Source organism: Thunnus thynnus, chromosome 7 (assembly GCF_963924715.1).
Source record: "Thunnus thynnus chromosome 7, fThuThy2.1, whole genome shotgun sequence".
Classification (NCBI taxonomy): Eukaryota; Metazoa; Chordata; class Actinopteri; order Scombriformes; family Scombridae; genus Thunnus; species Thunnus thynnus.
In genome coordinates, this window is record NC_089523.1 from 27,063,240 (window position 1) to 27,191,725 (window position 128,486).

Below are 128,486 nucleotides of genomic sequence, written 5' to 3' on the forward strand. Positions count from 1 at the left end.
CAAGGTTAATTGCCATTTGCTAATTTATAGTAATGAACTTCATAACTTTACAACATCAGCGGCTTTGTTCATCATCAGTATTATTGTTATTATTATTATTATTGATGATGATTATGATGATGATAATAATAATAGTATTGTTATTAGTTGTACTATTATTGTTATTATTATTATTAGTAGTAGTAGTAGTAGTAGTTGTAGTAGTAGTAATAGGCCTATAATTAGTATTTGTTGATGTTGTTCATAGTGCTAACACGATCAAATACAAAAATCTACAATAACAAAAATTAGTTGATTGTATTCCATTTGTAAAATCACGTCAGTGATTGAGTGCAAATGAAAAAACGAAGAAAAAAAAATTCATATAGGTTACTATCCTAATGAGGGCGAGATTTGAAACTGTCTGGGTGATAATACTGGAGAGAGGTTGTGTAGTTTATTTAATTTGTATGTATTCAAGTTGTATTGATTTTAGCACTGATTGGAAATGAATCTTAGGCTACACATTTGAACAACTAGCATTATGTAAAAACTAAAAATATGTTCTGTTCATCTGTCCTCAGATGCATCTGATACAGGTGGCTACTTTATTTGAATTTCTCTCTGTGTTTCTCAAACACATGTGTATTTGCTCACTGAGGTCACTTTGCGTCTTTGTTTTGTTTTACACATCTCAAACACAGATTTCATTTTCTTAGCAGTCCTCAACACTATCTGTATCTGTTTTTTCTACTCCCCTACGAACTGTTCTTACTGAGAAATGCAAATAAAACAGTATAAACAAATGCTATATGGGAGAATATGACACATGCAGAAACCTACCGTCATCAATCTCAAGGGATCTTTAGGAGAGTCCTTCTCACTTTCAAATTTGATTGACTGCTGTGGCAGAAGTTCACAGCACAATATGTACTTCTTTATAAGATCCAGCAGGTGGAGCCATGGATAGCCTAGTCTTATGAGTTATAATATTCACATTTTGCTTGAATATAAAATCATGTTTCGGGAAGTATATTTTGTGCCTTAGAAAATAAACTGTATGGTACTATTTTGAATATTTTCATGTGTAGCTGTAAATAATGAGTGTCTTGATATAAAATTATACAGTAGTTTTATAGAAACTCTATAGATTAAAGACCTATTACAAGTACTTGTGTGCATGTTTGTTTCTTAAGAAAAGTAACAAGCATGTGTTGTGGTGGTTCTGTTAAAATGTCTAAGTTAGAGTTTGGCACTGCAGCATATCATGAGATGTAAAGGGCTTCACATGACAAATAAATGCTATAGATTACATACTGGTAGTAGATAGTGATTAATGGATTGTCTCAGTGATGTTAACTGTAAAACCTTAGTATCAAATTCTTGAGACATTGTAATAATCAGGAGCTAGAGCCATAGAAATTAACTAGAAAGTGTGATCAGACTTTCACCATTTACCATATAATCTCATACATGAAATACATTACATTGTCTTGTAAGAAAGATAGACAGAGTACTTTATTAATCACAAAGGGAAATTGCAATGCTACAGCATACAAATGACAAAAAACACACAACAAATGATGCAGGTAAGAAACAAAATACAATTAAAGAAAAATCTAAATAAGCAAAAAATATGAAATTATAAATAGAATAAAATAAAAGCTGTGATTTGATCTTAGAAGTAAGACTCTAATATGTGCTGAATATACTGTACACTACAATGATAGTGCCTAGTCATATACTGTACATTAGCAGAGCAAGTCAATGGTTAATGCAGTATATGCAGTACAGTGCATATATTAAACTCGTATGACCTATACATATTTATACATACATAGGCTACAGGAACAGATGTGTGTGGTCATTTAGAATAGGCTATAGACCTACTTATAATGTTTGTCATGGATTTATGACAGGACTCTGAGTGGAATTTGAGAATATTAATTCAACAATGCAAAGTTGAAGGCATTTTTTAAATGTGTATATATATATATATATATATATATATATATATATATATATATATATATATATATATATATATTTATCTCTTATTGGTACACATTTACGTATAACAAAGGTGGTTTCTGTCGTGTCGTTTCACCACATACAGAAAAATTTCAAGTCTTGGACGAACCGATCATAGACACGTCAACCTTAAGGTCCGCCTTAAAGTAATGAAAATATAGACAGATGAAGTTTATGTTAACTGTACCGGATATTAAAGACGTCAGTGATACTGTTTACACTGTTAAACTTGCCTGACAACATCATAAATGTTTAACTTATCTATCTATAAATTTGGGATTCGTCATGATTTGCTGTAATACGCATGCGCAGAGAGCCTTTAAGCGATGGCTAAATTCCTGCCTTTTATGCAAGGAGCAGGGTTGGATGGAAAGTTATCTCGATAAAATTGGCAATTAGGCTAACGTTATCGATACTTAGCAGCGTCACTGTCGCTCACCAGTCACTTCGACCTATTTGAGATCTAGTAATTGCGAACGGTTGCCGTTCGTATTACGAGAAAAGCACATCTTCATCTTGCTAACTATTAGCTAGGTAGCATTAGGAAGCTAGCGTTAGCATGTCACATTTTGCCTTGTCTTGTGTTCATCAAGGTAGCTAGCAGCAAGTCATCATTCTCAGGTGGTGCAGAAAGTAGCTGGTCATCGGAGCTTCGCTGACGTTATCGCTAAACATTTCGGGAAGAGCTGCAGAGGAATCATCACTGTGCATCGGCGTGTCAGCCAACACTGCTGCTGCTGCTGCCGACTGACTGAGTGAGTAACATTAGCTGGTCATAACTCACTGGTGTTGCTGACATTTTTAGGTGTATTAATTTACGCTGCTAACCTTGTGTTTTAATAAGGGAACTCAAAATAAATTCTAATAAGATGGTCGTTTGTTAACTCGCTGCTACAATGTTATGCTACAGTTAGATAACGAAATGCTAACATTATGACATAACGCCAAGCACACACACCTGTAGCTAGAGTAAACAATTGTCTTGGCTGTAAGGTAGCAAACTAAAACTAGCTAGTTACTCAGCTATGGCAAATGATTTAGGGACATTACCCCTGAACATTGCATATTAATTCACAATGAATATTGTGACACGTTAAATGTAACTGATTTCATGTCTGTAGTTGATAAGACCTGATTACAATAAGGTAAGGAATGAAGAAATAGGATTTCCAGTTAGCTAAGTGGGCAACGTTAAGGTTAAGTCAGATAAATGCACTGAATGGATAGCCAGCTGTTACACCGTGTAGGGCAGGCTGGCACAGGAAAAACATTTCTCCAGGTGTCATAGCGAAACTGCCACGTTAAAGTGTTGGAGCTTATGCTAAGTTAAATCCAGGATATTTATCATTAGAAACCAAACATTTAAAAACGTTATACATTTGAAGGCTTCATCCCTATCATGGTTTTGTCTATGCCTGTGTCTAATACTTAACAATTAGGAATAAATTACAGTAATGTAGTCTGATAGAATAGACTCTTTTTCTGTCCAACGGTGGTGTTTTCCATATTGCACCAAAACTGTAACTGAAAAACAGCTGCTGTGTCCTTAACTACTGCTCTCACAGCTACAGTCAAATGTGATGTACAATAAGGGCAACAACAGATGTTACCACAATTTCGGTATAGAGGTTATGTTTCTCATGTTTCAACAGAAAATAGGCTGTACTCAGGTTTTAGTGTAATGTAACCAAAACAGGTGTTTAAGCCCAGACTTGTTTTTTTCAGAGTCAGCTCCAGTTCTTCAGAAATATTTAATAAGATGAATATTTATCAGCAACTTCTTTTTTGCTACATCCTATAGGGAAAAGTACCACTACAGATAACTCCAAGTACTCAATAGCTGTAATATTATAATCTCAAAGTCACTCTAATGAAATGATGCCGTATTTGGATATGAATAACGACCACTCAAATCTCCATTTCCTGTGTGAGAACATACACTGCCACTTGGGGCTTCATCAAGTGTGTGAAAATGTGGGGAGATGGGTGGTCAGGTGTGTTCTTGGCAAGTAATTGTAAATTGATATTGTGTAATGTTGTAAGAGTAAAATGCCAAGTGCTCGCAGGCCTAGTGACCACAGAAGGAGCCTGCCATCAAGTAACACGAGTAGCAGTAGGCTAATCTAATGTGGGTCCTCCAATGTAGCAATAATTCCCGCAAATCCAGTTCATTGACCATCACACTGTAAACTGACTTTGTTGTTTAAGCTTAAGGAGGGGAGGGGCTAGAGCAAACAGATAAGCCAGATCACTGTGAGGTTTAGGGGCGCATGCGCTAGATTGTAATTAGGTTCAAGGACACATGTTACATTTCTCTCATGGTTTTCTGTTGTTTTGTTGCAGAATTTGTGTTAGTTGTGTAACCTCTGTAGTCACAAGTGGTCAGTCTTGCTCAGCGTGGCCCCGTTGACCTTTTTTGTCTTATTTTATAGCAGTGTTTTGAAAGGAACTGTATCTTCCCTGGATACACTCCTTTACTTTACATGAGCTTGTGTATAATCTCTCTTGGTTGATGTACGTTTATTGATTGCTTGAACTTATAAACCCCTTCATGGTTAACTTTCGGATATCAGTGTGTGTTTTTTCTGTGAAGAACACATTGGAAAGTACTTGCTTGAGTCTGTTCTTCAGAGTAGTAGTTATGTGGCAGGCTCTGTTTCAGCTGAAGGGGTTAACATTTTCTCTTACACAGCAATTCATGTTTTCTTTCTTCTCAATAGAAGGTGTACTTTGTGTATTAAGACGTCCAGAGTATCGGGGCAGATCTGTTCATACTTTATGTATTGGTTTTGACTACAATAAAGCCGAACAAATGCAGATCCTTTTCTGTATTCTTCTATACTGTGTCCACCTCTGCCTGTCAGTGTTGCAAAGCTGCTCTCGGACAGGCTCTCCAGTGTCAGCATTTTGCTGCATGTGAAAACTAGAGTATTGAAAAATTGTTTTGTCACACTGGTATGGGTGTCTAACACCCTGATTGGGGAAAATACAACAGATCTGCTAAATTCGAAGCTTTCTTATTAGCGAAAAGAGCAGTGTACAAAACATTCAGGTACAAACTTCCCATTTTCAGCCAGCACTTACCGTCACTTTTGCAGGTTAAAATTACGAACGTCTGCAGTCAGCAGGTCATATTAGAACGAAATAACGATAATCATTCCGTGAGTAACTTGATGACGGGCCAAAATTAAACTTGGCTGTTGTCGTGTTTGTGTGCTCTGGAGGTGTTGTCTGTACTCGGCCAAAGATCATTTGTCAGTGAAAAGACTCTATAACACCACCGCGAGCAGACTGAGTGTTGCTGCACTTCCAACAAAGTGATACGTCCTCTCTAGTAAAATTATCTACCCGATCATGTCACATCAATTCCAGGAATCATATTCCTCCCAGTTAAACTTTGATTCATATCATATACATAATTTGAGCTTATCGACTTAATAGTTTTAAACCTCCAGTATTTGGATCACGTTGCTCATGAAAACCAAACTAAATTTAGTATGCTACTCTTGTTATATAGCCTTTTTGAATCCTTGTTTTTGGAGTCATGCCTAGAGTAACCTGCATCACAGAAAATCCACATGCTGTCCCTAAATATAGTCTGCTACTTTTATATTGAAATGTGGAATTTTGAATGCATGACTGGCAACGGAAAAAAAAAAAAAAAAATCGACGTGTTTGGAAATTAATTAGTAAAACGCATCATATTTGGAAATGTATAATGATCACTCAAATCTTTATTTCCTGTGTGAGAACACACCCAGACACTTGGGGCTTCCAGTGCATGAAAAGGCGTGGAGGTGTGTGGTCAGGTGCAAATTTTTAAAGTAGAGAAGTGCCTGTGTGATGTGAGCTCATGACCCGGCAGTGGAAAACAATCATTGTGTTTGGAAATGAAATATGATGTACGTCAAATTCCAATTATTTGCATTTAGCTTTTCACTTGTGTCCTTACTGGAAACAGTTGTTCATTTAGACAAATACAGACCATGATGTCATCATAAAATAGAAAAAAAATACATTGATGAATAACAGATGGTCCTTTTATAATGGTTGTAACCTCCTTTTGAAGTCAGTATTTTAAATGATGCTTGTCTTATTGTTTTTGATATACACAAATAAATGCTTGTAACATCTGATATAAATTATAGAGATATTGTTTTGGAATCAATTCATAATGATCAATACAAATATCCACATCCATCCCTTCATCTAGCCATCCTTTGACCTGTCCCGTGTACATATTCATAACTCGCTGAGTTCTTATAGCCAGAAACAATGAGAATTCCCAGATTTTTATTTTGCTGTGATACAAGATAATGAGAAGAATAAAATCATTTTGAAATACTGTCATTTGGTTACAGTTGAACAGCCTGACACAGTTTACAGCAGTCGCAGCTTAACTGACATCGTTACATCCACTTTTTGTCGGATCTGTGTCCGACCAAATATTGACAGACATCTTTTTACCTACTCCACAAATTCAATTATTAAAGCATTATCTGTACTGTACATACTCTGTCGTTACAGCTGTTTTGTGATTGTTGATTTGTTAATTTGTAGACTTTTTAGTTTTTCTCTGTTCAGCTTGTGGCTAATCAAGCCAGCCACTTTACTAGCTATCTTGAGTCAATGCTTTGCTAATGCAAATTCAAAGTAACTGTTAACTGGCTCGCTGTTAAGTATTTTATCCTTTTTGTGTATGTTTACTAAAGTAATTATAGTGCTGTTCTTCCTGTGAGGTGATCTGTTACAGATGATGTTTCTTACTGGCATTAACAATGTAATTAATTTGACAGCTAGCATATAGGGTAACTTTTGTGAATGCAATGTCCATACTGTACCTTTTTTTTAATTTTTTACAATAACTTTAGTCCAGCTCAAAGGCAACCTGCTGTCTTCAGCCTGTATTGGAAGTGTGTTCAGCTCACTGCAGAAGGCATAAACAGCCATTCAGTTTTTTTTTTTTGTCTAGTTCATATTGAAAGCAGTCACATCCCGGCATTTTACAAATACAGCGTTAGGTGATAATACGCTTATAATGAACACTAGAGCGGAAAGAGAAAACCGGATGCTTTCTGGGTAAATGTAGTTCTTAGCACATGTCTAATGAAAGGCTGGAAGACTAAAGACAATGAGCCCACAGACCTTTTGTGGTATACTTTTGCATTGATTACTGTGTTTGTTGCAGGAGTACCTCTTCAGTGGTGTGAATGAGGGAGACATGGCAGACCACACCCCACCTCTGGAGTCCGGCCAGCTTCTCAGCCCTGAACTCCCAATCCTGGCCTCGCCGCCACCCCCAGCCATGGTCAACGGGGAGGGCCCCCAGCAGGTACCGCTCACATCCCTCTGCCCTCCTGGCTCTCTGCTATTAGTCACATTCGCTGCATCGAGTCTGTTGTGTCAGAATTCTCCTTCAGCAACGTGCCTTGTAATTACAGTTGCGGGGAGTTGTTAGAAACGGTGCCTCTGGCTTATTTCGTCTGTTTTTAGCTGTGACTGCTCAGTCGTTGAACTATTGACTGTTAGACTGTAGCTAAATTTGCAATGTAAAAAAAACAAAGGCGTAATACCACATGTTGTCTGTTTGTCTGCAATTTTGCTGAAATATCAGGTTTTCTTCTGGCCTGAGAAAAGTCAGGAATATCTGTTCATTATATGCACAACAGTAGACTGTACTGCAGAGCCTGGGATATCGGCGCCTTAAAATTGTACATTCAGGGACGTAACGAGTGAAAATGAGACATTTTTAGCGGGCACATTTCTAGCACTTACTGAAGAAGTAATAACTAAAGGCAATGACATAGTGTACGGTTTGACCAGCATAGCAGGGAAACATTAATGTGCTATTAGACCTGATAAGTAGTCAAGAACAGCTCGAGCCAGGATTGATTTTACCAATCATTAATAAATCCAAAATGTGTCCGAAGCCTCGGCTTGTAGAATTGTGTAGTGAATTGAGACATGACTGTATGAATGGGTTTCATTTTACATTGATTATTTTATATTTATCTCTTTCCTTAACTTGCCGCAGTAGTGGAATAATCAAGATTATGATATCTGAAACCCAAATATACTTTCAAGGATTCTTTCACCCTATTGTGTCGCTATAAAAACAGCTGATACAGTGTCATAATTGCAGTATTGAAGTATCTACTTCTTGTGAAACCTCACGCGTTTGGTGACAAAACGCAGATATAGCTCTTACTCAGAAAAGTATTGAAACAACCCAAACGGGTCAGCTCTCCTCACCTCAGCAGTTCATGATTACATTTCATAGGCAACAGCTGTGTGCTACTTATGAACCACATCTCTCTCGGTCTTGATAGCGGCCTTTATGGGTACAGGATATGGGGCGATATCCCCCATCATCTCTTGTCAATTACAGAGTGAGATTGAGTGGCCATGACAAGCCTGGGTGATTTCCCTGTCATTTTGATGGTCATCAGTTCGATTTGCTTAGTTTCCGTGACTTCCTGGGGGACGGCATGGAACCCACAGTGATATCTTTTCCGTCATTTCCTCAGTCTTATGCAGTTTGTCCAGATAAGACTTGCTAATATTAGCACTGCCCTATAAACATGCCTTTCCCCAGCCATCTTGTCATTTTCCACAGTGGAAAAACCCTCTCCTGAATAAGGCTTTGTTCACATAGGGATCAAATTTTGCTGGTTGTTTTGGGCTGCGCGAGTGTTGTTCTCATGGAATTCAGTCGCCTTACCGACTCCCACAAAGGTTACCTGATTACCTGTACACATCCCATGTCAGTGTTTACAGTGGTTTATGTGAGCCAGCGGAATAAAATGCAGCTGTTCCTTCCTGGCTTACGGCATTACCGCCCTCCTGTTCAGACCAATTTTAGTCACTGCATGTTCATTATCACTGAAATGTACTGAAATGTGTTCTCATGAGGTGGAATAACAAGTATCTGATAACACAGAGCAGTTATTGTGCTTTTCCAACACAGACTTTGGTTGTTTTTTTTTGCATTACGCTTTGTGTATCCCCCATGTCAATACCTAGATACCTGCTTTACAATTACAATCTGATTGATTTAAATGAGATTAAATGTTCTATTTAGCTGAGATTTTAAATGATTTGATATTTTTTAATTGTACATTAAATTAATTCTTTGATGGTAGCTAAAAAAAACAACAAAACATCAAGTATTAAGAACCTTGTGTGCCAAAAGGAAATACGTCTGTTGTCACACCAACAATAGTAAACAATGGGCAGAGACACACAGGGCAACCTTTTGGGCTGCTCCTATGGATGTATTTGTCACCGAAACGCTGCCAGAACTTGATATTGTGTACTGTGGTTTCAGGGTCAGTATCATCCATCTGCATCCATCATTTTCAACAATGCTGTACGGTTGCATGTCCTTGCAAATAAAACGGCTTATTACTTCAGTTATTACCTTTTGTCCTCGAGGAGTTGTGTGTGTGTGTGTGTGTGTGTGTGTGTGTGTGTGTGTGTGTGTGTGTGTGTGTGTGTGTGTGCTGTGCAAATGTGGTTTCTAATGCTAGTTTGTGATATATTTTAGTATTTTATGATTGTTTCATGTTTTGCATGTTATTGTTTTGTCTAGATTTGCGTCATAGTTTTTTTTTTTTTTTTTGCAGAATCTGAATTACACTTCCGAGCTTCCTGCTGGCTGCCGTGTTGTTTATTGTGCAGCCTGTCATTTTCATCTGCAAAAAAAAAAGGATTTATTTTTTTTAGGAAGTGAATGACTTTGAAAAGGCGTGTGACTGAAGGACTGAACAGAAGAGTCATGGGTCACACACACAAGCAAAACATTACTAGAGGCTCAGACTAGTTAGTTGTAAATTTGTCCTAACTGGGTTTTTGACATCTCTTATCAATTTTGATGACTTTCTCCCAGGATACAGATCAGGTCTTTGAATTGATGTAGCTAAATCTTAGACTTTAAAATCAATCTGGCTCCTCTTTGCACCCCTCTCTCTCTCACAGCGTCTGTGATTTTTGATTGTACCAACCTTTTCATTGCAGTAACCTTTCAGCTGAGTTAGTTTTCTCATTGGAAACCGGCACTCAACACAGTGCTTTCTCCCATCGAGGGAGTTTTTTAGTACCTTATGAAAAGCACATATTCCAAAAGGAGATTTTGTGTGATTTTTATTTTGCGGCATCGGTGTCTCTCCATCACCTGGGTTGACTTCAGTTTTGCATTATTCGACGCAGAGCTTTTCAGGGATTGTTTCTAGGACGTTACCGCGAATAAAGATGCAGCTCATGTGTTTGTGCCGTCCGAGGAGGTGTGTAAATATCATGACAGCTGCAGAGTGAGGAGCACGAACCACTGGAGGGGTCTGGCCCTGACAGAGCGAGGCAGGACCGTGGTGACGGTGAAGAGGATTCACGGCGATGGCTGACCCCTCCGTTTCTGACCTTTTACTCGGGAGAAGCAGCAAGGACACCTCATTCTTTGTTCTTGGTTTCTTTTATCCCAGCCTCGGCTTGGTATTAACGCTCTGTTGGACCAATTATTCTGAGTCAGAGAGGAAGCTGTTGTCTTGGGGTCATTACCTGAGATGATTCCTTTTTAGAGATGACTTTGGCTCCAGCATGATTCACTGCTTCCATCCATTTAGGGCCCCCCCCTCCTCCTCCTCCCCCTCCCTGCAAGTTTTTCCTGCTCTTGTTGTTTGGTTGGTAGCTAAATTGGTAACAGATGATTGTGTCTGTTTCTGTCAATGTTTAAGCCTTGCTAATGGCTTAGGTACTTAGCTGTTTTCTGTCCTGATGGATATATATATATATATATATCTTATACCATTTTGTGCATTGCTTTTTTCATTAGATCTGCCATTTAATGTTTTCATGTTCTTTGTGCTTGTTTCCATGTTCCTCTTTTTTTGATGGGTTTTAGGTCTGTTATTGTAACCTGACAAGAGAAGTGATGAAAACACCTTTGAGAAAAAAATGATAAGTCATCAGTAGAAATGGTTCATTTGCAATTATTTTCCAAAATATTCTCGGATTATTACTCTCTGTGTACAGACTTCTTGCCGTGCAGTTTCTGGTAATCTGCTATGACATGAGCTGAGATTGGGGGAAAAAAAAAAAATCAAGAACCCACCGTTTCCACCGGTTGTGTGTGAGGGGAACACACGGCATTAAGTAGTAACTAAACACATTAAACAGGGAGCACACAGCCGTGAGTGTGTGCCCTGTTCGTGGCTACGTGCCATGCGTGGGCTAATGTTACTGCGGGATAGTGAGACCTCATTCCTGACTCAGCCATCTTTTAGTGTTATAGCCTTGTATGCTATAGCCGGACACAAGAGACCACGGCCTTGGACATGTGACCCTCGAAAGCTTGCCAGAGGGACTCGAGATGTTGTTGTGACAAAAACGCAACCCACTCTACTTGTCTCCTGGTCATTCACTGCATCATATGTAGAGATGCACCGAGCCCACTGTTAGTCAACTATTGTGAGGAGGTGGGCAGTGCGTGACTCAGCAGTGTTAAGGACACTTTCTTCTAAGCCAGTGAGACAAACCATGCCATTTTACTGAACCGTTTTTTAGAACAAACACAATTACGGCATTAGGGCTGAGAATCTCTAGGCACCTCACGATTCGATTAGATTCTGATTCAGAGGGCTACGATGTGATGATGAAATGATGATCTGTGCGTCTTGATGCGTCAAAAATGTTGATTTCTATACGTGATTTGTTTTTTTTGCTCCCTGTGTGACTACTTGCTACTTTTAAAACACAGTGTGTTTGTAATGATCCGTAAAGAAAATAAACAGGTGAATTTACCTCCATTATCTTTTATTAATACAAGAAGTGGAAGAGATGTGCCAACTGGAAGGTTACATTTGCCGACATGTTTCCCAGCATTGCAAAGAACTAACAAGAAAAGAAACAAAAAGTGTTTACACGTGTGTTAACACGGACTGCAGCATATTCTGAGTCACTTGATAACATAAAAAGCTGCCCTTATTCACAAATAAATAATAAAGACTTCTCTTTAACTAAAATCATCCTGTTATGGGCGATGAGCATAGAACCCCTCAGACGAAAAAACAAAACATTTTGCTGTATACCAAAATCAAAAAAAGCTTTCATACTAAAAACGATATAGAATTCTGTATCAGCAGCTCTCGCACAAAACTAAAGCTTGAGGAACATGTGGTAAAACGATAAATAATGAGAATAATATAAATAATAGGTCACAATGAAATCATGACAATGCATGGAAGTGTGCTCAGCTAGCAAACGCTGGAATGTGCAAGTTCTTGTGTAAGAACAGGAGCCGGTCTACATACTGCTCCGCTGCGCAGTAACCACATCCCCTGCAGTAGAGAAGACTCTCTGCAGAGACGTCGGTGCCTGGAATACACAAGTAGCCTATCTCTTGGCCAACTCGGAAATCAGAGGAAACATCACCTCATTATTACTCCACCAGCTGAGAGGGTCCTCCAGAAAGAGAGTGAGTGATGGAGCCCTACAGTACTCGTTCACTTCCTCCTCAGCCCCGGCATAGGCTGACACGGGCCGCTGAACTCTAGCATCAGTGAAGATCCGCCCCAGGAGATTGACTAACAGATGATGAAGCCCTTCTTTTGGGAGCAGAAGGGCTTCGGCGTTGCTCCTCCTCAGTGATCTCGGGATGACGGGTGTCCTCTTCCCTTCACTGTGTTGTGCTCTCTGGGTTTTCCCCCTCTTGTACTTTCACCACCTGCTGTAGGTAAACACAACAAGAATAGGTAAACACAAAAGCCGTACATTTTTAAATCACAATCTCAATATCTGAAATCCAAACCACATTTGAACTATTCAGTATCAAAATCCTTGTATTTTTTTATGGAATATTTGCTATTGTGTAAATTGGATAAGTTAAATAAATGTCTTAAGCCCGGAGTGACATGTTACATGTTTTAAATGGCAGAATTAACTCTAGTGATGCAGCCTCAGCAATCACTCTTCCATATGTCTCCACTCACTCCTCCTCTGAAAGGAAAGGCAGTCCCTTGAAACGCGGGTCAAGAGGAAAGGCTATACGAGGAATGTTTCTCTCCCGCTCACTGGTGTACCTCTTGCTGAGGTGTCCGTCGATGGCCTGCTTTATCTCCCAGACCACTGATGACTCTCCAATACCTTCCTATGTGCCTGTCCTCGCTGAGAGGCCAGATTTAGTATGTTGGCATAGCATCTCACACGTAGGAATTCACCCAGTTGAGCAGCAACGACCATGTTGAGTCGTCATCAGTCACTAAAACTAAATCTTTGGTAGTGAACTGTTGTTCTTCTGCTATGTTCTGTAACAGCTCAGCCACATTTACACCCGTGTGGATCTCGTACATTTACTCTTGTTTGGATCACATGAGACACTAGCCACCAGTCATCGGTAAATAAAGCGTGCAGTAACGGTGACATAAGATTCTGTGACAATGGATGTCCACACATCACATGTTAACCGCTATCCTACCCGCTTTCCTCAATGATTCCTTGACTTCAGTTTCGGTGTCGTTGTAGAGTGTGGGTATCGCTGGGTCAGCGACTACAACCTGCTGTTTTACTTCCAACTCCGAGTGGAAACACGAAATATGGTTTCTCATGTTTGTTGTGTTCCTAAAATGGGTTAGTTTACCATGTCTTACGTCCATTATGTTTCACTGTCCAATTGATTCAGCCGTAAGGAACATAAACATGAGCCACAATGCACGAAAGAGACATAATCTTTCAAGAGAGAATCGCGATGCATCTAAGAATCGATTTTCTCCCCCACCCTTATAATAATACATATATTGATCTGAGCACCACTCGATCACCATTAATTTCAAACATCTAGAATTGGTCCATTGACATAGAAGTAAGCGCTACAGTTGATCAAGATTGTCGTGACAGCTTCCTGTCACACCTTAATCAACCAGTTCAAACATTAATAAAACAGAAAATTAGCAGATTTTTTTTTTTTAACTTAAAATGGCATTTTGTGTGATAGTAATAATTTATTTGTTTTGAAATCACAATTACATCTTGGGCTGGCTAGAGAAGATGTAATCTACCTTCAGTAGAGAAGGTTGACTGACCAAACAGACTGGTCAGACTAGAAGGACCTTGGCCAGGGGGGGGCTGACCTAGAACTCAAGGACTGACAAAAGTACAAAGTGCCCTAGCTATGAGAGATTGCTCTGGGAAGACTACACTCAGTACAACACTTCACATATCTGCTCTATGTGAAAGATAAGCCACATGGAATGTACTCGTGAGGAGAAAAAAAACACATGACGGCATACCTGGAGTTTACAGAAAATTATGTGAACCTTCTAGAGGACATGAGCCAAAAAATAATGTGGTCTGATTTAACAAAAAAAAAAAAGAACACTTCAGCTTAGAGTGGAGATCTCTGTATCAGGACTACCACAACCTATCGCCTATCTAACACCAGCTCTATTGTGAAGCATGGTGGTGGCAGTGTCACACTAAGGGGTTTTTTTTAGTAGGTTAGAAGGAACAAAGACCTGAACCAAATGCAGACAAAGTCATGAGTAAAATCATTCTCACTGTGCCATTATTTATTTAGATGATGATTTGACTCTTAGCAGGACAGTGATCCTAACCACACACCCAGATCAATACTGGAACAGCAACAGAGCAAGACCAGATGAATCCTTAATTGACTCTATATTAAATCTCTTTTTAAAAGTAGGCAAATGAAGACTGATCAGAAAGTCTTCTTTAGAAAGAAATGGAAACAACAGGGAAAGTCCAGCGTGCCAAACAGATGCCTCTTATGTCATAAATTTGAGTTTTTATTGTCCTTATTCATTGTTCATTCATGTATGTAACTGAAATGTATAGATGTCATGATATAACATCATTTTATCATAATATGGCCCCTCTTTTAAACATAATATACCATAAATGAGTTTTTATTTAATACAAAGCCTGAAGTCACCTCAGGTCAATATTGGTTGGTGACTGTTCATGAGTTCATAGACATATTCTCAGTTGAATGGAAGCTAATTAACATGGTACACAGAAAGCTAGTGGAAAATGCAGCTCAAGTTTCAGACTATACTTTGATGTATATTCTTGACTACGTGCTTTGATAATGTCGGCAGTTCCTCTGACAAATGCAGTTTATTTCCTCTGTGACTTTAGATGAGCATAACTGATTTTTACAAGAACCCGCTACAGCACGAGCACCTCTTGGAAAGATTTTTCTTTCTCCTCTCTTGTTTTTATCCTACTATTCTGTCATGCGACATTTCCAGGGGATCCTGGAGGGTGGATCAAATTGCCTCGAATTATCTTTGCACACATAAGCATATGCCATCAGATGCTTAGGAGATTGTCAGTTCCTGGCTAGTTCCGACACTGGCAGGATTTTCCCTGTGTCATTTGGCTCCTGTTTCCTGTCCACCCAGCTGCTATGTCACATAAACGCACAGTAAACAATTAAGAGGAACAAATAGTGAGAAACCTGAACTCTGAGTCACCAACGGCAGAGAAACGTCAGAGCTAACAGCCATGAACGCACAGAGCAGGCCCATTCTCCTGGGTAATAAAACACAGCGGTTGGCCACCTGTGCGACAGTGTGTGCTAATTGATCTACACTCTATTTGCATAGGGCTCATGCATGGACGCAAAATTTTTCCAATGGTGGGAACAAGATATATTGTTTAACTTTCAGACATACTGTCCTATGAATCCGTGGCAGTCACTGTGATTTTCTATTGTTCCCATTCTCTTAATGCATGGTCTCTTCCATCCAGTGCTGTTAAAATGATTTTCCCTTCTTTGAATGTGACCAGGAAACCAGTGCACACTATAATGTTTAGTCATCTGTGTGAAAATTAACCTTTGCAGTGTCATAGCACTATTTCAGAGGCCAATTAAATCAATTTTTATTTTTTAATTCAGAAATTGTGTGCTTTTTGCCTTTTGTAAGCAAATGTTGCCTTTTATGTCTTTTTTTTTTATGATAGAGGTCTACCAGCATACACACTTTAGATGTATGCTATTACATCAGTATTGCATTTGCATTGGTTGGGGTGAGGCATGAAATACAACGTGTTTCCAATGCAGTTATTATACTAACACGTACTGAAATGCAAGTCACGGATATATTTACCATTTCAGCCATCAGGCAGAATAAATATAACACTATATGTTACCACTTCTTAACTATCTTTTCTCTACTGCCATGACATTAGCTAGCTTTGTGGCTAACTAGAGAACTGATTTAGCAGCAGATAAACTGCAAGTATGAGTTTTTATAGCATTTGTGAGCATTATATTGATGAGAGAAAATGTCAGGAATGCCGTTCATTTACTCGCTAGAACTGTCTTACTAACTGCTTAAGAAATAAACATAAAACCAAGTTTGTCAACAGCTTTTACACCACTCAACAATTATGATTCAAGTCGTATGTTTGACTCGTAAATGAGCACCTTACCATGAGGACATGTACCAGATGCACGAATGCCGACGGCGTTACGCTCTGCAGTGATCAGCGAGCTGTGATGTGTTTGGTGAACTCACAGGGATTAGTGTGTTACAAACACAGTGGCTCTCTGGTGGACAAACTACGCAATAGCAACACAATTACTGTAATTTCTTGTAAGTTATCAGTCATTATGAATATCAATACTAGATTAATCAACAATAAGCTTAAATCGGCTCATAAAATCAGTCAGGCTCTATTACTTAAAGTTTTTCCCTGCCAAAAAGACAAAAGACTGTGCATGCTTGGTTTATTGTAACACATATTTTAGATGCATAGAAAAAAACCCTATCCTGATCCACTTTGTGCTTTGCTCCGTAACTCCTAGGCTGTAGCTGTAGAAAGAAAATTTCTTTAACAGATTCTAAGCATGGTGCCCATAACATATTTCTTATTTGATCAATGCTAAATTGGATCCCTTTATTAATGAGTGTGCTGTGTAATGTGTTTTCGTTTTCTTATCATTCTTCTTCTTCCTCTTATAGAATTAATTTTACTTCATAATTCCCTGAAGTCATCTTACTTCATAAGCCTATTGTACTTGGACCCTGCAAGCAGCTCTATTTATCTAACTCCTTAAATCCATCTTTTTTTTTTTCATTTTACACAGAATAAAATGAACAGTAGGATTTAATTTTGTGGATGGTTTTTATTGTACTGCTTACCGAGCAGTATCAGTGACGCAGAGTATCTGTTAACTTGGCACATGCTGATCAAGTGATCAGCGCTGTCGCTTTAAGAAATGATCCGTTTAGAATGAATAAGGACAGATGTTACAGAAGCAATGAATACTTGCAAGCTCTGTTTATTGTGTTGCCGTACGAATGCCGTCTCTGTTTTGACTGTCAGTGGGATGCTTTGTGTGTCTTTGAAGACTGTAGAGAACTCAAGGCTGCAATTGTCGCCAGAGCTCGAGCTCCGCAATTGAACTCCCACCACCTCATCTCTTCTCACATTGATCGGAGTATTAAGAGAGAGTGTATGGCATGTCGCTCTGTGAATGGGAGAGAGAGCCAGAGAGAGTATGAGGGGGAGGGAGAGAAGGGAAGGAGGGAAGGGAGGGGAGGGAGGGAGGGAGGGAGGAAGAGGGACTGTAGCGTAGTCGTATATGTCAGCCTCAGAGGCTGCGTGGGTCGTTCAGCTCTCTCACGCCATTGTTGTTGTTGTGAAAAAAGGCAGAACAAAGGACTCCCCACGCTATGGAACCCTTATACCTTTGCCGGCTCAGCTGTGCTATGATCACACCCTGATGGAATGCTGTTGAAATTAACCATATTAAGGAGCACAGCAGGCGTTAACTGAGCTGGCACACAGTCAGTGACAGAGACAAGAAGGAAACTGAATAGAAAACTGAGGCATCATCATCACAAGTCCTCCTCATTTTTTGGTCCTGTTGTCTTGGGTTCATCCGCCTCCTTTTTCCGGAAAGTGGCCACTGCTGATAAGGTTTCAATCCTTTCTCTGAAGGTTTGGCGCGGACATCGCCGTGGCTTATTTGTTGAAGGGGTTGCTGTGGATACTGACGGTAGGGAGGCTGCACTGGAGCCAGAGGCAAGAGTGAACAAGCCGCCCGCTGCAGAGACTGCCGCTATGGAGCAGATGAGGCTCAACCAGGCTAAGCAAACATGAGATTCACGGCACACTTTCTGTGAAGGCTACATCCAGCGCAAGAGACTAAGCCCCACACGCCTACATAGCTTCTGCTGCACTCCTTGTGTCTCGCCAGCTTCTTCCTGGATTTTGTGCAGGAGTTGGTGGAAGTGGAGGCTTGTAAAGACTCCAGCCTAGCCAGATGTGTTAGCATCGCAGGTCATGTGATCTCTCAGGAGGGTTGGGTGAAGTGGTGGAGGGTCTGGTAGACCCTGGAGCATCTTTTCCTTTTCTCTGTGACTGCGTGAATAGCAACGCCTGAATGAGAAAAAGCAATGCGGGCAACAGTAAGTAGCAGTCAGAGCTTTTGCAAGCAAGATTTCCTTCCTTTCAATGTTATCAACATGCAGTATTGATTTCAATTGTAAACTTCCACGGTTAAAATTTTTAATTTGAAACAAGAAAAATCATCCAATGTTTGCTTCACACAGAAGGGAGTGGACAACAAATGTACACATGCACCCGACTGTGAAGTGCCTAGGCTTTGATTCAATTAGACCTCCCTTGCCCCAGAATCCCCCCCCCCCCTCTCCCTCCCTCCCCCTCCCCACTATTTACACTAGGTGCTGACGCTGCTTGTGTGGGTGTCTATGAACATATGACATTCAGTGTGTGGCAGTCAAAGGACTCGTCCGTCTCCCCGCTGAGCACATGAATGGGAGCAGTGTCAGAGATGGAGGTGCTGATGATTTCTGTGCTCAAAGAGAACCATAGCCAAAGCCCTTTGCCAGGGGAGTGTAGATTCTATGACAGCGACTTCCGCAAGAGTGAGGTAACAAGCGCCCACACACTGTGCCGGGCAACAAAAACCTAGTTAGTAAGGCTGTAAGATTAAGTTAAGAAAATGATGAAATGAAGATGATTTTGATGGTATTTTAATGGTATTTTGAGTTAATTAAATTCCGAAATTGTTTTGTCATAATTGTTTTGTTCTCTTAATAATTTTCGATTCTGATGCTCCAGTCTTTTTTGTAACGACAGAAGTAGCATGCAACAGTGTAGGGTAGCAGTGTGCATGTGATATTTCCAATCAATAGTTTAGAATACTTGGATCTATGGTTAAAACTAAAAAAAAAACACATGTAAAGCTGATAATGCCAATAGATTGTAGTATATTTATATACCAATTAGGTATGTGAGGAAAAATGGTTAAAAATCATGATTTCTTTGATAATTTATAATATTGACACAATCAATATTTTTTGACATAGAAGCTAATTGTTATTTTTTACTATGTTAAAAGTAGATTGAAGTAACAATCACATCCTGTGTTTTCTGTTTTTTTTTTGTTTTTGTTTTTTTGATCTGTAGACAACACATGGAGTGAAATGTACAGGTTGTTATAGTTCTTATGTCATATGTACAGTAGGGAAAATCACACACTTTTGTAAAGGATTAAAACAATTACATCGTGGTAACACATACTTGAGGTTATCAAGTTAAAAAAAAAGAACATTTCATTAGATAACTCACACATAGTGCAGCTTCAGATATGTATAAATGTATTGTGATGTGGAAGGCATTGTGCATTTGCTATTGCTAGCAGTTATGTTTGTAAGCATCTTTGCAAAAGCAAAGGTTTGCACACCAAATTTATGTTTTTCTATTTGTCTTCTTGTAACAGTTATTGGTTCATTAAAGGCTTCCAGAAAGTCTCATGAAGATTATTATATGGGTTGTAAGGCCAAAATCTGTTTTATGTCAAATCAAAGCTGCGTTTATCATACCATACTGCTTCAAACAATTCTGGATTATCTGGATGATATAAAATTAAACTGACTATAAAAGTTAATGTAGAATGAGCTTGTGAAGTCACAGTTATTGATGTTTCGAATTATTGAGATATGGCACTTAAATCACACTTAAATCTCCCATATGGAAGGAGAATTTTATCTTTTGAAAACTTATGTTGTAGTTTTATGAATCCAACAGCTAAATTGCTCACCCCCAAGTCTCTTAGTGTCATTCCCATTTTTTTCCTGCTGTTTTCTGCAGCTAATGATTATTTTCATTTTCAATTAAACTACCAATTTTTTTTCTTGATCAAAAACAGTAAAATGGCATTCACAGTCCACTGTCATGCCTTTAATTTGCTTGTTTTGTCTAATAGTCATATGAGAAGGAAAAACAAAATGTTATGACTATAACATATATAGTATCGGATATCACACCACTGTGTGGCCTAATTGAAGAAACCTCCATTCACACCTTTAAGGCAGATGATCCGTGGTGACGTATGTGAGGCCCCGCCTGCACATATATACATCCGTCACCACTGTCATCCCTCATCCCTCAGACACAGCAGAAAGGACAGAATGAGCCACCGAAAGGGCTGTCACATCCGAATTGTAAAACCGAACGAAGGTGTGCAGTGATGACCAACTGGCTGCAGCACAGATATCGCTCACAGATTCTCCACCTAAACAAAGCCCATGATGTTGCCATGCTCCTGGTCGAATGTGCCCTCACACCGCGAGGCAACGGAAGACCTCTGTTGGTGTAAGCCAAGGAGACAGCCTCCATGATCCAGTGAGAAGGGTGCTGTTTAGACGGTGCTTTGCCGCTGCCTGGATTAGCAAAACAGACGAACAACTGGTCACATATACACGCACTCTGAGTCAGGGCCGGGCGATCAATGAATTTTATTTTCAATTACGATTTTGGCTTCCAACGATTATGAAAACAAGATGATCGAGATAAAACGATTACTAGGAACGACTCTCACTGGGAATCCATATAATAAGTGAAACATGAACGACACATAAGTGCGCTCTATCCGTTAATTCCACACCAACTCCGACCTGTGTTCAGTATCTCTGTCCACACAACCAGCCATCTTTCAGCAGTAGCTCCTGTGGAGCTCAGAGGCCAGACAAACTGCCTCCACCAGGCTGACTGACAGCAGAAATTTACTCAACCAAAATAGTTTTCATGTCGGCTCCACGGGAAGAAATGGACAGTGTTTGTATTTATTGATTCATTGATTTTATTTCTCCACCCACCATAGCAAGTGAAGGGAGTCTGCAATGAAAGAGACAAGCTCACAGACAGACTGGGAGCCTTGATCATTCGCTGTATACCGTTAATAAACAAAACAAACATACTGCAGGATATTTGGTGTGATTTAGACAGCTGTCTGCGCAGATTACGCCTCACTAAATGCAACGTAAATTGACTGGAACCATAAAAAAACACGTGGGTTTCCGTGAGATGCACGTCACTCCCACGTGTCTCAGAGTCTGTGTGGATTGATACATTTCATAAAATGGAAGGATTTCTGTTTTGATTTCTGAACCAATGAGTAATCGTGATCTCAGTATTGACCAAAATACTGGTGCGTAGCACAGTATACAGGGAATGCAACCTCCTCTGTTCCTCAGATGCAAAAGGAGGGGGACAAAAGGTCAAGAGCTCAAAAGCTCAAAGATAAATCCCATGAGGGGACGCTGGATTTAACGACAGGCCTCGGCCAGTGGGCTCCCTTAAGAAATACATGGCAAAAGGGTGAGCGCCTGGCATCACTTCATCAAAGCCAGCAGCTCCTGAAGGAGTGTCAAAACATCCACTGTAGAGCACTGAAATTGGAGTACATTTCAGTCCTGACACCCCTGCTCGAAAGCCTGCCCTTTATAGGCATGTAGGCCTCTAGTGGATGATACCGTTGCATTTTGGATTGTTGCCACCACACCTGGGGGCAGACCCCTAACTATTAATTTGGACCTCTTAACAGGTAGGCATGCAGCCGCCACAGTTCTGGTCGCTTGAGAGAGGAGCTCCCTGCAGAGAGGAAACTGCCATGGCGTCGCTGCCAGCAGACTGATTGTCTCAGCATACCACGATTGCAGGCCACTGAGGCGCCACCAGGATCAGGGACAGATCCTGCCAGCACACCCTCTCAGGAACAGGCAGTATCATTTCCACTAGGCAAAATACATACAGGAGCATGTTGGGCCATGGGTTCACTAGCTGATCCATTCCCAGAATTCCGTTGTGGTCCATTATGGAAAAGAACGGGGCAGTGAGTATTTGCTCTGGAGGCAAAGAGGTCCGCTTCTGCTCTGCCAGAACAATTCCATATATGAGCCACCACCAATGGGTGCAATCTCCACTCTGTCACAAGAGGTCCCCCCCTAGAGAGAAGGTCCAGGCAGCCTGGGACATGGGTAGCTCTGAGAGGCAGGGGAACAGGGGAGGCAAACGGTTCCCTCCCTGCTTGTTTATGTAGGAAACCACCATTGTATTGTCTATCTTGATCAGAACATTCTGGCCCATCAGAACCGGACGAAATTGCGTTAGAGCTAAGAAAGTTGCTTGCAGCTCCAGGTGGTTGATGTGAAGCTTGCGTTGTACTGAGGTCCAGACCCCTCTCACTGCCACACTGTGGCACAGAGCCCCCCTCCCCTCAGGGAGGCATCTATGGACATCACCTTGCAAAAAGACACCCTCCCTATAGGGGACCCCTGACCTAGTAAACCAGATTCCCTCCAAGGGAGGAGAGCCAACATGCAAGAACAGGTTATCGTCAGCCTCCTCTGGAGATGGCATGGCGCAAACAGCTGGTGAGATCGAGTCCAGTGTTGAAATGCTTGCATCTTAACAGCCTGAGCCTCACTACAGCGATCATAGGTGCCATCCAGAAACACAATATGCTTCGCAACTGAAACTGAAATCGTCCAGATAGGTTAATATGTAAACACCTCTTTCGAAGGGGAACTAAAGCTGCAACACATTTGGTGAAGGTGCGGGGGGTGAATGACAGGCCCAACGTTAGCACCAGGTATTTGTAGGCTGTGCCTTTGAATGCAAACCTTAGAAACTGCTTGTGGTCCGGGTGTATCGCTACATGAAAGGAAGCATCTGTGAGATGCATTGCTGCAAACCAATCCCCTGGGCTGATCGCGTTCAGTAGCCATCTGAATGTTTTGAACTTGGGTTTCACATCATGTCTGGGAATGATGCTGCGCAGAGCTTCTGTCGGCTTCTTCCTCAGCTCAAATTTCGCCTGGATAGTGTTGAGTGACTGCCCAAACAAACCCTTAGCAGATAGTGGCTCATTCAAATAAACGGCCCTGTGCTTATCTGGAACGTCGGAGAAAGTCAGCCACAGGTGTCACTGTGCCACTACTGTAGAAGCCATCCCTCTGCCCAGGGATAGCACTGTACAGCAGGACATGTGGAGAATATAATCCGTGGAAATTCTGACCTCCATTGAGAAGAGGCACCAGCAGACCACTGGGGGGCATCAATGTCCCAAGCTCCGCCAAGACATTTGACATAATCGATTATCAAAATGTTTATGCTGTTATCTCTGTTGTTTGTATCTGGTTCTGCCAATGTAACCCATATACAGTACAAGGCAACATAGAAATGTTCTCAAGAGGGAGATGTGATCAGATTTTTTTTCCCACTATGATTTTCAAATGATCTTATTTTTACTGTCACATCAAAGATTGTGTTAAGACCATTGTGTGCTTTTCACTATAATGTTGCTCCTTTTGTTCATACGAGAGCCATGGAGGAAAATTTTCAGAAATGTTAAAAATCCAATGTCAGAGTGACCTCCAGAAAATAAACTGTGGCTCTTGTTCACACGTGCCAAGTTGTCCATGTACTAGAGGGGCTTCAGTTTTAATTAACTTGTCGCTGTAGAACAAATGTCACACTTATTTTAGATAGTCAAGTGAATTTTCTCCTTGTTTTTCCACAGGTAATCCTGGTGCAGGTAAACCCAGGTGAGGCCTTCACTATTCGACGAGAGGATGGTCAGTTTCAGTGTATCACAGGTAAGAAAGCACTTCTCTTATTATTGTACGTTTATCTTTTTTCAGTTTGACGAACACGATTGAAACACCATATTTTACTGAGACTGAAGACCAGTGAGAGGAACCTCAAAGATGCAACCGTTAAATTCACTACGAGGTAGCCAGAGCCAGCTAGCCACCTGAAACCAGGCACAATAGTCCCGTAAACTGCTGAGGGTGAACGCATAATTTTCACGTCATAGTTTATAGAACTGTTGTGACTCAACAAAGCTAATATAGCCAGCTATCATCTTTGTTTTACGTTTTGACTGAAAATAACCTTTTTGTGCACATTTTAATAATTCAATTTCTATGATTTAGACATTTTACACCTCATGCAAAAATTAAAAAAATGAAGGAAGAGGAGGATAATTCAGGTGGCGCTCCTGTAAGAGAAGACAACATAGCATTGAGTCACTGTGTCAGTTTCAGGGTGTTGTGGGTGGAAAAACAAAGGACTTGTTGGCTACACACTTCATAGGGCTGATGTATGCCTCATTCCCTAATGTGAGAATTAGCTTTTCCTTGTCTTATATCATAGTAAACTGTATATCTTTGAGTAGGGTTGGGTTCTGATAGCTGGTTCTGTTTTGGACCTGGTTCCCGGTCAGCAGAATACCTGGATTTGTTAAGCTCCGATGTTCGTGAATCTTTTATCAAACCTTTCATCTTTCCTCACTCTTTTTTTAATTAGCAAAGAATAGAAAACATAAAGGTAGCAGACACTTTTTTTTCCTTTTTTTTTTTTCTTGCCAACCGGTGCTGACGCTGGTTAAAATGATAGACATCATTGCATCAGACCAGCTGTAGCTAATTAATGTTAATTCATACTAAAATACAAAGTTTGGCTGTTTTGTGCTTGATGTGCTCTCTGCAGCCAGTGTCTGTATTCAGTCTAAGATGGTTCGTGAGTGAAAAGACACATCACTCTGTAACACCACTGTATCGCCGCAAATGAGCTGATACCTTTGTTATTTGGAGCAAGTAGCTCCTGAATCACAGTAGGCCATAACTGTTAATTAAATGTGTCAGATACAGATAATTAACCTTTCATATTTTATGCCGCTCATCTAATTTTCAGGTTGTAGATACGGGTTTTGAACATTAATGAGGCTGCCACTAAAAACAGCAATGTTTCTGCTCTTTCAGCCAACATGGTTATTAGACATGTTAGGGTTGAAGTTATTTTAGCTCTTAGTCACATGCAAGTATTTAAAACTAAACCTAGTAACGTTCAGTAAGTGATTCGAAAGGGTTCGAGTTTGATAACTGGATTCAATTCTGGATTTGAATTCGATTTAAAGAATTAAGAAGAATTAAGAATATATGTCCGTATACAAATACTGTTTCAATAATACACTTGACTAATGATGAAAATAGGTTTGAGATGCTGGGTTAACTTCTGAAAGATGATGCGCAGGGGTTTCCCACTGTGGCGAGCCGCCACTTGGGACACTGACTCATTTTATTTAGTGTCTATATCTGTTACTAGGATACATCATTAATCTCTTTGTTTTCGGTTATAGTTATCATGCGTATCAAGCTCGTGTAATGTATGTGAATCAATGCGATTATGTGTTAAAACATACTGATGCACTCAACTAACACTTTCTTTGGAGCTTTACTATTCTCTATATAGGCAGAAACCATAAGTTGCAATTATTTTATCGAGCAGCCTGAGAGTTGTGAGACATGACTGTCATCCTGCTCTCATTTCTGTAAAAATGCGTCAATGCATCCTGTCCAACCCACCTCCGGTTTTTCACCGCACGCACTGAAAAAAAGCTGAATTGAACCCAGGTAAAAATGATTACGGGAAATAAAGCAAAAATCTAGCTCTTTTAATCTGAATATGCTTACACCTATTATGATTTTACATTTGTTAAAAAGATCTGATTAAAGCGCCAATCTCATGATGATTGGGGTCACCATTTTATTTAAAACAGCTTCTTGATTTATCATAGTTATCTACACATAAAGACTCCGAGATTCTCAGCTCTCATTTGGAAATATTTTACCAAAATAAGACAGATAAGTAAATTCCAGAGGGAAAAAGAGAAAATTTTACCACTCAAGCATGCTAAATTCACCTTGCATCAATGTAAAATGTACAGTAAACACATCTTCCATGATCCATAGATTAAGACTTGCCCAGGTAGATGAAATCTGAATGCACACACACACACTCACTCCGGCATATAACTTCACTTTTGTGAATGACGCACGCTCGCTCTCTGGCATGTTTTTCGTAGTTTTTGGACAACAATGGAGGTCTACAGCACAGAGGAATATGATATATCAGAGTTTAGATTCACACACAATACGTGTAAGTAGGAAGAAATTTGGTTTGGTTCTGCAAATCACCAGCCAAATAGTTATCTTGAGAAAACGTATCTTTCACTTCACACGGTTTTATCCTCTCTGCCGTGGCCCCCCTGCTCCGCTGCCCACTCCGTGTCCGTGTGTCATGGAAGACCTCAGCCCCGCCCTCCTGCAAACTAACGTAGAGCGGTGGACAGAAAGACGGAGGCGAGGATGCATGCGCGCCCGTAAATTACACCAAAACCATATTTTCCACTTTGCTAATCACACTCAATGGTTTCTTCAAATACCGATAAAAGAACCAACCTTTTTTAAAAACACTCATTTAGAATCGGTTCCGATTCAGAGCCGGGGAGGGGGGTGGGGGGTGGGCATACCTTGTTGGTAGAGGAGTCAGGGCAGAAAGGCATTGTTTGGGTAAGATGTGTTACACATTCTGATGGCAGTCATTTCCTTTTTCTCTATTGTCGGTGATTGTGCTGGCTTTGTGACAGCAACAATGAAGTCTGGCTCCAACACGTCGCTGACATTGTGAACGGAAGACAGCTGGAGTAGTTTGTAGGAGGTAGAGCCGCGGGGCCATAATCGTAAACGATTATGATAAAATGTAGTCGCCCAAGGAAAATATTGATCTGAAAATGATTGGCTTTGTTTATGGCTCGCTCCATGGACATCCCTCCTTGTATGGAAATTTCTGTGAGTTCTCAACCATTCTTTTTTTTTTTTTTCCTCTTAAATGTTTAATCTGATTTAATGAAGAAAAATAAAGGATGTCAGCATAATAAAGGTATGTGAATGAATAATGTTTGCTGCCCGTCGTGGCCACAGCAGGCAGGCGCTCAGACATATTAGCATAAATTTAATGATCCTTGTATAGACTTGTACATAGTATCTCACTGTTGAAAGACACTTATATTTCTTCTCTGTGGCCCTTGACTATGCCTTGTGACGTATTTTGAAATAAAGATGAGACAATAGGTCTGTACGATATGCCCGAGGCATCCAGGTTCGGATGACAAAGGAGCAAAAGCAATGACATAAAGTGATGCTGCCCAGGCAGGAAGCCATTAGTTTGCTCACGCCGGGGCTCTTCTCGCTACTCCTGTCTGACTGAGCTCCCGCACCGTCCCCCCATTACAAGCTGAGTAAACCTTCCTAATAGGGAGCGAGCATACATAGTCTCTCCATCAGAGGAGAAACAAAGAGCTGAGAGGTGCCACATAGATCAGTGTGACTGCTACTAACTGGCCTGTCACAGGGTGCACTCATCTCTCAGTGACGTGAATAGAGGGATGACTCACCGCTTGCGGTGCAAGGAGGGAGAAAGAAGAGTGTATGTGTGTGTGTGTGTGTGTGTGTGTGTGTGTGTTTGTGCATGTGGTTTGGTTTGTTGTGTGTGTGTGTTCACAACAACAGACTATCGCTGTTCACGTAAGTGTCTGTTGCGCAGTAACGCTTTCACCTTTAACCCTAGTTTGTAAAGGGACAACGTGACACAGTTACAAAGCCAGGGATCATCAGGTATACAAATATATATTTCAGAATTTTCTCCATCTCACAGCAATTTGTGTATTCAATCATGTATTTTTAGCAGCTGGATGTGCGTAATTGCTGCGTGTTAGCCCATGACAGCCTGCTTAATAGGAACAGACAATCTTGTAAAATGCTGTTTATAGACGGCATTTGCCTCTTTTTTTTTAATACGTGGCTCGGAGGAGGGGCCTTTAGCAACAGAGGATAATTAGACTGACCGTTTAGCATCATCCTACTTGCCATAAGGGCAGCTCTGCTCGCTAGTGGAAATGCCCTCATAGCGTCAACCCAAACTCCCAGCGTTCCCTGGGTCGGCCCCTCCTCGTCGTCTGCCACTGTAGATCTGAAAGCTGTATCACTGGCACACCAAGCGATAGCCCACCCCGATATGCTTTGTGACTGATGATGAGACAAGTCAGCATTAGGACCATCGGGTTGATTAGATCCACTTCTTCTTATTCTGACCTAGCCCGCCAATGATTCACATCACTTTGTGTGATTCAGTCTCTGGTTTATGGCTGAAAGCACTGTGTAGTTCCTCTGGGATTATTGAGCCTGATAGAGATGTGCCTTCTCCCACAAAAGCCAAGACAGCCATTCTGGCATCTGGACAGGGAACTAAAGAGTGTGTCTGTGTGTGTGCATGTGTGTGTCTACACATTTGTACGTGCATGCATACAGCTGGCTCAGTTTGTAGCCATGTTGCTCTAGTGTCCTCTTCCTTTTCTCTCTGTTTGATACCGGTTGGTCAGCCAACCCATCTGTCCACTTGTCCCTTATCTCCGATGCCATAGCTGTGAAACACTTCATCTCATTCCTGATGGTGCTGCAGATGTGCTTAGTCTATTTTCTATCAGAGGGACTTGAGACTGTCATGTCCCCTGTGGCTGAAACTGACCAGCAAGGACGTGCACTGTTGAACATCCGACACTACGGCTACAATAGACATTTTCCCAGTCAACAGTCATTTATCTGTTTGAGACAAAGTTTGAGTTTTTAGGATTCAGGTAAAACAGTTCCAGTGGCATCGTCAAAACAAGTGGAAGAAAATGTATCCGGTGCCCTGTCGGTGCATCAAAGTGATTGGAAAACCTTTTTATAACACGTTGCTAATCAATAAAGGTTTAAAAGTCATGACACACAGTCACCCTCACTTGAGACACTATGTACCAGAATGTATTTGTCTTTTGTTTTGAATGAGGAACTTGATAGAAAAGAGCTGGTGTATATTAATAATAAGTTCATCCTTTCAAGAGCCTTACATTTCAGAATGATTTACAGGTGACTCTACATGAATACAGCAAAAAAAAACAAAAACTCAGGCTATAAACTGCAAAAATCCAGGCAAAAACTGTATTATTTCCAATTTATTTTCAACTAAATGGTCAAATAAAAAAATATCAGAATCTCTCATTATGTTCTTGTGGACACTGTCCCTCAGTTTCCCCCCCTTCTATTTATTCAAAGCCTTGATATTGAGTTTCATTGTTTGGGCAGTAAGGACAACGTAACCATCATGAGACCCTGGGCTTGCCAGTGGGGGCAGGTGACACAGATACGGTGGTTCCAGTGATCAGTTTATTATTTAGACATGATCATATCCAAATTAAAACTCATCTCAACTGTGGCACGGTGGCATGTTTCCTCACCCCCCCCCCCAGTACCCTCTCTCGCAAAACAATACCCGTCACATATGGTTCACATAATCGGGACAGCAAATATCAGACACATTAGCCCCATTAGCACATTATTTTTATACTCACCACCTCCCCCACCCAACTCCAAGGACATCGTACACAAACATGTACGTGTAGAAGCACACACACCACACAGGCACCCGTTCATTCACAGTTTCTGCAGCGAGTGAGCTCTAAGAATGACTGAGCTCGTGACTCATTCTCCCATTGCTACGTTGATACCGAGAGGGAGGGAGAAAGGGTAAAGAGGATGACAGAAAGATGAGAGAGGGGTGTTTATATATATATAAAAAAAAAAACCTTTTGTTTTTCTTCTAATTTAATCAGGGGCAGGATGTCCGGAACAGGGCGATGACATGTCCACTCCGCTTTTTTTTTTATATATATTTGTTCAATTATCAACATCACAGGCTTTGTGCTTGTTGTTACAGGAAGACAGCGGTTTGAGAGTGGAATCTCCATATCCTGGATTGATAATTAATAATTTTAAAAATCAGGCCCCTGTGGGTATATCCCTTCTCTCGTTCTGCATACGTCTGTCTGAGAGCAGCAGCAGCAGCAACAGTGTGATGTTCTGAAACAAGCACAAGCATGAAACATCACTGACGGCCTCCCCCCCTCCTGTAAACGTCATTCATGCCGGTGGGGGTTGCAAGAACCACACAGATGTCTTGAAATATCAGACAAATTTTACTAATGCCTATAAAAAAAAAAAAATAAATGAATGAAAAAAACAGTAGCTTCCTTCCTCCAGGCTCTGGTTTGTACACAGATCAGCACAGATTGCCCATTTCCTCTTGCTTAACCCTCCTCTATCTGCCTGGATTGGTGGTGGTGGTTTGATGCTAATGGGAATGTTGTGGAGAAGCAGGCCGGTCATGGACAAGGCTCCGTAATCTGCTAATAGAATGTTATGCTTATTACAAATTACTACCCTCTTAATTGATGGAAACTCTTTCCTGCCTGCAAGAAAAATAAGCCATGAAAAGAGAGAGAGACATTCGCCACAGTGTCTTATCTAAAAAAAAAAAATCAAGGTTAAGGTTTTAACTCGGTCGAATAGGTATTTTTGTTTTATTGCCAGTTCAGTACTTAGCCTCTCTCTCATGCTCGGTTGTAATTATTAGCCTCTGTCAGTTGCCTTCCCTTGCCTATCCTCTCAGTTTATTAGCTCTGATTAATAATCAAGTCTGCTTCATCTTTTATAGGCTTACAGTTCATCATGTCGCCACTGAGAACTTGTTGAGAGCTCCCATATGAAACCACTCGCTCTCTCTTGTCTTTCCGTCTACCTGTCTCTCTCTCGCCCTCCGTCAGTGTGTATTTCTCGGTTCTCACATCCTTCTCTTAATCCAGCAAGCCTCTCTCTACCTCACCTCCTCTGCTTCTTTTTTATTCTCTTTATCTAATTGAAGGTTCATTTGTACACCCGATTAAACCCGACAGGTCGCTCGGATTGTTGCTGTTATTTCAGAGCCACGTCTGCCAAGTTTCATCTGTTTGGCGTACGCCTTAGAAGACCCGCGTGAAGTCCCTCTCCAGTTTGTTTGTTATGATCTCGATCCGTTTTCAGACGAGAGAGGAAACAGGTGGGTGCTCAAAGTGGCCTCACCACCCTCGCCGATCTGTGTATGTATGTATGTGTGCGGACATGCGCCCGGCCTTTTGATAAGTCTCTCTGCTTTTTCACCCAACCTAAACAATCATTCCCTTCTCCCCGCCATAACCTCTCGGCCCCCCCTTTCGACTCAGACACGCCGCACCAGTTGATCCCGTCGCCTTGCCCCCAAGCGGCGGGGGAGGTGAGGACAGGTTATATGATGTTGACGGGAGATGATGGCGTTCCCAAAGTGTTGCCTAGCCTCTGTTTACTCTGCCAGAATGGGCAGCTTGTTTGCGTGGCTATTCTTGGCTCAGTGGCAGCCTGCCGTTTTTTTTTTTGTGGAGGAGAACTGATGTTTTTCCCGTGGCTGCTTCCTCTGGAAGGCTGGCACTCCACGGCCACGTCAGCACAACCAATGCTCCAGTTGACTCAGGGGGGGGATGTGGCCTTTTCTATCTGATCTCTGTCAGCACTCGTGCGTCAGTCTGATGTAAAAGAGTGGGTGTTCCCCTCCCCCCCTCCACCCTCCCCAATTCTCCACCCTACTCTCTTCTATTTTTTTTCCTCTCTCTCACCTCAATGTGTGTGGGTCCATCATCCTACCTCCCTCACCCGTATTCTTTCTGCTGGTACTCTCCTCCCTACACTCTCCAAGTCAGCACACACAAAAGCCTTTTATTCTAAACTGGCAAACAATGGCATATAGGATGCTAATGTGATTCATCAGATTTCCTGTTAGTCAGCATTGGCAGCATTAACTTGCCTTAATCAGTCACCAGGCAGGTGCACAGCAGAGCTCTGCGTGGCATAAACTCAACATTTTATTGGTCTTAAAAGTGAGCGGAGTTTTACGGTACATATTTTGAACCCTCAGTCGAATTATATTGAAATCTTGAGGGCTGAGCCAGTGTGACTGCCTTCAATTCCCGGCTTAGCTCTCTCATGCTCCCTGAATTGAGATTTTTGTCCTTGCACACGGTGTTCTTAGGTAGGAAAATGACTCACTGCCTATTAGTCTGCTGAGAGGAGCTTCAAAGCTCTTTGCCCTTTTTGATTTCAGTATAAGAGGAATACTTACTATCCGTCTGTCCAATGAAGTTTATTAGCAAATATACGAATTACAAATTTTAGGACCAACAGAAAGTAATATATTGCAAGATCAATTAAAAAAAGTTTCATGAAGAGTGCAGAACACACACAGTTTTGGGATACTGTACAGAGTCTTATTGTGTGCTTGATATGTGATACAGTCTCAAGATCTAATCCAGGCCTGTACCAACTTGAACTCTGTTCATTTTTAAGTTTCCGAGACGACCCATCTTATTAGGTTATTGCAATCCTAATGAAAAACAAAAACAGTAAATACAATTTAACCTCTGCTTACAGATATATTACATTAGAATGACACACCAGGGCCAAACATTTCATCTCTTTTTACTTCACGTCGGCCCTGTCATCCTGAGTCACACTTCACCATCGCCGAACACTGTGCCGTGCGTCTGGTAAATTATGGGCACGGTAATTCAATACTGGCATTTGTCCATATGGCCGGGATACCTGGGCTGAGCCATGAAGTGCGCAATCGTGGGTTATATGAGCATGGTATGAGTAGTGTTCAATAAAACAAGACACAATGGTAAAAGGTGGTTCTTAGTTTGATGACGTCCTCTGGTTCATAAAAACTGCAATAAGTGCCTGTCACCTACAGGTTTTACTACTTGTTGTATTCTTTGTGTGTTTATTATTATGGACTGCTGCCTGTAAACCAAATTGCCCCGCTGAGGCTTTAAAACTTTACTCTACTGTACTCCTCATCTACCAGCTCAATGTAAATGCTTCTTTATCAATTCCTCCCTTTAAAATATTTAAAACTTATCCTTTATATATATCAGTAGAGAAATGTTGATATCTTATTGTATAGGCTATAGCATTTGGTGCAACACTCAGGGGAAAATATCGCAGTATTTACTGTAGCTTCATCACAATAAAAAAAAAAGCCGTATCAAGGCTTACCACCGGAAAGCTTTAATCTTAAGCAGCGGATGCAAAAAGTGTTTGGTTTGCATCGTTATTAACCCAACACAGCTAATACAGCTTCAGTAGGATGTAGGAGAGCAGATCAGAACGGATGAGTGTGGCTGCTGTATGTTAGATGAAAGTAAGACCAGAAATATAAAACTAAACTCCACAGAAACCACAGAAACCTATACAGGATCTACAAAAATATGTAAAAGCGTAAATAGCAAAACTTTAAATAGCGGTGCTCTCTTGTTGTGTGCATTACCACACGTTAAATGCCGACCAATAAGACGGCTGAGAGTAGAATATGTCATTGTTTATTCCTGCAACTTCCTGGGCCAAATCAGTCGGTCATGGCATAGCATGCTATAGTGTGTCAGTGGGATAGGACTACAAACAGCCTATAATAAATAATAGGTTAGAATTTGAGTGTTCTGCATCACTACATCATCTATAAAACCAACTACCTATGTATGTAAACCTTGCAAACAGTCTCTATATTCAGCTATGACGTGCGGCATGAACTTTAGACCGGTGTCGTTCTGTGTTGACGTGTACACTCGGGTTGCTAATTTATCAGATATACTTAGATAAAACTAATGCAGCCCTGTAATAAATCCCACCTTCATGAATGTCTTAATGTTTCTAGTTTGATGCTTTTATTATAGAGATGTGTTGCAAATATTTTAGTCTACCCTGAAATTATAGTAAACTCAGTATAAAGCAATATAATCAAACAACACCACAAGCTATAGTCTGCAAAATTATCATAAAGTTGAACCCAAAACCAATTTCAACAACTTTTCAAACTTCAGAAGGTAAGATTTACTGCAGGGTGTTGTCGTACTAGACTGTATTAGTTTAGCCAGTAACAAACTGGCAGCTGCATAAGCAATATATCAACTCTCCCCTGAGAGGTGGTGCTTGGACCTCAGCACCTGAGGGGGCGGCGCTAGGGTCCGGGAGTGGGAGGGTTTAATGTATCGTTACACAGGCCAGCCTCTGTATTCGTGGGCCCAGTATGGCTGCTCATTTTAGAAGTGCTTTCTTTCCGCTTGCACCAGCTTTGACAACATGAAGGAAAACTCTTCCTCAAGCGGGCCGCCGGGAGGTCAGTGTGTGTGTGTTGTAGATCTTTTCGCTCGCCTGCGAGACATGTGGAGTCGGGGTCCTAGTATTTATGTCTTAGTTTTATAAAAAAAAAAAAAGAGAGAAATGTGCGAATGTGCAAACTTGGCCAGAGGTCCCTCTCTCTCTTTCTCTCTCTCTCCCAGGCTTTTTGCTGAGTTGTCAGTTCTCTGTGCTGAGCTAAGCCGCTGCACTACAACTCAGCCACGCAGGAAAATTTGTTGTTTCTCAGCACTTTTGTAAAGTGGTCTTCTTGCATTTGCCAAGATTCCCCCCCCCCAAAAAATGCATTTCTTTGTCTTTTTCTTGGTCATAATGAAATAATCAGTGAAAATGCAGCTGGTTTAGAAGAGTGAATCAGCCACGTGGGGATTTTTCTGAGGTAGAAAAGTCTTATATACCGTAGAGTGACAAAGTGGGACCAGGGTTATGAAAGTAAAAGTCAATGTACTATTTGAGTAGAAAAGTGGCTCTCTGATTTAAAAAAAGTCAAAAGTACTTTCAAAAAACTGTATACATGTACAAATCTGAGGAGAGAATTCGACTCATGCCATCACAAAGCTCACATACTGTTGGAAACTTTGGAATCTGAGCCAGTTTTAATCAATTCATCAACTAATGTGTGGTGTTTTGTTCCTGACTGCAACAACAAAGCATTATGAATGTGCTACAGCTCTGAGTTTCTGATTGGCATCTTCTCCATAGCAACAGCCACTGAGACTTTTGGTTACTGAAGTACTTAGAAGTATTTAGAGACTCTAAATACTACCACTGTAGTGTTTAGTCATTAACTGTACCAAACAGATGAAAAAACTTATTCATTTGTGTGTGTGAGAGAGAGAGAGTTATAACAATAATAATAATAATTAGGTTTGGTATGAGAACATTTGTTAGCAGTTGGACTGAGGCGAGGGCTTGAATGAACCTGGTTGGACTGAAATTTCAGCACACCGCTCTAACGCTTCAACACATTTACAGATGAAGCAGGTGTTTGCCCCGGGGGGAAAGTGTTTGATCTCTCTCCTTCCTCCTCCACAGGTCCTGCTCAGGTTCCCATGATGTCTCCAAATGGTTCAGTGCCTCCAATCTATGTGCCTCCTGGATACGTTTCACAGGTACGCGTTCTGTTTCCAGTCCGGCGTTTCTGATTGTCGAACTCAGAGTAGCTTTGATATCCACTTTCTGTCCTTTTGTTTCCTCAGATCATAGAAGAAAACGGAGTGCGGCGGGTTCTGGTTTTACCTCAGCAACCAGATTTCCACCCAGGGGGCCACTCCCCTCTCCACCACCCTCCACCTCCACCCCACGCCCACCTGCCTGCCTTCATCCCACACCCCGCCATGATGCCCCCGCCGCCCCACCTGTACACGGGCATGGCGGGGGGCGTGGGCGACATGAGCTCTCAGTACATCTCCCAGTACCATCCGGCTCATATCTACTCAGAGCAGGGTGAGTCGGAGCCAGCAGTCAGCGTCTGGGTTGTATCGCTATATTAAGATGTTATTTATTTGTCTCCAGTACTTTATTGGCACAGGTGACCTCTACAATCAACTGAGTCAATCTGTTTAGTCTTCTTAATCACCGAGGGTACTGCCCTGTTTATTTGTATATCCTACTCACAAGTAACCTTTTTTGTCGCTTCAGTCTCTGCAGATTCTCACTCCCAACACGGACGCCCATCGTTTGTCCACAGAGACGACAGAACTAGCAAAACGTACGAGCGTCTGCAGAAGAAACTGAAGGAGCGTCAGGGAGGCGGAGGAGGAGGGCAAGTGAAGGACAGCCCTCCCCCTTCGCCGCAGAAGACTTGCAGCAGCCCGCCGACGCAGGACATTCACAACGGAGTCGGAGGGAAAGGGCCGGAGGCAGAGCAGGGACAGCCCAGCCACGCGGCGGCCGGCCCTGATAAGCAGACAGGCAGGGGAAAAAACGGAGAGTCAGGAGGTAAGGAGGTTAGAAGGTTAGAGGTTCGTCAAGGTTTACGATCGGGGCCCTACAACCAACACGGATGTTGTGATGTTGTGTTGTGTTTTAAGTGCCGAGAATGGCGCCACAGCGGCTGGTGGCAGAGAGGGATCAGAAACACGGCCGACATTATTCTTGATTGCGTGAACTCTGACTACTCATTAATCATGGACACTGCTATTTGGTGAAACAAGTGTATAATTAAGGTATTACTGTCAATTTTGAAAGTGGAGGAAAAAGAAACTTCACCACAATGAAGATGCTAAAATCTAGGAACACAAGAATGTTAGCAATCTGCTACTAAAATGTAAATGTTTTGGGTTATTTTTTTCTTTCAACGGCTATTTCATTGATGCTGTAGATGGTGCAAACTTAGAGCCATTACTAAACTGTCAAGAAGAAGCACACAGCACAGAAATAACACTCAGAAACGTTACGATAGTGAGATAAATATTGCAGATCACATAGGATCCTGAAGAAATAGTTGAATTTAAACAGAAACAGGCACTTTAAAAAAGCTTTTTCTCTCAATTTCATAAAGTTGGTGACGTTTTATGTCTGTGTTTTTCCTCCTCAGAGCTGGACGAGGAAGCTCAGGCCCTGCAAGCGCTATTGAGTACCATCAGTAAAGCAGTGGTTAGTATTCACTTCTGCTATATTATCATAATTGTTCTTTTCTTTTATCTAATTGATACAACTCGCATGATTTTTATGTGACTCTTATCAGCGCTGTGTTCATGAAAACTGGTAATGACGCAAATGTGTCGCTTCATTAAACATTCTATTAACATCCATGATGAATTCTTGCTGACATCTCGCTAATGGAGTCAGACCTGCTGACTAGCATCCATTTGGGGGTTTCTATTCCCACATGTGCCAAACATCTATGCAGGCACTTACTAAAATTTATGAAATACTGATTTTTTTAACTTGACAATTACCAGGGTCTCATATCTTTATTTTACTGCAGGTCAGCTCATAGACAAGCATTTATTTAGCTCAAAAATATAAGGTTAGAATATTAGACTCAGGGCAATAATCAGCTAGGAATATGCATATATGCAAAGGTCAACAAACGTGTTTTTATTCTTTGAAAGAACAAGTTGACAGCAGCAATCTGGACAGCAGCTGGATGAGAATCAGTACAACTAGAAATAGTATTTCCTTGACCTCATATAAGATGGGATTTGTCATACACTGTCACAAAGGTCTGAACTCCTTGTAAAAGTAGCAAAACAAGTCTATTGCAAAGATGATGGATAAACTGTAAGGGAGGGGGGGGGGGTCTAATACAGTGGAAAGGCTATTTATTTATTTATTTCCCCTCTTTGCTGTCACACTGGTTTGTTAAAGGACTGAGAAGTGAACTGTAGGGAGCAAAGGGGTAAGGTGGGCCCCCGGGGCAGAGGGGAGGAGGAGGAGATACAGACTTGACCTCATTGAGTTCTTCCATATATGAATCCCCCCCCACCCCCCGCAGTGTAGCTCAGGCTATTTTTAAATCTCCTCAAAACAGAATGAAAAAATCTTGCACAGCACATCCTGCCAAGTGCTAGAAAACCTTTTCCCAAAGTGGCATAAGTTTGAATATTTTGATCCCTGTCTTTTCCTCTACCAAGCTATGTGATTTTTTTTCTTTTTTGTTGGTCAGGATTTTGGAAATTTAAGAATAATATCTTGTCTTGCTATACTTATAAGACTTTGAAACTTGGTACAAGAATAATTACATGACATGGTCTTCTTTGGACTTAGGTTTAGGCTCGTAAAATTGTGTGATAAGTATTTTGGGATTTAGCAGGTGCTGTGTTTTTAGAGGGAGGGGGAAAAGCTTCATTCAATGAAAAGCTTTGATGGTGTTAAGTGGACTTGATAGTGACAAATGAAATATTCGTATGATAGGTGTCAGACATCCAGGCCAGAGGAGCGGTAGTGAGCTGGAATGCTCCCACCAGACCAGAGAGTGAGAACGGCAGTATGGAGGATGACTGCAGCCCCTCCGGGCCCTTCAGCTACGAGGTCTCCATCTCATTTAGCGGCAAAGACGGGAAGTACAAGAGCATGTACTGGTGAGCATTACCAGCAAGATGCCATGAGTAGAGATTTTACATCGATAGTTAGTTGAAATAACACTAAAGTTTTTTTTCCTGTTGTCCTTCGATGCAGTGGGGAAGAACTAAGTGCAACTTTAGAAGACCTTCGACCAGCAACAGACTATCACGTCAGGTTGGTGCAACCATCCACCTGCTTTTGCTTTAGCTACAGCGTTAATACACAGAGGAACATGTAACCACTTTGGTCTTCTTTCCTCAGGGTCCAGGCCATGTGTAACTGTTTACAGGGAAGCCCGTCAGAGGCTGTGAGCTTCACCACATTAAGCTGTGAGCCGGATCCTCCCAATCCTCCCAGGAAGGCCAGCGGGACCAAGAACACAATTGCAGTGCAGTGGAAGGTAAAAACAGAAGGGTGATTGATGGAAGGAGGATGGAGAAGAACCAGCAATATAACAGAAATCAACAGGATTCATTATAAACACTAGAAATAGCATGGTCTCTATGTTTACAGTAATCATACCAAGGTGTTACATATAATTTAGTGTTCTGTTTAATTATAGTGGTACCCATAGCACCTTTTTTGATGCAGGTTTTGCGTCTGATTCTAGCCACACATGCATTTGTCTTCTTAAATAGCTTAAATGTAGGAGAAATTGGTTAATGACTAAAAGGTCACACCTTACAAATGATATAAAACGGCTGATAAAAAGAGTAAACATTGATTGAGAAACAGTCAACAAATGTCACTGCTGTTACTGAGATCTCATTCAGTGTGGTATTTCTGTAGCTTAATTAAAGTTACTTAATTGCTAGCAGTAAGAAGTAGTAGCAAAGATCACCTCCCAGGTGTGAGTGTAGACGTGTGGGGGTTTAGCAAGAACGACAATACACGCTCAGCAAACCTTCACTTGATTAATTAAACCTTAAAAAAAAGTTCACACGGGTGCCCTGGTGGCCTAACGGTTAACGCGCATACCACATATCATACCCCTCTCTCCCTACATTTCCTGTCTCTATACGGTCTGTTAAAAAAAATGTGTGCACACCTGGATGCATCTTATTTGTTATTAGTGTTACTGAAGATTGCTTCTCTGTAGCTAGTGTCAGTTTTATTTATATATGGCCAAATCACAACAGAAGTTATCTCAGGGTATTTTTCACATAGAGCAGGTCTAGACTGTAGTCTTTACATTACAGAGACCCAACATGAGCAAGCACTCGGCGACAACGGCAAGGCAAAACTCCCCTTTTAACAGAAAGAAAACTCAAGCAGAACCGGGCTCTAGGTGGGCGGCCATCTGCATCGACCGGTCGGGTTGAGAGAGAAAGAAAAAGGGAGGGCAGAGAGACTCAGAGAAGCACAGCAACAACAACAACAATAAGAATAATAATAGAGATATGAGTAATAATAATAGTTATAGGCGTTTAATCCTTCCTTAAAGTTTTTACTTTTTAAACGCATACGGAGTGAAAAAGAAAAGGTTTCATACACAGACTATCTATAACGGTCTATGAAGTGGTATGTGTATACTATTTATTATCTGATTAAGATGTAATAATCACACCACGTATGGTTTATCTACAGGCTCCATGTGACAACGGTTCCAAGATCCAAAACTACATTCTTCAGTGGGATGAGGTATTTTTTTTTTTATTATTCTACATGAAATAAATGTGCCTTGATGTTTTATATGCAATTGAGATTTTTAGTGACTTATTCTTGTTCTCTGAAGGGGAAGGGCACTGGGGCTTATGAACAGTGCTACTATGGCTCTCATAAGCAGTACAGACTTACCAAGCTCTCACCAGCCTCAAGATACTCCTTCCGCCTCGCAGCCAAAAACGACATGGGTATAAGGTGGGCGCCTTTTACACGCTTACGGCTTATTTCTCGGACGGCAACCCTCCCTTGTTGTCTGTTTTTATGTCACTGTTTTCTTCCATTCACCGTCTCCCATCTGTGTGCACATGTGTGTCTCTCACTCCTGTCTCTCCTGTCTCTTTCTCCCATTCTCTCCCATCCTCTGTCTCTCTCTCTCTCTCTCTCTGCCCTCCCCAGCGAGTTCAGTGAAGTGGTGGACCTGTTCACCTCATGCAGTGTGCCATTGCCACCCTTCCCTCCAGAGCTGGAGATGGCGGGGGTGACCTGGCTGTGTCTGAAGTGGCAGAGGCCCACTAGCTCTCCGAAGGAGGATGACATCTACTATATTTTGGAGATGGAGGAGGAAGGCTCGGTATGACTCACTACCTCATTATGAACTTTTTTTTTTTCTCCTTTTAAATAGAAGAAGTTGACATTGAAATGCATAAATGACGCATTAGTATCTGCAGCTAAAAGTTTTTTCTGTAAAATGGCCAGATTGTGTCCCTTCTATGTAAGGTGCCTGTTGCAGTTGCAGAGCCATTACTTCTTGGAGAGCAGTATTTCACAGTGTATTTCTTTGAGTTTATATGCAGACAACATGAAATATGAACACCATTAACAAAACACATACAGTTTTCAGTAATAGACATCTATTTTCCTGGTCTATTCACATTCTCATGTAGCTATTTACCGCATTGAGGAGCTCACTTATACATTTACACCCAGCGAAAGGGAAAAAAATCGAATCCACATCTTATTTTTTGTGACACTTAAAACAGTTTCCTCTAAAATTATGTGACATTTATAGCTACTGTCACCACTGCCTGTGCTCTCAGACATAGTGCCTGCCAGGGAAAACACAAAAAAGTCCCCCCCCTATCCCCTGTAGCTGTTTTTCTCCTACAGACCACTTTGTTTTCTGTGCTACAGTGGTTGTCTTGTAAGTCATCGCTCACCTGGTTGTTTTCTTTCTTTCTTTTATCATTTGTCTTGGTCCCAGGGATATGGCTTCCAGCCAAGCTACGATGGAGATGACCTCTCATGCACCATCAAGAACCTCCACAGGAGCACCAAGTACAAGTTTCGGGTAAGGGAGCCCTGTGATGTTTTACAGTCAAAGCCGGTGATCCACAGGTTCAATTTAGGCTGCAGCAATGTGTGTGTGTATGAGTGGAGGGGACAGGCTTCAGGCAGGGAGGGTGCTGAGGACCACAGTGGTCCTATGACTCATCCGTTTGCAGGATTCTGCCAGCATGGCGGTGGGCAACTGAAAGCATAAACAGGAGGACTCCACTGCTCATCACATGCAGGGTACAAGTGAGAAGCTAGTCAAGCAAAAATGTTGGAGCCACAGTAGCTTTTTTGGCTGGTTGTAATGAGTTTGTCTTTCTCTCCATGTCACTTTTATTTTTCTCTTTTGTCTTTCCCTCAGTTCCCCTCTTCTCTTATTCTCACATTTTCACTTCTAAATTATTTCTCTACTAACCGTCTGACTATGAACTACTTACTAAATGGCTCTGACGAATCACAGGTGACCATCCTTTACCTGTAGTAAAGACTATTGCAAGAATGATGCTCATAATAAAATCTGAAAAGATGCAATCAAGTTGAAAAAATAGATTGAGTCAGTATATTTGTACAAACACCTCATCTTTTTTCCTTTCCCTCAAAGCTCTGACGAGAAACGTTCAAGCAAAAGTGAACCATCTTGACAGTTTTGCTAGTTTTTAAATGAGTCATCAGATCAATTCCAGGTAGATTTTCAAAGGTGTTAAAAAAAAAAAAAAAATTCTCAGCTCGGTGAAGCCGCAGGTAGCCTGTGCAATGTGTCTGCAATCAGAGTTTGACTGTGGGAACAAAGCGTACTCTTTAGAAATGTGACTCTAACGCTGCCAGGGTTCGTGGTTCAGTTCCCACTAAGGCCGTTCATGCTGAATACATAATCAATACTTATGTATAGACCTATCCTTTTTAAAAACAGAGCAGAGTTATATTTCATTATAGAAGTTAATTGTATGAATTATATATATATTTCACAACTTTGTCATAGTCAGTTTGGCTAAAAAGCTGTGCTACTATTAAAGTGAGTCATCTGTTGAAGCCGGGAGCTGCGTCACAGTCATTCGAAGCGGCTCGATACTTAACGGTCGTCCTTTGCCTGCACTAAGTGATAACGTCAGGTGCTGGAAAAATCCATATTACAGCACCCCCTAAACATGAGACTGACGAAAATGTAGCAGTTTGTTTAGTTTACCTAAACAAACCACCATATGCATAAATTATAGAAATGTTTATTAGTCACTCTCAAGACTCCCTTCCCTCCCTAATTTCCAATCATCCAGCCACACAGGGTGAGGGGAGGCTGGGTGCTGAGTAGGTTCGTCTTGGTAAAGCGTGTGGATGAGCTGTACTCAGCAGGCTCACAGAGATTTATTTACCATATTATCGCAGATGTGCCACGCTGAAATGCAAATGCCACTAAAGCTTATTGCCTGTTTTTTTTTTTGTTTGTTTTGTTTGTTTTTTGATTGCAGTATTTGTGGTATCGAAACAATGTTGTTGAAATATATCTGTCGATTTAGGGAGCTGTATCTCTTTGATAATGTTTTCTGAGGCCATTACAGCTGTAGGCAGTGTGTTACGGCCTGAATACACCAGCACAACACATCTGCTGCAGCAGAACGAACATTATAGGACATTATAAGCCCCTTTTAACACAGCCTGTTTAAGGCGGGAATACTGCGCCTTTAATCCGCTTCGCTGTTCTGTATAAAAGGTACCGACACGGAGCGGTGGGGCAGAGTTGTTCCTCCAATAAGCCGGCTACAGAGGTAGTCACAAGTGCAAAACTCAACGGCTGACACACAACCTCACACGACAAAGACGCAGTTGGTGTTGGAGGTGTGGCGTGTTGCATCCGTGCCTGAAATATTTGAGCTCTTATACTCACTGCGTCTCCCCCGATCCCTTCATTACCCTTCTCTGAGTCTAGCTTGTTATCTAGAAACATAACGACATTTATACACTTGTCCTCATCGACTAGCCGATTCCAACAGGAAAAATATGACTCCTCGCTGTCTGTTTTCATGCATCCCCTCCAGGTGGCGGCATACAACTCCGAGGGGAAGAGTAACCCTAGCCAGGTGGTAGAGTTTGTCACAAACCCAGATAGACCCAGCTGTCCCTGCCGACCTGTCATCAGGGGAAGAGTTCTGCCCAACAGCTTCAAGATGGCCTGGGGTGAGCATCTTCTACCAGTTGCCCTTTCCCTTATCAAAACTTTTCAGTCTCGCACGCGGCCGACAGCCTGACAAGGCCAGTTTACACCAGCGCACAGTTCACTTTTTCTCATTGTGCTCCGGCGAGACCATCGATGAGTCCGCCTGAGACGGATGACATACCAAGCAGTCTGTACAATGGATGAATGACAGTTCTCTCCTTAATTCAAACATCAACATGAATCCTTCCTACACCTCACTGAACAAACACATCACTCACTGCTGTGCCTGGACTTTTCCTCCAGTTTTTAAAATGAAAAAAATATGTCTGCTGTTCTGAAAACATTGTCAAATTTCTCAGTGTGTGCAGTGTTTTGAGAGTTTTGAGATGGAGCAAGTTATGTTATCTAATCCCTCCCCGTGTTTCATAGTGCTTTTATTAGTCAGGTACACAACTAATTGGGCTGAATTGCTTCTTTTTTCCCAATTTCCAGACTTGCATAGCATAGTAAACAACTGAGCTTGCAACATGAAGTCAGACATAGCCAGTTAAAGAACTCAGTCAGTGCTGTTTGATAATGATTTTTTTTCTAATTTGTTTTACACTTTAGAGCCCCCGAAAGATAACGGCGGAGCAGAAGTCACAAAGTATGTTGTGGAGCTGTCTGAAGGCTTAAGCGGTAAGTCACAAGCGGTGATAAAGAAAATGTTTGACAGTTATTGAAATAAAAAGGAAAATTACGTTTTGGAAAGTGACCCACAATAATTTAAAAATGATTTTTTTTTTTTTAAATGTGTTTGTACTTAAGGTCTGTCATGGGAGCTGGTGTATTCAGGGCCAGCTGCGGAGCATGTGTGCGAAGGCTTGAAGCCCGGCTGCTCCTACCAGACACGAGTTTACTGCATGAGCGAGGGGGGGCAGAGCCCGGTGAGTCATTCAGCATCAGCACACGTGGTCCCTCACACAGGAATTCAAAGAGTTTGCCGATCAGTTACCATTCGATTTGATCCGCCGGTAGAAGGGGGAGCGCAAAATCTCACCTGTCTTATTAAATACATAATATAATAGACAAGTACAAAGACTGCTGGTTAAAAGTTGAAAGCGAATCGCACCCCGTTAGCTGAAAGGTTACAGCGAGATGTCTGTGATTTGATTCCAGCTGGGGGTCTTTGTTGCACATAATACCCCCCCCGCCCCCCTCTCTCTCTCTCCCCCCTTATTTTCTCCCTCTTCACTTTCAACTGTCCATTAAAGGCAATAATGCCAAAAAAGTGACTTTAAATAAAAATAACAATGACACAAATCTAATTACTAATCATTTCTTTATCTAACTTAAAATGGACTTACAATGTCATTACAAAGCAGGGTCAACTCTCCTCTATGGTGGCTATTACAGTCCACACAACAATGCAGCTATATAAACCCAGATAATTGAGCATTGTGTTCCTATCTGCTCCCTTATTATTGACACGTTTTTCTCGGCTGTTGCATATAATGTAACAGTTAGGGGCAAGCAAGCCGCGAATCTCACCACATCCCACGATTGATCTGATAAATTTTACATGAATAATTCTAGATATGCGCTCTATTTATGGTAAGTTTTAATGAGAAATTGTCATTCAGCCAGTCTCCTATGTTGAGAGATTAGACTATGCTTCCTGGTGTGTAAGTACAAGACAAAGCTTGCTAATCGATTAACCCCTCCCCGCATGTGTCAGAGGATGTTTTTCTTAATTAGTTCAGTTCACAGACGCTCTTCATTAATTTCTTCATCAGCTGTTAGCGCATGCATTTATTCATGACGGAGCTTGTAAAGAAACATGACTCACGGTGGCAAGCTGCAGCCTTTTTGGGTGTAGCACAATGTGACATCAATGTGACATAACACTCACATGTTTGCCTTTTGTCACAGGAGTAGTCTGGAAAAAGAAAAAACGTTTTTTGGGTCTTTTTATTTTTTTTTATTTCCCCCCTGCTCGCCAGACAATCTCTCCAACTTTATCCACAGCTTTATAAGGAATGCAGGATATTTCTCTGTGTGTGTATGTACCTTTTTTGAATGAAGCTTTCACATTTATCTCCTTTCTGGCATGTTGTTGCCTGATTTAGTCTGATAAGCTGGTGAAAATAACAATCTGTATCCTCTGTGTTGTTTGAGAGAGAGAGAGAGAAAGAGAGGAGGGGGGGGGGGGGATGAGATTGTCAATTTGTTATTCTTTCTGGGTCTTAATTGGAGTGTTGTCTTTCTTGCAAGCTGTCGGAGACCCTGCAGGTCCAGACTCCTGCGGTGCCCCCGGGTCCCTGCCAGCCCCCTCGGCTGGTGGGCAAGCCCAAAGCCAGGGAGGTGCAACTGCGCTGGGGTGAGTCATTCCTCTTCAACTCAGATCTGTGTGGGATGTATTCTAGCTTCTGTTGATGCATTTATTTGTCTGGTGAACTACCTCAAAGCAGTGTGCTTTGATAATGCAGTTTGTATTATTTTGTTGTACATTTCTCTTTTTATACTGTATGTTTTTCTTTCTTTTCCTGGAAAGCCTCTTTTTTTTTAAAGTGTATTGATGTATAAACACTGGTTGTACAAATTTCCCAGGTCCCCCTCAGGTAGACGGGGGCAGCCCAGTGTCCTGCTACAGCGTGGAAGTGAGTGGGCCGCAGTCTGAGGAGAGCCGGGAGGTTTACCAGGGTCCAGAGCTGGACTGCTCTGTGGGAGGTTTAATGCCTGGCAAAACCTACAGCTTCCGGCTCAAGGCGGCAAACAAAGCTGGGGTGAGAAAGACTGTCAAAACTGATCCATCAATAGCAGGAGAAGAGATTGTTTGTTTTTCTGCTGCATGCTTTCATTCCTCTCTCATTTCATTCAAATCAAATATTTCGTTTCTCAAATGTAAAACTTTTTTTTTTTTTTCTTCTTCTTTCGTGCTGACAGTTCGGGCCCCTTTCGGAGCGCTGCGAGGTTACAACCGGCCCCGGGGCCCCCGAGCAATGCAAGGCTCCGTCCACCACATGCAAATCCCCCAGCTGTGTCGTGGTGAGCTGGGAGGTAAGACCCCACTCCTCATCTACATTCCCTCACTGACCAACACAAATTCTAACAGCGCTCACATCATCCTGAGAATAAGTTGGAAAACGTATGAATATATTAGTCTCCCTCTACTCAGAAATGCGCTTTGCCTAATACTTACTTACTTCACTCTGATGTTAAAGCCTCACTGTGCATACCGAGTGATGTATGTGCAGAGTTTGAAACTAGAAAGTATTCACGTTCATCTGCTGAAGGGGTGAAAGTTTCTCTGTGCTCACTTTAAATCAGTTTACTTGAGTCTACATATGAGCGTGACATCACAACTAGTCTGGGAGCGAATCGCGGTCCAGTGCATATACGCTGAAGTGAAGTAAGATACATCTTTTGTGCAGCAGTTAAACTGAGTTCAACCACATTTGATGTTTGTCTTCTAGGCCCCACCCTGCAACGGAGCTCCAGTGACAGAGTTTCGTCTGGAGTGGGGAGCCGCTGAGGGCAGCATGCAGGTGTGTTACAGCGGACCGGGGCTCAGCCACGAAATGAAAGGGCTGCTGCCTGCAACCAACTACTTCTGCAGGATACAGGTGAGCACTAACACTTTTATTTTATCTAGCCGAGGCTAATTTTCATCTGTTGCTCCCGGACATATGTGAAAAATACACCCTGAAAATAGAATCATATCTCAACCGTACGATGAATAAATGATAACATCTCACCTTACAACCCCCTTGTTTGAGTCATTTAAGTGTGATGATTTCTGTAGAGACTTGGTAAAGATTCAGGAGGCGCCCGACAAAATTAATAGTTTAATTTCCCACTTATTTGATTAGCATCTCAACTAGAGTTTGCTCGATAAGAACAGCAAAGAGCAACGAAACAACAACAAAATATCCCCGTTTACGTCAGTGGGAATTAAATTTAATCAAACGAGGAGGTTTAATTTATTCAGTGGGAACGAAGGCGAAAAAAATCACAACATACCTCATGATGCATCAGTTAATGCAAAGCTAACCGAAAACTATTAAAAACACTCTCAAAAACAGTGCCTCCAAGGTAAAGGACATCAAAGAAGATTATAGAACAATAAACTCTATTAGACACAAGTTTTAACAGTTTCCAATTTAAAGGCTATAAAAGCAGACTTCCACAGAAACAACTGATTAAAAACATACATTTATTTTTAAATTATGTCTTGCCTAGAAACTAAAAATCACCACATACCTGTCAGGAATTGTTGAAACCCGTACCGGTTATGTTTACATCAGAACTCCACCTTGTGGTCAAACACAGTGGTAACACATTTCCTGTCCGGTCACCATGATTCGATTAGCTGACCCCTCTCGTGTCTCGCTGTCGTGCAGGCGGTGAACGTGGCCGGCGTGGGACCCTTCAGTGAGGCGGTGTTGTGCCAGACGCCCTGCTCCGTGCCCGCAGCCGTCAGCAACATCAGCGCGCTGAAGGAGTCCGAGCTGCAAAGGTACGAGACTCCGGCGGAAGCAGAAGAAGACGAGGAGGAAGAGGACGAGGAGGATAGCAGTTCCCAGCCACAACCACTCTACTCTCCGTCCACCTGCTTGGGTATCTGCTGGGAGCCCCCGTGCGATCACGGCTCCGAGATCACCTCCTACCTGATCGATCTGGGAGAACGCCAACCCATCGTCGTCGGCCCCGTCACCAGACACATCATCCAGCATCTGCAGCCTGACATCAGCTACAGGTCGGCGCTTCCTCAACGGAAACTCCAAAGATTATGAAATGTTGTTTTACAGTTGCGCCGCACACCTTTTGCATCTTTCAAATGTCAACAGATGTAATGCAAATCAATTACACACACACACACACACACACACACACACACACACACACACACACACACTTGTGATACTTTGTACTCAAGGACACCAACTGAATCAAAAGGCAGTTGTTCAGAACCAGAAACAGAGCCAAAAACAACATTAAACATCTCTTTCCTAGGATAAATATCACATGATATTACATGAACAGAGGCTGAAGAGATAAAATACTGTTAATACCACTTTAATAGTCACTGCAGTGTTTCTGCTCTGGCCACAGCTCAGTCCTCGCTCCGATCTTGACATCTCTCTCTCTTCTTCTCCTTCAGGATCCGAATCCAAGCCCTGAATAGCTTGGGAGCAGGCCCATTCAGTCACACCTTTAAGCTGAAGACGAAGCCTCTGCCCCCGCTGCCACCCCGCCTGGAGTGCACCGCCTTCAGCCACCAGACCCTCAGGCTCAAGTGGGGCGACGGTCCAGCCAAAGCCGCCACCTCAGACGCCCTCCAGTATCAGCTGCAGATGGGGGATAAGAGCGGCAGGTCGGTGGCCCCATTAGTCAGGAGAGGGGAAGCGACCTGACAAGAGAGAAACTGATAAGAGGAGACAAAAGCTTCAGATAACTGTATAGAGGCGGGCGGGGGTACATAGAAAGTAACGCACCAGACGGAGCGACCTTATATGGAGACAGGAAGCGATGATCTGCTTTATGTTACTGTACATTTCCTGACGGAGGAGTCGCTCGTCTTGTTTGCTTTTGTCATCTTTACCCTTTTGCTCATTAAATCCTTTCTCTCTCTCTCTCTCTCTCTCTCTCTCTCTTTTTCTCATGTTCCTGTCATTGCAGATTTATATCCTTGTATAAAGGACCATGCCACACACACAAAGTCCAGAGGCTTAATGAGTCTACCTCTTACACGTTCCGCATCCAGGCCTTTAATGAGGCGGGCGAAGGGCCCTTCTCCAATGTTTACACATTCACCACCCCACGCTCTCCTCCTGCCCCTGTGAAAGGTACAGTTGGCAGCCTTTACTCTCTTTCTTCCTTTCTTTCTTTTTCTTTCTTTCAGCTCCTATTATCTTCACAAACACTCACTCCCGCCATACATACAACCAGTACTCAGCTTTTAACCTCAGCCGACCCAAGTTTGACTCGCATTTGATTAAGACCCGGCAAGCCAGATATTCACTCGTCGGCTGTCATCATGAGTCGGCCTCGTTGAGCTCAGCGGTCCGGTCTCAACCCAGCCTCTGCAAAGCCTCTTTTGATCCTACATATTGAAGTCAGTAATGAGGATGTGGGTTTTATTCTCAGAGAAGCACCTCTTCTTGAATCACGTCAGTCGCCGGTTTTGTCAGTGTTTGTCTCCCTACACGGTGAAGTGGACTCTCAACCATATAAACCGTTTTGAATTCAGAATAATTAAGTTTAAAGACTGATATCATAATGCCACAAAGAATTAAAAATCCTCCCTCGCCGCTGTATTTCTTCATGATTACCAGGGAACTCTGACTGTCGAATACAACCATATATTTTATTGTTTTTACTTCAAATGCCACCTACCTAAAGAAGAGCATGACTCATAGTTGCTGCACTCCGCTAATGGGGAAAAGTCACATGTAGTTGTGTAGAATTCACACTTAATCCGTCAGCTGAGTCACTGTACATATCAAAGTAAGTACATTTTTATTAAAACGGTTTCTATAGCAGTCCCACTTTCAAAAACATCCACATATTCACAGCATATCTGACGTTTTTTGGAAAGTTGGATGTTAATTTTGTCTTCTATGTTGTGTTTTTTTTTAAGAATTTAAAGCTCTAATGAGGTTTTGTAGATTACAATGCATGTTAAACTGAGGTCAAACCAAAAAAGTGTTATTAATATAATGATACATGGAGGAAATTCCTCAGTATTAGAAATGCAAATTGATCTGATTGGTTGGATCTCTTGTTTTAAATTGTGGCAGAAGTTCAGTTAATGCGGTTACTTCCTGCCATCAGTGTAGTTTTCACTCCATCAACCCTCTCTTCTCTCACTCCACCCCCACCTTCCCTTCCAGTCCCTAAAGTGGAGCGTCTGGATGACAACTCCTGCGAAGTCACATGGGAGGCCCTGCCACCCATGAAAGGGGACCCAGTCATCTACACCCTGCAGTGCATGATGGGAAACTCCGACTTTAAACAGGTACAGACTTTACTCCATGAAGGTTTTCTACTCCTTTTTGTGTTTAGTGTCCTTCACTCCTCACCCGCAGCTGACCTGCCATTCATCACAGCGCTCTTTTTATGCAGATCAGGACACAGATGGATCCAAGGGGACTTAATGTTTTCACCGCGGCATTGCAGAGTTCCGTATTAGTCACCGCCGGCTTTAAATTGCACATTATGCAAAAGGTCATTGATCTATGAGGGTATCCCAGGTGTCCGGCCCCTGTTAGCACATTCATCCCTCTCAGTGGCCTTCAGCCGCGTTAACGTGGAGTAATGGCTGCCGCAGGCATATGCTAATCTCACCACATCAAGACGTCGAGTCTGTGAGTTGAAATATGTGGCTGCCATCCCGTTTGAGTTTGTGTCCATCCTTATCGTCCGTCTCTCTGGCTGGGACTCGAATTGCTCTGTTTAAGAGGGGATTATTCGTTTTCTGAGGATATGAGTTTGGTTGAGATAGACCCTCCTCCAATATTATTGGATGCAGTATTTTTTTTTTCAATGGATTCTCAATTTATAAACAAGAAAAGCCGGGGATGTGTTGAATTCACTTTTAGTCTCACTTTTACAATTTAAATGAGAAGTTTTATCACTCAATAAAGAGAATAATAAAAAAAAAAGTACCATTCTAGCAACCAAACAGATCAGGTTGACACGGTGCTCTAAAAACCTGTGTGTGTGTCTGTGTGTGTGTGTGTGTGTGTGTGTGTGTGTGTGTGTGTGTGTGTGTGTGTGTGTGTGTGTGTGTGTGTGTGTGTGTGTGTCTGTGTCTGTGTGTGTGTGTGTGTGTGTGTGTGTGTGTGTGTGTGTGTGTGTGCGCGCGCGCGCGCGTGCGTGTGTGTTTGTGTCAGCTGGGCAAACAGCTAAGGCAGATGGCTTCCCGCTTCGTCCAAGGCAACAAACACAACTCTAACAAATAAATCAGAAAAATAGTCTGTAAATTGAAAACTACTCCGAGCTAACAGAGAGGACGCCTAATGTTTTACGTTCCGCCTGACACTCGAAAGAGCTGAAAGGCCATAACATCCGTTTGTTCAGAAGCACAATGATTGGAAGGATTTCATCAGCTTTACTGGCCAATACAGGTTCAACACACATTTCAATAAACGCAATTTCACCAGTATTGATAAGCAGATTTAGGCTTATATCTATAAGATTCATCAAAGCAGCTGAATCACAGTATTCGAGATGCAAGGACATGCATTACTTCAGCAGCATGAGGTTTACTCACATTCATCCTCTAGGGGAAGTGAATGTACAAAATTTCATGGCAGTCCAGTAGCAAATGAGATAATTCAGTCTGGACCAGTGTGGTTCATCGACTGTTCGACCGACATCCATAGAGTCAAGATCTTCATATGACTGAATTGGATATTAAGGATATAAATGGGAGAACAAGTCGATGAAAAAATGGTAAACCAAGTGACTGTTTGACTCCTTTGTTGTCGTTTTATCCGTTTCCCACTCTCTTCCTGTCTTGTATCCCCTTTTTTTTTTAATCACACTTCCTCTTCTCTCCCGTTCTCAGGCCTACAAAGGCTCTGCCACATCCTTCCACGTCCAGAACCTGCAGCCTAACAGCGACTACCGTTTCCGGGTGTGTGCCATCAGGCAGTGCCAGGACGCCCCGGAGCTGAGCGGCCCCTACAGCCCCACAGTGACCCTCTCCCCCCAGCGGAACGACGTGGCGGCGGGCGGCTCCGCGGCCGGCTCGGGGTCCAGAGCCGGCGCGGAGTCCAGCCGCGCCAGACGGAGCCTGACGGACGAGCAGTGCGCTTTCCTCCTCCTCATGGTTTTCGCCGTCATCGCCATCCTCATCGCTTTTGTCATCCAGTACTTTGTCATTAAATGAGCAGTGCGCACCCCCCCCCCAGCTGCAGGGTTATAGCTTTATTCTTTACCCCCCCCTCCTCTCTCTCTCTCTCTCTGTTGTTTTGTTTTCTTCATTTTTGTACTTACTGTTTTTTCTCTTGTCAACAGAGTAATCGCATTAGCTTCAGGGGGAGGGAGGGCCGGTGAGCGTGGGCTTTAATAGCAGTTTAAAAATTGAGGATGTAACACCTTATTTGGCATCTGTGATACCTTCCTCTCCTGCCTCTGTCACCCTGCCCCCCGACTCTGTGGTATCTTGTTGTTCAGTTGAGATTTCTGTTCCATCATGATCAGCTTTCCTGTGCAAAAGGAACTCAGAAAGAGCAGGGATACGGTTAATTTTCGGGGAGAGGGTGGGAGGGAAGGGGCGCTTCGACTCATGTACTTGTTGATTACAGTATATATATATAAAACAGTATATATGTGTATAGAGATAGTCATTATTTATATTTCCATTTACGTGTCCAGTATGAAACTGTTTTTTGATAGATGTGTTCCAAAAATAGTACGTAGGTGTGTCATTAGCCTATGTGCTATTTGATCCTGGGACCTGGTGGGCCAGTGTTTGCACATTGGGGTGTGTGTGTGTGTGTCCAGATGTGTATACTGTATGTAGTTGGTGCCACAAAAGGTACACGGCTGGGAGGGCTTCAGGGCCAGATGAAGGGACTTAACCCCCCTGCTGGAGTTTAAGGGGTCTAGCGAGAGAAGAAAACGAAAAATGAAATTCTTGTTCACATTATAGAACGTTCATTTAGCACTTTCCAACCTTTTTGATGTTCAGAATGTTTAAGGATGCAAAAATGACTGGAGAAATGTTAGTATATTTTTGTACAGTGAAGACACAAGGACCTGTAAGTTTGAGAAAAAAAAAAAAATGCTCAGTATAAAGTTAGAAAACAAACAAAAACCAAACTAACAGTGAATTCTAATTATTTTTACTATCATATAGTTATACTGTAGCTTGTTTTTACAATCATGCAGCTGCTTTACTCCGAAATATTGTTGTTCAGCACAAAAAATGTATGCTTACCTGTATGTTCTGTTTTATTTTGGTTTTTTTTGGTTTTTTCCCCAGTAATTGATTTTGCACCTTAGTGAAAGAAAAAACCTCGACTGACTGCGTCTTGGTCTTGTGATGCATTTTATAGAACACACTTTGAGATTGTGCGAGCCCTACTTGTGTTTTGGGTGTTTTAAAAGTTGTAGTACCACATTAATATGTCACTGAAACAGCTGATCTATCTCAGCAAAAGAGAAAAAAAAAAAAAAAAAAAACGGAGAAAAAAAAAAAGTATGTACCAGTTGTTTCAGAGGCCTTAATTGGAGAGGAAAAAATCTCGGGAGAATTTTCTTAATTTCTCTAAGTTTTCATGTTTTTTTTTTAGTGTTAGAAAACTCTAAAACGTGTTTTATTTACTTTTATTTTTTTCAACATTTATTTGATGTTAGTAAATATACGTAATCATGAGCGAAATGGAAAGTAGTTCTGTGTACTATGATTTATTTTGATTTGTCAGGTTATACATGTGTGAAGTATATTTTTTTATAATATTGAAGTAATATAAGTTAATACTCTCCAGAGAAAATAATAAATCCTGAGTACTCATGAATCATGGAACGCAAATGGCAGATACAACATGTGTTATATCATGTACTTCCTGTGAATCTAAATTTACCTTTTTCTCTGTGTGTTAAGTATTCGTAACAGATTGCTAACGCTGATTTTTTTCAGTAGTAATCTGCTGTAGGGTCTATTGTTGTTTGGTTTTGGGCAGATAACCGCTGTTGCAACCGTAAAAATGAAATACAGGTACCTTGCAAAACGTCTTGGATAATTACATGATTTGGTCTTTCAGACATTCTGCAAATGTCTTCTCTTTGTCATTTAAAGAATTCAAATTCCTATTTTTGATAGCAATTGCAATGTGTGCCATTTTAACACCTCTTCACCCTGGGCTTACTACCTTTGGTTGGGGAGATTAAGAAAATGCTACAAAAATGAGTAAAATATGCACAAAAATAGAGACCATTTTTATGTAATTTTAATGTTTGCAGTTACCTCATACACCGTACATTCCAAAATGAAAATTTGTTATACTATACATACTACCAGACATATCACTTTAAAATGTTCGTTATGGGAAAAAAAATGTATAATCATAGAAATGTATCTAAAGTGTATCTGTATAGCCATGATATCTACAAAGGATCCATGCACAATAAAAGATTTATAATTCTTAATCATGTTGGAAGTTTGGACGTATGTGTGTCTTCAGATTACTCATCATTTATATGGCCATACACACATACATACATACATGGTCATGGAATACTTGTTTCTGATTGGCTGGCATGTGTACCACAACACCTCAATCTGTAGTTCCAATCAACAGTTTAACCACCTGTTCTAAATCAATAACTGATCAGTTATAACTGTCAGTTATTTGATTATCCATTAATTATTCAACCTCTATTACAAGCAGAAATACGAAACATTCACTGGTTCCAACTTATCAAATGTGAGGCTTTGGTGCATTTCTTAGTTTTGTTAGTGTACATTTGGTGTATATTTATATTATATTTATATATTTAGTGTTTTTGGTTGAACTGTGATAGACATTTTTCACAATTTTTGAATATAAATAGACTTTTAATTACTCAACTTTCAATTAATTAATCAAAATTTAAATTAATTGACTCACAAAGACTCTATTAATCCAACCCTCACTAGTGAAACAGACCTAACCCTGAGTTACACTGACTCCAAACAAACTTGGGGGGGGGGGGGGGCATCACATCTCTTATAGTTGTACAGCAGAAGTGTGATAATACACACTGAGGTGTACTGGTATAGAAAGTATTAGTATTGTCATGCTATGCGATGGTGGGCTTTTGCCTTGTTTGTTAGTCTCATATATTAGGGAACCTTGTCTCATATTTAACAACTTATTATCTGGCAGACAGAACGTGTTCCCACACAGGTCTGGAAAGATTGGGAACATTATAAAAAAATATTACTTATTTCTCTGTCTTCAGAACCTTTGTAATAAGGCAAATTATCTGAAAAGGTTTTGGGAAAATCATGTCTCAGTCTTGATGCAGTAAGCTAACACTAAACATTCCCCCGAAGCTCCAACATTTCATTTCCTTCTGACCGAGCAGGCAGTTGAATGATTTGACCAGTGATTAAAATCCCACATTGAACTAATGAATAAAATTTGTGGAGAGAGAAATGTAAAGAAAGTCTTATCTATATTGACCATATTTTAGTAAGATGTATATATTTTATGGACCCACAGTGCCAGTACATGGAGTCTTCACACTGAAAGTAAACAAACAGACTGAACCTGTCAACTGCTTTCATTTTATAAAGGACATCTACATCGCTCAAATGTTACTGTTGTATTTTCACAGATGATAAAAACAGGTAGTCACAAAGTCAATCTCCCGAACCAGTATTAAAATACCAAAGGCTTTCTCAGAGGCAAGACTTGAGGCCCAAAGCTGAATCTGTGATGGTGAGTCAGCGCTGACATTTGTCTAGTCAAAGGATCTGTGAGTAAGATATACACCTGTCTTCTCATTCTGTCAGCACAGATGATTGGCCGTAGTCTGAGAAAATCTTTTATCCTCTTCTTTCCTCTTGTCTGCTCGACTTCTCTCCTCTTCCATCCTGTTTCTCTCAAGACGAGAAAGCTTGTCGAGAGATACGGCTGAATGAAAGCTTCTAAAGTAAGATATAGGAGTCCCTGTCCACTGTGCAAGCACACCTAAGCGGTGTTAGCAAGAAAAGCCATGATTAATGAGGGTGAGAGTGGGATCGCTCGTCTCGGTCGACGCTCAGTGTACAACATCGGTCTTGTTGAGAGACAGGTTGGAAACCCCCTTTTTTTTAAAAGAAACAAACAGGCAAACAAGCTTTCCCTGTCGCGTTGCTTTGAGAGGAGTAAACAATGACAGAGGAGGGACATTCCTGCTGCCCCTCTGAGGTCTGAGTGCTGCATCCGGCTGCGGGTCAGCTCAGTGTAAACACACAAATACACCCCGATGTCAGTGTGACTCTTGTTGCAAAGGTTCATTTAGATCTAATGGATATGGTGGCTCTGAACCAACAAAGCACACCGTTGGTCATCCAGGCAGGTCATCCAGGCTGCTGTGATTAATGTTACTTTGGACACAAAAAAAAAAACCTGTAGATCAGGAACTAAAAATACACCTGCGTGCATGTTCGTGACGTAGGTCTGTGATGATGTGCGATGCACTCACTGGGGAATGCCGTCCATTTAAAAAATATGGGAGATTCACTTCACACAGAGGCATCAGTTATCCAGTTCTCATATTGATCTGTAGAGTTTGCACCACTCTTTGTCTCACTCCAGAGCTTTAAAATCAAACAGAAAACATTTGAGTTGGTGGTTCAGTGGGATGTGAAGTCACTATACTCACAATTAGAGATCATAAAGTACCAAAATGAATTTCACACAACACCAAATTCTAATATAAAACTAGACTTTCAATCTCAACCAGGAGAAAGAAGTCAAACAAAAATATCTCCTAAATCAACAAATCCAGTGCCCCATTCAAACATCCGTTCATTATCTATAAAGCTCTGCAACATTTTACACCAGAGTGACATAAAGATTTTGACTTCTTTTGACCCTTTAAGGCCCCGGTTACACCCAAACTTTATGTGATTTTTTTTTCTAAAAAACATGGCATTCCTTTTTACTCATCAGAGCATTGTTGAAGTTAGGTTTGTTATAACAAGCCTGATAGGTAAGTTGAGGGTGAAGAGGAAGAGATGAGCGGGTGGGAGTGTGGAGTGATGAAGCTGAGCGCAGAGACAGATGGGGCTGGTGGACAATTAAGCAAACACAGAACTCATTTTTCAGTGACTACTTCCAGACAGCTTGGCAAACACGCTGGGATTTAAGTGATTGATGTATTAATTAATTAAAGTTATATCCCTCTTTTTAAGTATATTTCTTGTGTATTTATGCTCGGTACAGATTAGTATGATCCTCAATCTGCATTTATTCTCCCAGAGAAGCAGCAGGGAGGGAGGGGGTTCCCTCAAATCTTATTCTCTCCATCTTATGCCTTTTAGCGTCATCTATCCCGTCATCATTAGATTAAGAAGATTACTTAGATACACACACAACAGACAACCTCCCGGTTGCTCCCTGACTCCTCAGGGTGCTGTGGAGGAGGTGCTCTTTTCTTCGTCTCTCGCCAGAGCTTGACTGGCTATTGAGCATCAGGGACCGGCTCTGCCACTTCATGTGATTCTCCTGCTGTTGCTCTTCATCGACACACACAGTAACAGAGACCAAGAGAAAAAGTTGAAAGGTTGAGAGATCCAGCTCAGTTTCAAAGGTAAAGTCACAATCAAGATGTTATGTCTGCTTTTTTGCATGTTTTAGCCCGTTAACTGCAACCTATGTGTGATTTATGTTGCAGCTAATTGTTTTAGAAATCGTCTTGCTCTCTTTTTTCCAGACAGCCTCTGTTTTCTGTTCATTTCTGTCACATTTCATTATCGCTACAAGGTGCAATCTTTTCAAATCAGTCTCCATTTACAACATAAAATTGCAACAATAATGACAAAAATGATTGCTGATTTTATTTTCACTGTGATGGATTATTACCTGTATCATCTGGAGCAAGCTTCAAGATACTGCTAAAAGATGCTTGTAACATACATAAATGAATGGAAACCAATAGCTGTCTGAGATTTAAAAATCCCCAAAGAATGTCAACATATAAATATAATATATAATATAAAATCTACATAATTTGTAGCTCAAAAAATAAAACTTTCAAAAACACAGGTTTGGTCCTTTAATGGCTCATTCTTCTCTCCACAGCTGCCTGTTGAGTCTTTCACACTTGGTTTGCCAGCACATAGTGGAGGTTGGCATGCCCTGGACCAGACCCCAGGTGGAGCTTCATGTTGGTGGAGCAGAGGCCATGGACCAGTACAATATAGACGACCACCACTACGAGGGCTCCCTGTTCCCCACCTCCACCCTCATCCCTGTCACTGTCATCTGCATCCTCATCTTCATTGTCGGGGTGACAGGCAACACCATGACCATCCTCATCATCCAGCACTTCAAGGACATGAAGACCACGACCAACCTCTACCTGTCCAGCATGGCAGTGTCTGACCTCATCATCTTCCTCTGCCTGCCCTTTGACCTCTACCGCCTGTGGAAGTACGTGCCCTGGCTGTTCGGGGAAGCAGTGTGCCGCTTCTATCACTACATTTTCGAGGGTTGCACCTCGGCCACCATCCTTCACATCACGGCTCTGAGCATTGAGCGCTACCTGGCCATCAGCTTCCCCCTCAGGAGTAAGGTTCTGGTGACCAAACGCAGGGTCCAGTACATCATCTTCGCTCTGTGGGGTTTTGCCCTGGTATCTGCGGCACCCACGCTCTTCCTGGTCGGGGTGGAGTATGACAATGACACACACCCGGACTATAATACAGGCCAGTGTAAGCATACCAGCTACGCCATCAGCTCTGGACAGCTGCACATCATGCTCTGGGTGTCCACCACCTACTTTTTCTGTCCGATGCTCTGCCTCATCTTCCTCTACGGCTCCATTGGGTGCAAGCTGTGGAAAAGCAAGAATGACCTGCAAGGCCCCTGCGCGTTGGCAAGAGAAAGGTCACACAGACAAACAGTCAAGATCCTGGGTGAGTTGAAAATGGATTAAAAACACACCTTAAATACTACCACTGAACGGCAGACCTTCATATACTGTGCTTCGCCCCTTTTAGTTAAGATTGTCAAACTGTTAAATTAACAGACAGCTGTTACAGCACTGTCACTCAGAGTTTCACATTTTCAATTTGCAATTAAACTTCATCCCTAATTATTCACAAAAGCTCAGAGACATTTCACATCACCCAGAAGGATTTCCTCTGATTCTACCTTTCTCCGCTTTTTTGTTGCCCCTGACTTATAACAGACAATTCAGATTCAGGAATGACAGCAAAAACAAAGACAGAACTCTCTCTATTGGTTAAAGGCTTAAACCAGAAATCCATCAGACTTTTGTCCGTCTGCCTTTCATTGTTGCTGAAGCAAAAAGGCAGACTGACAGATCTGAACGTGGGATTTCTGGTTTCCTGCATTAGCCGAGTTGTGTGTACTTGCGAATGCAAAATTAACTATTGTTTTCACATATTTCAAGACGTGATTTGTAGTAGTTTCACCTATTCTGTGGATCATAAAAAATCCAGCTGTCTGTACGTTCTATCACAGGCCATTGTGTTGCTTTTTGTCCCGCAAGTTTAAAGAGGAGAAAGCTGCTTCCATATGTGTTGTTGTTGATATCAGCTGGGAAAATGATTCTGTTTTGTCTGAGGCTAATCATGTCCTACCACTGCACATACTGATTGGCTTAATTTGCAGCCCTGGCATATTGTGCAGGAAACCCTGTCTTACAGTAAAAGACAGCAGCCAGGACAATCTGTATTAACCAAATATTTAATCATGATGCTTCCATTAAGATATTAACGCTGTTCATTATCTGAGCACACACTGCACAGAACTCATGTTGTCAGACCTGCTGCCGTTTGTATCCACATTTGTTGAATCCCAAATTGGATTGTCATCAGACGTCTCTATAAATCACCTTAATGGAAATTTACATGCTCTCACAGTCCCCGGCATCTTTTTAATCTGCCGGTGTCACTGAGTCACTGATAGCTGCACCAGTAGGGCAAGACATGATCGATCGTGGACAAAACTGCGTCACCTTCTCACCGTGAATCCACAATGTAGCTCCTCCATTTACAATTAACTGTTTACTGATATACCTCTCTTTTAATTACTGAATTGAAATCTTTTATCCTTGCAGAGATGGCTGTCCCCATCACACAGATTTATGATAATTTTATCCGCAGGGGCTTTTTGATCAATACCAGTGACTCACCCAGCCACTAAGATTTCTGGCTTTCAAAAGCTAAATTAAGCTTTGCTCTTTTCTGAAATCGTGATATGTTTTCCTATCAGCGGACAATTTTTGCTGGATATATGCTCTAATTAGTTCGCTCACTTCGCCTGTATTATGAAAGTGTGACTTCACCGTTGAAGCCAATTACAGGTCACCATCACTTAAGGGAACAAGAGAGGTTGTGCACCTGAGTGAGAGTGTTTGTGCGTGGGCTTAGAGTGATGTTCTTTTGATGTTGCTGTAATTGCTGCTGGTCATTAATATATGTCAAGGGTGATCATAGATCATTGGTTAGTTAAAGACCCTGGAAACCTATTTTCTTAATCAGCCTCTTACTATAAATGATAAAGCCCCAACAAAAACACACTATTATCTGCCAAAGTTACAACAATACTGGTTATTTCACATAAGACATTTCTTCTCACTGCTTCGACATGGACAGGGTATTTTTGCACACCTACCAGAATTTAACAAGAACCACAATCAGTATCTGATGACAGTTGTTGGGTAAGAAGATGTCCCAAGATGGGTTGTAAGAAATGTAAATTAAATCTGTTTAAACAGCTCCCAAACAGTCCTAATGAGGTAGATATATTTTTTTAAATTTTTGATTGGAATTGTTGCGTACATAGTCACAAATACTAAAAGAGTCTGTTTACCAAACCTGTTAACCTACTTTTAGTGGCATCTAACTAAAAGATTAACCTCCAGTGTCTTAGTGTTGAGGCAGAAATCTCAAATCTCATTTTTGTAAATGAGGTAAACCGGCCCTATATTACTCAACATGAAAAGAGTAGTATCAATCTTATCTAACTCAAGAAGAAAATGAACAAGCGTGTTTCCAAAATGTGGAACTATTCCTTTAATGCCCCTTTGAATGAAACTAATTTCCTCCCCTAACTTTATTTCTCCCTCAGTGGTGGTGGTGCTGGCCTTCATCATATGCTGGTTGCCCTACCACATCGGCAGGAACCTCTTCGCTCAGGTGGATGACTACGACACAGCCATACTGAGCCAGAACTTCAACATGGCCTCCATGGTTCTCTGCTACCTCAGCGCCTCCATCAATCCCGTCGTCTACAACCTGATGTCTCGGAAGTACAGGGCGGCAGCCAAACGCCTCTTCCTGCTGCACCAGCGGCCCAGACAGGCCCACCGCAGCCAGAGACAGCTCTCTGTAATTGACCACATCTCCACCATAAATGAAACCCTGACTGGGGTGTGAGGGGCATCAACACAGCACTCTAAGCGTTGTTGTTTTTTTATGGGCTTCACCACCAAAGGGGGAGAGTTTGCAGGCTTCTTTAATGTTCAGGAGTTGCAGATGAAGAGGAAACAGAAACGCTGTTGAAGTGGTCTTTATCTTTGAGGAGGGGGAGGGGGGGGGGGGCAAACCAGGGCTAAAAGCTCCACTGCACTTCAATGCAAAGTCAGTTTTATTACTACTCGGTGACATTTTGTTCACAGAGACTGGATGATGATTTTTAACCATCTCACATTCTGTTTTTGTTTTTTTTTGTCATGAAGATATTAGTGGATTCTGAGCAAAAATGTTCTTTCCAAGAAAACAGATTTTATGTCATTTACATTTTCCTGTTTCAGTGTTACATACCTCGTGCAAAAAAAGTACTTACCTCTTCATTGTGTGCTGCTTCATGTTTTTCTTGCTTGTCGTCTTATTGAACACATAAACCATTTCAACTCACAAATATCATCAATCCGCAGCACCGACTAGTAAGTCATCCCTCTTTGTTAACGGCCAACACTTGAAACTGTTCATTTATGTTTTATTATAGTCTCAGCTACGTTTCTGTCATAAGATTGAATTTATTCAGTGTGTGGTGAACAATTGTTATCATACTGTTTGTTTGCTGTTCTCGTAAGTCATGAAAAAAAAACAAGTAAACCTATTAGTTGTGGGCCATTAGTTGTGCAGATTTGAAATCGGGTATTCTAGCATGTGTGTGTGTGTGTGTGTGTGTGTGTGTGTGTGTGATGTTAGCAGGGCTGTGTGCCATCTTCACAGTGAATAGATGGAACATAAACTTGATAAAAGCAGATCAGTATGAAAATGGGCCAATTGTTGTCTGTGTGTTTGATACAGAAGCCACCTGAGCCCTGAGGTTTCGGGGCTGCGTACGTGCCGACCATCACATGTAATCTGACACGGCTATTATATTACCTGGGCTCTGAGTTGGATTTACGCTGGCAGCCAACGTCCGTGCATCACCATATTCAAAGTAATGGCTGCTCTAAGTGCATTTCAAAGAGGAAAAAAAGGATATTAGGTTGTCAGCAGAGGCAGAGCTTATTGCTGTTATTGCTTCCACTCGCATAATCTTGAAACCGCTGTACAATTCCTCTTTGATGATGCATTTTGGATCAGTAATCGTACACTTTTCCGCCTCATGCACTCATGCGAGAAAAAGTAACGTCAAAGTTATGTATTTTTAACCTGAAGAATGTCTAATCCTAAAATAAACCCAAGACTTTTTCAGGGTCTGTCAGCCATACATCTTGTTCTTTTAAAAGGAACTGTCGTGATCTTACCCATGAATCACCGGGGCCTTGGTTTGCACAGATACAAAGAGACAAAGTCGCTCTGGGCTGACTCATCCTCATGACACTTTTTTCACCGAGCCATTCATCTCTGCCAGATGAGCTGAAGCAGCGAGTAAAAGCTTATCTCTCACAGACCATCCTGCCATCACCCGGGGAAAGATCAATAAGCAGCACGGCTCCTCTGTTGGTTATTTTCTTTACAATGAAGAGAGTGGCCGCGAGCAGCTCGTCCAGAGCTGTCAACACCTCCCTCAGGCCATCTTCACACCACCTCAAATCACTCAGCATTAGTTTGCTTGTTTTGACTCTGTTTTTCAGTTCATGACTTCTACTATTAGCGTCGTCCTCATGTACTGCACACAGCTCTTTTGGTTCTGCAGTATATTGGCAGTGATTTGTTTAAATTATAAAAATAATTTGAAATATAGCACCATTAAAATTGGATGATATAGCCCTGATATTATATCACAAGTGACACATACCTATTGTGAAAATCAAACAGTTATCACAATGATATTATAGATGAAACACTACATAATCGGTGTTAAACTCATTTGCCATATTAAGTGATGGAGATGATTCTATTTTTATGGTCCAAACACACAAAACATATTTAAACTGATTTTGAAAGAAATGACAAGTGTTTGTTTGGCTGGTTCTGACTCGTTTTAACATTTGGAAACTGTTAATGATTGTTTCTGTATTATTAAAGAAGTTCTCTGGATAAAAGTGGCTCCTTTTATTACTCAACCACAAACAAGACAGGATATTATAGAGTGGACTGTGTTGGCGGTTGCACACATATCAACTATGTCTAACATCCCATTACATTCATCTCCTAATGAGACTCGTTGATGTTTTCTGACACAGCTGTATTGGTTCACATCATTTCAGTGTAATGGTCCTTTCCACCAGAGGGGGGAGCCAAAGTACGGTCCTGTCAGGAGAGACAAACTATGTAACAAATAGCTTCTGGGAACCATAAGATGATAGTAGTATATTTGTTCAGACAAATTATTGAAAGTTTCCTTTGATTTAGATTGATCAAATTTTGGCTTTCAAACAACATTAACGCTGCTCTTTTTTGTTTGAAGCTCCTTGTTTTGCTTCTCTCTGGAAGAAATCTTTATCAGCTTCACTTTACAGCCCATTTCCACAGATTATCAGCAACACTTATTCACTTCCCGTTTGGCTCCTTGTGCTCGCTGGTCCGTGCATGAGGCCACAGGAAGCTGATAAAAATGAAGGTCATGTAGGAGAGTTGGAGGATCTTGGGGGGTCTGATAAACAACTCTCGCTAGAAAGTCTGGAGGGATTCACATTCTTTCCTTCTTGTTTCTGTTTCAGCCAGGCAGGCAGCTCTCCTCCTCATAGCCTGTGGTGCCATCTCTCCTCTTCCCCGAAACCAAAAGATTTTCCCACCCTGAGCTGACTTTGAGGTCAATCATCTGTAACACTACTAATGTTAGCTGTGAGAGCTGCTATAATGAAAAGGCCAGGGAATATGGTAACCACCTATTTAGAGGTGCGAGGTAATTTCTCATGCGCCAACATGAAAGCCTGAAACGGTTTGTCTTTTTCACCCACTGGCAATCATATCTCGCGGCTGCAACGGGTCGGACGCGTGCCAGTGTCACATCGCTTTCAGTCTTTTGTTGTCACAGCTGGGTGACCGTAAGACAACAAACACAAATGTGTCTTTGCCTTTTTACAAACCACCAGGCACTCCCACAGTGCTTTCAAATGCCTCTAATGGCAGTAATAATGATAATAAACTTCATTTATAAAGCACTAATCACCTCATCTTCCAAAGCTTTTTGTAAATTTCCTTTGTTTAATGAACCATGTTGCACACGGAAGACTTAATGCTCCATTTCTTTCTCTAAATTAGAGTTCCCTGCAATTTGGAGGCTTATTTATATCTACTCGTTATCTGTGAAGTGTTTGTCCATGAACAGAGTTTGACATGAGAGAAAAATGTAAACTCTCCAGATAAACCTGTGAAACTAGATCACAACTCGCTTTTGGCTATTTGACAAGTAAACAAAAAAAGATGCAGGTAATGAAAGATCAATCATTTAGGTTTTGATGATGACGGTCAGAATAAATGTTTCATGTGAACAGAAAGCTATTTTTCTCCACCATACTGTGGCCTTAAGATAATTTAAGGAATATTGTTGGTCAACATGGCAGCAGGAGAAACAGCCTGTGTGGTGTGTGGTGTGTGGTGTGTTGTTGGTGAGTTAGAAGCAAATCCATTAGACGGCTTCTCTAAACTTCAACACCACAAACCACTTGAGTGAGTGACTCTCCTCTTTCCTCCTTGCTCCAGGCTGCACAACAGAGTCACTCCCAGATCTTTCATTCTTACATGAAAAGTCAAGAGGAGAATAAATGACTAAAAAGTAGCTAATATTTACATGCTTGCCAGCTGTGAATGTCGTGGACTTGCATCATAGGGGAAACTGGAGAGAACGTGCAACATGCAGTTTGTTCAGAAGAGATCAAGCAGCATTAAAAATGTGCAACGCTGAAAGCAATGCTTTCAAATGCTCCTGCATGTGATTAAATAGTTGCAGGAGCAGGTGAGGCTACAACTACAGACATCAGGAAACAGACATGCACAACCTGAATGAAAAGTCTTGCAGCTTCACTTCACACTTGATTTCCCTTCCATTTCCCTGTTACAGGAGATTATAGCCTATTTGACAGAGATATTTTACATCTAACTATTGTCAAGGCTGAATGTCAGACTTTTGAACACCTGTTTGTTGCTTGTAAATATTGAAGATGTAGATGCTGTCAATACATCTTCAATTTTTTCACATTAAATCAAATTAAGTTTTAGGGACCCTTTAGGAAGATAGAAGAAGAAGAAGATTTTAATGATAGAATAAAAAATACCACAGACACTCTTTAGTATTCCTTTAGGCACAGTTCCTGAATACTAAAGAGACTTTTATTTATCAGCATGCATGAACATACTGGGGATGGAAGACCAGTTAAAGCTAAATTCAGCCAATCATACACTACAGTGGTGTGCTGGTGTTGCTCCACCTCACATACCACAAGTCAAGACAACCAGAAAAATACCAGAAGTCAGGAAATGGTGTCTCCAAAGTAAAAGTAGAAAATATGTTAGGCACGGAAGGATATTCTAACTATATGGATTTTCTCATGAAAGTAAATTTAAGGTTTAAAAGTAGAGACATTTGCTTAGTTATTCAACAGTTAAATCAGGCAGGAAAATACTGCTACATTGCGCTCTGTGGTTGAAATGTTTAAAAAATGTTGCACTTCTTGTTCATCTTCTGGTCACATTTCAATCAGTGATGTAACAGCAGCTGTTTCCCATCATCTGAGGAGAGCAAAATATGTGGTGACATCACTAAGTGAACAGGCATACAGCATTTCTCTGCCCGCTGCGGCGCTGTGTGGTATGAAATGTTATCTACTTGCCATTCTCGGGCCAAACTTTAACATTTTTATGCCACAGGTGAGAAAAAATGTGGAAATAGCAAATATTTCACTCCATTTTTCATCCATCCAACTGTTTTCTCTTGTGTGTAAGAAGCATTATAGTCCCTATTATTAATATAGAGAGACTTAAAACTTGTTGAATTCATGTATTCACTGTATCCATCTGGTGAAACACTAATCTGATTAAAAATGATGAAATTCCAGTTTGCCTCTCTGCCAAACATACATATAAAAAAAGGGGAATTCTGTATTTAGCACGAGATGTTTAATAACTCAGTTCAACCACTTCCTCCTTCTCCTTCCTTCCCCTCCTCTACCTTAGTATAAAAATCCCCCCGTTTATCTAAATAAGGAGTTTTACTGTGAAAGTCTTGAAAAGAAATAGTAGTCTTTACTCTGGGTGGCTTGACAGCGCAGAGGGGGAACTAAATGCGCGTAAAAGTTACCCACTGTACTCCTCCTCCTCTTCCATGAGGCTGATTTGGCTCCAGATATAAACACAGAGCTCCTCTCTGTCCCCGCTGCGCTCCTCAATCTCCTCACAACCGGCAGCCAGTTTGCTCCCAGAGACCGAAAAACGGAGAAAAAAAGCAGAAGGGGACGAACTCTGGCGCATTCCCCAGGATGGAGGTAACAACTATACAACTCTTGAGCGTAGTTTTCTGCTTGAGGCTGCACTTTTTAGACCACTGGAGCAGATGTTTTTTATGATTTGATGTTGTTTGTGCAGCCATGTGTGGTTGAAATTAAAACATTACATCATAGGAGCTCAGTGAAGAGACTTTATAGTATTTCTGACGCTCTGTGTTATTACTGTGATATTTCTAGAGGGGCTATAGGATGTGTCTGTGCAGCAACATTTGAACTCATGTTATTGCTTTTTGTGTCAGTGGACCTGTCATGTCGGCTGTTCATCAGTATACAAGTTCATAGTGATGTTTACAGTATTTACCTCTTTACTGTGACATTACATGTGGTTAAATATTGTTATGACAGTATAATTATATATGACATATAATAGACTGGTTGTGCGTGATGTTTATATGATGTAATTATAAAGTCTGTAAAAGGATTGGCTTCTCTTTCCTGAGGGTATGTTTGTTCTGTTAAAGACACACACACACACACACACACACACACACACACACAGAGAGAGAGGGGTTTTGCGTCTGGTATTGAGCAGGATGCTTTGGCTGAGTATGTTTGAGCATGGGGCTGATTTAGTTTAAAAGTAGGTTTGTGGTAAAACTTCATAACAAGTAACCACAGCAGGAAATACATCTGTCATGAGCAAGCGTGTGTTCGCCGTGATAACTGTGAGGAGTACTTGCCTTTTGTCAATTTTGTCTTCATGAAATTTAATTTTACTTTTAAGTCTAAATTTTTTTTTTTGATTATCAGCTGTTTCCTGCCGGCTGACAAATCATTATTTCTCTTTTCAAAGGCCAAACTTTCCCATTTTACCCGTTTCCACCGCAGCTATAAAAGACAAGGTGGACTTCTATGGAAGGGGAGGCCTGTCCGAGTCTTTCCACACAGTTTTCCTGCAGGGTTAGCTCACAGGTTTGTGGCCTCCTCCCTATGAAACAAGCTGTTCCCACAGACTTTTAACATCATTCTCAAGTATTTAATGTCATGTGGCGAATAGGAAGAGGAACGCCCATTTTTTCCCCACAGCACGTGAGGGAGCACATTAGTAATGTACCACCGCAGAACTACTCTCAGATACATACACCCCTCAACTTTAGGACTCAGATATGCTTCAGGCAACTTCAGTTTGGATTTAAGACCTTATTCTTCGTTCCATGTTGCCAAAATTGAGAGAAAAGAATTTGGATTGCCCCCAAAACTGGAAAAAGATGAAAGAATGGTAAAGTGAGGGGGGCTTTCTTAGGTAAACATATTATTTTTAATACGGAATAGTTACAGTTTTTCTGAGTTAAAGCTGTTTGAAGCTGCACGTAGTTTAACACTGAGATGGTGAAAGCAGGTTCAAGCATTATTAAGTCCAGCTTTTTATGGATGGAGCCTCGCGAAACCAGCAGGACTCTCACGAGTTCAGTATTCACTACAATTAAGCTATTAGTCTGACAGAGGTGATGAAGAGATTGATGACATTGAGCGACGCTGTAATTTAAATTCAAAGGGAACACTGACTCGCCACTTCTTAAGTCTCAGAGAACAACCTATTCAGATATAAAGTTAACACTTCTCACCTCAAATTTACTCAGAAAGTGATTTCGGTGGATGTTTTAAGGTAAAGTGTGATGTTTCAGTGGCAGCTTTTGTTTCAGGCAGTTTTTCGATTGGTTTCTGCAAAGCCGTTTTGGTTTGCAACCACTTTTGACACCAAGGTAAATCATCCCACTCAGTCTGGTGACGCTACCACAATGAGTATAGTGACAAACAAGGGTGGAAGGGTGGGTTTCCGCTGTTGATGAAGCTGATGATAAAGTTTGAGCTGTGCTCTCGATGCGTCTGTCTCGAGCTGTCAGTGGTACGGAACGGAACGGGACACTTTTGTGTGTCGCAGCACCAGTTTGAGTTTGACAGGATGGTGTTTTTGCACGCTGCACTTTGCCTAAAGCAAGAGTTGAACTGGCCTTTTAAGTCACTGCCATTTAAACTGCTCCGACTCTGTGCTTTGATGACATCACAAATTAGTTTAAATGTCTGCTGTCTGTTTTTAGCTTTAGGAAATAACTGTTCATGTTCACAAATATTGATTTACAGCTACTGCCTCAAGCAAACCTTAAGAGAAGATTAACACATGGAAATTCTTCAATTTTGTGTTTCCTGTGTTGGAACCTCTGGCTATTACAGCAGGTAGACAAACTGGAAATTGTGTGTTTGTATGTGTGTGTGTGTGTGTGTGTGTACATGCACCTGAGGATCTGAACTGTATGTGTGTGTTGGGTTGTGGGGAGGGGCTCGGGGTGCTGGTTTTCCTTTGATGGAAAAACAACACCACAGCTCAAGGAGTGAGTGAGTATTTGGGATTGCCTTGCCAACCATATGGTGTGCACATTTATTATGTAATCCATAGTAAAGTTTAAAAAACCAATAACACAGGAACCCAGTCTGTACCAGCCAGACGTTTGCTAATGAGTTTTCCTTTTCCTTCACAACAGTACGTCATTTAAATAGTTTTAAACTGTTTTAAACTGTTATGAATATTGAATACTACATTCACTGCAACCCTTACTTCTACCAGCACCGCTACATAAAACAGAAAAAAAAAAGTGTACCGTCGCATCCTTTGAAGCTTCGTGTGACTATGACACAGAGTAAAAGCATCCACTGGTATTATGTTCACAGCTTGTCAGAAGTGGATTTTTATCAGTGAGAGATTCAATCAGAGGTGTTTGCTTAGGCTGTATATTAAGCTTTATGTGTTTCAGCGGAGGGTGAATGGTTCACCCTGTCCTGAACATAAAACAGACACCTAACTGACCGTGAAGCTCAGAGGAATGTAATGCATCAGCATCAAGGAAAATCTTCGAAACTCCTCTAAGTCACAGTGCGGTTATGGTTGGATCTCTGCTCAGATCACACTGTACAGTGGAGTGTTTATAAAGTGTATAAATGTTTCCTGATTTTACAGCTTATATTATTCATTGAGGTCAATTGATTAAAGGGTATTCTATTCTGGATGAAAGCGAAAGTGATGATTGAACAAACCAACAGCATCTCATGTGACTTATAAAACTTCCACTTCCTGTCGTGGTTTTGAAAAACATCCGGGCAAACCACATCAACCCTCTCTGATATTGTCTATTTGGCATATTTTCTACCTTCTGTCCACATATTTGTAAGGTTTTTTGAAAACTAGCAGCTTACAATGTCAAAAAACGTAGTAACATGCAAAGTCAGCAGGAAGTGCAACGTTTCTACAGAATCTTCATATTTTCACTGTGCTGCAGTTTGCCTTCGCTGTTTCACAACATATTTAGTTTCCTGAGTGACATCAGTAAAGCGTGAAAACTTTAAGTTGCTTAGGGTAACATCAACCGTTGCCATGTGAATTAGTCAACAGTTAAGTCAAAAATAACTGAAGGACGATATTCATGTAACAGAGAGAATTACTTTTAACATGAGAACTCAGAAAGATAAAAACTGAACATAATGGATTACTTACGTCTAAACCTTTTGACTAGACTCTGTGTAAATATGCATTAGAAACACATTTTAATGTAATCTTTAGGATCTCATGGTCTGTGTATGTACTAAACGTATGTTTTGTTTTTGTTTGTGATTTTTTTGATGCTTTAAAGGTCTTCATGTTCATGTGTCAGTTTTGTGTATGCAGTTTTTGTTCATTCTTCTATTAAAAGTCAAAAGAATTACAAAAAAAACCCCCAAACATTTTTAACATTGTATATTGACTATTGACTGTATATAAAGATGGACGACATGACAGCTCCCCAAAAGTGAAGCCAAAACATCTCGATCATCCCCTGGTGGCTGGTTGCAGTATAGGTCATAAGTCATTTCAGGTAGTTCTTATTACACCTGATGTATGTTCAAGTGCTCATTTTTCTGATAAGTTTGTTTTTAATGAGTTATTTGACGATAACAGCTGTGGCTCAGGAGGTAGAACGGGTAATCCACTAATTGGAAGATCATTGGTTCAATCTCCAGCTCCTCCAGTCCGCATGTTGAAGTGTCCTTGGGCAAGATACTGAACCCCAAATTGCTCCTGAAGGCTGTGCCATCGGTGTGTGAGTGTGTGAGTGAGTGTGTGTGTGTGTGTGTGAATGAGCATTATACCTGATTAGCAGGTTGGCACCTTGCATGGCAGCTTCTTCCATCAGCATATGAATGTTTGAGTCGTTGGAAGACTAAAAAGGCACTGTATAAATGCAGCGCATTAAGGGGGGGTGACATCATGATTGACTGCTGTGATAACCCCTCTCAAACCTCCTTCGGCTGAGGGGGCGTTTCTCGCTGGCCGACTCTACCGCGGAGACTCTTACTGCAAATGACATGACGCAAGCAAGATGGCAGCTTCTGGAAACGAGATATTTTGGCTTCGCTTTTGCATAAAAGTAGGAAGTGGAGACACATCGTCCCTGTTTATATACAGTCTATGACATTGACAATAATGGCGGTAATGTGTCGCTGCAGAGGGCTCCGGCAAAAAAGTTGAACCTGGCAAACTCTCGATGAGAGGTAACACCATCCGGCAAGAAGCTCCAGTAGCCAATCAAATAAGCGCAAACGCACATTCCTGGTAGATGACTTTGTAGCATGGATGCTTTATTTCTACAGTATTTTGCGATAATCATGACAAAAGATAAAATCATTGCCAGGGTGATAACTTTCCAGAGTACGATCTATATCTATTTCTCAAACTCCACTTCCTGGACAGGATTTCATGTTTCGCCAGTATGTGAAACAACATGTCTACACCAACCCAGCCCCCTTTCGTTGTTTTAAAGGAACACTGCCACAATTTTAGGCATGAATTTCAGTTTAATGGTCTTGAGGAGTATTATACCGCCAGTGAAAACAGGTGTATAATATCTTCTCTGGCTCTGGAGGGAGCTTTCCAAACTCTAAAAAAAAAAAAAAATCATGATGATGTCATTTGTATCTTTAACGCAGGGCTGTTTTCACTTTTCAAAAGGTAAACACGTTCAGCATGTTTGTCAGGCCTGAGTGATACACATAATGTGTTGTGATTGTTTGATATAAAGTAAACCATATTTGTTCACACTGAATCTCAGCTTGTTACCTTTAATCTGATGTAACCTGAAGAGGTTCGTTAAGGACCAGCTGTAGCATTTTCAGCAGTTAGTTATGCGTTTATGCAAGCAAAAAAAAAAAAAACTGAAGGAGCACACTGTCTTTTTCAGAGTTTACAGACTGGCTGGCTGAAGCATTTGTTTGCATTAGGTGCATGATCAGCCTGCAGTCGATCTAAAATATCATATGACTGGTTGTGTTGCCATGTGGGAAAGTTTTATTTTCTGGTTTGTTGCCTGTATTTAGATCTCCATGCTGATTTCTCTTTAAAATTAATAGTGTGGAAGCTTGGCTTGTTAAAGGATATTTGCACCTTTACGACCAATCAAATGGTTCATAAAGCCTCAACTACTTTAGCTGCTTTTTATTGCAAACTGGTTGTTGTTCTTTTCTTAAACATTGTTATTATATCATTGAGTTAGATTCATTACAGGCCTCAAACCATACATGCACTGTTTTTTCTCCGAATCTTGTTATCGGGGATGACGCTGTGTCAGACCCTGATCCTCTGAGTTTCAGTCCAAAGCAGTGTGTGGGGCGAAGAGATAACCGGGGTGGGAACGACAGAGCAGACAGAGAGATCAGTGAGGAGGACAGTGTGATCTGCCAAAGAAAAACACACAAGATGTTGCTTGTTGCACGTATATGTCATTAATGGATACATGCAGACTAAGGGGAATTCCTTAAAATGTGAAAGGAGATGTCAGCTCCTCATAACCTCTGTCCCAGTGTTAGCGTCAGTGTTAAGAAGGATTTTGAGGTCTGAGCCAAAATCGTAATATCAGAAGAACCTTGGGGCAGTGCATGTTTTTGCCATCAAAGCTAGTTAAGTTTGAACAGGTCGGAGAGGCAGCGTCAGCTGTCTCAGACATCTGCAGATTGTCAAGATACATGCAGACAGGTTTTGAGTGCAGTGAGCAAAGCGCAGGAAGTGGAAACTATAAAAAAAAGAACTAAATAATCATGACTTTAACTTACTTACAGAACCATTAACCTATGTCGCTACACCTCGTGTAAATTTAGCATGCAGCAATGCTTTCCTTTTTTGGCAGAAATGAATGCAAACACAATCAGTGCTGCAAGCTGTTTGTACTTTGCAAGTGCCATTTTTTCAAAGTCAAGATTTGCTTTTTTTTAAAAACTTACTCCTTTAATTAGCGGTGTATAAAGAATTGTCACAACATAATCTAAATCATGAATATTTCTGATTCCCTCACCTTTGCTTCATCATAAAAGTGTGCACCATTGCATTGAAAAGGAAAGGAATCAATGGGGAATGTACTGACATTTTAGATTTTAGTCGCTTAGGGCAGGTGCACACTGCAAGTTTGAACATGTCATAAAAGTTATGCGATAGGGGAGAAATATTCAATTCAACACTGACTGGTGGCTGAGAGACCAAGACAAATCAGAATCAGAATAGACACTGACAAGTCTGCTATTCCTGTAGAGTAGCTTTGAAACTGGACCGAGACCTTTCCATTAAAGAATGGCTTAAATATTTAGATCCTTTACTTTAGTGATACCAAGATGTAAAAGTTCTGCATTCAAAAATTCACTCAAGCAAAAGGAAAAAAGTATCAGCGAGATGTCAAAAGTATAACTACCCATTATACAGAATGGCTCCTTTCAGAGTGTTTGTGAGTGATTATTATTGATGCATGTAAGTAGCATTCTAATGCTGCAGCAGATTGATGTGGGGGTAATTTTACTTACTTCATTTTATTACACTTTTGGGTAGTTTAAGCTCCATCATATTTTATAAACTCACCAAATAAATTATACGTAAACCTTCAATCTGCAAGGTAACCAGTAACTTAAGATGTCAAATAAAGTATAGAGATCCGAAGTGAAACTCTAACTTCCAGGCTCTGCTCCAGAAGTATGAAAACTTCAACAAAAATGGGGCTGAACACATCTTATATAAAAGAAAAGTGGGAAAGGGAGGGGAATGTTCTGATGTGAGGGAGACAACATGTTGGAGGGCGTGTGTGATTGAGAGAGCGACTCACTGTTCTGGGAATGCTCAGAGATTTACTACTTCTGGCTGACAGTCCGAGAAAAAATGGAAAAGGTGTTAAAAAACAAAATTTATGTTTAGAATAATGCTGGTTGCCAGTATAAAAAAAAAAGTGTCACCAAAAAAAATGGTTAATTCAAGGACCACACACATTATGGGACTGGTTTAATGTGATGCACAACATTTTTGTGGTGGAGAAATTGACATTTGCTTTGAGACTCATTACGAATCTTGGAAAGGATGGATTGACCATTTAGGTCCAATTTTTAGATTTTTAAAATTGTATCAGTTGCACTGGTTCTCTGCTACAATCAGTTATGAGGTAACATAATTGACTGTAACAAGTCTAATAAGTTGGATAAATGATCTGTAATGACTTTTTTAAAACTTTTGCATTTTATTTGAGTTATCTCTTTTGTTAACAATTCCTACATATTTACAAAAGAATGTGTATGATGCATTATGTTTGTTGGTTCTCTATTTATGGTTCTCTATAAATAAAAAGACAGATAGACATGAAAAAACGATGAATGAGACACTGTTTGGAGTTACAGAAGCTCGTGGAACAGATGTTACAGTACTTGAGTAAATGTACCTAGTCATTGCCCTCCACTGAATCTAATCACAAGGTCACCCCCCCCTGCATGAAGACCACGACCTTCATGTGTTTGTATGGACTACTGACAAATTCAGCAGAATATTTCCATCCTAAAGGATGCAGTGTCTCAAGCCTGCCACGGATGAATGGATGCCAAACCCTGTGGCGCTGAAGCTCTGCAGGGACCTACAGGATGTTGTAGTGAGGAAGATGCAGGACTACGCTGAATGAAATCATCCCATGTCTGTGCTATTCAGCGTCCACATCAACCATTTGATCCGCTAGCCAGATGGTTTTTGTCGTTGTGATTGCTAGATCAGAGTGGATGAGAATACCAGAGCACCGCAGAGAATCCCCAACAGATGCTTGTATCAAAGTGAATTTTCCCGCTGATCTTCAGACATTGACAGGAAGTACTTTCTACTGTGAGCTGTTTACATTTTTTGACATCTTTTGTTGCTCATCATTTACTCTCCATTGCCCTGCTTTCTCATTGCACAACAGCTCAGATTATTTTAAGCACGCCACTGTAGTCATCAAATTGAAATATCATGGTGCGTTCAACAAACTGTCCTGGCTCTGGTATCTGTCTTCATATTGTCATTATTTGTCAGTCAAATTTTCGTTGAATGATATATCTCAGAAGCTTTTTTTGGGTCTTGACTCATTTGTCGTTTCATTTATCACATTTAAGAAAAATACTTTTTTTTCAGTCTTATGGTCTCTCTTGGGGATTATCAGCAACGTTCTGACTCTTAGGTCATCAGGATTTATGTTCCTTCTCTCTGGAGACATATTATTTTATTTCATATTTGTTTCTCCACCCTACAGTACTCGCCTGTCTGCAGCACCTCCCATTTCCCTTGAGTCGGCAGCGGCAATGGCTCGTAGAAGAGTGCGCCCATTTACCTCATCCCTGTTATTGAGGCCCTTTATAGTACACTTCTACAGTACACACACACACACACGCTGTACAGTGTATGTGAAAACACACAAACACAGTGCCAGTGAGGGCAGTGGAAAAGTGAGATATTCAGATGAACGCCAGTCCAAGAACACATCATGTTTTCCTGGAAAGGCAGCAAGCAAGAAGGTGCCTGTCTGTTCTTTTACCACTTAACAAGTGTAGGCAGAAGGGAGCTGCTCACTGTGATGGTTTTCCCCCTGGCAGGGCACGCTGACTCGTGAAAACAAAGTCTGAAGATTCAAACCGAAGCCATTACGCCTGGAAAGCTTATTGAACAAGAGCTTGCTGAACAGCTGTGCTTTGGTGCACTTTATTTATCTTCAGTCTGACAGATATTCACTGTGTGGGGGTCACCAACAAGAGCTTATGAGGATTGAAAGTCAAAGCGGAGTTATTCCCAGAGAAGGGTTAAAGATCCTCAGCCAGACATCATCTTTATCAGCACCATGGTAGATTACATGGCCTGTTGCTCTCTGACCGCCGCTGTTACATCAAGCAGATATGTTAGGATTTACTGGGACTAATATCATGTGCTTCTTCTCTTCTGCCTCTGGAAATGGGAATCACAGGAACCGACAATAGCAGGCTTTGTGTGATCTGTTTGTCTCTGTGTTCTCTTTCCACATCTGCCAGTCATACAGTAAACCTTGTGTCTCCATCCACAGCCTGGAAATTAAGACTCTGCTTTAGGATTGACCTTTATTTATCCAAACAAAGCTCAGTGAGGATGCACATACTTTCCCTGCAACACTTTGCTTCATGTTAGGATTAGGGTTATGGTTAGGGTTATGGTTAGGGTTAGGGTGGTTAGGGTTAGGGTTATTTTTATTTTTTTGTAGCAACAATGGCTCAAAACAGCTGATTATATCTTTAAACAGTACTCTTCAGTAGGGCTCAGTGATGTGGGCTGGGTGTTGCTAATTAATTAAATGGACAGCCTCAGGGCAATGTTATATTTACAGTATTTTTGCATCATTGTGATGAAGTACCTCAATTTGTCAGGTATTTAAAGACACTGTATAATTTCTAATGTGACGTAATTTCTAATGTGATTATAATTTCTGATGTCTCAATGTCAGCATGTCAGATCCAACTGCAACGTCGCTAGTTCAAATCCAGCAGCAGCAGACCACTGTTGCATGTCAAACCCTCATCTCTCTCTCCCTTCGTTTCCTGTCATTTCTCCACTATTGCTATAATAAAAGCATAAAATATCCCCCCAGCCCCCCCCCCCCAAAAAAAATATGTATATACAAAAATAATAATAATGTTTGACACATAAGATATGACAGTTTACTAGTTAATCTTTTTCTTATGTTTTCCACTCAGCAGCCCAACTGATAGGTATGTTGCTCAAAGGTACCTTGAAAGTATTTATTTATAGTGTGGAAACAGTGTTTACAGTTGTCCACGGTACCTAGAGGCTCCACGAGTTCCTGGGGAGAAAAAAAAAAGCAAAACAAGAAATTGTAACTTATATAACTTATGTAAGCATCCACATAGTAGTGTCCATGTTCATGTCCATGTGAATTAAATGCAACCATATTTTTCCAACTGGCCCGGGGATTCAATCTATCTATCTATCTTCTAGGTTACCACTGTTCCCTTTTATGCCAGTTTTGCTTCAAGTATAAGTTCTTTGCTTTTTTATCATGCTATGAGATAGCAATAAAACTCATGATTTTGCAAATAAAATTAAGTTTTTGATAATAGTGGGTTAAGTCTGTTTGTGGAACTGTAATGCAAACGACATCTAAAGGAAGTTAGAGATCATAAATAGCTTGTTTCTTTTTGGCGTCGACCCAGGCCTGTTTTTTAGACAACTTCAGTCACATGGGTAAGGCACTACTTAAAGAAGCCTTTTTTCATAGTCTCCTTGTTTAGACATGCTCAATTGCCCCGTATCCTAGATTACAGTTTCAGATGTGGTCTAACATATCCAGGGACACTCTCTTCTAGGAGCTGAGGGGTTACAGAGCAGAGCTGTGATCCAGGCTGCCTGCATCGCTCAGGGGGATTTTCCCAGGCCTAGAGCCCCAAAAATAGTTTGCCCTGGTCTCTCCTGCAGTGAACCAAAGTTTCCCACTCTTCCAGAGAGGTTGGGGTCCCAGCTGACTTAAACATACACATGACCGCCTGATCACCAGCTGAAGGCCTTGTATGGTTCACTGAGAAAAAAAGAAATTAAATCGTCAATTAAAAAAAGACAAACAAGAAATTATAAAAGACTTTGCTGATTGCTGGCAATGCCTCTACACAATGTTTAAAAAATTATAACATATTAAGTGTTTGGTTAGCTATACTTTTTTTTCATATCCATGTTTCATATCCACAGAAAAATGTGCAAGACTGTTCAGGCACTTTATAAACATGGTCAGTATTTTTTAAGTGTGGGAAGGTTTTAGCATTATCGCCTGACCAGAACTAGATTTTTGAGGCAGATACTGATATTGGTATTTGGAATGTTTAAAAAAAACAGATATTCATATTAGTTTTTTTAAAAGACTTGTGAAGATACATACTAAGCAGGATATTTACAGTTGAAAAATAAACTTGCTCTCTGTTAGACAAACTGTACAATGGAGACACAGTTTCTAAACAACTTCCTCTAAAACAGTTTGTGAATAGTTAATGTGTTTGAAATTTAAACATAGTTCTCGTGTTTCAATGTAGTCACCTTTGCAAATAACTGGTTATTTATTTAATAATCAAAATATGGAAAATACAATCGTTGCTGTACACAGCCATTCCCAACAAGAACAGTCAATGTGCAGAGGTCAACCTCAATATAGATGTTTTTACTCCATAATCACCTTTTAAAGGTTATTAAAGTGTATGTCAGGAATAGAAATGACTCACTGGAAAGAACAAAGACATTCTTGAATATATGTTTTGTGCTTAGTAGACATTCCTGTTGTGTGTTATTAAATAAAGTCGGACAATAGAGAATCTCAAGCCTTTATTTTCGTCACCCAAAACATCTCATTGGCGAACTAAACAGCCAAAGCCCAACTTCCTTTGCCTGCACTGTTGTGACTAGGGTTTGTGCTCTGAAGGAGGCATTTGTTTTTGAAGGACAGGAAAGAGTTAAACAATTAGAGGTTACAAAATAATGGTGTAGAGGGTGGGTGGTCCCTGGTGATTATTATTTATCACGGATGAGAAGAGAGTGCTCAGGAAAAAGGTTGGGATGTGGATTAGGACAGAGCGGCAGCGCAGAGAGAGCATTAACAGAGGCACTGCAGGGTTAGCTGATGCTGTAATACGCTGGGTGGAGGCTGCAAGGTGGTGAGGTCATGTGGAGAACAAGGGGAAAAAGGAAAATAAAGTGTGTGATTAAAACGTGGAATGTGTGTATCTGTGAAGCTCGGTAGATCTTTGTTACCATGGGCTACAGATCAAACTGTGCAGAGAGGGAGGGCACTGAGAGTGCACACCCAGGAAATGTGACAGAATTGGCAGCTGGGAAAACCCTGAGCTTTTTTGTGGTCCTAAAAGTAGGATGGAAATTAGATGTTGTATGAAAGCCAGACGGAGACTGTCATGGGAGGAACACTACAAGCAGTGACTGTACAAATGCAAATCATTAAACGGCGACATGATGCATGCAAATCTGCGCAATCCTGGCACAGCTCAAGCTAAATAAATGCCCGAGTCCCATTCACACTCCGAGTACTCGGCACATGAGTAATACTGGAGTTTTGTTTTCGAGGCTTACGTACATGCACATTCCAGCCTGCTGCGATCAACCAACTTATCACTTAGGCCACAGATACGTGGAGAGAGTTAATGGTCATCAAAAGGCAGCGCGGAGGAGGGAAGTTTAGCAATCAGCTTGGGAGTAGTGGGAGAGACAGAAAGTAAAAGGGGCCAAGAAGTGATAACACAGTGAGGCTGCAAGGACAGGTCCCTCCTGTCACAGGCTGCAGCGTGATGTTGAACAGCTGTGGCGGAGAAAGAGAGAGGCTCGCTTCCTGTGTCCACAAAATCAGCTCTTTTTAGCAGGAGAAGAATTGAGTTCCTCCAAAGAGAGCACTGAACACTAAACACACTGATGTTGTTGTTTTTTTTTGTTTGCATATTCAACCTACGTGCTGCGTTTCTCAACCCGTCTGCATTTTCCTGTTGACATGGAGGAAGTGAAACTTGTTCTTTATGTTAGGACAGCTATTTGTTCAGCTGTGAAGTGGCTCTCTGCACATGTCTTGAAGTAAGAATGTTCAATAAAAAGGTCAAACTACTGTCTGTTTCAAAGCTTTACACTTCCACAGAAGTAAAGCCAAACAAATCCCCAGATATGACGAAGAGGATCAAGATATTGTCAATAATAAATTTACACAAAATCGTTTAGCTAATGTAACTTAGCCCGATATGGTCCATTATAATTGTAATTTGTAAAATTTCAAAACACTTTGCTGCTAACTCGTCTTGGACTGGGTGTACTCTTATATTTTTATGCTTCCTCTTATTGTTGAAACAAAGAGTTCAATGTGGCAGATTTAAGTTCAGTGTTCAAGGACAAAAGCAATGATGTCGAAGAACATGTTCCTTCCTCTTGTTCTAAAAATACATATAGTCAGTACACTTAACATTTATCATGCATTTGTTCTGTATAATAATCATGGAATAATCACTCATCTTCAGTATTTATTGTAATTGTGTGTGATTTTAATTTTAATGCTCAAAAAACATTCAATCAGTGCATCTAATCTATATGAACAGTGGCTCTAAGGAACCCTTCAACCTACTTGTTTATGTGTGGTCCACTCCTATATTTCACACATTTACCAGTAATGCCCTCAACTTATGTATATATCAATACAGTTTTATTGATTGTCTTTCTCATCCAGAAGGATTCTCCATCCAAGCCATCTGTGGCTGAGCTCGCTGGAAGGTTCAAAGGTCATATTCTACCGATGCCCACCTCCAATGACGAGGTGACGTATTTATATCTTATACCACATGTTGTACTGCCTGTACAAAAATATACATAACATTGTATTGAAGAACAGTGCTGCACTACATACAGTAGTTATATGCTTAAATGAATGGTGAATATATACGTTCTGCTCAAGATTTTATTTACACCTACTCATCCCTTTTTTTGTAGTTGCCATTTTGTAGAAGACCTCCATGTTCCCTGAAGCTGTCAAACCAAAAAGATGATAATGAAGAATCAGATGTAAGTCATTTTGTTCCTTTTCTTACCCATGTGCTACAAATCTGGTTTCTTGATACACAAAGGAAATCCCCAGAAAACAGACTTGGATTTATTTATTGTACAATTTCATTGCAATCTCACAATTCAATGCCAAATGCACAATTAATCTATTTTTTCTCTGCCTAAAAGACTGGTAAAGTTTTTTCTTCCAGTAAAATGGCTACCATACAAACCACAAAAAACTAGTATTGCATACTGACCGATCAAGTGCAAAACTGTATGTATTACAGGCATGTAAAAAGTGATTTTATTCAGTTTTATTACTTATTATGTCCTTTGATGTGCCCATATATAATGATAATACACATTATAAGCAAGATGGCATCAGACGTATCACTGAATATGTCAATATTAGCTTTCCATGTTTCAAATGGGGGTTTTGTGAATTAGTCTTTTCATTATGTCTGGTCCGACTTTGTTCTCTTTCAGAAAACCAGCGTCTCTCCAAAACCCTTTAAAATCAAAATGAAGAACTCACCCATCATTGAGAAACTGCAGGTAGGTGCATCTTGAAACATCTTTGTGATGGAAACATGATACAAAACAATTGCTAGCCTCATCAATCATGTGGTATTATAGGATGTAGTACAGGGAGGGTTAGTCAGTTAGTGTGTAAAGTCAGGAGACCTCAGTATTTAAAGCATTACTGCCACCCACTGTTCAGTCGACGCTTGTGCCTGCGTTGTTCACATGCTGAGAAAAAGGGGAAGGGCTTGTCCCTGGTGGCACTATTGGCTCAGATTAATGAGCTAATGGGATCATGGGCCACCCAGCCTCTGGTGAGGCTCTAACTCGCCACCATCGTTCCTTTAGCACAGTGGGCAGCCATGGGACAAAAGGGCTGCCGCTTCTCCCTCTTCTTCTTCTCCCCAGTGCAGGTAGGATACACTCCTCTAAACTTGTATAGTGACTGTGGGGCAACTCAGGTTTTAATGTAGTTTAGTTGTCAGACTGAATATGACAAGTGTCGTTTGTAACAGGACATTAATCTGGCAGGTGTGGGAGTTTTCAAAATAGGAAGGTGGCGGGTACAAGCAGGGCAGATGAGTAATAACCTATTCAGATACATGTAGAATAATTATAATAATATCCTTTTATGACATTTTTTAAAACAAACTTACAAAGTACATTTACTCACTACTTTAAGGATGAACAATGCCCACTTTGTGAGAAGAAATACTGAAGGCTTTTAATTTTTACATATATTTTTTTAATTATACACCCAAGTTAAAAATATGACATTATTTAATCTTTTATTCACTAAGTAATTATATTTATATCTCCAAATAGTGACTCCTATAAATTTAATCTGGTTTACTCTCCAAGACAAACTCAGGTTTTACTGTCATTTTAGGTTTTATCAGATTTGAAAAGTTCAGTTTAAATAAAGATATCACTAGAAATGAACAGCATTGTTTTACAATTTGAGTTTTATTACAACACAATGTACTAAAGAGATTACAGCGTCCAGGCTTCAGGATCTTACCTTCCCCCTGCAGGCCAACCTTGCTCTGTCCCCCACCGCTCTGGTGCCTTCGCCCAAGAGTTCCGAGGTGAAGCTGCAGCCGGCACCGCTGTCTCCCACCGCACCTTGCAGCCCGCCGACCCCACTGAGTCCCACCCTGCGGCCCTCACAGCAGTCCAGTGAAGAGGAGGATCCTGTCAGCTTCGACAGCCCTCCTGAAGGCGCCCCGCTGCCTAGCATCAATAAGGTAAACACTGGACTCGTGCAAGGCTGCGTGCATTAGTTTCACAATCTAAAAGACAAATGCGTCTGGGTTATTTGTTGAAGAGTAGATTAGTCTTCTTATGTTTCATATGTTTGCATGGAATTTTGCACAAAGGTTCTGAGTCAGTAAATGACAAACATGAGCTGTTGACATGTTGAGGCCCCTGAAGTGTTTCTCATGCCATCCGCCGAGTGAGCTGTGACGTCACAGCCGGATACATGGTCCTCGTCCCTGTTGACGTGTTTCTCAGCGGGTGTTCTGCATCCTCTGTTTAAGAAGCCCTTGGATAAGCTTAAGCAAGATGCCCCTTGTAGTACATGAGTGCTGCTGCAAGGGGGATTTAAGATGTAATCTTAATCTCCCTTAACCTAGTTAGAGTTGCTGGGTACCATTTTGTGCAGTGCTCTCACGCACATGCTGATTACACTTTGACAGTTGCAAGAAATCTTTTGATCATACAAATTAATTGATATTTATAATACTAGAAACTTGCACTGTCTTATAGATCTTAATTACCCTGAATTGTTTACATTCTGAAATTCCCTGCTGACTCTCTGCTCATCTCATTCACACAGACTCGTGCACGGCTATCATTCAAGAGGCGCCCGCCCACAAGACAGCACAGGAGGTCAGCTGGAGAGGAGGCGGGAGCCTTCAAGAGTGGCCTGTCCCTATGTGAACTGCACAGCCCAAAAGAAAATGGGGACAGGGACCTGGTTTTAGACAGCCCAGAAGAGGAAGCCGAATATGGCCAGCTGACCAGTCTGAAAGAAGCTGAGGAGAAGGACAGGGACTGTGAAAAGACAGAGAAAGATGTAGCAAAGAATGATCCAGATGACAGGGAAGATCCGGAGGAGGAGCAGGCAGCAGAACAAGCCCAGACTTTGGAGCAGGAACAGCAGCCTTTGGAGCCTTGTCCTGCTGAGCAGACAGAGGGTGACTTTGAGAAAGAAGAGGAGCAGGAGGAGATGCCAAGACGCACCAAGGAGGAAATTAAAGGGTGTGAACTGTGAATGTTTACGTCAAGAAAAACAACAAATCTATGAATAAGTTATTCAGTGCTTTGATTAAGAGAACTCTTTGAAAATACTTTTTGTAAAGAGTTAATCTGTTTTAAAGTTCTTGGTATCTACCTGCTCTGTTTTATGTCCCTCTGTCGCCCTCTCCTGGCCTTCCATAGAACAGGTCTATAAACACTGGAGAGAGCCCTCTAGTCAAGGAAACAGCTGTTTTCCGCAGATGGAAGGCAGAAGAAAATTTGCTTTATGTTGTATCAAGTCTGCATGACCAGATTCCTATTTTTATGACAGATAGCATTTTTTTTTCTGAGATTTGACACGAGATTGCTAAGAGTGCATTTCCATGTCAGATGTCACTGTCATGTACACAGGACTTTGAAAATACTGAATGCTGGGTTAACATAAGACTGAAATATTATAGACATCATGTATATGTTATAGCAGATATATAAAATGTTCTGGCATCATAACAAATCACTCTCACTGAAATTATGTACTTTTGCTTGGCTAGTTTTCTTTTGATGTATATGTCGACATACTTCTCTGCTTGTCTTTAATTTTGGATACCTTGTAAAATATTGAAATCACAGTGCTACTGTGGAGTGGCTCAGGTCCTCGGATATGATGCACAGAGATGTTAAGAAAATAAACAGCTTCCTTCGTATGTAAAGAAAAAGTGATGTTACCTGCCTCTGTTCTAATTTTTGGTTTGCACATCGGAATCATTGAGTCTAAATGAACCTCAGGATACCAATATCGATGGATATATTAAAGCTGTAATGCATGCTTGTCCGAAATGACTTCATGTTGTGACTGTTTCATCTCCAGAGACAATTGTTTTCCAAAGACAATGCTAAATGTACCAGACAGTCTTCAGTTATATTTTTAGAGTTAGTTAGGGGTTATTGATGATGATTAATGATGGCACTGTTCAAATGCAAATTTAAACAAACTTACAGGCTTAAAGCTCCTGCTTTTCTACGCATAGGAACACAAGCACAAGTTATTTTAATTATTTTCCTAATTAGACCTCTCCTCAGGGTTGTGACTACACTTGGTTGTCAGCCCTCTCACTCCATTGTGAGATTTGTCGCACTTGTTACAGTGGGACAATTTACAGCTTGATAATTCTTGTCCCATTTGCCCATTTTCAACCTGAGCAGAGGATTAATTAGAGTACCTGAGAACACCGGTGTGTGTATGAAGGGCCTGTATTTATGAAATTTAGTTACTTATTTATCTCTACATATGATTTCAGGTAAGTCTGATATTTTTAGAACATAATGTGCTGAGGGCATTATTTGCATGATGTGAAAACTATTCTTTAATCAGTTCATCATGAATTATTGCAAGTTTTCACCTGACAACTTTCCAGACCTCTACTGGTGACCATTAAGAATTACACTGTGCCCTATACTTGACACCTTATTCCCATGAATGCAACTTCAATCCCTTTAATTGCTTTACTCACAAGCCAATGTTTTACTCAGAGTCCCTTTTCTTAACTGTTTTATTCTGAATAAAGCTGACAGTGTGGCAGCTTGTGCACCGCAAATATCTTTCTTGCTGTAAAAATAGACTTGGACCTCAAGTTTCTGTTCAACTCAATTGACAAATGGATGATTTTTTAAAATATGTAATCACCTTAATGTAAAAGAATAACGAAATATATGTTATCAAAAGCAGGAAGACTGATGAGCCCCTGGAAATAACTGTTTTTACACATATTGAAGTTATGAAATAGGCCTACAGGAAAAATACAGTGACCAACTGTCACTTTGACCAAATGTTAACTTAAAACCACCAGCGGGACAAGTGGGGTGGGTACATCAAATACTTTACCTGAAGTAGGCTACGAGGTAAAGTAGACATGCTGATTTCCGTTATATCTGACTTCTTGTATCGCAGTAGAGGCATGATGACACTCTCTCGTAACGTTTCCTGTCAGCGGTGTACAGTCTTTTCTACTTTACTTGGCAACGCCTTCCGACGTCACCTATACCGAAACTTGAAGGAAACTCACCTGGCTGGCTGTCAAGAGGGCGAGAGAGATTAAAACAGGAAACTAAAGGCGTCGTCTGGAGAGAAACTTTTACTAACGAGCTGTCAAGTGTAACAATGTGAACTCTCTGGCTGACCTGCTGTAACTAAGGAACTGCGGACTTTCTGAACCGCAGCTGGGTCGTACACTATTCCACGGAAAAGTGCGGTTTTATTACAAGAAGTCAGCGCTGGAAGACAGTTCCGGGTTCAGCCCGTAGCCAGTGTGACCGTGACAACTCCCATTCAGCACTGGGAGTTAGAAGCAAACCAGCATGGACATTGAGCTGCAGACAATTACGACGAATGGAAACGATGGAGATCATGTATCAAAGGACGGGGTGAGTTGTATGGGATAAATAACTAAAGAGTTTATACTTAGTGACCTGTCCAATACAATACTACTATTACTACTACTACTATCTATAATAATATTATCTGACAATTCTGTATTTATCTTATTATACACGTTTTTTAAAATTCAGTCCATATAATAGCATAATATTAGGGCTGGGCAATATGGACAAAATCAAATATCATTTGTGACCAAATACCTCGATATCGATATTGCGACAATAGTGTAAAGATTACTATCGGTGCTTTCACGAAATATTTACACAATTAGATTTTTTTGATAACTAATCATCAGTCATGTGGATATAATGACTAAGTGAGTAAAGGCAAATAATAGAACAGCTAGAACAATCTGGTAAGTTCAGAAAGTTATATCACTATAATGCAGCCTTTAAAGGTGCAGTGTGTAGAATTTAGTGGCATCAAGCGGAATGGATTAGGCAGAAATGGAATATAATATTGATAAGTATGTTTTATCATGTTTTCGTTACCTTAGAATGAGGCCTTTATAACTACATAGAGAGCGGGTCCTCTTCCACGGAGCCTGTCATGTTGCACCAGCATGCTTCTACAGTAACCCAGAAAGGATAAACCACACCTACACACCGCACCTTGAAAACCAAAACAAGACAACACTTATACCATATCACGATATTATGATATCCAGAATCTCAGATGATATCTAGTATCGTATCATGATATTGGTATAATATCGATATGTTGCCTAGCCCTACATACTATACCTGCATATCTATATTGTACACACTTTTCCCTGGTATCATAACATACATCATCATCAGTTTGCACAAGAGTTTCCTTTATGGTGTTTAGTAATATTCCCCACAATTTGACTCCTCCAAGGTGCCAGCAGGTAATGGAAGTGGCCAGGCCTACAGTATCCCCGAGGCAACAGAGGGAGATGTGTTGCTTACTGAACAGGTGAGTTATTGTCAAGTGATGTGCTGTTGTTTATAAAGTATTTGATTTTGTTCAGTTACTGTTCATAAGCACTTTGTTCAAAAGAGTAGAATCACACGTAGCATGAATTTTCCATTTCCACCTGAAAATTGTGAGCTACTTTCAACACTGTTGAAAGTGGCTGAATCAACAAACTGTTGAGAGATGATTTATTTCATTTACAGTAAAGGGTAGAGTTTTTAACCCAGTGGAAATTGACAAATGTGTCTTTGTGTTTCATCAGCCTAGAAATGGGGAGATAATGTCCTCTGGCCATGCGGCAGAAACCCAAAGGAATCAAGAGGTTTGACCACTTTTATTAGTTAGAAACTTGTTGTTTCTTAAGTATGTTCTCCCACGCTTGCAATAAAGGAAGTGTAACTTTCCTTTTATCACGTGATAATTAAATTTTTTGCGCTCCATCCATCCACTGAACTCCAAAGAGGACATTGCAGCTGTGAGAAGAACCCTTTCTATGATGCCCATGTCTATAATGCGTTACAACCTTCTTATAGCTCTGTATGATTATAGTTATAAGCACTCATAAATATTCATAATGCTTTATGATAATAATATCAACACTTATGAAGCATTTATTATGACTTATAAGTTCAAGTATCATAATACTTGCTGTTAATAATAAATAATACAATTGATAATTGCTGGTCACTCACTGACATTTTTTTTTGCAAGGATCATAGTGTATTATAATTCTCATAGTTGTAATAGATTATAATCATTTAATAATAAAGCATTATGAATATTTATGAGTGCTGATAACTATAATTGCCATGCTATAAGCAGATTATAATTCATTGTAAGTATATTTATAATGCATTACAGACATGGGTGTCAGAGAAAGTGTTACCAGTTTTGCTTCTTGTTTCTTGATACTTGTCATTTAATTACACTTCCTGCAACCTGCTTCCTGATAGTGTTTGTTATGTAACATTAACATTATTTCTTGCATTATGCCTTTTTGGATAATACTCCACCCTGAATCTATCTCTCGAATATCAAACTCCCCCCCATATGCTGTAGCCATATGTTGACAAAGTAATGTGAGATTTTAGGAACAAGCTGTTTCATTTTTTAAAATTTTTATTGTGCTTCTAGAAGAGCTCAGTGTGCAGGGTAAAGGATGAGCTGAACGAGGTCGTCTTCTGGAAAGTCAGACTATGGATGGTCATCATCTTGGTTTTTCTCCTCATCTTCGCCATCATCATAATTTCCCTGGCCTTGTGCTCAAGTAAGGTCTCATGATGAATGGGTTGTTTTATTTATTTTTTTCAATTTATTGAAGATTATATGTATAAACAGGGTGATAGCTTAGGTAATTGTATATATTTTTACTTATTTAAATTACTTTGATCTGTAACAAGGCGGTCTATCATACATACCATCATACAGCCAAAAACCAAAGTGACCAAAGTTGTTGATTCCATGATTCCACTAAACATGCAAATATATAACATCAACACTTAATGCAAGTACAAAACTATGCAAAACTAATAATAAAATCTGATCCCAAAATGAACTTTTTAAATACAGCAGTTATAGTTACGAAGCTTTGACCCAGTTTCTCTTTGAGCAGCGATTTATGAGGACGTGGATGAGAAGTACGACGCTTCATCGTTTAACGTTTCTCGAAGTTTCAACGGGAGCTTCAGACTGCCCAACCAGGTCTTCACAGAGGAGCTTCTCACCCTTTCCGTCAGTAAAAGCCAAGCTCTCGCCACAGATCTTCAAAAACAGGTTTGACTGATTATTATCACCTATACTTCAAATGATAAAATGACTTAATTAATATGAATTGGTTGCAAATATAAGTCAGTATATAGGGCCAAATAGGAATATTTAACCATCATATGATTGGCTGTATGTATTTCTTCCTACCTTTGTTTTGCTACTGCAGTTTATTAGTTTATCAAAGTAACCATGCAAATATTAACACCATGAATAGAGAGTTACCTTGATGCACACAGTATAATGCCTTACTAGATAACAACTAGGGGAAAGATGCAGGGGGTTATTTAAGACTATTATTTAATGGTACTACTAGAAGTGAATAGTTATTTGATTGAGGTAACACGATAAAATGTGTAAAGTAAAATGTACACCCACCCCTGATAGTATCAGGTTTTGTGTCCTCCAAACTGGGACAGGAAAGCCACAAGCTTCACAACACAAAAATCTGTTTACAGCTGCTATTGCTAAGAGCTGAAAGCCCTCTGTAGCTGGTTTTGTTGCTTATTTAGACATTATGAACAACAATAGGGCTTGACCAGCAGAAATGAGCTCTCAGTGAAGTGAAAGTAAACCAGTAGTAGTCAAACCATTTCACCCTCTGTGTTTACTTTTGCTTGTCTGAACCTGCCCCACCCAGTTGGCTGACCTCTACAGATCCTCCCCTGCTCTGGGGCGCTACTTCTCCGAAGCTAAAATATATGCTTTCAGGTAAATTCATCACACTCAGTGGTTAGGAACTACATTTTCACCTCTTTTACATGAAACCATTCAAACAAGCTTTTTGTCATTTGTAGATTTTAGAGGCAAAAATGTGTGTTGAGCTCCAGAACTTCTGTTTAACTCTCCCCACAGGAATGGTTCAGTCACTGCAGACTACCGGCTGACATTTCTCATGCCCGCAGAGAGGCAGGACGAGTTGAGGAACTTTACCCTGAGCAGGAAGATGGTGTACAACGTGTTCAGACAGTTTCTATATGACCGGGAGACAGATGAATCAGAGCCCATGTACATTGATCCATTGTCCCTAAAAATGTTTTGAAGAAATGTTCACAAACTTACAAGAAAACTGGTGTATCTTGCTTTGTCATTTAGAGAGTAAGAAAGCATATATGAAACCTCTGAAGGTTGGTGTTTGTAACTCATGTGAGATTTTCCCACGAGCATATGACACATCATTACCACAGGAAACTACATAGTTCATACAAACTACATAGTCATGCAAAGGCGTCATGACTTCAGTCATATGGATGAGCTTCTTTAAGACTTCTCTCGATGTAAAATCTACATCCTACTGTCAAACCGAGTAGTTTATCTGACCAGACAATGCCAACAAAGATCAGTGCTTTCTTGAGTATATATAATATAGTATTTCATACTGTACTTCAGATTTCATTATGTGTTTTTGTATAACTCCAAGTATATCAATTCCAAAGGGTATTTTTTTTATAAATGTCTGTGCTGTAATTATTTATATTCATTCCTTGACTATCACTGTCACGAGAACATGAGAAAAGCCTGTAAAAGTGTTTTTAATGGAAAGTGTTTATATTTGCATATCTATCCCATTATTCTGCATCACCAAGACATCATTTGTAAATGAAAAAAGTGGAACACTCTGAAACATTTTCCTAGAGAGAAAACAGGAAGGAAAGTCAGCTTCAGAGATCTGTGTAGGGAAATTAGCTGTCTGCAGCAGTCATATTGTAAATCAGGGCAATGCATGCCCATATGAAACTATATATTCTGCACACAAAAAAATCATACTTTGTATATTATACCACCAAATGCACAGAATTTTGTACATTTCTCATTGAGGTTTTGTTTGACATGTACACAGGGGCTCATGTTTTGCCTTTTAACCTGCTGTATTTTTAACATTCTCTGTGGTTGAACAGTAGAGGGAGTGCATGTTCCTCATACATGTGAACAGTTACTTCTACTTTTGTTTTCTTTCTGTCTTGTGCTTGTCTGATATTGAGAATTTACATTGATATTTTCTCTTAAGCAGTGAATTGTACAGGAAGGAAAGTCAGCTTTAGGGAACTGTATGGGAAAATTAGCTGTCCGCAGGTGTCAAGTCAGGGCAATGCATGTCCATATAAAGCTATATATTCTGAACACACAAACCTCATACTTTGTAGAGTATACCACTAAATAAACAACATTTTGTACATTTCTCATTGAAGTTTTGTTTGACATGTACACAAGGGCTCAGTTTTTGCCCTTTAACCTGCTGTATTTTTGATATTCTCTGTGGTTGAACAGTAGAGGGAGTGCATGTTCCTCATACATGTGAATGGTTACCTTTACCTTTGTTTTCTGTCTGACTTGTGCTTCTTGTCTCTTTTTTTGCAGAGAAATATTAAGAATTTACATTGATATTTTGATAGTGAATTGTAGCAGGTTGTTGCAGTTAATAACTGGTAGTACATCACACTTTTGTAAATTAGAGCTGTTCCTGTAGGTCAGATTGCAGTCTGTTTCCTGGCAGCAATCATGTCAACGTGTCTGTCCTCTAATAACATTACAGCTATGATTAATGTTTAATTAATTAATGTTTATGCCAAATGATCTGGTCCTGAACAGGCATTTTTCCACCAGATGGTTATTCATTAGTCCTCATCTCAGCAGGTTGCACTCTGTACAAAACTTCATGAAAACAGTTGAAACATGAACCAATTAAAACACTAATTACCATGTTTTGTTATCAGTTAATTGTGGTGAAAACGCATCTAATTGAGTAAATGTTAATTCTTTGATTAAATATTATCATCTAACATGAGATTTATATGGTCTGTAATTTCTGAAATAAAGATTTTTTTTTAGACATGTGATGTGCCTGAAACCTGCTGAAACTGTGCAGTTAATGTGTAGCTAAAATGTTAGATTTATTACAGTCATTCAATTGATTTATAACTTCAAATAGAGATTACCCTCCTTATCAAAATGGGCTTAATAATCAAGATACCCATGGATAAACAAGTATAAGGTTAGCTTAGGAATTCTACCTAGATATATGTGTCTTGGAGTTAAAGAAAGCAATTATCGTCACAGTAAGAGTACACATAGAAGCACAGTGTGATTCATGGGAAATACATTTTCTCTTACTGTTAGACAAGATTAGAAAAGATTTATGCCTTCAAAGAACTGAGGTTTACTAAAGAGGGAAATATATTTTCACTTGCAGTTCTTAAACGTCTTTCCTGCATGACAGTCACATGCTGGTCAAAAGGTCAAGTTTAAGCAACAGCGTATTAGTGGGATCCATGAGATTTCAACAGCATATTACTGTGCATAAAACCAAATCAGACCACCTGCTCTTTGATACTCTCTAATATTGCAAATGTTGAGCTCAGAATAAACTTGCACATTTCTGTTTAGACTGGATTTATTGATTCAGACTGGACAACCTTAGTTGACTTAAGCTGCTCTCTCTACTGTATTTTTAGGGTTAGGGAGAATATTGTCTGCAGGTGTCTGGCTGTGTTTCATCAAAGTAAACAGTTTTCAAAATCTGTTGGCAACAGAGATAGATCATGTACCTTGGCATAAGGCAGCAGCATAGATTTTGGCTGTGTATACCAAATAGATACTGGCTGCCTGTGCTGTCAGGAGTGACTGGTGGTCCATTTTTCAATCCTATTTTGAGAACTGCTAATCGTCTAAAGCCAGATTAACTATAATAAGCACTCTGAGCTTTGATAGTCAGGTTGGTTTTAAACAGCACTTCACTACACTCAATCCTTTGGCGTACCTATGATCCTGAGATCGCTCACGCAGAGCCTCACTTCGGTCAGTCATGGGTCAACCGTGTTGGTTAAACATGTATTTATCCATTTTGACGTGTGTGCAAGTTTTTTAGATCTATCTATCTATCTATCTATCAATCTATCTATCTATCTATCTCAAAATATTTAATTTTTTGCAAGCGTTAAGAGGAAAAGCGGATTGTTTATCCCTCCACGGTTTTGTATCATGTATTTTTCTGTCCCACAGTAAATTATAAAATACATCCAGGGTGCAGTCTCCCCCGGCTTGGCTGTAGGCCTTTTTCACAGCAGACACTTTCATAGAAGGAAAATCATAGGTGTTACTAACAATGTTCATGATTGCTCTATTCTCTTCAAGTGTCCCAGTGAGCCATGACAGTGTGACAATGAGCCAGCAGGCACAATACAAGGACCCTTAAACTGAAAAAGCTAAATTCAGCCATGATTAATTTTTATCATTTACACCTGTACTTTTCCTACTGATTACATGTCAAAATGGCTTATTGCTAACACTATAATTAGTTAGTTAACATACCAGGAAGTGCAACATGTTTTTCTGCTCAAGCTTAAATCAGTTGACATCTACAGCACGTAATCTTTTGTGGCCCTAATACATTGCTTAATTGTTGCACAACAGCAAATGTGCAATGTGTAGTGCTTTCCTGCCGCATCCCTCGAGAGACAGAGAGAGAGAGAGAGAGAGGGTGCAAGAGAGAGAGAGAGAGCGATGCAGTGGCTGGTGTGTGTATATATATATATATACTCATTGGTATATATATATACTCACAAGGCTATTCATTAGGTACACCTGTGCCATCTAATGCAATCCAATACAACAGCTCTGCCATAAATTCTACTTTTATGAAGCTCATGCATTTTCAGCATTAACCTCTTCATGTATGTTAATGGAGTGGACAAAATATTAGGAACACTTTTCAATATAATGTACTCCAGTACACCACCACCACCCACTACAACCTCAATAAAAAACATAAAGTACAGTTATCACCTTTCTGACAATGTCAACAAAAACATTTACAAATAAGCTTTGTAAATGTAGAATTTATGGCAGAGCTATATATATATGTATATGTGTGTGTGTGCGTGTGTACATAAATGTATATATGTATGTATAGATATATATAGCTTTTTGCTCCTTTGCAGTTTCTTCTAGATTTTGTCCATTGTATCTTTGAAAAAATATAAGTACTTCTTAAAACATGGGTTGAGCTCAACACAGGCCTGAAAAACTGTCAATATAACATAAATTACAGAATAAAATTTAAAAACAAAAATGACTGGAAAAACATGTCCATGCATTTTACACATTTCTCCTCCTTATTTAATGCACTCATAATATGTATGCCTATGTATAACTTTTACATAATATATTAAAAGAAGCTTAATGTGTGTGTTGTAGCTTAGAAATACCCTTTTAGTCATGTCTATAAAGAGGATAAGTCTGTTCCAAGAGGAATTCCCTTCTTTAATTCCCCGAGGAATCCCAGACGTGTGTTATAGCCTTTGTGAATGGGTGCACAGCTACGTGGGCAAATTATTTATTTGCATGGATATAGAAATATTATACAGGTGAGAATAGGTGGTTATGAAAATATTGGGATGTACAAACTTAGAAAAAATAAAAGCAAATAAATACTGAAATAGAAATGAGTAAAAACAAAATTGGCTGATGTGGACCATCAAAGCAAAGTTCTTCAATTAAACTCTTAATTTTTCTCAGAGGCAAGAGCTCAAACCTGACCTTTCCTTGTTGCACATTAGAGTTCCAACTCACTGTATATTACCATCCAATGTCATTTTTAGCCTGGTATAGAGCATGCAGTGTCCCGAGGTTCTAGGAAGACCTCTGCACTTATCCCATTAAAGGGTTATCTCTCCTTTTGGGTCTCCCAAGACTTAAAGATTAAGGCTGTGGTTGCATGATATTTCAGTCACACCTCAGTGCTGCCACTACTCTACACGACCACTGTCCTCGCACATCTCAGCTTCAACACAGACTCTGCAGGATTCTGGACAAAATCAAACCACTGAAGGAATAATGGGTGCCCACGGCTCCAACCTGGATGACATCCTGGAGGAGGACATGCACCACTGGTACACCAAGTTCATGAGGGAGTCTCCTTCTGGGCTCATCACGCTCTTTGAGCTCAAGGGTATGCTTGAAATGAATGGGATGACAGAGGAGGCCAGCAGCTATGTGGACCAGGTCTTCTTCACCTTTGACATGGATGGGGTAAGAAAATACCTGCAACAAGTTTCTTCTTCTCTGCTCAGGACAAAATGGACTGTATGATTCCCCCAAAAGAGGTGAACAGTACCAATGATTTGCCAGAGAGCTGATGAGACATCTACTTGATGAATGACTGATGCATGTAACTAGTTGAATAAATCAGTTCTCTTGAATCAAAGGCCAACTTTGCAATGGGAAATAAGAGACTCATGCGTTATTTCAGATTGTTTTACATAAAGAGTTAACATTTTAAAAGGAGTGACGAGAGATTACGGACATCTCTCACATTTTAAGATGGATCAACTGAGTTTAAACTCTGACATGATCTACTTTTTGAGTCCTGCACAAAGCTTAGGATGACAGGATGTACAAACTGCACCTTGTTAGTACATGATTTAGAGTCTCTGTAAGTATCAGCCATGGTTTCCTCAGAGTTGCCTCACTCATGTTGCCCTTGTGTAGGATAATTACCACTACTACTACTACTACTCTGATAATACCAAATGGTACAATTCTGCCTTTGAAAATCTTTTTTTAAAGGGGACCTATTATGCTCATTTCCAGCTCTATATTATTTTTATTTTTGGACTCACTAGAGTTGCTTTGCATGATTTACAATTCAAAAAACTCCTTATTTATCTTAAGGCTCTTTTGTAAAGAGATCTCACATTATAACTATAAAGAAGATCTGTCATTACGCCGCCTTTGCTTTTTTACACTGAACCAAACAAAGCTAACATAATGTCCTTTTACATAGCATGCCAGTGTTCCAAATCAGAAGCGTGATGTGCAACACAACAACATCGGCGATTAGTGCGTGCTGTCCTGTCGTGCCAGCTGTCACATTTACACAGACATTAATCTAGCTCTGTGACTACCTCTGTAGCCAGCTTATTGATGGAGTAACTCTGCTCCCCATCTCTGTGTCCGTACTTTTTATACAGAACAGTGGGGCGAAATAAAGGCGCAGCATTCCCGCCTTGAACAGCCTTGCGTAGAAGGGGCTTTATACTGGCCCTTTATGCAGCCCCTCAGTTCAGCCTCTGTCTCTTACAGGCAGTCTTAGCTCCTGTCTCGTTAAGGCCCACTTTTGATGAGCCCACTCTGTTCTGATTGGCCAGCTTCAGGAAGCCTGCTGAGGGGCAGCCATATCAGAGTCATGTTAAATTACCACTGATGCAAACCCAACATTTCCTGCTTTACTGCCTCAAATGAAAAGCTTTTAAATGATTAAATAACGAAAGAGTTTTATTGTGAAGAATTTACAGGAAATTAAATGTGTTCCTCACTGAATTAGCAAAGCTTCATTAGTGGCGCTAAAAACCAGTTGACACAACAACATATGGACATATTTGGAGCTCTTTTTTAAGCAGATCAGTTAAAAATAACGTAGGGAGGAATAGTACAAACAGAAACAGCAACAGTGATGATGATGTTTAATGAAGAGTTGCAGACGACCAGCACACCTCCAACAAGTAAACAACTTATTTTACTTTGCATGCTGTGTAACGGAAAAACATTCACAGCGTGCCAGCTTTACTGGAGTCATGGCTCGGTGTGACTACCCCCATAACAATGGAAAAATGCTATAATGTTAGCCTAGCGGAGCAGTGAACTCGCGCGCTGTGCATGGAGCAGATGACCACATAAAGAAATCTTTCACAAGTCAACGTCGGGTCGGGCTAAAAGTAGAAAGAAACAGTGGAAACCAAGCGTTCAGAGCAGTCGGTGCTTTTTGCTCACAGGGATTACTTCTACGTACGTTTACTTCATTATTTGACACTTTGGCCACGTTTAACATGAACATCTGACATTGCAACATCATACGTATGACTGAAAATAATAAAAAACATAATAGGTCCCCTTTAAATACATTTTGATTTTGCAATCCATCATTTTCTTATCTGTATCTTTTATTTGCTGTTTTGCAGGATGGCTACATAGACTTCGTTGAATACATTGCAGCAATAAGTTTATTACTGAAAGGGGAAATTAACCAGAAACTAAAGTGGTACTTCAAGCTCTTCGATCAAGATGGAAATGGGAAAATTGACAAGGAGGAACTGGAGACTATATTTAAGGTACAGTATTTTTTTTTTCTTGGATGTTTCATAATTAGAGTGTCACAGATCTGAAGAACTGGGCAGAGTTCCCAGAATCATAAGGCTTAGCTCTGAAAGTGCAGAAATGGGTTTAACTGGCCATGACCTAGACATGACCCATAATCCAGGGGGCTTCTTATCTAACCTTAGGTCTAAATATGGCCTTGACTATCACCTAATTCACTGACTGAGGAAGTCGTGCAGTAACCACGCAACAGATTATGTGACACCTTTTTAAGTTAATGCTGAACAATTAACTGTGGAAACTTCTTCACCAGGCTATTCAAGATATCACGAGGATTTACGACGTCCCACCAGAAGAGATTGTGACTCTTATATATGAAAAGGTCGATGTCAAAGGAGAAGGTAACAAATATCTTATTGATGATACCATGATTTATTAGCCCTCAACATAAGAACAGTGTTCCTGGTTGGAAATAATGTCAACAGGACCAGCCCTGTCCAGAGCCCATTCAGAGTGAAATACTGGATCAATAGGAAGCAATAAACATTCTGATAGCTGTGTAATTTCTTAATATATATAATTTGTCCCTTAAAATTTTTTTATCTTTGCTGCTTCTCAGGTGAGCTGACACTGGAGGAGTTCATCGATGGAGCGAAGGACCATCCTGACATCATGGATATGCTCACCAAGATGATGGATCTTACCCACGTCCTGGAAATCATCCTCAAGGGTCTAAAACCAAAGAATGCTGTGAACTGAATCGGGAGTCAACAAACTGGACTGTGTGGAAGAGTCGAGATCATTTTTGGTGGATTTTAAGAATGCAGCATTGTTGAGGAAAGAGTGTATGTGCTTGATGAAGAGCCATGTTCCAATTTCAGAGTGCACATAATGAACTCAAAAAACCCGACTGAGCAGTCCCATGCAGATATGATCTCTCTGTATGTCGCCCAAGGGAAGCAGAAAAAGTGCCGTCTTCTCTCTGCTTGTGCTCTCACGTCTCTTGTTCGGTGGCCCTTCAGTTTTGTTAAGGTTTAAAACACCTTTAACAAGTGATGTGTTTGGAGAATTTCAGTGAAGGGAAGCCCATTTGCTTCAGGTTCCCATCACGGTGTGAGTAGATGGCTCAAAGCAATGTGGATAAACCACTTTGATTTACTTCATCAGAATTGGGCTTGAGATGTTGTAAGGGCTTCCTGGTTTGCAGAACTGTCAGGGACGAAGTGGAAAGCAGAGCGGGATACTTCATTCCGAAATGTCTTGGACAGCTTTGGCATTATTTTTAACATTATTTCAACAGATTTATAATGGAACATGTTAAATTCAAATTAATTAATTAATTAATTCTACTTAGTCCTGTTGAACGGCCAAATTCACTGTGAATTTCTTACACTACTCACCGAGACTGTACTTCATTTTGTGTTGTCGCTCTTGTAAGATCCGCATGAAAACTACACTATTGGCTGTATAAAAACTGAATGGTAACTGAATACAAATGTAGCAGCTGAATGTTAAAATATTTATGTATACTTGTGTGAAATGTATTGTTTCATTGTATTTTGCTGTTATTAAGGTTACAATACTGCCTTAAAATCAATACAATGTTTTTTTAAAAAAAAGAAAAATACTGACTCTAGCACAGTTTACTGTGTGATTCTTCTTTTACACAACAGACGCAGGAGTAAAAATAACATCACAGTTTCTTGATGGGCACATATCCACATTGCACACAAGTCAGCTGTTTTTCCTTGAATGGATGGCTTAACTTTTTTATGTTTTTATGTTAGGGTAATTTGTTTATGTAGAATACATCAGAAAATGTGGAGGCAATGTTAAACAATCAGGAGTGACAAATGTTATAAACATATCACAAAACCCCTTCATGACATCACATGCAGAAGCATAATTTTTTGGGGGGTCAAAGGATAACTGATGAATGCATGGCAGTTAATGCACCCTTCAACTCTCATATTTCAAGTTGATACATTTTCTTTCTTTATCAACTTTAAGTCTAAAGAGATGGAAAGTTTGCCTCAAGAAGCTCATTGCCAACAAGCTGCAAGCTTTGTAACTACTGGGGTTTTGAAAATCTGGTCAAATCCATTACTCTCTTATTTTCTCGAGCAGCTATCATGTTCTAAAACTAATAATAATCTTTCCAACACAAATTGGTAAATCATGTTCAGGGTGGCGCTTGGCTTCTCTTCTGAACTAGTCTGCCAAGGAACAGACTGTCTCAGAGCTTTGATTTCCATTTGTGCAGAAAATACCAGAACTTGTCACACACATAGAAAGAACAAAGAAGCCTATGATCAGCTGTCATTTAGTTTGGAAGGGGACAAGACCAGAATAATCTAGCTTTCCTATTTTTTATGATTATATCAGAATCATAATAAAGCTTGATTTTCTTTTTAAGACTCATCATCTGATTTCTCTTTGCCTTTGCAGTATTATTTGCAAACAGGTGAACCAGGAGTTCAAATCTATAAGACATCCTGCCAATCTAAACACAGCTGACATTGACTTAACAATGAGGTTCTTTACTTTTGGGGTCAAAACTTGACATCCCTCAGCTCATTTTTTTGAAGTTAATCAATATCAAACCATGCTATCCCTTTATACTGAGGTCCTTCAACCATAATGGTCTGCATGGTTAATGATTGGACAGAGGTTCATTTTGGTACACAGTGGTCAGACATTATTATGAACTCAGATAAATAGCACGTTGTGTAAATCAAATAAAGATAAGGGTTTGACTCCACATAGCACTCAAAGCTTGCCTAGATCCATCACCTGATGCAATTTACATAACCGCACTGATCAACCCGCCTATGGCTCTTTGTATAAATTCACCAGTCCATGCTCTCATGGCTTTGCACTGCACACTGCTTCCTACTGTCTTGACACCGCAGCACAGGAACAGTCGACCACATCCAATTGGAACCATGCAGTCTGCCGAGTCCAAATTCAACAAAAACAGCCTGCTCTTGGCTCTGAGGCGATACAGCACAGTTGTCAGTGATATGGAGAAGACAATTCTCCTGCCAAGCCTGCTGAGAGACGTGCCCACTGATGAGGTGTGGGACTGTGAAGCAGCAGAGGAATCCTGCAGCGACCTGTACAGCAACTACCTGATGCTCAAGGCCATAAGAAACACAGTGGAGTGCGGCCTGGTTCACCTGGATGACCACAAGGCCAAGAACAACACGCTCAACAAGACTCTGGAGCCTCTCTTGGACACAGATCCAGAAGTCCTCTTCCGCTTCCACCTGAACGGACTGTTTTCTGTGATGAGCGACCTCACCAAGAAGTCTCAGAGCCTTACTGAGAAGTATATGGACATCATCGGAGTGGCAAATTAGAAAAAATGCTGTCATCAAACAAAACATCTGGTGTTTGTAAAGGTGCGGTACATGTAGCAAAGTCACCTGAACATCTCAAATGTCTGAATTGTTTACATTCAGTGTCATGCTTCTAACTTAATGAATATGGAATAAAAGTGCATAGTCAAAACTGATCATTTCTTCCTCTTCATTTAACTGTGGCAGTCAATTAAACGAGGCAGTACTGTTCTTTGATTTTTAAAATATTCTTCATCATGAAGGAACAGAGCAGCTTTCTTGGTTTCTTGATTGAACACAAACTTACAGGGAGTTATGCTTATTGTTTTGAATCGTTAGGAAAATTTCAGGCAACAATTTTTATATTTGGGTATTTTTATTATATACATAGTTATATTTCACACAATATATGACAGAAAGAGCTGACAAAAAGACCACTATAGACAGATGGTAGTCTGCGAAATATTTCTCTCTCTCCCTTCCTCTTCCATGTCACCAGCCGCCGACGCTTAGCGCACAGGATGGAAAGGCTCGACAATTTCTGCAAAGGTCTTTTTTTCTGGTGAGATAAAAGAAAAAAAAGAGAAACACTTAGATTACACACATAAATGGGACACCACATTTTTAATTTAGTTTAGTTTCTCTTTGAAGACTTACAAATGCCTTAAAGCACTACAAACACAACAGAAATTAAGACACAGCGTGGATCTCATACCTAATACTGACTATGTTTTAAGATTCCTGTTCTGTGATAAGCATATGTCTGCTGTTAGTGATGATAAAATATACAAAAAAAATGAAGGCACATACTGTATGACTGTACAGTGGAATAACAAAACACACACAAGGGAATAAAATAGGCAGAAAAAGATATTAAAATATAATGCAGTCAATAAAACAAGCACTGCCTGCCTCTTTGAACAATCATTCCACTATGTTTATGTATAAAATCCACCTGACACATACAATGTCACAAATTTTCACCATAAACCAATCAATAATGTCTGATATAAATTGCTTAACTGCACAGACAGGTAAATGGCATGAGGCTAATCACTGTCCCTCCCAAGACTGTAAATGTAGAGTACAAAGGCACAAATATGAAGACAGATATGAAATGATGCATTATGCAAACAAGGTGCACGAATCTGCTTTAAACCTTATTCAAGAGGGAAGCAGTAATATTGGGTTTGTGTGTCTTCTGAAAATTCACTTACCCTTTGCTGCAAATTCCTCTGGGTGGAGTCTGATATACTCATTCATGTCTCGATCAAGTCTGGCATAAGTGTAATTTTCATATTTTGTAATATGGTAGCCGATGAACCAGCCGATTGTCGACAGCAGGACTTGTCGATGAACACCTAAAAAAGGGAAAATAGGGGAGATAATGTGGCTGTGTTTTAAGGACATAACATGATGATACTATAATATGAACTTTCCTTGCTGTGATCATTCCTCCTGTTCATACTGGTTATGAAAAGATAACCTTCAAATGTGCTTTCAATGCGATGGGGGCCATAATCCACAGTGTGTCATTTTGTACATAAGCGCATTTAAAAGTTCATCTGAAGCTTATATGAAGCTTCAGAATTCTGAGTTAGTCATATCAAGTGCATATCTGCCACATTTACAGTCTTTTTAGCAATCAAATTCCCTGGGACAGTGTTTTCCTGTTGAGCTGTGGTAGAAGTATAATAACAAAAAGAGGGACTTTGGCACTAAAAAGACTGACGTTGAAAGATATCTACTTGATTTGACTACTTTGGATGACTGAAGCTACATATTAGCTTCTGATAAACTTTGATGTACGTTTTTGCACAGAAGGAGGCTTGTGGATGTTGTCCTCCTCCATCACTTACCCTGTAAGTGCATTATGAAGGGATCTTCTAATGGTCAGTATGAACAGGAGGTTTGATTATGGCAAGAAAACCCTATTTCAATATTCATTTGGGCACCTGACTGCTGTTTTAAGCAAGACTTGAAAAATTGTGAAACCGTCTTTTAAGCAATATGAGCGATCACAGACTTATTTCAATATAGGGGATAGTCACATTTGAGTCTAATTCTACCTGCTACTTAATTTACGTTTAATTCGACTTAACTAAAATAGAGGAATAAACGAAACCTAATTAAACTTATATCATGTGGAATATATAGTTCAGATCCAATGAAAGCCTCAAAACAAAAATGAGCACTATAAAACAGACCCTGGGAATGAGTTTATTGTATATTTGTATTAAGCACAGCAGATACAATGCAAACTGATATCTGAATCAATGAACCAATCAATCAATTTATTAGTTATGACCTTAGGTATTTTGTAATGTAATTTGAATGACATTTTCTAAAGCCAGAAGCTACAAGCTTTAGCTTTCAGTGGGTAAACATACACAGTTAGCTATTATAACGAAGGTGTCACAACAAGTTAACTTGCTCCGCTGCGACACAACGTTTTGACTCTAAATGCATCATGTCAGGGCAGGTTTTTAATGCTTTTTGATCAGATGTTGCATGTGCTTGAGTGTAAAGTGCACCTCCGTAGACAGGATAAAGTCTGAAAGCAGGCTAACAAACATGCTAACCTGATTTTAGCGGTGGCCTGTGGTTAATGGCATTGTGAAGCATCGCGGTGCACCAGCCTACACCGGCCAGCCACAGCGAATTCCGGTTGACGATTCCTGGAGGAGGGAGAACCTTTCCCTCGTCTGGTATGAGCCCCATGGCGAGAAATTCTCCCTTCAATTCAGAGATTTTACTGACCTCCCAGCGGCAGGATCCCACTCATCAGCTATCACCTCTCGTAGGAAGTCAAGGGCATGGTGTGCAACCGAATGAGACGTCCGGCCACAACCACTCAGAACCGCTTTAGTTCCGCAATCTATTCATTCGCATTTCATTCCCTTTTTTTCCCCCTGTCAGCCAACGTGAGGAGATAAAACTTGTTGTTTTTTTTCTTTTAGCAATTACAATTACATTACATTTATTTGATTTTGTCTTAATGTAACATCAAACGACGATTAACTACTACCAAATTTAGCAAATTTTGATTGCTAGCATTAACTAGCTAGCTATAACTAAATGGATGGTAACTTAGTAATATTACTAAATATTATGTATATAATTACATATGTAACGTTAGTTAGTGGCTAATATAGGACTTGCTAGTTAGATAGTCGCAGGCTAGTATTGTAGCTGTAGCCATACTATTGTCACTACTATAAGTAAAGCTAGTAGTAGTAGTATTATTATAACTTTTAGTAGAATTAGGTCAGTAGCATGTGGTATTCAGTTTACTAAATATTAGTCTTAATTATATGCGTTTTTTTTACAGGCTATTGTGTCCACAAAAACATTAAAAAGCTGTAAAAACATTAATATGGCCCTTTAATTCTCTTCTTAAAAAAATCACCCTTTTATTAAGTAGTTGCCTCATGAACATGTAATTATAGAGAGAGTATGATATATGAAATGCGGTGTAACAAAAACATCATATTTAAGAACATGATTAGATGTACTGAGTTACTTTGCATGTGAACTGATGACATCATTGAAGTGCAGCCCCCCTCCTCCATCAGACAGGCTGCTGAGCTGCTGAGGATACACAGCCAGAGGAATTATGCCCTGCCCAGCTGAGGCTTTGCCTATTTGATGAGGTGACCTATGCATACCAAGTAGTTAAAAGTCCGGGGATATCCCCGGTTTTTTTGGTAAGTGCAAACTATTTCCAGGCTCGATCCGCAGGGCTGACTTAGATTTTTCTCTCTTGGATCTGCAGATTTTGCCAAAATGGCTAGAGTCACACGGTAGCTGCTAGTTGCTACTGTTGCTAGCTTCGCCCTATAATGGCTATCAACTCAGACTGAATATGAAACGTGATCAAGAAGAAATGTAGCCTTGACTCAGATTCAATCTGAACAGCATGCTGTGATGTTTTTTCATTGCTAGACAAGATGAAAGGGCGAAGAAAGAAATGCGACACAGGGAAAGGGAATTTGCATTAAGCACTCCAGTTGAATTTAACCCTAAATATGGTTCATTATAACACGCTTCATAGGCAGCGATTCCACTATTTTGCAAGCAACAGTTTGATTTCTTAAAAATGCCTTTTTAAACATAGATGTAGTAATCACATAAATATGGGCCTGCCTCACATTGCTGGTATAGGAGCAGATGTAACGCTGCTGCAGAGAATACTGATATTTCGTGTTATTTACCGTGTTTACGTGCATCTCACATGCAGCTGTGGTTACTGACAACAGAACAGAGCGTTTAGCTACATCTTTGTATTTCATTTTGCAGATTTTATTCACTCCAGCAGTGTTACGAGCCTCTGTGGCTCCATAATCCCCACAAAGTGATGCACGGCCCCCCTAAACCGGCAGCCAAGCAAAAAGTGCACATTTCATACGATATAAAATGGGAACCTTAGGTGAAGTGAAATCCTTACATGTTGTTCTCAAAGTTCATACTGTGCTTGAGGCATTAATGATATAGCACCGAGGAAAAAATGCAAATTGTATTTATAAATGCAAATATGTAGGCTAATTATAGTTTATATCAGTACCAGAGACATTAATAACAGTTTTATTTAAAATATCAGCACAGAGACTTTTGTCTGGAGTAATAGAATTTAGCATCCGTCAGTGTATTTGTGCAAATCGTCTAAACCCAAAGTTAAATTTACAAATTGAATATTCAAACAAGGACATGTTTCACTCATGTTCGTCACATCTCTGTTAGTGAAGATTATTCAGGTCAAATATCAGCAGTTATCTCTCCTGACAGCGCTGACCTGCGGGCCTGTTTGTCTTCAAATAGTGCTCCGAGCTTTCACAACAGTGCAGTAGCTTTGCCAGTGTCTTCAGGAGTTTTCAGAATTGTGTCAATAGCGTTAACGTGCACTGGAGACAAATGTAATCACTTCAGTAAAATTCAGTAATTTTGTATAAATGCATTTATTCATCACTCCTTTCTTTCTTTCTTTCTTCCCTTTGTTTTCCCAGTTTAGCATGAGTATGGAAGATTATGACTACCTGTTCAAAATAGTTCTCATAGGAAATGCTGGAGTGGGGAAGACATGTCTCGTCCGGCGCTTTACTCAGGTTTGTATAAGTCTGTGCTTACAAGTATTTTATTACTTATATAATTAATTTTATTATATATAATAAGTATTTTTCTGCCTATTTTAGGGCCTTTTTCCACCTGGACAAGGGGCTACAATTGGAGTAGATTTCATGATTAAAACAGTGGAAATCAAAGGGGAGAAGGTCAAGGTACGCAAAGATTCAAATTGTTTTTTATATAAAGCATGTCTCTTTATCTCTTGGATGCATAATAGCTCATTTCAAATATCTGTTTTTTTTTTTTCAGCTTCAGATATGGGACACAGCTGGACAGGAGAGATTTCGCTCCATTACTCAGAGTTATTACCGTAGTGCCAATGCCCTCATTCTTACGTATGACATTACCTGTGAGGACTCCTTCAGGTGCCTTCCCGAGTGGCTGAGGGAGATTGAGCAGTATGCCAACAACCAAGTGGTGACTATATTAGTCGGTAAGAAAGCTTTACTTTGTACTTCAGTAACTGATGTGATTCTTTTGTCGTCAGGCTCATGAATCAACGGCCTGGGTTTCTGATCTTGAATTGTGTAGCTGAGGCTGTTTTTAAATAGATTTGCAAAACACACAACCAGTTTATTAACAAGCATTTTACTATAAAGCTGCGACAATCAGTCGATCAACAGAAAATTAATTGGCAACTCTTTTGATTTTAGAATAATCGTTTCAGTTATTTTCTAAAGAAAATTGAATTCGCTCTCTAGTCCCAGCTTCTCCTTTGTGAGGATTTCCTGTTTTTCTCTGTTTTAAATCATTTTAAATGCAATATAATTGGGTTTTGGATTGTTGGGCAGACAAAACAAGACATTTGAAGATTTCGTGTGATGGACGTTTTTCACTTTTCTAAATCCTCATACTCCAAACAATTTGATGAATCGAGAAAATACTCCGCAGATTAATCGATAATGAAAATAATTGTTAGTTGCAGCCGTATTTTGTGAGATTTCTTCTGTGAAATTCTTGCATCCATCCCACACACGCATACACACACACCTCCACTTCCATCTGTCTTATCCACACACACACCCACCACTGTTCAGAGAGACAATCTGCGTTGTGATGCAAGAAGCCACATTCTTTCTTGTTAGTTGACAGATAACATTTGTGTGTCTTACAGGTAATAAAATAGATCTGGCAGAGAAGAGAGAGGTTCTCCGACAGAGGGCTGAAGACTTTGCTGACGCTCAGAGCATGCTCTATCTGGAGACCTCAGCCAAAGAGTCCGACAATGTTGAGAAACTTTTCCTCGATCTGGCCTGCGAACTCATTCGAGAGGCCAAGCAGAACAAGCTGGACAACAATGACACTGCCCCAATGCCCGGTGAGGGTAAAACCATCAGTTACTTGAGCTGCTGCAGCCTCAATTAGAGAGAGCTCAGCAATTCTGGAGTGGTAACTCAGTAGCCATTGACTGTAGAGGGCAGATGGCCGAGCCCCAATGCCTCCGTCCCTCTAAGATGGCATAAAGCCACTTCTTAGTCCGTTCATTTCTAGTCCCATGCCTTTTTTAAGCTGTACAAGGGAGTTAGTCAACATTAGTTTGGCCTTCCATGAACAAGCATTTTAAGATGCTGCCATTTATGGAGAACATTGTCTTCGATGCAACAGGATGTAAAGTATGTCCGCCTAATGCATCCAGGAATCTGAGTAGGGCTCCATTTTTCCCCTCTTCATGGTGAAATGGCATAAATCTCCCTGTTTGGGTTGTAGGATCCATTTTCATTAAACATCAGTATTCACCAGCAGTATTATGTGAGTAAAAAGCTCAACCAGGTATTTTGTTACAGATTCAGTATAGCTAACCACACGTTTCATGATCATTGGATGTTATCACTTAATGGTAACAATATGTTTACATACACTACATTTTTGAAATGACCAAGTCTGATCAAGTTGCAAAAAGGTTGTTTTTTTTTTGCAAACTTACCCTAAAAATCTGTTGCACAATCATTTTATTCCCCACTACAGTTTTTTTCTGCTCTGAGAATTGCATACAATGTTATTAACCTTCATAATGTCATTTCTGAGTAGTTATTTGCACCTGTCATTACAAACTGTGAAATATTTGTTCCCAATAGAAGATTTTTACTTGCTGCTACAATGTTTTTTTTTTGTCAGATAATGTTAACTGAAACATACGTATAAATACTACATTGAAACAGTATTCTGTAACGCCGTTAATTTTTCAGCATACTTGCAGTGCTTGCGATTAGCCGGTGTAATACGACGCAGTTGAAAAGGCCTCTGAAACTGTCAGTCGAAAAGTAGATATTAAACAGTTTAATCAACTGACATTTTTATTTGACTGTCAGCTGTTTCTTTTACCCATAGACGTGAATATTTCTGCCTTTGTTGTTGCTGCCTAGCCATGAAACTGTATCACTTCTTATTTGTTTGAAGGAGTTCATGTAGTTTCGTATATGACTTGTTGTATTTCATATGCTTTTATGTGAAATTTCTTGATTGTCCAGCATGATTTGCCATAATTTGTAGTGGTCTAACTTTATCTTTCATATAGTTTCCATAACTGTAATGTACTGTATTGCACAATGCCATATACTGCACACTTATTTTTATTGTAACATTTTGTCTTTTGTTGTACAGACTTGTAGTACATCTTGGCACTTTGCTTTTATACTTTGTTTTTCTGTAATCCCTTTGTAAAACTGGCGAGCGTTTTGATTTGGCTTTTACCTTAGATTTAACAGCAGTTACTCATTGTTAATCCATTGGATCTTCTTGTTAACACAATAGGAAAACACTATGGGGGTGTTGTGTTTCTTTTCCTTTATGTGTACAAAATAATCCCTAAAACTACTCTGTATAACATTAAATAATTACACTAAATGTCTTATTTGTCATGTTATTATTGCTTATGGCCATTTGCACTGTATATAGTCAAGTCTGACTACTTAATGAGAATGAGTATTCCCAGATACAGAGGTGTTCTTTGTTGTTTCATTTTGAATGTTCACTGAAAGCATAAGTATGCCAACTTCTCCTTTGACACTTGTGGAGTTGATGATTGTTCAGCGCCCTCCACTGGTCACAACACGTAACTATATACCTGTCTATTTTGAAGTTGTATTGAAGTATGTATTGTAGTTTATTCAGAGATTGTCCTTAGAGGACCACTGTGTAGGATTTAGTGGCATCTAGTGGTGAGCTTGCAGATTGCAACCCATTGAATAACCCTCCCCCTCACCCTCTCCTTCCAAGCATTTTCGAGAACCTACAGTGGCCGTGAAACTCGTGAAAAACGCTAAAGGCCCTCTCTAGAGCCAGTGTTTGCTTTGGCTGTTCTGAGCTACTGTAGAAACATGGAGGTGCAACATGGTGGGCTCCGTGGAAGAGGACCTGCTCCATGGATATATTGTAAGAGCTGGATAGGGCTCCTAGCCTTGCAGCTAATTTTTCCCAGCGGCCACTTGCGGTATTGCAGCAAAAAATCCTCCTGCGTCCCAAAAAGCATTTTCCCCATAGACGACCAATGTAAAAGAGACGTCTATAAAACTGTTGACAGGACAAAACGAACTGCAAACAAGGTAAACTATGACTCTATTATGAAGTTTTGATCCATGGAGGTTCTATATTTTTAAAACTTTCCTTGTGCCGAGAAAAGCGATTTAAAAATCTGTGACGTCATTGCAATGTAAAGTACGGGCTGAGCGGGAACTCGCGGGCGGGGCCATTGGGGGAAACACTACTGTGCATATTCAGTGGGCTGCAGAACATGCAAGCAAACCCCAAAGCTAGAAACTTTTTTTGGCGGATGCGCCAGCCGAGCATTTCTTATTGGACTGAATCGGCACTATTTTTAGTCAGGTATCCAGCTGTTATAATACATACATGGAGAGGACCCACTCCCTATGTAGATATAAAGGGCTCATTCTAAGATAATGAAAACACGATTCTTATTTTCAGGTGATTATAGACCAATGAAAACATATATACATATTATATTCCATTTCTGCCAATAGATCCCCCTAAATCTTATACACTGGTCCTTTAACGCTCGGCAGAGTTGACCTTTGAGAGCATATACAATCCTGGACATTTTACTGCCCTCCAGTGGCCTTTTTAGGCTAATGCAAACGTTAATTATGCATAAATTTAAACAGGTTAGTTGTAAAAAAAAATTCACACTTCCATACAGTTGTCATGGACAGGGAAAGTAGCTATAGAGACTGTTTATTGCACCAGGCTGTAAACATGTTTATTTCTGCTGTAACGTTAGGCATCTTAACATGGTGGTTTAGGAGGGTTAACTGACTCGCTTTTAGAGCCAGACTCAAGAGGCCTTTCGAGGAACTGCAGTTTTTGGCACTTCCGCTTTGGCTTCATTTGAATATAGTGACCGGAGGTCGCCGCTCAACCCATCCATCCACGGGGTCTATCACATGGATAGTCTATCACTATCATGACCACTATCAGCATGCTTTCCTAGCTATTCTGACCCACAATCCTCTGCGCAGCGGAATATGCGTCATATCGACTGAGCCACATGGATGTATTATAAGAGTTCTTATAATACATCCATACTGAGCCACCGAGAGAGCTCAGACGAAGATGCTCTATTACTCAACTTTCTGAACGACAGACTAATGACAGCGCATTTATATTACAGTGACGGAAGCCGCAATGACAGATGAAGTAGTATGTCCCAATTGTTTGCATACTGCATGCAACAGTAGCACTTTGTAAGAGCAGCTGCAGTACGTACTAAAAGTAAAAAAAAAGCAGAAGTGAGATACTGGCAAATATAGAACTCGCACTCCCATCAACCCTTGCGACCATATTTACAGTAGGGACCATCTGCTCTCTGCTGACTGCCAGTCGGCTAACAACTTAAATTAAAGTTGTTAAAATGTTCAGAGGACTTTGGCCCTGATGCTTCCTGTTCAACAGCTTCTTGCTCTGCTGCTAAATTTAGGTCTCACTGTCTGACTTTACTCCTCTTGGATTTGCTGACAGGCGAGTCTCACTTCCTTTCTTTTTTTACGGGACAGGTCTCCTCAGCAGAGACAGAGGGAGATCACTGCGACCTCATTATCATGTGCTGAGGATCACTTTGTTGTGAGAGGTGTTTGACAGTAGCAGACATGAAGGCTGGAGTCAGGACGGGAGTTTTATACAGAGCTGCAGCTACCTGCATCCTGACGCTGTGTCTCGGCTGTTTACATGTGATCGCCCTCAAGTCAAAGCTTTTCACCAGGCACGGTGGGTTATCTTACTCCACTGGGACCCCCATCAGCTATAAAACACTTTACTTTGACCAGAAGGTGAGTTTAAAATTTCTTGTATTTTTTTTTTAAATGTCAAACGTATCTATAAAAACATTTTACATGTTTTTCACTGTCTTCTTCCTCTATCACTTCTCTTTTCTCTCTTTCACTTCATTTTTAATTGTTTGGACTCCCATGGGCTTGATTTAGTATAGTCTACTGGAGTTATACACATAAATAACAATTATCCACATATTTGGCCTGAAACATATGCTCTATTAAACTGGCTCCAATGTAAAATAATATAGTAAGTATGATCAGACTGATATTATAATGCCAATATGATCTTTAAAAGACAAAGATGTTTTCTGAAAACATGATAGATGTAGGCCTATGCATGTGATGATTCCCAGCTCGTCATAGTTTAGTCACCTTTGCTTTTACCGCCACGTTACTTGATTTCATTGTTTTCTGTGCAGTAATATCTGCACCGCTTGCTGTTTCTGAAAAATTTCAATGCACTTAACTCTGTAGAAGTTGTTCCTGTGTTGTGCCTACAGACAATAGGTGTTTCCCTCTGGCTTCCTGTAGTGAAGGGGAAAACCATCACAATTGACTCTGTTCGTGCCAGCAGAGCTTTAACTATCCCTCCTGGCTCTCTGCCTAAAAAGGTCTCCAGGGCCCAGTGAATGTGAAACACTTTACCTCAGGGGGTGTTTGAGAGATCTTCATTCAGTCTTAACATTTTCCATTTACTGTTTCTTCACGGGGAATCAGATTGCATGATGAGGGTACACAACTCAGCAGCATGTTCAGTGACTTGTGAACCTGACTCATACAGTCACAAGACACTGTTATTCCTGCAGGCAGAGATGTTGTGAAAGGTAGAGTCACACAGGTTACAAATCATAAGATAAACATCTTAGAAAATGACTAGAGGTCACATTGTACCCACTTCCTTGTTTAGTGCTGCATCATTCTCCTAACAGTTAGCTGTATCAGTTCATTTGTGCCATACACACCACCAACTATAGGACAATAAATGGTGATCTAGCTATGGAAACTCAGGTCATCATATGTAAACTGCTACATGTATTTAAAAGTTGATGGTGTCTGAAATGCTAGGATCACTGTGATCTTAACTCAAAAAATTAAAGAGACTATAACAGATTATGTTCTTTGTTGTTTTACAGAGTAATATCCACTAAGATAAAGACAAGTTGTTAACAGATTTTAAATCCAAATGGCACACATGTAGTCAGTTTACCCTTAAATTTAGGCAGAACAATTTAGACAAATTTCCCTGCTAACTCAGATGTTGGACAGTTTTGCAAGTATTTTCCAAGACCCATGTTTGTAGACATTAGGAATAAACTATTCAGTGGATAAGGAAGTAAAAAGAGAGTAATCATTAAAGTCATTTTTAAGCAAAAATTGAAAAGATTTGATGATTCCAGATTCAGAAATTTGAGGATTTGCTGCTTATCATAATCTTACATTATAGTAAATTGAAGATCTTTGGATGTTTGATTAAATCACATTGGGCTCAAGGAAATTGTGTTGAGCATTTTCACTGTTTTCTGATGTTTTATAGACCCAACAATCAGTTAATAGAGAAAATAATCAGCAGATTAATTGTTGATGAAAAGTAGCCATTAGTTGCTGTAAGTTTTGTATAACACACTGTTAACTAAACAGTATTTTGGATTTTGGGACAATGGTCCACACCTGGTCCGCCCACGGCATCCTGCCTAATCAGCAAAGCTGACGAGAAGATGAAGACCATTTCCTCCTTTCTGATGCCCATTGTCTTGTCTGTTGCGTTTGGTTTTTTCCAGCCAATCAACAAGATATTGTATGCTTCTTCTTGACAAGTACAGCAAATAAAATCTCTGTCATGTACTTTTCAGTACTAGTAGCAAGTCTGCTGTTTTCACCAACAAATCATCAATCATGTAGACTTTTTCTACGCTCTCTGTGGGAAAGGATGCTGTGAAGAGAGCACCAAGTGATCTAGCAGTTGTCCAGAGGAAATCCTCTTGACTGCATTTTGCCTCTAGACAATGAATGGAAGTGTCCTTTAGCATCCTCTGAATTAATTGCTGCAGTTTACTGTAACTTGTGCTTTGGTTGTTTCCCTCAGGGCTCTGCTTGCTGGACTGTAACACAATGGATGCAGCCTCCTTTCTTGTGGAATAGTATAAGTACTGGTCCAGTAGATGTACAATATGTGGGTTGCATTTTAATGGCAAGAAACTGCTGAAGTGCTTCCTGCAATAACCACATGGTGGCACTGCTTATCAGGGTGTGGATTTGTTATGAGACCAGTCTGCATACTGAGTGGGTGCAAGTGATACATTTCTCAGCAGGGGTCCTTTTAGAGAAGCAGTTTATATATTGACCCGCTGTAGTTTTGGTACATAGGAATATTTTTGTTTGCACTGCAAGAGAGTTTGCCTTTAAATTATTGAAGAGTTTCACTCCTAAAATAAGAGTTTTCTGTACATAGACATTGAAAACTCTGGTAAATAAAAAGTAACTGATCACACAAAATCTGAACAAATTACGTGACTTTTTAAAGAACTCAAGTGCTTTGTTCACAAAATTCTTACATTACACTTTGGATGACCACCCCCACTGAAACGTATTTTGCTGCCAAACCGCCGACCCTTTCCTTTTAACTGTCTCATGGTCCCCTCGCACTTAAAAGCAGTGCCAAGCGCTAAGGAGTCGAGGGTTGAATGAACACATTGAGGCCCCAGAATCTTTTTGCTGTCACTGGCTCATAAAATTGCTGCCTGCTTTGTTTCCACTGAGGAGGGAAGAGAGCGAGGAGGGGAGAAAAAAAAAACAAAACAAAAACATTTTGTATTAAGTGCTGGGGCTGTTTCAAGGGTTGGACAACTCCGCTGTGGCACTCAGTAGCCTCATGGGGTTGTCTTCTCTGTGAAGTTGTTGGTTTCTTTCTGCCTTTGTTTAACAAAGAATACAGGAAATATGGTTGAAAGGGGAAGATGCCCCAGAATCCCCGAGGTTTGATGAAAGGATATCTCAGAGCTCATCTAAAGTGGAACTAATGTGGCATCTCTTAAACTGGATCCAAATTTTCAAATACAAATTGGGGCTAATTACCTTAAAATCCAACCTCAGAACTGTCATCTTGCAACTCCATAGTTGGCACAGGGCCCGATATCTGCAGATCGCACCCGCCTCAGAGCGGTTTGTGTTGACTGGGCTGCAACTTCTAAATGCTATCTGTTGATTTTAACATCAAGAAATTATGGCCACATTAGTTTTTCTGTCAACAAGTGTGACAAATGCCCAAGAGATTGAGTTTTACTGATCTAGATAATATTTTTACATGTGTGCCACTGGCTCCGACTTGCTCAACTGCTTTATGTTATAGTGGGAGATTGTCACAGTTTCAAATTTATGTTAGCTTACCTCATTAGAATGCTAATCACAGGTTTCAGTAGTGATTAGCATTAGTGGTTCATTTTTTTTCTTGCTTCTCAGCACACTACCGCTAAATATGACCTTCCTGAACACATTTAAGATTATACATTCATTTTATTGTTGTTTTTTATTTGTTACAGATTGATCATTTTGGATTCCTAGAGGATGGCACCTTCAAACAGCGATACCTTGTGGCTGACAAACACTGGCGTATGCCGGGAAGTCCCATTTTGTTCTACACTGGCAATGAAGGAGACATCGCCTGGTTCTGCAACAATACTGTAAATACCCAGCTGTTATTTTGTATCTACAATGCATGTAACCTTCAATGTGATTCAACACATGTCATTTTTTCTCTTCAGGGCTTCATGTGGGATATTGCGGAGGAGTTGGGCGCCATGCTGGTTTTTGCAGAACATCGTTACTATGGAGAGTCTCTGCCATTTGGACAAGACTCTTACAGTGTAAGTGAGCGTGCAGTTTTACAAATGTGATACATTTAAATCGGATTAAATATGTTTGATTTTATGTTTATGCCACTAAGTAATTAATGGTACTCACTATTAATTCCAAAAAGATACTTGAAGTAAATTATTCAGTAGAGACAGATGAGTCATCCTGAAATTCTAGTTCATGATTGCTAAGGGTATTAAAATAATTGCCTGCTCTCAGTGCCAGCAAATAATTTAACATTGGCGTATTATTTCTGTTAGACAAAGCCCTCTTAATTTTAGAATGATACTTTATGGTACTTATTTGTTTGCAGGACAGCAAACACCTGAACTACCTGACCTCAGAGCAGGCCCTGGCAGATTTTGCAGTATTGATTCAGAACCTGAAGAGCACTGTACCTGGAGCTCAGAACAGCCCTGTCATCGCTATCGGAGGTTCTTATGGAGGGATGCTCGCTGCCTGGTTCAGGATGAAATACCCCAATATCGTTGTCGGGTAAGATGTTGTGCAGTTGTGGGAACCTGCTGGTTGGATTTACACAAAGATGTATTTTCCATTTTTGTATGTTTGCAGCTCCAAACTGTGACAAAAAAAGAAGACATTCAAATTCAAAATTCAACTTTAGTACCAAGAATTGACATACATCCATACAGCAGCTTCATATTTACTTAAAACAGATGAATGTGTGGTGTTTTGATCAGGTGGTGGAAGGCTCTTCTCTTTTGCAGTCCTACTTTGGGCCCTTGCTCAGAGGCACCTGAGAATTATCAGACACAGTAATCAGTATGCTGCTGTGCTAGCAAACATGTTACACAAATGTTATTTAGATTACCCAAAATGATGGCTGTGCTGCTTGTGGAATGCTGAGAAAAAAAGTGTAAATGGTTTTATTCTTGTATTTCAGAGCTCTTGCAGCCTCCGCACCGATATGGCAGTTCCCTGGTATGGTGCCATGTGGAAACTTCTACAAAATAGTAACACAGGACTTTGCCAGAAGTGGCCATAATTGTGATGTAAACATCAGAAAGTCGTGGAGGGCTATTAACAATGTCTCTTCCACTGGTAAGTCATGCAGTCATGATGGGTTGATTTGTCTTATCTGTCATATTGTAGGAAATAGACTAAGAATTTGATTTTCTTAGAATAATTATGTCTGAGGCAATTTACTACATTATACTTTATTAACCATGTTTCATCTTCTTTACAAGGAAAACTCCTGAATTCTAAGAATTTTCATGTTTGTACAAACAGCATGATCAGGATTTGTGAACTGGAGTAACTGTCTACTAAAGCCCAAAACCAGACAGCTCTTATCAAACTTGTAGTACTACTTGTAGTACTATTTATAACCTGCATAACTCAGATACAGTCATTCTCAAGCACTCCCGTCAGAGCTCCCCTGATACCTTTTCCATCTTTTACAATCCTAAACTGTAGGAATAAGCTGTCTTGAACTGATGGTCACTTTTTATTCTCATAACTCCATTAGAAATTAGCATAGACCAATAAAAAATAAATATTTCACATGCTGTAATACAGTGGTACACTGTGTTGTATTAACTACAATCTTGATCAATGCCATCACATGACAGTAGAAGTAAGCAAGTATTGAGAGACTGGTGCTTGTCATTATCAGCGGAAATACAGTTAAACAGAGAAAACATCCTTAATGTTGTTATCGTTTTAGCCAATCACAGAGATCCAGAAACCTTAAATGTAGGTGGATGGAGGTTTTCACTCTGTTGGCTGTTTTTGGTTGCATCTGTCCAGACGTGAGAGTTGGAAAAAGACGTGAGATGGAAGTTGTGATGGTTAAAATGGGAGAAGCAACCAGACACCTGGAATAAAAGTAGAAATTTTTTAAAAATGAATTAAAACTAGCTATTTGATTTAACTTTGATGGCTAAAGCTATCATGACGTTTTGCTATCACACTTGTGGGGACTCAGGGAATGTAAAGTTGTTGAGAACTAACAAAATAACCATTTAACCAATCATCACATTAAAAAGGAATATTACATATTGACATTTCATCATTTTTTGCAGCGTCTGGTCTTCAGTGGCTGTCAGAAGAATTCAGTTTATGCACTCCGCTTAAAAACACAAATGATGCTGCCAGCTTCAAGAACTGGCTCCAAGAGACTTGGGTGAATCTGGCGATGGTGGACTATCCCTATGAAGCTAATTTTCTCCAGCCGCTGCCTCGCTGGCCGATCCAGGTAGAAACAGTCACTACTGAAATAACTATTATTCAAAACAATAGTTTGAAAATTAAGTTTGACAGTAGTTGCTTTCTAGCATAGACCAAAAAGAATTAAACGGGAACATTTTAAGATGTAGTTAAAAGTCCAGTAGATTTACTATCAAAGGTTTTTACTTAATTGCAACTTTGACCTTTTTTTTGGTCTTTAGTTAAGCGCTTGATTTTGCCTGACAGCCTGTCCTTAATTGAAATGAATCTGAGATTCAGCGGATTGTTTGTTGTGGTCTTCCAAGCTTTTGTTTACAACAGCTGTCAATTAACTTCATTAATATTCATAAGGATCTAGTTTCTTTTAGATTTTAAGTATTCTTTAGATGAACAGCTACAAGTAAGCCACCATTCTTTTCTTCTCTCGTACCAATAGTCCTTTCATTTGCACACTCCGTCAGATCTCTGAGGTGTTCCTCTTGGGACGCTCACATGGCACCACAGAAAGAGGACATTTGCCCAGTGCAGCTCATGAGGCCATTAAACAAAGGTCCACCACTCTCATTTCAATGGGATTGTAACAAATACTTCACTAGACACTTGATGTGAAAAGGTAATGGGCTGTAACTTGCCAAGATTGCAAATAACTGCAATCATCTGATATGGTTGATGGAAAAAACATGTTTAAAATTTTTTGAAAACTCTCTTTCCCGTTGTCAACATTACAAACATCCTTTGTTTTCTTGTTAAAAAGCTGGTGACAGCACAGCGACGGTTTTGCAGGGACTGATTGACTTGGGTGCAGTGTATTCTACCAGTCACCTTGGCATGTCACGTGCATAAACCAAGCATTGCTATTGACCCTCGACTCTGTTTGGTGCTTCAACACCCCTCTGAGTGCCCCACACAGCAGTCTCATGAGCAAACATTCATACATACATATGACACATACATGCACATGATACATACGATGTGATACATATTTTGTTTTCTTGTTTGTTTATCATTTAGCCACTGAATAGATCCAGGTCCATTTTGTTAGGTAAAATAAACACTAAATGGTCATTTTGAGTTTTTTGGCTCCTTGGCTTTAATGTATGCGACCCCTATGGGTGGTTTAAGCGGTTTAGGCAGTGGGTGCAAAGAGGAGCTTTTTTAATGACAAAGCTAATGTGATTATCTGAGTGAGTGTGAGAACGGGGTATTGAGGGCTTAGAGGAGGGAAATCTGTTGGCAGAGATGAATGTATAAGCCTAATCCTATCTGAAAAGTAAGGAGAAGATGCTTTGGAGCAATTGCAGTGTTTTTTTTCTTTTTTTTTTTCTTCACGGTATAAATCTTTGGTTGGACATGTCTGTGGCCCTCCTCATCCATCGACCACCAACTCCTCCCCAGCCCGCAGACAAAAGCCTTAGTAACAGACTCCACACTAGTGCAGCTCCCCTCCAACCTCCAAAACAAGAAAGCTCAGTTTCTCTGCCTCACAAAGACTGCCGAACAACGGCCACGGCCAACTCCGCTGCTGCAACCATAACAACACGCAGCAAAATCAAACAAAAGCTGAAGCTCAAATATTTATCATCCACACTGTTAATACCGAGAAATCAACCGTGATTAATCAAAGCAGTAGTAATGAGAGGAAAACCTTTCAATTTTAAATAATTTAGATAATTGATTTAAGTAAATGGATTGTTTTTCCTCTCGTGCCAAGATTAGAGCAATAAATTCAAGTTCATTCCAGGGAATTTCATATGCAAATCAGGCGCCACCACTTTTTATGTGGAAAACACTTTACGGGCCACAAGAAAGCAAGTCTTGTAAACAACTTGGATGTAAGGGAATTAGATATTTAAATTTTTTCTCTTATGTTCTTCAAAAAGAAAATGCATGTGCTGTTAATTGCTTTAACAACTTGCCTAAACTGTAATGCAATCACGTACTTTCAGTTCATTATTTTATGTTTTGCTGGTTATTTTCGGTGTTTTCAAGGTGGTGTGCAAGAATCTGGCTTTCGACTCCATCGTGTCTGACCATCAGCTGCTGCAAGGTGTCTCCCAAGCAGCGAAGGTCTACTACAACTACACCGGAAGTTCTTCCTGTCTCAACATATCTCAAACAGCAACCGGTAACCTTGGTTACCTCGGCTGGTTTTACCAGGTGTGGTAACACAGAGCGCAGGGCTCGGTCTTGTCATGCTGAGTAGATTGCTGCACAGATGTGTCATCGGGCAGCTTTACCTGTCAGAATGAATGCATGTTCAATCCCTCATCCCCAGGCCTGCACAGAGATGGTGATGCCCATGTGCACAGATGGCGTCCAGGACATGTTTGAACCGGAGGAGTGGAACTTCCAGGCCTTCTCTGATGAGTGTAACGCCATGTTTGGTGTCAGGCCTCGACCTGACTGGGCAGGCACAGTCTTCGGGGGGAAGGACATCGCCTCTCACAGCAACATTATCTTCAGGTAAACATCATATGTAAAATACCAGAAAGTTACTTTTATGGGTTCATTTAATGCAATGAGATCATTCTTCAATAGATAGATGGAAGAATGTAAAGCTTAAAGGAAAAAGGACTGACTGATGATCACTGTTATTTTCTTACTTTGCTAAGACATCATGCTCTATATGAGTAGTACACACATGTCTGATCATGTTCTCAGTGCATCATCGTCTCCGCTGTTGTATTTCAGTAACGGTGGACTCGACCCGTGGTTGGCCGGCGGAGTGACTCGCAACATATCCAATTCTGTGGTTGCCATCTTGATCCCTGACGGAGCTCATCACTTGGACCTCCGCTACACTAATGACAATGACCCTCCTACAGTTCGTGCAGCCCGGGCGTTAGAGTTGAAGTATTTTCAGGAGTGGATCAAGCAGGCAAAAAAGACACGGCATCACACCCATTATCTTTAAAAGCAGCAAAGTGTTACCTCACTTCACTTTAAATCACTCCAGGATTGCCTATAGCTTTATACTTGTTCCTTTTTTTAATCAACCTTAGAGATCCTTTTTTTTTTATCATTAAATTATGATGATCACTTTGGAGAGTTTTTTAATCTTAATCATCTAGTCATGTTCAGATCCGGGGTATCAGACAACAATTTTCTTTGACCTCATTTGACACACTCCATTTCCTAAAACCAAATTATATGCCAAACTATAAACTTCCAGGTGCTTGGAGACAAAAAGGTACTTGTATTATCTGCAAATGTTTGATCTGTTTGTCGAGTAAAATCCATTTTTATGTTTACTATTGTAATCACCAGTCTTTTGATCAGCATCAAAAGACTGAATCATCCTCATTTAGTATTTTGTCCCACATGAAGTTTGCCAAAACCTATTAATGCTCATCTGCCTCCAATCTCTTGTTTTGTTGTTTCAGTCGTTGTGTTCAGGGCTACATTCACATCTAAAATTTAATAAAATGTTTGTCATTTGGTTTAATAATTCGAATTGACACACTTGTGTTGATCGGCCATTGTTGTCACTCAGGTGTATTTGTTCTTTAAAAGGAAGTGTAAATTTTAATATGCTTATTAACACTCAAATAAGTCTCAGGAGAAAAAGTTTGACACCAAATATACAGTTTTTTTTTATGAAGATTTCCACTGCAGTGAGTGTGATATTAAACTTCATTTGTTATTTTTCACAGAGGAACAGTGCCTTCCCTTTTTTTTTAAAAAAGTTTTTACTCATCTCTTCCATTGAATTTCTTTAATATGCTGTCATTCCCACGAAACAAGTCTTCCAGTGAAACTGATTAAAAATACATGAATGACATTGTCTCAATAATCTTTCTAATTGTCTTTTATTTATATAGCTTATGGTTATAATTCTGTTCTGTCAAGCGGACTCTTTGTGACAGACTGAGGCTTTTAAGTCACTTCCACCTAGCAGGAACAATTGCATGTGCTTGAGATTTAATAAAAATCCAATCGGAGGAGGCCAATAAAGCGAGTGGTGGGAGGTTATTGCAGCTACGCCTGCTGACCTCACCCCTGTGGACCAACCTGTGGGATTCCCCCTGGCACACATTCATTCACTGGCCGCCATTAAAGCTCTAAATTGCGGCACCAAAGGCAGCCCATAGACCCTGGTTTGTTCCCCCCTGCTAGTAATATTATTAATACAACTCCTGGGGTGCCAGGGAGGTTGAGAAGGGTTGATGGAAGGTTAAGAGTGAGGCGGCGAGTGGATGCAGGAATCGACAGAGACTAAGCCTTTTGTAGTTCACCATGAAGTTCACAGTTTCTTTTTTCTTCTTTCAAATGTCAAGATAAAAGGCTCAAATGTCATGAAAAATATTAAGACTGAATAAGACTATACTAAAACACTTAAACTGCCAATGAAAACATGTCTTCTTGCTTTGTAATTTTCTTTGAACTATTCTGGCCAGTTCTTTTTTTTTTCCCCCCACCTCCTCTTTTCAAGCAGTAGTTCCTGACATGTCATGACTTTGTGAAGCAAAGGGGAACATGTTGGTATGTGGGTTGATTTTCCACCAGGAGACACAAAGCCTGACTTCTCAACATTTTGTCCCAGGCTTGACTGAATTTCAGACACCCCCGTAGAAAGAAACATAGCTAAACATGGGGGAGGACGGGGTCTCCACCGCTAAATGCCCTCCTTAAACTTTTCTCAGGACTTTGAGGGGTCATTAATTTTACCAGCCTTTTCTAAGTCTCTGACACTGGCCATCAATCAAAGGTGTTATTAGTATTCGCTCGACCCCAAACTCCGAGTATGTCCCTGCACAGACAGGGACCACACACTAGTAGGAAGAGATTAAGCCTGTGTGTGTCACATCACGTTGCATTCAGCACCCTGCTCCCTCGGGGTTGGGTGCTGCTGAATAAGGGCGTGGTGGTAATGTTTAACAATATCTCAACAATATGGATCTGTGTACTTAACAACTCGCTGGTTGTGGGAAAATGCACAGCAGATTACAAATGATTTCCTCTAAATTAAAATTCCCCCAAGCTCCCGACATAATGAGTTTTTGAAAATGCAATCCATAGTTTGACCTCTGTGATTAACGCTAAAATAATTACTGGGCCATTATAGGAATTTAACAAATAACTCAACAATTAACCTCACAATTAATGTCATAAGAGTGGAAACAAGTAAAAACCTCCTCAGTCGTGCTCTCATTTTATATATTTTTTCCAAGTTGGTCCACCGCAGCCCATCCCCTCTCACCCTCTCAGCCTTTATGCAACAATGGAAACTTGTTTCCGGGATCTGTGCGTCAGGCTCTGTGATGTGAATGACCCACCAGCACAAAAGCCAAAGCCCCTTGACTGGAAAAAAGGGGGATATGGCTGCCATGACTGTGATGATGTCACTTTGCCAAAATTGTGCCGCTCGAAAAGAGAAGAGGGCGAAATCACTTTGAGCAGGCGTTAAGTGCTCAGTGCTCCTTCTCTGAATCATGCTGTGATATGGTTGCAACTCCATTTTCCTCCTACACTCATCACTTTAACAAACTTAAAGTTTTGAATAAGCAAGAAACTGCCTGGATGTGATGCCAGGTACAGCTGAATGTTCAAAGTACAGTTTTCACACTTGCATAGTTGTTGTTTTTGAGGAAATGACAAAAGATTTTTCATTTCCAGCTGCATAGTAGAAAGATATTCTTTGTTTTGTAAGCATTTGTTGCTCATAGATTTGAGTTTTCTGGAGTCCTTTTTAGTCACAGACTTGTGTTGGGCCACAGATAATTAGATCAGTGCTATCAGTTTCACTGTCCCTTTTCTCTCTAGGAATTAGCATAAGAAAGAATTTTTAACGGCCTCACTCCCTTGCTGCTTTTTTTTTTTTTTTTATCCCTCCGGCTCCAACTCTTAAATGAGCCTCACTTCAACATGCACTTTTGTAAGAGGAGAGATCTTCTTTCAATTATTTAGCTGCAGCATATCTGAACTTCAAATAAGAATAATAAACGAAAGCTTAACGTGAGTATCAGACAGATAGATACTGCTGCTTTCTCTGGTAAACAAACAGTAAATATATGAGTGTAAGTTACATTTTTTTATTATATAGTTAAACTGTAACAGTCTGATCACTTAAAATTCACTTGAAATTCCACTGAAAATTGGGATAAGTGCTGGCAACATAACAATCTGGCTCTTGGACACATCCTCCATTGTATTCACTTTTGGCTAAGAAACGTCCTGTAAATACATGACAACAGAAGTTTCATACGCAGGATTTCTTAAGGTCAACATTTCTTCTGGCACACTGAGCCTGAACTGCACTTTATTCCCCTTTAATTTAACAGCTCCGGCAGCTTTTCTAGTTAAATCGACTGTTCATTATTGAGACCCATTTTACGAAGGGGCTGTGAGGTGCAATTTAATGAATCTCTGGCACAAAGCTCCCTTTCACTGCCGGGCGAAGAATAGAGGCTATTTAGACCCTGTAGGGCTTTATGTCAAAGGCAGCCCATAATAGTTGTCAGGCCAGGGCAGAAATTCCCACTGGCCTGGGAATGCACTAGAAATCAACTTTTGCCATGAGCAGATTAAGACACAAGCAAGCAGTTGGGAAGATCCCCCCAAATAGTGGCATCTGTTTGGGCACAAAGATTTTCCCACAGAAAAAAGCCTTTCTCATCATTACTGTATAGTCTCAATTTGATAGTTGAGTTTGTTTCAGAGCTTAAATGAACAGAAATTAGATTATAAGTTAACTTCTATTTAGTAATTCATACAGGAAATACAGAAGTAGGCATGACCATTGAATAGTGGTTTAAATGTTTTGTAAAGAACACAGGAATCACATGAATAATTATCCTGATAAGTTAAGGATATGTTTCTGAGATATTTAAGATTTTGTGGTTTATGTATGGTTTGTTTAACAGTCATGTAAAACAAAACAGGATATTTAGTTTTAAGTCTAATAGAGAAATGTTTGTACAACAATCCTGCCTGGCAGAAATACTCTATACAACAGGATTTTAAAGGCTTTTCTGCTCAGTGTTACAGTAATATTCTCCAGTTTCATGAAAGCGTTTTTTGGTTCAGAGCACACACAAACAGTTAAACTAGAGGGGGAGAGTTCTGACGGAGGTTATTGTCCTCAACTCAGCAGGGAATTTCAGACAAATCCCTCTTAGATGCAGGTGGCCGGGCACAAGCAAAGAGTTAAGTCCTGCGGTCCCTTTGCCCCTCCTCTTTGATGTTCTGACATCATTAGTCCAGCCCCCTGAAAGATCTCCTTGCTTTCCTCAGAGCCCATCACTTCTACTCTGGAATGTTTACAGGAAGCTCATGAGCAGCATCAGGACCAAGTGTTTGTCAAAGGAAAAGAGACATGCTCTGAAGAAACTTTTGGTTCAGGGATCACAGCAGATGCCATAGGTGTAGCCGCTGGGCTCAACAGAGTAATGGCTGTTCAGACTGCAATCATGAACCCTCAGTTCATGAATTTCTGCTTCCCTGGTTCTGTGATGGAGTACGACATGGAGAAAACTCTGGATGGTAGTCTCCTGGGTGAGGCAGAAAATGATGAGGACTACAAAGAGACCACTAGAGACTTGCTGAGCTTCATAGACTCAGCCTCCAGCAATATCAAGCTGGCTCTGGACAAGCCAGTGAAATCCAAGAGGAAAGTCAATCACCGGAAGTATCTACAGAAGCAGATCAAAAGGTGCACGGGCATTATAACACCAGGAAATGTAGCAGATGCCCCAGTTAAAAGACAGGGTTCCCCCCTGGCTCAGCCCAGCCCTTTGCAGAGCAAAACTCTACCTAAGCGTGATGGGGTCCATGCCAACTTACAGAGCAAGAGCTTGGCAGCCCTCTTCAGTCCTGTGAAGGATATAAGGGGAGAAAAGGCCAAGAAGCCACCCCTGAGGCATCGCAATCTGCCTCCCTCTTTCTTTACTGAGCCAGCCAACTGTTCCAAAGTCAGCTCCACATCTGGCATGACACTGAAGGACTTGGAACGAGGAAATCCTGAAGCTGCAGAATTCTTCGAGCTCTTGGGACCTGATTACAGCAATATGGTCAGTGACCAGGACCTTTATCAAAGTATGCCAGTGCGGGTGCAGCCAGAGATGGGAAGCCCAGATCCTGCCTCCTATGATGCTCACCATTTAGTTGGTGGTCTCCTTTACTCTGAGCCATGGACTAGCTGCTCTGGACCTTCAAAGAAACTCGGGGAGAGCCTGCGTACAGGCCCAGCCCAGCCTCCTGTCTACTGTCACACTGAGGCTGCTTCTGGGCCCATAGAGGATAACACACTGTGTACTTTGGCCTTCTCAAACTTTTTCACAGACTGCTCCATACCTCAGGTTACTTATGATATAAGTGGTGGTTATAACAGAGCTAACTATTCATCTCTATGAGAAACTGACAAGTCAGTTTTTAGAGGGCTGGTAAAAAGCATATACAATTGCTTTGACAAGTTTAACAGTAGTCTAAGAGAGTTTGCTATTACTGTATCATATTTGTTTATTTGTTGTGGAAGTACATAATATTGAAACCGGATTTGAACATTTTGTACCATCACTGCTCAACAGTAATGTGTGTCATAGGACTTTTTGACTTTCCCCTACAAAAATAAGGAGCTTAAATCTTTTTCTCTCATAAAAAAAATGTGAACGGCTGTACGGAGTAACTTGATATACTTCCCAGTTTTATTTGCTACATTGTTTCAGTTTAATGTTAAATTGTTTGATGTGTGTTTTTTTTCTTTTGTTTTAATCTCAGGCAATTTCAAATGACATTTTGAATGAAATACATCTGATTTTGGGTACATTTTCATTTTGTCACTAGAATATGTGAGTCTGTTCAGCAGGATGAATCTAATTCATTTGGGAATCTGTTAATGAAGAATTTTCATTCCAGCATTTTCATAAAAAAAAGAAAAAAAAACATATAAGCTGCAGATATAATTGTTGGTGTAGTCCACTAAACATCGGTTAATGCTAGAAATTGATATAGATCTGTTTGTCACATTTGACGAAAAAAAAAAATGCTGCAACAATCTCTCAACAAGGCACTTTTTGGTTCATGATAATAACACTTCTGTGAGAGGGGTAAACTCATTTTGCTGAAATCATTATTACAAAGTGTGATGCCATGATTGATTTACAACATTTTACAGCTCAGAAAGGATTTTCAGCTGGCAGATTTACCACTTGTATCTATTTTTTTTTTTTTTTTTGAAAATCCTTTAATCTATCTAGCTACTGTAAGAAGACAAAATAAAGCTGGTCTTTATTACTGTGACAACACTGCCTGTTTTTGACTTCATAGCCAATCATGATAATGGATAGTGAGGTCAGATGTAAGACAAGTACAAGAGGGTACAAAGCAAAAACTGAGTTACTAAATATTTTCATTTTATGCTATACTGACTCCACCTACTTTATATTTTCACTCCACTACATTTCAGCCTGAAATACTGTACTTTTTACGGCACTGCATTCATTTCACAGCCATAGTTATTAGATTTTACACACAAAACATATGATCAGCAAGTAGAATATAATTGTTAAGAGTCATGTGTAGTGCGTCTTCATGTTTTGGTGAGCCGAAGACAATTTTCCACCCTGGTGGACCAATAAAGATGTATTTTATTCTGTTCCGTTCTAAAATTGTTTTAGATTACTCGTACTAACCAAAAGTACATAAAGTACTAAAAATTAGCTCCATCTCAACCAACTACATTATAGTAGTACTGCTGACATGTTAATGCGTTAGTAATAATGTCCCAGTTATATAATATAACACTGACAAGGGCCGTTCTGCATAAATACTTTAAAATATATTTTGTCATTGATGTTTTTGTACATAAGTAAAATTTTCGATGCAGGACTTTAACGTGAGTTTTTTGTGCAGTATTGCTATTTTTGCTTAAGTAATAATTTTGAATACTTTATCTACCATGGAACAATATGTAAATAAATAAGTAAATATAATAGAAACTCCTGTACATTAGAATGCAATCCAATGCAATTGACCTATAATAAACTATCACAGAGTTGACTAGTGCTCTCAACAAAAACTTACTCAAGTAAGGTGGTATTTACTGAAGGCCTGTTGTACTACTTTGCTACTTTTTCTCATCACAGTGTATTTTAATATGAAAATATGAAGTACACTATAATATGTACACTAAGTTAGATGGGAAGACTATATACTGTAAATACAGTGCTGATTGCATAGTATATCAATAGTTTCTCATGTGGTGTTTTATTTTCTCACAATAAAGTAGATTTCTAGTCTTATTAGTTGAGATTTTAGAAAAAATGAAATAAAAAGTCTAACAATTTTGAAATTATCTGAGACATTTTTGTTTGGAGGAAGCTATGGATTAAAAAAACATTTTTTTTTATGAGTTCAGCATATAGAGTAAAGAATGCTGGTGCACTAGAAACCCAGTGCTACACATGCACCTCAAAGTGTGATAAGATTGTAAAAATAAACATCTCAATATCAGAACCATTAATTAACTCCTCAAGATTTCCACACACATTATGAGCACAAAGGGTGTATGTGTGACATAGTGCTAATAACTGTTGAGGATTCAGTCATTTCCTGCAGTTTTTTTGCAGTGACAAAGGATTTAAAATTGAAATCTCCCGCAGTACAACCTTCTTACAGGAGATTTCTATCTGGAGATTTCCATACCAACACCCTACATTATTATCTCCCCCTGCTGGTTGCTGTAGGTTCATCCATTTCCCTCCTAACATGGATGCAAAGCTCACAATGATATAGCAATAATGCCTCACTGACGTCTTCCTGGTGGAGTTTCAAAACTAAATATGTAAAGTTGTTTCCAATGACACGAAGCGAATTTTCCAGTAGTATCCAGCTATTTCTGCGTTGCCCAGAAACGTCCTCTAACCCACTGTTTCTGAATGTCAAATTTTCAATCTTCTCAGCAATACAACTGTCTAAGCTTTTTAATCTTTTTAATCTTCTAATCTTGTAGACTTTTTATTCTTTCTCAGCAAACTCCTTCTTCACATACAGTAACACATGTACACAGTGAGATCAGCCCTGCAGTCTTCAGTTGTTCAGATGTAGTTAACCGAGGTTAAGTGCCTTGACATGTTGCTGTAGAAAGCAAGAGCAATTTTCAGTTTGTTTTCACAGTTTCTTGACCCAAAGTCCTCTACCCTATTTTCAATCAAGAAACAATATCAAATGGCAGGAGAACTGCAAATACAGTATGTCCATCAGTATTGCCCTCAGGCCTGCAAGTAGCTGCTTAAAATAACCACTAGATGGCAGTAATGTTCCATTGAAAAGCCAATGTCCACCACTCCCATCAAGACAAAAAGGCACTTCCATCTGATGTATGAGATTATGTATGAAATTGCAGCCTTGTGTGGCAAGCACTGAGTGGTTCTTCAGATGTCTTTCCATTAAATCAATCTGTCCTGAATTTAGTAAATTGGAGGGGAATGGATACTTGTGAACTATGAATTTTAATCTCTCAGTCTTTTTCAGCTTTGGTTTAAATGGATTCCCACTCAATCACTTACTGTTTAGATGTTTACTCCTGTAAGCAGTATTATATGATGGTGTACATATTCATTGTAATGTGCTCTATTTGGAAGCCAATATTGTCTGCCAGGTGCTTTTTCTTACCTCCCACCAGCTGGCTTTGTTTGCAGGTTGGTCAACAATACCATTCGCAGGCCAAAACAATATAAAGCAACCTGCAATACAGAAAAGCACAGACACAGAAGGCATATGGATTTTTTGTCCCTGAGTTGACACCAGCTGATACATTCAGATTAGGCCCTACTGATGGAGCCACAACTGTATCCTGCTTTGATTTATGGCACATTGGAGAGGCAATGTTTGTCAAAGCGATTAAAAAGATCTGTGTTGGCCCAGACCTGAATAACAAGAGCTAGATATCTAGGTAAACTAGATAATATACAGCAGATTTTCTCTGGCATCGTATGTGTTGAATATCT

At 40.3% G+C, this 128,486-nt stretch overlaps 10 protein-coding genes across 16 annotated transcripts; 9 read left to right on the forward strand and 1 right to left on the reverse strand.

The window, feature by feature from the left end:
• The first annotated feature begins 2,315 nt into the window (after positions 1 to 2,315).
• On the forward strand, positions 2,316 to 54,498 carry fndc3a (fibronectin type III domain containing 3A). Of its 4 annotated transcripts, XM_067595253.1 has the most exons (26): positions 2,316 to 2,765; positions 7,199 to 7,342; positions 23,861 to 23,936; positions 35,295 to 35,371; positions 35,459 to 35,705; positions 35,901 to 36,200; positions 36,799 to 36,857; positions 38,121 to 38,287; positions 38,385 to 38,444; positions 38,532 to 38,670; positions 39,858 to 39,911; positions 40,006 to 40,130; positions 40,332 to 40,506; positions 41,137 to 41,223; positions 43,238 to 43,376; positions 43,966 to 44,034; positions 44,164 to 44,282; positions 45,610 to 45,715; positions 45,946 to 46,121; positions 46,282 to 46,395; positions 46,812 to 46,961; positions 47,739 to 48,094; positions 48,500 to 48,712; positions 49,018 to 49,184; positions 50,232 to 50,356; positions 51,911 to 54,498. In XM_067595253.1, the coding sequence occupies exons 2-26, from the start codon at positions 7,232 to 7,234 to the stop codon at positions 52,232 to 52,234; spliced, it is 3,735 nt and encodes a 1,244-aa protein (XP_067451354.1). In that variant the 5' UTR covers positions 2,316 to 2,765; positions 7,199 to 7,231; the 3' UTR covers positions 52,235 to 54,498. The 4 variants fall into 4 exon arrangements, with proteins under 4 accessions (XP_067451354.1, XP_067451357.1, XP_067451355.1 ...); XM_067595254.1 differs by lacking the exons at positions 2,316 to 2,765; positions 7,199 to 7,342 and adding an exon at positions 17,636 to 18,440; XM_067595256.1 differs by lacking the exons at positions 49,018 to 49,184; positions 51,911 to 54,498.
• Positions 54,499 to 58,130: 3,632 nt separating this feature from the next.
• Positions 58,131 to 63,038, forward strand: mlnr (motilin receptor). The gene is made up of 2 exons (XM_067595832.1): positions 58,131 to 58,960; positions 61,143 to 63,038. The coding sequence occupies exons 1-2, from the start codon at positions 58,177 to 58,179 to the stop codon at positions 61,448 to 61,450; spliced, it is 1,092 nt and encodes a 363-aa protein (XP_067451933.1). The 5' UTR covers positions 58,131 to 58,176; the 3' UTR covers positions 61,451 to 63,038.
• A 3,659-nt stretch (positions 63,039 to 66,697) lies between these two features.
• zgc:153184 (uncharacterized protein LOC751652 homolog) lies at positions 66,698 to 84,370 on the forward strand. 2 transcript variants are annotated; one of them, XM_067595243.1, is made up of 6 exons: positions 66,698 to 66,897; positions 80,454 to 80,537; positions 80,711 to 80,782; positions 81,251 to 81,319; positions 82,321 to 82,533; positions 83,127 to 84,370. In XM_067595243.1, exons 1-6 carry the CDS (start codon positions 66,892 to 66,894, stop codon positions 83,562 to 83,564), a joined length of 882 nt encoding a protein of 293 aa, XP_067451344.1. In that variant the 5' UTR covers positions 66,698 to 66,891; the 3' UTR covers positions 83,565 to 84,370. The 2 variants fall into 2 exon arrangements, with proteins under 2 accessions (XP_067451344.1, XP_067451343.1); XM_067595242.1 differs by having other exon boundaries at positions 66,699 to 66,897; positions 80,451 to 80,537.
• Positions 84,371 to 85,397: 1,027 nt separating this feature from the next.
• Positions 85,398 to 90,846, forward strand: LOC137186367 (TPA-induced transmembrane protein homolog). The gene is made up of 7 exons (XM_067595244.1): positions 85,398 to 85,951; positions 86,826 to 86,903; positions 87,166 to 87,225; positions 88,038 to 88,170; positions 88,516 to 88,676; positions 89,308 to 89,378; positions 89,523 to 90,846. Exons 1-7 carry the CDS (start codon positions 85,886 to 85,888, stop codon positions 89,707 to 89,709), a joined length of 756 nt encoding a protein of 251 aa, XP_067451345.1. The 5' UTR covers positions 85,398 to 85,885; the 3' UTR covers positions 89,710 to 90,846.
• Positions 90,847 to 94,368: 3,522 nt separating this feature from the next.
• Positions 94,369 to 99,533, forward strand: guca1c (guanylate cyclase activator 1C). Its single transcript, XM_067595249.1, has 4 exons — positions 94,369 to 94,694; positions 96,623 to 96,772; positions 97,072 to 97,159; positions 97,378 to 99,533. The coding sequence occupies exons 1-4, from the start codon at positions 94,500 to 94,502 to the stop codon at positions 97,515 to 97,517; spliced, it is 573 nt and encodes a 190-aa protein (XP_067451350.1). The 5' UTR covers positions 94,369 to 94,499; the 3' UTR covers positions 97,518 to 99,533.
• An 86-nt stretch (positions 99,534 to 99,619) lies between these two features.
• thrsp (thyroid hormone responsive) lies at positions 99,620 to 100,275 on the forward strand. The gene has a single exon (XM_067595250.1). It carries the CDS (start codon positions 99,626 to 99,628, stop codon positions 100,118 to 100,120), a length of 495 nt encoding a protein of 164 aa, XP_067451351.1. The 5' UTR covers positions 99,620 to 99,625; the 3' UTR covers positions 100,121 to 100,275.
• A 181-nt stretch (positions 100,276 to 100,456) lies between these two features.
• On the reverse strand, positions 100,457 to 102,938 carry ndufc2 (NADH:ubiquinone oxidoreductase subunit C2). The gene is made up of 3 exons (XM_067595251.1): positions 102,682 to 102,938; positions 101,317 to 101,460; positions 100,457 to 100,658 (listed from the first exon to the last, which is right to left on the reverse strand). Exons 1-3 carry the CDS (start codon positions 102,818 to 102,820, stop codon positions 100,609 to 100,611), a joined length of 333 nt encoding a protein of 110 aa, XP_067451352.1. The 5' UTR covers positions 102,821 to 102,938; the 3' UTR covers positions 100,457 to 100,608.
• Positions 102,939 to 103,644: 706 nt separating this feature from the next.
• rab30 (RAB30, member RAS oncogene family) lies at positions 103,645 to 108,064 on the forward strand. 3 transcript variants are annotated; one of them, XM_067595246.1, is made up of 5 exons: positions 103,645 to 103,806; positions 105,103 to 105,201; positions 105,289 to 105,372; positions 105,470 to 105,653; positions 106,335 to 108,064. In XM_067595246.1, the coding sequence occupies exons 2-5, from the start codon at positions 105,109 to 105,111 to the stop codon at positions 106,583 to 106,585; spliced, it is 612 nt and encodes a 203-aa protein (XP_067451347.1). In that variant the 5' UTR covers positions 103,645 to 103,806; positions 105,103 to 105,108; the 3' UTR covers positions 106,586 to 108,064. The 3 variants fall into 3 exon arrangements, with proteins under 3 accessions (XP_067451347.1, XP_067451348.1, XP_067451349.1); XM_067595247.1 differs by having other exon boundaries at positions 103,652 to 103,752; XM_067595248.1 differs by lacking the exon at positions 103,645 to 103,806 and adding an exon at positions 103,884 to 103,902.
• A 1,556-nt stretch (positions 108,065 to 109,620) lies between these two features.
• prcp (prolylcarboxypeptidase (angiotensinase C)) lies at positions 109,621 to 120,334 on the forward strand. Its single transcript, XM_067595252.1, has 10 exons — positions 109,621 to 109,873; positions 110,227 to 110,499; positions 114,039 to 114,179; positions 114,261 to 114,362; positions 114,665 to 114,846; positions 115,256 to 115,413; positions 116,397 to 116,569; positions 118,531 to 118,698; positions 118,817 to 119,004; positions 119,233 to 120,334. The coding sequence occupies exons 2-10, from the start codon at positions 110,320 to 110,322 to the stop codon at positions 119,453 to 119,455; spliced, it is 1,515 nt and encodes a 504-aa protein (XP_067451353.1). The 5' UTR covers positions 109,621 to 109,873; positions 110,227 to 110,319; the 3' UTR covers positions 119,456 to 120,334.
• A 3,325-nt stretch (positions 120,335 to 123,659) lies between these two features.
• LOC137186785 (protein FAM181B) lies at positions 123,660 to 125,864 on the forward strand. The gene is given in 3 exon segments (XM_067595833.1): positions 123,660 to 123,691; positions 123,693 to 123,763; positions 123,766 to 125,864. Coding segments are annotated over 3 exon segments (1,230 nt in total). The 3' UTR covers positions 124,893 to 125,864.
• Positions 125,865 to 128,486: the final 2,622 nt, after the last annotated feature.

Bases quoted from the DNA above. Each gene is read 5' to 3' on its own strand.
- fndc3a (XM_067595253.1), top strand. From the start codon at position 7,232: ATGGCAGACCACACCCCACCTCTGGAGTCCGGCCAGCTTCTCAGCCCT. The intron at 38,288-38,384 runs GTGAGCATTACC...CCTTCGATGCAG, and splicing joins AAGTACAAGAGCATGTACTG to TGGGGAAGAACTAAGTGCAA. The intron at 46,962-47,738 runs GTGAGCACTAAC...GCTGTCGTGCAG, and splicing joins ACTACTTCTGCAGGATACAG to GCGGTGAACGTGGCCGGCGT.
- mlnr (XM_067595832.1), top strand. From the start codon at position 58,177: ATGCCCTGGACCAGACCCCAGGTGGAGCTTCATGTTGGTGGAGCAGAG. The intron at 58,961-61,142 runs GTGAGTTGAAAA...TTTCTCCCTCAG, and splicing joins ACAAACAGTCAAGATCCTGG to TGGTGGTGGTGCTGGCCTTC.
- zgc:153184 (XM_067595242.1), top strand. The intron at 80,538-80,710 runs GTGACGTATTTA...CTTTTTTTGTAG, and splicing joins TGCCCACCTCCAATGACGAG to TTGCCATTTTGTAGAAGACC. The intron at 82,534-83,126 runs GTAAACACTGGA...TCATTCACACAG, and splicing joins CGCTGCCTAGCATCAATAAG to ACTCGTGCACGGCTATCATT.
- LOC137186367 (XM_067595244.1), top strand. From the start codon at position 85,886: ATGGACATTGAGCTGCAGACAATTACGACGAATGGAAACGATGGAGAT. The intron at 88,171-88,515 runs GTAAGGTCTCAT...CTCTTTGAGCAG, and splicing joins TTCCCTGGCCTTGTGCTCAA to CGATTTATGAGGACGTGGAT. The intron at 89,379-89,522 runs GTAAATTCATCA...CTCTCCCCACAG, and splicing joins GCTAAAATATATGCTTTCAG to GAATGGTTCAGTCACTGCAG.
- guca1c (XM_067595249.1), top strand. From the start codon at position 94,500: ATGGGTGCCCACGGCTCCAACCTGGATGACATCCTGGAGGAGGACATG. The intron at 94,695-96,622 runs GTAAGAAAATAC...GCTGTTTTGCAG, and splicing joins TCACCTTTGACATGGATGGG to GATGGCTACATAGACTTCGT. The intron at 96,773-97,071 runs GTACAGTATTTT...CTTCTTCACCAG, and splicing joins AACTGGAGACTATATTTAAG to GCTATTCAAGATATCACGAG.
- thrsp (XM_067595250.1), top strand. From the start codon at position 99,626: ATGGCTTTGCACTGCACACTGCTTCCTACTGTCTTGACACCGCAGCAC.
- ndufc2 (XM_067595251.1), bottom strand. From the start codon at position 102,820: ATGGGGCTCATACCAGACGAGGGAAAGGTTCTCCCTCCTCCAGGAATC. The intron at 101,461-102,681 runs GTTAGCATGTTT...TCCCTTTTTTAG, and splicing joins CAGGCCACCGCTAAAATCAG to GTGTTCATCGACAAGTCCTG. The intron at 100,659-101,316 runs GTAAGTGAATTT...TTATCTCACCAG, and splicing joins AGAGGAATTTGCAGCAAAGG to AAAAAAAGACCTTTGCAGAA.
- rab30 (XM_067595246.1), top strand. From the start codon at position 105,109: ATGAGTATGGAAGATTATGACTACCTGTTCAAAATAGTTCTCATAGGA. The intron at 105,202-105,288 runs GTTTGTATAAGT...TGCCTATTTTAG, and splicing joins TCGTCCGGCGCTTTACTCAG to GGCCTTTTTCCACCTGGACA. The intron at 105,373-105,469 runs GTACGCAAAGAT...TTTTTTTTTCAG, and splicing joins TCAAAGGGGAGAAGGTCAAG to CTTCAGATATGGGACACAGC.
- prcp (XM_067595252.1), top strand. From the start codon at position 110,320: ATGAAGGCTGGAGTCAGGACGGGAGTTTTATACAGAGCTGCAGCTACC. The intron at 114,847-115,255 runs GTAAGATGTTGT...CTTGTATTTCAG, and splicing joins TACCCCAATATCGTTGTCGG to AGCTCTTGCAGCCTCCGCAC. The intron at 119,005-119,232 runs GTAAACATCATA...GTTGTATTTCAG, and splicing joins CACAGCAACATTATCTTCAG to TAACGGTGGACTCGACCCGT.